The sequence below is a fragment of the Melospiza melodia genome, chromosome 3 (genome assembly GCF_035770615.1).
Source record: "Melospiza melodia melodia isolate bMelMel2 chromosome 3, bMelMel2.pri, whole genome shotgun sequence".
Taxonomy (NCBI): domain Eukaryota; kingdom Metazoa; phylum Chordata; class Aves; order Passeriformes; family Passerellidae; genus Melospiza; species Melospiza melodia.
Genome location: NC_086196.1, coordinates 66,741,466 through 66,863,361, shown reverse-complemented (window position 1 = coordinate 66,863,361; position 121,896 = coordinate 66,741,466). Strand labels below are relative to the sequence as shown.

At 39.0% G+C, this 121,896-nt stretch overlaps 1 protein-coding gene, 1 long non-coding RNA gene and 1 other non-coding gene across 3 annotated transcripts; 2 read left to right on the top strand and 1 right to left on the bottom strand.

Annotated features, from left to right (window-relative positions):
• The first annotated feature begins 221 nt into the window (after window positions 1–221).
• Window positions 222–8,326, top strand: LOC134416776 (uncharacterized). Its single transcript, XR_010027386.1, has 4 exons — window positions 222–529; window positions 2,121–2,234; window positions 2,399–2,625; window positions 7,244–8,326. It is a non-coding gene; the product is annotated as an uncharacterized LOC134416776 (long non-coding RNA).
• Window positions 8,327–24,121: 15,795 nt separating this feature from the next.
• On the bottom strand, window positions 24,122–58,155 carry HAAO (3-hydroxyanthranilate 3,4-dioxygenase). The gene is made up of 10 exons (XM_063152090.1): window positions 57,952–58,155; window positions 53,870–53,948; window positions 45,285–45,368; window positions 43,587–43,693; window positions 40,693–40,782; window positions 39,944–39,987; window positions 28,129–28,274; window positions 26,970–27,038; window positions 25,748–25,830; window positions 24,122–24,976 (listed from the first exon to the last, which is right to left on the bottom strand). Exons 1-10 carry the CDS (start codon window positions 58,029–58,031, stop codon window positions 24,898–24,900), a joined length of 861 nt encoding a protein of 286 aa, XP_063008160.1. The 5' UTR covers window positions 58,032–58,155; the 3' UTR covers window positions 24,122–24,897.
• Window positions 58,156–63,126: 4,971 nt separating this feature from the next.
• Window positions 63,127–63,220, top strand: TRNAI-UAU (transfer RNA isoleucine (anticodon UAU)). Its single transcript has 2 exons — window positions 63,127–63,164; window positions 63,185–63,220. It is a non-coding gene; the product is annotated as a tRNA-Ile (tRNA).
• The last annotated feature ends 58,676 nt before the right edge of the window (window positions 63,221–121,896 follow it).

The following is a 121,896-nucleotide window of genomic DNA, read 5'->3' as shown; positions in this document are numbered from 1 at the left end:
ACCATTTGTGACCAACAGTGCATAGGCTAGGTCTCTACAACACTTGGGAGCAGAGAAATATGCTGTCCCAGAGTTCAGAGTTAATCAAGCTTCTGTCAGACCTGCCCTAAATTGTACCTGCATATTCCACCTTTGGAGCCCCCACATTCTCCAGTGGAAGTTAAAAGTCACCTTCTGAGGCAGCAAAACCTGAGCTGATTGAGACACAGGGTCGAGGCAATGCCCACAATTATGCAGCACATGCTAATAAGTGCTGCAAACACACAGCTCTTTCAGGCAGAAACATTTTCAGAAATGATGTGGTCAGATACTCACAACCTTAATTTAATTTCTTTCCAGACATAAGCAGGAAGAAAAAGGCTGAGAGGATCACAAGGAAGGCATTTGTAGAGCAGATAGAGATTCTTTCAGGACCATGCTATTTTTCAAGGAGACACCTGGATGCTACACAAGTCCAGCATACCTGCCATGCCCTGAGCATTAGCAATAATGAATGTCATGCTTTGAAAGCCAAAGAAAGCAGTGTCAGGTAGGATAATAGTACAAAATGTGAGCCCATCTGTCTGTGTGATTAATGGAATGAGCCCCTTCCAGAGAATGCATGGAGGCAAGGAGCCATTTCCAGAGTTTGGGCTCAGTTTGGCATTGCACAGAGCTACAGAAAGGCTGAGAATTCATGTAGCTGTTGATGTTCCCTGGGAAATACCAACACCATGTGCTGGGTGATTGAACAGGAGAACTGATGTCTGCACCTTTTTCCATGAACTGAACTAAAAGGCAAAAGATCCACCAAGTCCAGCCGTGTTAAACCCTTTGAAGGGGAATAGGAGGGAAAAATATTAGCAGAAAACAACATGATAAAATTTTCTGTAGAAAGTATGAGTCACTCAGTTTTCAGCTAACCAATTTAATTTCAGAGAGCAAAATAAAACCATAATTTGCCTGGTCATCCATGAGGAGGCAGATGAGTAATTTTTGCAACTGGCCTGTGTCTCAAATTATATTTATAAATTAATTGCACTCTGAAACCAGAAGACCCAGACCCACCAACCTGCCATGACGGTTCAGTAATGGCTTACCCTAAAAACTGCTCCCACTTACAAATACAGGAAAATTCTAAATCATTTTAATATGATCTTTTTTTTTAATGATACTTAGATACTTTCCCCAAAGACCTCAATGGGGATAAAGTACCTAGATTTTTCTGGCCTTTTTCAAAAATGGTTTTATTTTGTTAATTGTGATAGAGACCACCAGCAAGATGAAATCAGTGAATTGTGTCCAGTGACAATATTGATAGCCCTTGTATCTGAGGCTCTCTTTCATGCTCTAGGGACAAAATACACCCCGTGCCCTCAAGGCTGAGTCACAAACTCTCTTGCTTTACCATTCCTTGCTGAACACAAAACATACTATCAAAACTAAAGTTCTCCAACAACCAAATCTGTGATCCTGAGTCACAGGTGAAATTCTGAATTTATTAGGATGTTTCTCTGGCACATGGCACAACTATTTCTATGGCTTTAAGGAGACTCTTTAGTCTTCAACTATTTAAGACAGTATATCTTTTTTTAAAAATAAGATACATTTGGCTTCATTTTGGTATCATGTTGTCATCTGTCTCTGAAGCTTCCCTAGAAGCCTGTAGAGGCAATGTGTTCTCCATGGTGCTGTTAATTTGGGTACAAGCTGAAGATGGTTTCCAGAGCAGCACTAACACTCACCTGCTGGGATGGCACTGGGGCCGCCCACGCTGCTGTCTGGGGCTGGAACTTGCATCTCTCCTCAGCATCTCGCTGCACTTTTCCAGCTCCTGGAGAGGGAACGTCTATTCATAGCTGTGCCAGCCTGACATTCTCCCATATTTACCAGGAATAATTGCTCTCTTCAGTGTTATGCCTTTTGGCCCTGTAGGAACCAACAGCAAAGCCTCTTTTTTATGTACATGTAATTGTCTGCAGTGCATTTTTTTGGTCCCTCTTTCTTCATCACTTTTACCTTTTTCAAGTCCCTCCTTCACACATTATTTTTGGTCTGTGCTTTTGTTTTCCTTCTGCCCAATCTTGAATATCATGAACTGTTTCCACTGAAAATGTTTCTGGTTTTCTCTCCCAAATAAGTGCCAAGCATGAAGATAGGACTGTTGGGTGCACTTCATTGCCTGCAACAGCCCCCTGAAAGGCAATCCTTGCCTCCCCATGACCTCAGTGATCTCTTCTGCCTCAGACTGAAAGGTGGGTGGGTGTGAAGAAGCAGGTCTGCCAAGAGAACACAGAGTTATTGTATTTACTCGGGAAGAGGCAGGGTGTGGATGGCAGAAATGAGAGAGTTTTACCTAAATTTAGGGGTGTTCTCAATTTCTTTCCTCATTACAAATTTCTTGTGTTCTTCCTTCCAGAGTCTGCAGTGTTTTCCTGCCTGAAAAAAAAAGCTAATTTGTGAAAGATGGGAGTAAAGTTGGCTTGGAAAGCCTAACTCATCAATGGCAGAAAAATTGCTTTAAGATCAGGACAACAGTGCTAGATATCTGTTGGTTCTCTGATAGTTCATCATGACAGCACAGGAAAATTTTGATCCAGCCTTGAAGCCTGACTAGTCACTATTAAGCTGTCTTCTATCTCTGTGGTAAGAAAAATACAGTTAATTTTCTTTTTTTTTTGGAAGGAGAGAGGAAAAAAAATGTCCCTCTGGAAACCCTGCAGAAGGTGTATGTCATTTAAATGTCTTTTAAGCTTTGGTTTGAAAACTTCTGGAGCTCTACACAGTAATTACTTCCATTGAGGAAGTGCACACATTCTGCTACTCATGCTAATTGCTGATAAGGAAAAGGCAGAGGGCTCAATGATGAAATGTTTCAGGCACTTGTCTTTCTTTTACTGAGCCAATTCCTGCAAAGCTGGCAGCAGCTAGGAAGAGTGCCTTCTGTAATCATCTTTCCTCAATGCAATTTTAAAAAAGTTTCTCCTCTTCTTTCCATCAAAGAAGCCAAGGTAGCAGCTCGTGTTGTGTCAAAATGGGCTTTGCATGCTTCGTGCACTGAGCAGCAGGCAGGTCAGCAAGAGGCCATGCAGATGAGTGGGAAAAGGGAAAACTGCCTCATTTCTTCATTTTGCTGCTCAATATGAGGGAATAAATGCTGTTATAAACATGGAGAAAGGGAAGGAGCAACAGCCTAGCTAAATAATGAGTTTGAACCCTAGAACTCAGTATGTCACCTTAATTCTGATAGTTAGGATTGCCAGCTTCTCTTCAGACATGTAACACTTGGCAGCCAGACAGGGAGGAAGGGAGGAATAGATTCCAGACTATTTCCTGCTTCCTAGATGTCTCCAGCTCTTGTAATAACTCTGTAAATTTTGTAATTGGGATGGATTAAGCTTTAAGAGTAGATGAGTAAAATTGGAATTCAATTTTAATTTTTTAAAAATAGGATTTTAAAATCGGTTTTGTCATTAGGGTTTTTAGTATCGGAAAGTAGCAATATTGTCTGTTAAGGGTCAAACCCAAATTTTTGTAGAAGGCAAGGGGTCCCATTTGAGATTTTAGCCACTTATCATATAAAACAAAATATTGTAAATGTGTCCTTTGTTTAGTAAATGTATTCTGATACAACTGCCTGCTATTGAAATTAGTTAAATTTCCCTAACTTTACCTGACATTACTTTAGATTTAATCGACAAAAAGCTGGGCCAAATAATCAGGCCAAAATTAGACAATTTACATTTTGCTGTATGTTAAATTGACATGCCTAAAAATATTTTAGAATCTAGGTGTCCTTAATATTTGCAAAGCAGTGTATAAATGTGGAGAGTCTTGGGTAGATTTTACAAGGTTTTAGAATTCATTTAAAAAGAAGGCTAAATGTCCCTCTGGGAATGAAACAGTAATTTATGTCCTCTTGAGCTGCAGTACCAGAAGTACAAAATATTTACAGAGATTTTATTAGAATTCAGCATTAACACTGATACTGTGCTTTGGACACTTTGAGGTAATTTTAATTTATGATTTTTGAGTTTTGCTTGGAAATGCTAGGTAGAAACAGCTCTCTTGTCTGTTATGACTTCCTTGGTAACTGTATCAGGGGATGAGAAGGTCAAACCTTTCTAATTTGAAGCATCATTTGAAGAATGACAAAAAGAATAAGCACCTGATACAGAGAGACTGCTTTATTTATCACAAACCTTCAGATTTTGACAGTATTTAAGATCAACGTTCATGTTTAACATTTAGCCCATGTTTAAATTAATTTTTTTCTTCCAAAACTGACTGACAAGTTTATACAATCTAAAACTGAAATTTTAAGTTAAAAAAAAAAAGCATAAGATGTAGTGGGGCTCTCTGAGAGGTGCTTTGCTTTATATGAAGACTCACAGATTGTGAACCAGAATCTCTTCCATCTTTGTGAAAAAAGTATTCAGATGTTGCATTTTAATATAAAAATCTGTACTGGTTGGGTGAGGAGCTGGAATTGTGTATTGCCTCCCTCCCTCCTCAGATGTGGTACATACAGCTGGGAGCTGTATTTACCTGCAGCCTGTGAGTCTCTCATGGACTGAGAGGAATTCCTTCAGGAGTTTTTTGTGCATCTCTGTACAGCCTGTTCTTTCCTTTCTAACATGCTGGGGATCCATTTTCACCTTGTGATCCACAATAACCTCCAAGCGTTCTCCAGCAGAATGTTTGCAGAGCAAGTTGTTGCCTGTGTTTTTTGGCAGTGGATTTGTTTGTGCCTAAGTGTGTTCCTTGTTGTCCAGTTGTCCCCACTGAATTTCACTTTAGTGTTTAGAGCTTTCTACAGACTAAGAAAGTATTGAACTCTAACCCTGGCTTCTAAGATACTGGAATTCAACCTGCTTTGGGAGTGTGTGTGTTTAGCTTTTCTTAAAGGAGGGAGGTGAGGGGAGAGAAGTACTCTTGCCCTTGTCATTGTTGGGAAAAAATGAAATGTATCCTGATTTCAGAGCAAGGCCTGAGAACTCAGGACAATAAAATGAACCTAAGAAATTTTCATTAAATGCAAGATGGCGCTTGAGCTGTTAATTTCTGAGTGTATAAAGAGTTATAACACTGCAATGTACTGTGAAACCTAAACATATCATGCTGGGTTAGCAGTGCCAAGAAAGGCCAGACCATGGAGAGCCATATAGCAAACAGATGATATGTATGGAATGATTAAAATGAGGTAATGGGCTATTGATCTTTAAAAGCATTGTCCAACAAATCTAACTCAATCTCTGCTGAAGTAAAGGAATAAATATTAAGGAGAGTAAAAAGCTGATGTATAATGGTAACAGACCAAGAAGCAATAAGCATCATGAGCTGATGATAGAGGAAAAATCATGTCAGATAAACTTGATTAATATTTTGCAGATTGAATTACAGATGGTTGCAGTGGAACAGATGTAATTTGTATGGCTGTCAGATGCTGCTCCTATTTTTACAGATGAAAATTGTGACTGACTGTTGACATCCATCGAGGAGATTTCACTGACTGAACTCAGAGAACAGGGAATAACACATCCCTCATGTTCCCTGAAGCAATATTTTCTTTGTAAATATGCATTCAAACACTGCTATGCGTATTTGCTCAGTGAGGTAAATTTATACACCATAGAAATGGATAAATGTATAGATCTGTGGTTCTGGGGGAAGTAGGAAATGAGCTGTGGATAATATTGCAAGCTTGTTTTGAATTGAAAACGAGATGGTCTAAATGGGAAGTTCCAAAAAGACAGAGTTTTCCTGAGAGTTCACTGCACTTGAGCAGCTTGTACCACATGTTTTATGGTCTGAATTGTGGTGTGAGGAGAATGCCAGGAGTGGTGGAGAATGTAATCCATAGTGGATAAAGCCAGAGGATTGCAAAGGCAGGAGGGCGACAAAACTTCATGCATCCTGCAAGAACTTAGGAATAATCTTCCCTCAAAGTACTCCCTAAGCCTAATTTTGAAGTGCAACAGCTGGAACACCTCAGGACAGAGCTATGGGATGAGACTGGAAACTGCTCTCATTGTCACTTCCAGCCCTGCCTGTTCAGCAGCAGACACATCTGGAATCACAGAGTAATCCAAGACAATTTACTGAATGAACTTGTGCCATGCTCACAGTTCTGAAGTGTGAGTGGTTTCCTCTTTGCAGTGGGAATTAAGATCCCCAGACAATGTCTAAACTGCTGATAAAGTATGTACTCAGATTATGAAGAATAATGTGCCAAGTAGTGACAGGACAGTAATATTGCAGAAACAGATCTGATTAAAGTAGAAGTATGGGTACAAAACCAAATTTTTTTTATCTAAAAGTGATTTTTTTTAATGCTAAGAAATACCAGGATTATTTTGAACTTGGCTTGGATAATGCTGAATTTCAATTGCAGATTCCAGGGGAATATGGGAGGACCATCAGTGCATAAACACAGGCCTTGAAGTATCATTATGGCTTGCTGAATTCCCATGTTGCTGCTGCCAGCCCTGGCAAAGGGTTCTCTCTACAAAATGGAAACAGAAATGCTGATAAGATTCAAAGTTCTGATGTTAGTACAAAGGGATAGAATAATTGGGATTTAATAGACTCTACAGCCCAGGGGTAGTTTTAAGCATACTCAATGTGCAGTGTGACAAATATTTAGGAAAATGTAGTAGGACAGGAAAGCACAGAGTTGTTGTCATATAGCTGGAAGGAGCTGCTTGATTGCTATATTACTGCTTGCCCTGAAAATATTGCTAATTTGATGTTTACACATCAAGAGGTAATATTTTTATACAACTGCAATTAAGCGGCAGGACTCTTTTTCTTAGTCATCCCTGTTCTAGTCTTGATGTCTTTTTCTCAGTCAGGCGCCTGAATTTTTACATCATTGTGATTGGAAAAGCCAAGTTTTAACACAATAACTCTTTAACTCAAAGGATTATGCAGCCTTTGTTTCTCACTGCTGGATACTTAGGATAAGTACTGAGCATACAGACCTGCAGAAGTGCTGCTAGGAGGAGAAACAAACACATGCTGGGGGTGAAGGAAATGGAAGGCTAATGAGGCTTTTGTCAGATGCCTTTCCCTGCTTTTTGTGCAGCTCCCTTTCTCTAGCTTGTTGTTTAGCCTACAAGCCTCAGAGAAATAGATTGTGACAATCCAAGTTTTTTCAGTGCCTTCCTGATCATGGGAGCCTTACATTATTTGCTTACATTATTTGCTTAAAGTATTTGCTTTACTGATGACTCAAGTATAGTGGGATTTGCCTTCTGTGCAGCTTTTCCCTCCTGGTCTCCAGCACCAGCATAAGCCCAAGAAGAGAGAGGGTTAGATTTTACCCAGAGAACAGGGAATCCTAAAGAAAAACTCCTCTGAGGATGCAGCAGTAGCACCATCTCTCCAAGCCACAAGGGACCCCGTTATGTCCTATCCATGTGCCACGTGGCAGTGACTGCAGTAAAAAGCCCTGCACAGAACATTTTAAGGAACTCAGTATTTTCACCCCTGCTCAGGAAAAGCACCCATTGAACTCAGCTGGAACAAAGACAAGGAGAATATGCCATTCTGCACTGCCCAGGCTGAGAGGCAGTGTGAAACACAAAGCTGTGTTTCATGTCAGGTTCATACAGGCAATGTGTGTATTTGTGATTGTGAGATGTGTGGAAACCGACCATGGGACAGTTATAAAGATGAATTCTAATAATAACTGAGAAAAAGAAAGCATGGAAGAAGCTATCCTTTGTTTCAATTAACCTTTATACGTCTTAAGTTGATTTAGGAACATTTGAATTAAAGCTTTAAGGAGGTTGCTGTTTGACAGGAACTTTCTGCTTGTAAGCCTTAAAGAGTTTTGCAATAACAACCTTTTGAAGTATAATTTTAGAATATTGCTTGTAGTAAGGATCTTTTGAAACTATAGCTTTAGAATATATAAAAAGGAAACATGCAGCTTGAGAAAGGAAGATGGACATCAACTCAAGGACTAATAGGTTCGACCGAGGGAAGCTGGACATCACTGTTACGAGATTTATAGTCCTTGCAATCAAAAGGTGCACCCACATCCGGAAACTGGACTTCACCAGATGAAATACTCCTTCCTTCTTTCGGAAACCAGACCACCACCACCTGGGATACTCCTTTTGGGATGTACATCCTGAGAAAATAGTGTATAGAATTGTGACTTAAAAATTGGGAATAGAAACTGCTGATGAGTAAAAATTTGAATAGAAACTGCTGAGAAAGCTGATGAGTACCCCTATAAATACCTGTAAGCCTCAACTATCGGTGTGCAGTTGGAGGGAAAACTTCCCCCACTGTACCCAGCGCTGTATTGCTCATACTTTACCATATTAATTAATAAACTGATTGCTGCTTGAATATCGGCCTAGTCAAGCTTCTTTATAACAGCAGTGACAGATGAAGGGGACAGTGAGAATAAATATCCACTCCCCACTCAACTCTGGCCGTGGAGTTGTTTTCATGCCCAGTCCCTGCTTGCAGGACACTGGCTGGTCACTGGGTATAGGAATTTGTGCATTAATTCTGCTTTTGTTCTCCTCTAGCTTAGCTCATCCTTTACTTCGTCCCATGTGGAGGGCACCCCTAGCAAAGGTTTTGCTGCCTATTGGTGTAATCCCAAGACAGTTTAGTTCAGGTCCCTTTTAATCTTGCCATCTGCCTTTAGCCCAAGAGAGTAAGAGTTAAAGAATTTTTCAGTGCTAAAACTAGGCAGAGTAGAATTGTAAGGGGAGTTCATGTGGAGCCTGGTTCTAAGTGGCTTCTTCCAGCTGATGTAGCTGCTGAGAGTCTGACTCACTGCTCTTCCTTGATACATCTCTCCACCACTATTGTATCTTTCATGAATGAGTCCTCAAATGTCCTCTAAAATGAACAAATCAGTTTTGTCATTGTCTCGCCAGTCAGAAGATAAAATGATGAAATGCTGTATCTCAGAGAACATTTATTCCCAGGCATTTTTATTGTAAGAAACTGGCACTGTGAGCATATCTTGGAATAATAGCCCTTATAGGAAAAAAATGACATCTGTTCAGGCCTTGCACAAAGTGACATTAATATCAACTTAATGGACAAAACTTCCAACAGGAGACTATTAAACTTTCCTGACAAATTAATGTTATGCAGTTTTAATGGAGATCTGAAATAAATGAGAATTAAAGAGAATATAAAAACTCGGTGTTCTGTGGAGTTTTACTTGAGCTGATATAAAATCCTCTGCTTCAGATGAACATATAAAATGTAGTTTTCAAGCTGTCTTTAGTGCTTTATGTCAACTTCACAGTACTGAAGAAGGAGAGCTTTTCAGTTATGGCCTTAAGTGATGAATAAAAGTATCTACCATCATCTCTGTGAGATGTATACATTCAGCTGGATCAAGCAATCAATCATCAGAAAGACCACAGCTGAGAAGACTTAGTTGGGACCAAGTGGTTTTAGGACTTGTTCCCTATTAGCCCCATCCCATTATAAACTAACCTCGGATTGCATTTGTGCTTTCTGGTTGTGATCTCTAATGGGTCTGCAGGTTGGGATTGGATGCAGGTGCTTAATTCCTGTCCCTGATTTGTGCCTGATAAAATCAAGACTACACCTGGAGGGCAGGGAAACAGGTATACAGGCTGTTCCAGTTCTCTGCTAAAGGTAGGTGTTGCTTGCTTATTTTTCTTCTTCACTTTGAAGCTTGTTAATTTAGGTTCTCCTTTTTTTCTGCTCTATTGCACCAAAGCTTCAATTTGTTGTTGCAGCTTTATTATACTGGTGAGTTCTTTTACATCTTTTAGTGACTGTCAAGTGCTTGTCATCTCTTTGGAATTTCTTTGCAAATGAATCTCGATAGATTTGGAAAAGTTCTGCAAAATCTGGTTTTGTGTCTCTTTGGGGTGACACTGTATAACCCTCATGAACACTTTTTATGGACTTCCTACTATATTGTACGTTATATAATTTAAGGAACTAATTATTTCAGCTTTGTGTGCATATGTAAGTGCATTCTTGTTTCTTGTAAAAATTTTGAGAGAAAACATAACTATTTTCTTTAGGCATGTTTTGGTTTGGTGTTTTTGTTTTTGGTTAATTCAGGAAAGCAATTCTCACACAGGAACAGAGAAGTTACTTGGCCCTGAACAAAAGATCTCTGTTCAGGTGGTTTATGGTTTATTACTGTAGCTAATCATGTCCCTGGGCTTTCAGTTTCAAAAATGAGCACTTATGTCTCTTTAAGTAGTTGCCATGGAAATCCTCACAGCATGAACTCCTTCAGTGAACACCTTATGGCAGATAAATTATGTCTTTTGTTTCCATAAACACATCAGAGACTGGAGTGAAAGGGGTTTGTGTTTCTTCAAAGCACAGGCACAAGGACTGATACTTGTTTGTTCTAGCATATGTTTCCTAACCTCACTTCAAATCAGATAAATCAATGTAAGATTCTAACAGTGCTTTTCTGTTATTTGAGAAAGCAATACAGTGAATTGAAGAAATCTCTTTTCAGCTCTAGTCCTGCTAAAGATTTTCAGATTTTTTTTTTTATTTTTAGTACGAAGACTTCTGTATATAAGGCTTTTAGGAATACAAATATAGGAGATATTCCTGGCATTTGAATGCTTTCCTTTTCTCTGCTGTAGAGTCTTCCTTAAGAAGGGGTGATCTCTGTGAGAACAGGGTGAAAGAACAGAAAATATGAACCAATAACTTTTGTGTTTTGTGTTTTTTTGGCTTTTTGATGACTAACAAGCTAATTTTTAGTTGAATTATAAAATAATTGAATGAAAAAGAAGTTTGTTCACGGAGTCTTTATTTATTTTTTTTTTTTTTTTTGAGATGTTCTCATGGTTTTCCATTGCTGTCTTTTCCATGTATCTCAATGTTGAAAATCAACATTGGAAAACTGTTCCTTTGTATTAGAATGTGGCCAATAATTTCTGGGGTTTTAACGTTTCTGTAAAGACTAACTTGGCTGTAATAAGGGTATTTAAAGCCCCAAAATTTTGTTTTATTATCATGAATAAGACACATGATTACAGTGAGGTTATGACCTGCAGGTTAGCAGTGTCATATCGGGGTGTACTGTGTGTTAAGCAACCTTCATGTGCTGATGCAGTCCCACCATTGTGTCACTCTTTAGCCAGAATTCCTGTGCACGCAGAGAGCCCAAGTGTCCTCTGTTGCAGTGCTGTGAGATCAGGGTAATTCCATCAGCTACATATTTACCCAAGTACTGCTGAGAATAAAATTTGTCCTGGTATTGACATATAAGGAAATTAATAAAATGGGTTCACTGTAAAATGTTAAGATATAAAAATGGAAAATAACATTTTAATGACAAAATTCACAGGCTGTAGAGTATCATTAGTAACATGGGTTTTGAGAAATGTTTTCTACTTTTTCTACTGCTTTTTTGCCCTGTTTTTAAGCAAGGTGAATATTAGTATCTTTCACAGAGAGTATTTTTATCAGTCCTGCAGGACAAGGAACTTGTAGACAACTGTTCATGTGTTCAACACAAGCTGTATTTATCTGTCCAGTTCCCATCACATTGGTGTTGATGCCCTGGAAGCAGCATCTGTGACTAGTTTGGTGCCAGCTGCAGCAAAAGTGAGTCTCAAATACATGTGGACATGGCACTCATGGTGGGTGAAAGCACACAGCTGAGCAAGAGCTGAGATGAAGTTGGCTTTGCCACAGAACAGCTCCCCCCATAGTAGATTAAAGGAGCACTTCATTCTCCTGAGCTTTCAGTCTGTCTCTCCATTCACTATGTTCTCTTTTAAAATTGAGTCTGTTTAGCTTCCCCTGCCAGACACTCTGGCACAGTTCCTCAGGCACTTAAATATCATTGCGGATTTGGGCTTCTGAGCCTACATCTTATTTCCCTCTGAGGGGGAGGAAGCTTTGCAAGTAGAGTTAATTTTGCTATAGAGGAAATAAAAGCCATGAACCCTTTCTATTAGATTAAAACTGATAATAAACAGCAGCCTTTGTCCCTCCATGAAGAACATCTGTGAGCTGCACAGCCCCACTGCCTGGGATGCTGTGAAGAGCCTGGGATTTGTGTAGCATTTAGTGGGATTGGCTCCCAGTGAAGCCCAGGATAGCGCTTCCCTCTCGTCTGATCTGCTTTTTCTGTCCTCCAGCAGTATGTATGGAGTGGATCCAACCCACAGAGAGCACAGATGTAGCTGCTTCATAAAAGCTTCTGAAACATCCTGTGTCTGACATAAACAAAAATGACCTTTAGTATCGCTCTCTCTGACTGCCAGTAATGGGCTAGTTGTGTTACAAACCTCCAAGCACACGCGGCATGCTTGGCACAAACCTCACCAGTATGGGCAAGATACAACTAATTAGGACATAAAAATACTCAGAAGACAGATATATATGTGTGTGTGTGTTTGTGTATAATGTGTGTGTATATGCAGTATGTAAATTATGCAGCTATGCAATGGCATTTAGGGCAATGCAGTACACAGCAAGGCAACATTTGCATTATTGTAGTGTAGCTGCCTGATTCTGTTAACACACTGGCATAAATCAGGGCAGCTGCATCTATAATGGCAAAGATGGAAGTAGTGACAAATTGCTTTCAGTGAAGAACTGGGTGTAAATTGCCTCTTTTATATCCAAAAAATGGAAGAAATGGCTTTAGACAGCTGAACATTGTCATCCATATTGGAAACAGAAGCCAGAGTTGGTTCATTTTCATTTTAAACTCGAATTCTGATGGCATATGGCAATCTCATTCCAGTGCTCAAATACATTTTTCTATCTTCGTTTAAAAATAAGCTGAACTAGTACATTTTGGTAGATAAATACAAAGTCTTAACCTTTTTTGAGAAGATTTTACTTGGTTTCATTCAGTATTTGCCATTTTCCTTTTGGAGAGAACAATGAGCCCTTGTCTGATGAGTGGATCTGCCCATTGAATGTTGATTTGCCACTCATTATTAAAGCACATGAGGTCTGAGTCATGTGGCTTGTTAGTCACCAGTATCAGGAAACAATTAGGAGCTGTTAGCATTTTTCTCAGGTTGTCATAAGTAAAGCTGATCTATTTGTGTTTCAACAATTTGGTGATGATTTTTTCTCTAGGAAAAACGTGGTGTACACATTCTTTTTGTAATGTATGCCAAGATGCTGTAGACAGGTCACAAATGTGTTCAGGCAAATAACTGCTGCTAGAGCAATGGCTTTATAATGATATGTTCTTTCTGTCAGTATTTCTGTTATATAGAGTAATATCATCTGTAACTGCATTTGGGGAGTAGGAATTATCTCCTGGCTCACCAGCAATGCTGTGGTGCTTCCTGCATGGCTCAGTGGAGCTGCATCAGGTGGGGATGAAAATGCCTCTAACAGCAGACACTGTGACTGGGGTGGTCCTGCAGGACAGCAAAGATTTGGTTTGACTTCTTCCTTCTCCTGTGCAGAGGTGGGAGTCGTTCCTGGGGCTTCTGCTGCTTGTGGTAATGTGCTTTTGGGTCAACAAGGTTATAGATCTCCAGGAGTGATCTGCATGAAGAGGATGAGCTTTGCTTGGCTCTTGGAAAAAGAGCCCTGTGTCTCCTCAGTGAAGGTGGCTTTTGGAGCACCCTGAGAGCAGAATGTGTCAGAGTGACATAAAAATAACCCCCCAGGAATTTCCTTGTGGTTCAGCTGTGGACAGCTGCCTTGTCAGGGCAGTTCTCTGCTCACCCCAGCGGTCAATGTGGAGCCATTTGAAGGTGCTCAAGTTTCCTTTCTGCATGGAATCCAGAATTCCGCCCTGGGGTCTCCTTGGAGGAAGAGACAGTTAACAAAAAGCTAGCTAAGGTGCAATGGCTGCATTTCCATGTCAAACCCCGGTGGCATTTGGGACTTGCATACTGAAACTTTCATACTTCAGTTCTACAAATTGGCATGTGTTTAGTTGCTTTACACAATTGGATTGTCAAATTTATCTTCAAACTACCAAGTGCATGTATGTATGGGCATATGCATTGAATGTATGGGCAACTCATTGTCTAGAAAAGTTTGCCTGTGCTGAGAGTTTGTAAAGCAGAACCTTTACAAACTCCATCATCTTTGGATGTGTGCTTTGGTTTTGCATTCTAAGCACGCTAGGATTTTTTTTCTTCAAGAGGAAAAGCATTAAAACGTGATAAAATGATATTTTTGCTGTAGTTGTATAGCACTTCAGAAGTCCTATTTTTCTCTGCTGTACTAAAGATGTACCCAAATTCCTCACTGAATTTTCAAAAGTGATTATCCTTAGTTTACTTTGTCATAGTCATGACTTCTTTCTCTGGAGCTTATGAGATTGTATAATGAAGTGTTTTTAGAACCCGAACAGTTTTGCTTCAATTACAGTGTAATTTATCTCCAAAACTATGAACAGAATTTTTTATTTAGCACTATATTTAGCCATGTACATGTACCTATTTAACAACTGTAAAAACACAAAGCAGTGTTCAAATCTTTGAGTATGTGGTCCTCATGCAATTCCCACTGAATTAGCAGGCCAGAGATCCTGGAGATATATTTAACCTGGAGCAACAATGATTTAGAAAGAATTGTTTTATCATTTGCAGATCTCAAAAAGGGGAGATGATTTCCCTAAAGATGTCACAATTCAAGGGCTTATTTTTGGAATACAAAATGTCTGACTCTATGTGTGTGTAAGCATCACTCTAGATGTCAAGCTTCCATCAAAATTCCAGTAACATTTCAAGGAAGAGTTTTTATTCACTTCTACAATTTTTGGACAATGACTGAAAATATTTTTGATTTGATCCAGCATAGATCTTTCTGTACCAGACAGTGCTAAGACCTGTAGATCAGGTACTTTGAGCTGAGAGGTGGATATTAAATTTTTCTCCTTCATTATTACTTTAAAAATCAACAGTTTTACTGTGGGTCCAATCAGGTGTTATTCTGCATCCTTTGATAGTGAAGAGTAGCTCTACAATACTTGTGTATTGAAAAAGAAACACACCAGGAGGTGATGACCTTCATGAGTCTGAAGTGTTCATTCAGGTGCATCTGGCTCGTTAACTGAAAAGAAACTAAATAAAAACACTCCAAAGCCTTAAAATGTCTCCAATATGAACAAACAAGGTGGTTATGTAGGAATTTTTAAAATAGCTTAATTATTTTTTTCCTTTACTTATATGCAATGATGGTGGGAGGATTGCTTTCTCTGCATCTGTTCTATTAGATGTGACTGGTGAACTGAAATCAGTACAATTAATGTTTGTAACAACAGAATGAAAGCATTTGTTATCTTCATGTAGTAAGAGGAGATTGATTTGCAGGTGTAAGTAAATACTGTGTGGGTCTGAGGAAAAACTTTACTACAACAGTCTTGCTTTTACCAGTTTCCTGATCCACCTCGTCAGTTTTATGCCTCTGGTAGGGTTCACTGCCTCAAATAAACAAGCAACATCTAAAAGTAGAGCAAGCACAGAGGAAGCAGAGTTCCTCTATTGACTTTTACAAGCTGTCAGTTTATCTATTGCAAGCTCAAATGTAGATAGCATTGAATCATTATCATGTCTTAACTTTTCTGTGGGTTTTTTTGTTTTTGAGTTTTTTAATTGGACAATCTTATGCTCTTCTGTTGATCTCGGATATGTTTACTACATGATCTGTGTGGGTAACTCTCTTCTAGTTCTCTCATAACCATAAACATACATATTTTTCATGAACTTGCTTTTTGTAGGTTTTTTTTCAAGAAAGGGCAGGTGAAAGCTGAAGCTTTATTTGCTGTACCAGGATTCTTAAGTTAATTCAAGCAATACTATTTATTATGAATGGGTGATGATGGTAATCACATATCATTAATCATGTAACCTTGCTAATCAACTGTTTTTAAGTGTTGGAATATGAGACCATAGTTAGGAGGAATGCAGTGAGACATACCAATTTATTTCCATCATTCATGTAAGTTAGCATAGCTCAAAATAAGAACCTAAGTACCCTATGAGATCAAGCCTGCCTAGCCTAGGAGTAATAGGAAACATTAATTACTTCAAATATTTTAATCTATATTGCTAATTTGAATGGAAGACTGACTGTAAGTTCCTTGCTCAATATGAAGTACTGTAATAATGCTTATATCACTCTTTATTTGATTTAAGTGCTATAAATATAAATCAAAATATATCTATAGCTAAAAGCAAGTGGTTTAGCTTTCTCTTTAAAAGGTTTACCTGTGATCTCCTTGGGGTTAAACATTCTGAAGGCACTGAAAAAGCCCAGGGAAAGCCTTGCTGCTTTAATCAATAGCTGGCAGGGTAAGGCTGCATCACTTTTTCCCATATGAAGTGAAAGGGAAAACTCCTGCTGACCTCAAGGATAGGTGAGATTCTGCCTTGGAATAACTGTGGATGCTTCTAGGTGGATTCAAACTTCTTTGTATGTATCTCTAAGCTTTCAAATCACCTCAAGCTTGTGATTCTGGACAATGCTGGATGTGTTTAATAATTTATCAAAAATGGTGCAGGTATAGCCTTGTATCTGTGTAGATTTTATTTTAATACTGCTTAGAATATTTATTTGTATAAAGGTTTTACTTTTGAGTCTTGCAGAAGCATCAAACAGCAGATGGTCTGTCTGTGCAATGCTGAGCTAATAAGGTTAGCACAATCCTGTCAAAATGTACCAAGTTTGCTAAGTATCAGGTGTCCCAATATCTGTCTGATTTAGATAGAAAGTGAACATCCAAACCAGGGTGCAGGTGTACCAGGTATAAAAAGAGCTGTAAAGAAAGGCAGTCATGTGTGTGTAAATCATATGAAGTGTGTCTTGTGTAAGGCACATGAGGAGTGCCTGGGGATGTTTAGCCTGGAGAAAAGACCAGGGTGTCACCATGATATTTTCTGAAAAATCCCTTTGCCAGGATTTCTTCTCCTGAGAAGATGAGAAGCCTCAGCTTCTCCATGTTTTGCTCCTCTGGAATGTGTTCTGGAGATTGTTCATCCAAACATGTGAATTGTTTTTAATTATTGGCCAATCACAGCCAGCTGTGTCAGACTGAGTCAGTCACAGGTTTTTATAATTCATTCTTTTCTAGCCTTCTGATGGATCCTTTCTCTTTCTTTAGTATAGTTTTAGTATATAATTTCTTTTAATATAATATCATAAAATACTATATCAGCCTTCTGAGAACATGGAGGAAAATTCTCATCTCTCACCTCATCCTGGGGACCTCACACCACCACACAAGGGAGACCTTATTGTGCTCCACCATTACCTAAAAGTAGGGTCTAGTGAGGTGAGGGTGGGCCTCTTCTCCCAGGCAAACAATATGAGAGGAAAAGTCTCAGGGTGTTCTAGGGGAGAATCAGGTTGGACATAAGGAATAATTTCTTCACAGAAAGCTTTGTTAAACATTGGAATGGGCTGTTGAGCGAGGTGGAGTCACCATTCCTAGTGTTGGAATCCATAAGGTTAGAGGATTTTAAAGAAATGGTTAAAAGAAGTATGTAGGCCTTAGACTGGAGTTTTGTTAGCATTGCAGAAAAGTTTCCCATGCAAGCAGAAAAGTTTCCCAAGCAGTAGACGTGACAAACCACAATAGGTCTCTGTGGAATTGGCTTTAGGATGGCAACAAGGTTATTTAATGTATATCTTTAGAAGGTTAGCATGAATATAACTCTGTTCTTTGTCTCTTATGAACTAGTCTTTGTTTTAGCTACGATTATGTATGCTTTATAAGATTGGATAGAATGCTTGTCAATATGTGTTTTCTGTGTCTGATTGGCTGAATTCTAGTCTGAGATGATTTTATGTATTGCTGTATGAGCCCTGCTGGAAGAGACATTTTTTGGTGTGGATCAGTGAGCTGTCATGTCTCCATTTTGTATTTTGAGACTGATGTGCTGGAAATAAAAGCAAAAGTCTCTTCACTGGGACAAAATGTGTAAAAGATGGGAATGAAAAAGTGTCCCTGTCAGGAATTTGGATTTGGGCAGAGTGCCTGGATGGTTTGGATTTAGTGATTTCTCAGAATCAGAAAATATATTGGTTAGAAGTAAAGGTCAACCTGTCATTGATCGAAGTGAGAATTTTGATTTTCCATTAAATTTACCTGATTGGTCATACATTAATCAGAAACTGGAAAAAGATTCTGATTTAAAGGAACAATATCTTGCTTTACCAGTAAAATATGGAAGAAATGATAGAAATCCAAAATATGAAAGGCTTGATCATCATGATATAAAGGATTTGCGACAGGCTTTGAAAGAAAGTGGATTTTCTTCTCCCTATTTTAATAGTGTGTTGAAAAATACTTTTAACTCTTATGACTTAGTTCCTGCTGATTGCAGGAATGTGGCCTCTCTGATCTTAACCAATTCACAGTACCTACTATGGGAATTACAATGGAAAAAACTACTTAACAAGTTGGTTGAAGGATATGCAAATACTGATTATGCTAATCTAGATGTTGCTCAATTAGCTGGTGTTTCACCTTACAATAGGCCTGAAAATCAAGCAGCTGAACTGCCTCGGCCTGTGTTAACAGACATTAAAGATGCTGCTAGAAAGGCCTTGCTTTCACTTGAGCCCCCTGGCTCTCATTTGAATTCTTATCCACTGATCAAACAAGGTGAAACTGAATCTTATGGTTCTTTTTTGGATAGATTAACTCAAGCAGTTGAAAGGCAATGTCCAGATGAACAAGCCCGCTCTTATATCATTCAAAATCTTGCTTCTGTAAATGCTAATAATGAATGTAGAAAAATTATTTTAGCTTTGCCTGATCAGCCTCCAACAACTACACAGATGCTAACAGCTTGCAGTAGACTTATGGGTTTACAAAATGCTGCAAATTCACAGGTCAATGCTTTGGAAAAAACACTGGAACATAATTTGACACAACAAATGGATAAAATTGAAAAGCTTTTAGAAAAACAAGAAAAACGTTGGGAAAATTCTGTTAATGCTGTACAAGTAGACTCTAATAAAAAGCCTGTCTGCTTTGGTTGTGGTAAACTAGGGCACCTTAAAAAGGATTGTCGTGGGACATCAAATCAAATTTCTATTTGCCCTCGATGCCGAAAAGGAAGGCATCTTGCTAAATTCTGTCATTCACTACTTGATATCAATGGCAACCCACTGTCGTTAAACTTCAGAAACAGTGCGTTCCACCGCACTCGGACACAACTTGTGGTACCCACTGGCAATGGATGAATATTCCCACTGGGCTGGTCATGTCACAAAAGGATTGTCATGTGTAAAGATTTCAATCAAAGTGACTTTTTACCTGTCATAGGATGTGATATATATGAACTGCTAATATCTTGTTGTACAAGTTTTGTCCTCAGCTCACAGAATTTTCCAGAATTCAAGATTCTACTACTACATGGATGATCTGCTCATCACAGCCTCAACGCAGACAGAGATGCAGCAAACCTGTGATGGTGTTGGGACTGAAATCCAAAAGTGCTGGACTTGACATTTCTACAACTAAATTCCAAGGATGCAACAAAGATTCAAGACTGAGACATCAATTCTTCAAAGAAGACCATCAACTCTTCAAAGAAGACAACCTCATCACTGGACTCTGACTGTGGTTCGAGTTTTTCAGCTTTTTCCTCAATCTTTTAATTTAATTTAATGAATAGAAAGTTCACTTTTAAAGGATGTTAGTAATGAAACTTTACATCGTTGGCTTTCCTATCTTTTTACAACTTTGCAATATATAACTAATCCATGCTTCGTTTCTCACATTAGGGTATTCATGTTTCCGTGGACACGTTCTCTGGTGCAGTTTTTGCTTCCCTTCACACAGGTGAAACTGGCAGCCATGCCTGTCATCATTTCCTGTAAGCTTTTGCCTCATTGGATATACCCCAAGAAGTAAAAACTGACAATGGTCCCGCATACATATCTCAAAAATTGGCCACATTTTTAAATGAAGGGGGTGTTCAACACATTTTTGGTATTCCCCACTCTCCCACAAGCCAAGCAATCATTGAAAGAACACATCAAACTCTAAAACGCATATTAGATCAACAGAGAGGGGGAATGGAGATCACCCCACAGATGAGACTGAGCAAGGCTCTGTACGTTTTTAATTTTCTAAACAGTTCAAGTGAAGGTCCGTTTTGATTAATAATTTGGGGAAAGGGTATGCTTTTGTCTTCACAGGTGCTGGAATTAAATGGGTTCCTGCCAAAAACGTCAAACCATATCACACTTCAGAACCTGTTGTTGAGCCCAGAACCGAGGAAGCGAGTACGCAGACGTGGACCGAATCGAAGGATCCCGGGTCTCGCCTGACGCCTCTTGTGCCTGACGTTCTTTGTGCATCGGTGGAACCTATGAACTCTGATTTTGTGCCAATGTTATTTATGAGTATGCTAGTTGAATGCTGAATGGTTGTTTAACAAAGCTAATTTTTGGCTGAAAACTTAGGTTATTTTTGTTTAAAAAGAATTCTGCCAAAACTTAGTTCCTGAAAGAGATGGGGCAAATTCAAATGGTATACTTGTTTTGTTTGATTTTAATTGTTTTTTGTCGTGTAGATTTGCCTGTGGATCAACCGAAAACAAATGTTTGAGTCACCTTAGCCAAGGCTGCCGGATCGGACACTATATGTCTGTCTAATTCGGAACCAGAAAAGCCTTTTTCAACCTGTTTGGGTTGTCTGCCAGTGAAAGAGTTGCCTTTGGTCAAAAAACAATCTAATGGTAAACCAGGTGGAATTGACAATGGAAACAATCCTTCCTTCAATTGGAACATTTGGTCCAAAAAACTTCTCAGGGCAGCTTCTGAACCTCAAGAATTGGAAATCCTTGGTTCTTTGACCATGGATTTTTGTTTTACTTTCATGACTCGTGTCTGGTGAAAAGGTGATCCCCCAAAGTTCAGTGTTACTCCTCATTATTTTGCATATAACAATTTGAGTTTTTGGTGTAATGTTTCAAACAGTTGGGATGTGCTTCCTGAGACTGACCAATATCCACGGCAATTGCCAAAAGGGTATTGGTTCATTTGCGGAGACAGAGGTTGGCAAGGCATTCCAGCCCACCTCGAAGGTGGCCCTTGTAGCATTGGTATGCTCACTATAATTACCCCCACTGCCAAAGCAGTGATGAAAAAGAAACAAAGGAAAACAAGAGCTGTTCCTCATTATGATGAGAACTGTCAGAGTGATTTTATGCCTTGGAATGCTGCCAGAAGGCTTTCAGCAGGTATATTTTTACCCCAATTGGCTTCTGCTGTGGCATTGAGACAATTAGATCGAGTTGGATGTTGGCTGAGCAAACAAGCTAATGCCACATCCTCCGCAATCAGTGATATGTTAACCAATGTTGATAGTATTAGACATGCTACTCTCCAAAACAGAGCAGCCATTGATTTTCTTTTACTGGCACAAGGACATGGTTGTGAGGAATTTGAAGGATTGTGTTGTATGAATTTGTCTGATCATTCTGAATCCATTCACAAAAGCATTCAAAAATTGAAGGATCTGACAGCCCAAATTAAAGAAGATGGAGGTTCCTGGTTGGATGATTTTTTCAAAATTGGAGTTTTGCACCTTGGCTAAGGCAACTTTGCAAGATAGGTCTTTACGTATTAGGTGTTCTAATACTGATATTGATAGTGGTACCTTGTATACTCTGTTGTGTTCAGCGAATGATGAACAAAACAGTCCGATAAGTTTTTGTCATTCAAGCAGGAGAATTAGGAAGTAGAAGCACGGAGAGTGTACGAAATCTCACAAAAGCAGTAGATGAGGGTATTGACATGAACGAAGGTTTTGAATTAAGGCCTTGGAATCGACCAGAGTTTTTCGAACGATAACTTGTGACCGTTGCCAAACGTGATTCATATCTCTCTTTCAGGGATTGGGTCTTCACAGCATTAAGTTGCTGTGCTGTAATATAGCAATGCTTCAGTTTAGTGAAAATAGTCTTCAGCAGATAATAAGCAGAAATTTTGCAATAGAGCTATGAAACACAAGTAGCAAGCGACAAGAAAATGAAAGCTTCTAGGTCAAACAGAGAGGGGGAAATGTTGGAATCCATAAGGTTAGAGGATTTTAAAGAAATGGTTAAAAGAAGTATGTAGGCCTTAGATTGGAGTTTTGTTAGCATTGCAGAAAAGTTTCCCATGCAAGCAGAAAAGTTTCCCAAGCAGTAGACGTGACAAACCACAATAGGTCTCTGTGGAATTGGCTTTAGGATGGCAACAAGGTGATTTAATGTATATCTTTAGAAGGTTAGCATGAATAGAACTCTGTTCTTTGTCTCTTATGAACTAGTGTTTGTTTTAGCTACGATTACGTATGCTTTATAAGATTGGATAGAATGCTTGTCAATACGTGTTTTCTGTGTCTGATTGGCTGAATTCTAGTCTGAGATGATTTTATGTATTGCTGTATGAGCCCTGCTGGAAGAGACATTTTTTAGTGTGGATCAGTGAGCTGTCATGTCTCCATTTTGTATTTTGAGACTGATGTGCTGGGAATAAAAACAAAAGTCTCTTCACTGGTCTGGTTACAATGTTATCCATATTTGGATATTTTGCTGCGGCCTAGTGGGTTCCTTTTTTAAGGCGTGGGTTCCTGACACAATTCGACTTATACCTGTCCCGTCCCCCGCACCTAGGGGTGTTCAAGAAATGACTGGATGTGGTACTTAGTTCCAGCTGACAAGCTGGTTTTCCATCAAAGGTTGGATCTGACAGTCTTGGAGGCCTTCTTGAACCTCAGTGATTCTGTAGGACATGGTTTTGCCAGGTGTGTTTCATGGACAAGCATGAACAAGCACAATGTCAGGAGCGGTGCATTAGGGTACTCTGCAAACAACATGCCTAACTTTGCCACTGACTTTAGCCTGAAGTCCTTCTCTGAGGCAAGACCAGCACAGGAGTCTCCAGACCTGGATGCTGAAGTATCTGCTCAGCTGACTGCACATACACAGAAAGAGCAGCTAAGAGGGCTCCAGGAACCAGATTTGCATTTGCAGAAGGCAAACTTCCTCCTGAGACAAGTAGCATGGATGCATCTAAATACAAATGTACCATAGTTGGAGCAGTTTAGAACAGATACATTATGGAGGAAGAGCAAAATACTTGAAAATTATTCACTGCCTGCCCAGAAGCCCTCTGGAACTATTTGTACACCTATGAAAAGGGAAGTTGTAGGTTTCACAGTTGAATCACAGTGGTTAAGCACCTTGGAAGGAGTAAATGACAAGTACTCTCTGGGCTCTCATTTGTACTCTGGCCATAAGTAACTATTGAATGAAAGAGAGAGAGGGGAAGGAAATTGGAAACCAAAACAACAGAAATAATTCTCAAAAGATAATATATCTAGAAAACAAAATTCTTTTCTCTTGGTACTTGGTGTTTCACTGTTTTTATAAATCATCTGCTACTGTTTTAATTCTGATTTTTTTCCATAATTATGGGCCTTAACACTTCTTACCTAGTTCTTAGAAGACAGGAGCTCCTCAATAGAAATAAATTGATGACCTACTAAGTCCTGGTTTCTGATCATGGGCTGTGGCAAAACTGAGGATGATGGAGCTCTGGTTTAGCACTCCTGGTCTGGCACCTACTGAGTGACTTGGACAGAATTTAGGTGTTCAAGCACAAGTTGTTGTAAAAGGCATCATAAGTATAGCTTGAATGGATATCACGTGAGGTATCTAATCTGGAGATACCTTAACTTTTATTCTGAAAGTTCCATGGTTTTCAGTGCCTCTGGGTGGATGAAGAGCTGCTGGTTATTCTGGATTTTGTTCTACATGTTGCTGTGTTTTACTCACTTATCATTCAGTGTGAAATATTTCTGTGATTACCCTGTAACTGCTGGACTAAAAATATAACACTTTGGTGCCCTAGATCCCTCAATCATAGATGTTCACTCAAGCTGTCAATTCTGCAGACACATAAACACACCAGTACCAATGGTAATCGGAAAATATTAATCCCTTGTTCCATTTTTGTGTGTGGCAGCTCACACCTATAACACCCTTAAGAACTGGGTTCAGTTTTGCAAGTTAGGGCCCCTGTTATCAGGAGGATGAAGGAGAGTTCTGCTGTATGCTTTGCTAGAAAAGCTGCTGATGTTAAATACAAGTTATAGATTAAAGCCAAGGCATCTGTGTCTTTCTCATGAGATGAATGAACACTTCAATAAAACACATATGAAATCTCAGTTTAATGAGGTTTATAGGTGATAGATGAAACAAATATTTTTCTGAATTTAATTAGAAATAAAAAAATCAGGAATCAGAAACTTTTGCTTTCTCAAATATTTAATCGATAATACCTGCAGGTATCTAAGCAACCTGTTTTCTGATGACAATGTGAAGAACAATTAACTAAAACCAAGACAAAAACTCTTCTGCAGAGTTCTTGGAATAAAAGCAGCAAAATATAATTTGACATTTATTATTTCTGCCAGAAACTTCATTGTTCAAAAAGAAGCAGCTGTTAATAGAAACTGATTATAATAATTTTTCTGCTTTCTTGTCCCTTAACATACCTCTAAAGGTGAATTTGACTTGAATATTCTGCTGCACAGGAGCACACCCATGACCCAGCATCCAGCCTGTTACCTAAGAAGTGTAACATTATCTGTCCCATCTCCTTTTCTACATCTTGTGGCAGAGACTTGCCTTTCAAAGGAATCTAGTTTAATCTAGATAGTATCAGGTATTACTATATAAGTAATCCTGCTACTTGGATATGTTGTCATTTTCCTTTCAGATAAAATCAAAACACTAGATCTTAAAAAAATACTGATTACATGTTTTGCTAAAACTTTAAACTACTTGGGGAAAAAATTTAATTGGGCACAGCACTTGACTCCTCTTAATCATTGTGTTCGAGTATTCAAATTTCCAGGCATTCTGAGTAGAATATAATTAAGGTAGGTAGGTTAAAACTTGGTAATCCTGAAACCAAGTGACACAGGAGTTATTTATAAGGCTGCTTGCGTTTTGGATCCTGAGCGACGCAGAGAGCAACACAATCTTCTGCTCTTTTCCAGCAGTACCTGGAAGAATTGAAAGAGAGATGATGCAATGTGTATGGAGGGAAAGCACAGACTCAAACCAACAAATGAAACATGGATGATACTGAAAAGGAGGAGCAGGCACTTTATCAGCTTTAGCCATGCTCTATAGCTTCCTTTCCATTCTGGAAGCTATTTTCCTTAAAGTGTATCACATGTGTCAAGGTTATCAAACAGCTGTATGCATCCTACTCCAGGAAGGGAGCTGTGTTCTTAGCCTGAACCCCAAATCTTCCTGCATTGATGTTGATTAAGCCTGTTCTGATGCTTCTAGCAACTGCTGTGAGTTGTGAGTGCCTGTGGGTAGTTTCAGGCCATATGTCTTTATACAAGGTCTTTTCCCCCCTTTTTTTTCTTTTGTTTTCCCCCTTTTTTTTCTTTCGTTTCCCCCCTTTTTTTTTCTTTTTCCCCATTTTTGGTTTTTTTTTTCTTTTTTTCCCTTTTCTTTCCCCTCCTTCTTTCCCCTCCTTCTTTTTCTTTTTTATTTCTTTTTATTTATTTATTTATTTGTTTATTTATTTATTTAATTTTCTCCAGCTTTTATCATAAGAGGTGAACTAGAATGAATGTCTGGCTTTTCCTCCTGAAAACACTTTTGCCCCAAGAAATAACAGAGGCTATTACAAATCCTGCATTCACAGATGCTGTGTTTCTGCCCCAGTGATGCCCAACACGGTGTGCACTGAATACACAGAATTTACGTGGCTGGAAGCTGGGGGATCGCGCTCTGAGCCCCTGCTCATCTCTACTCACACAGACTGGGCACGGACAAGCAGGCTGTCACCAGCAGAGAGAGTCAGGGTTTTACCATCCATGGCAACAGTCGATGTGCCCTCCTGAAAGGAAAGAAGGCTTTTAGTTTTCCATGTCCTGTCCCCAGCAGAAAGAAAATGCTGCATGTACAGAAATCAGTCCTACTGAAAGAACACCTCAAACCTGTTCTGTTTCATGAGGTCTAGCTAAATATTCAGTTGATCTTGTCTGTCTAACACTATTATCATCAATAAAAATATGTTTCTTTGTTCATAAAAAATGAACTATCATAAAGCAGCAACCCATTGCCTGATTCTTGGGGTACACTGCCACCAATCTAAGCTAGCAGCCTACAAGTTGGTACAGATCCAGAAATTACAGAGACAATCTTCTGGAGTAGTTTAAGCTCCTCTCCTACTTTTCTGATTCTTCATAGCTTTTTAAGTCTTGAGGAGCAATTCACAAGTCGGCAGGGGGTTGACTGAAATTGCTGAGTCTCTCCATATTGGAATGCACTGGTTATTATCTTGTCAGGCAGGGGAGACAGGTTCTTGCCAGCCACAAGGTCTTGATTCCACAGGCTGATGTAAGCTGCAGCGTAAACAAATGTCCTTCAAGATTATGATTTCTTTAATTAGCATTTGATAGTCCCTGTGAATTTCAACAGAAGAGGAACTAATAGAAATATCTGCCTCCCGAGCTAGCCTGACTTGTGTAAGCAAAAATTTTCTTTTCTTTGGGTTGCAAATGCATTCTAGAAGCAAGCTGAATGAAGGACAGCTGGATCACCTGCAATTCTGAGTGAATATAAGCAAGTTTTCAGACTTATTTATTAGCTTATTCTACGTGATTCCAGTTTGACTTCAGGATGAGGGCAAATGTTTCAAGGCAGAACTATAAGAGGTGATGTTGCTTTATTGCTTGAGCTCATATATTTACAGGATATGGCCTAGGTAGTGTGCATTAAAATTCCCAACAAGGATGGATGCTAGTATCTCTGTCATCAACATATATGAGGAGGAAAGAGAGGCTATTTTTATTCTGGCAGCACTTTACAGTTATTTTTCATTACAGTTTAAAGCTGAAAGGTGGTGCCTATTGGTGATCTTTTCAGTGAGAAGGAAGGGAATCATTCCAGTTTCTGTTGCTAGAAGGCTTTACTACTGTTCAGTCTGAACTTAAACATGAACTCATCAGTTAACAAGTGTGAATTGCCACATACCAGCTGCCATATCCAGATATCTGAATCCTTTTTACTTTTCTCAGTTGTTCCTGGTCCATAGGCTATAGCCTAAAAAAAAAAAAAGTAATGGTTTCATCCAAATGACCAAAGTGCCCATATTCGTCTCCCAACAGCATTTAAAACATTCTATTTTTAGAGGAGAATATTCATAGAAGATGACATTATTTTTGCAGACATTAAAATTCACACTATGTTTGGTTTTCTCATATTGATTCCTACTGATAAAAAGGGAGCTGGTCACACCTGCCACTCCTTATGCTCCTCTGCATCCTTGCTTATCTACTCCTCCTGCCTCCTCCCACTCTCAGCTTTGCATCTATATGTTTCCTGCTTCTGTTCCTGGAACAAGCACTTCCTCCTCATGAACTCTGGGCCCTGTCAAGAGCCCGTTGAAGTAGAAAGGTTTCTTCCATTAACATTAAAAATGCTGCAGACAGGACTTAATCTTTGTCATTTTCTATCCCCTCTGTGTTCTTCCTGACATTCCCACACTCTGTCACTTTGCTGTCAGCTGTATTGGCTTCTTTGGAGTGTGACTCCAAGTAATTCTGGGGAAGAATATGTTTTGTAAACATCACGTGTACAGCACAGATACCAAATGTTGACAGCTTCATTTACACCCAAACTAGGCTGTGTTTGACAAAACTGTGAAGTGGAATGTTTTAGGGCAGCCCAGGCTCTCTGGTTGCTGTCCAGTTTTTCTTGTTTCCACTTTACATAGATGGAGGGGGAGGGAAAAAAAAGTGTGTTTACACACCCAGATTAGACTTGGACCACGAATGCTGCTCAAACACATAAAGAAGCTTGATTTGCAACACACTCGTGCTTCTGATTTGGGAAATATGGAGAGAGGGACTGGGGAATAAATGAACTGTTTTACTCCCAAAGGAAATGAATAGAAATGCAGTTCAGGTTGATTCTGGACATGGAAGTAATGAAAAGAAAAAAGCCCCTGCCCTAAGCCAATCAAATTAATGGACAAAAGACAGGGGTGCATAACTTTGCTGGGGTGCCTAACTTTGTCTACTGACTGTACATTGATCCCAAGCCTGGATTCATTCATTCTGAGCAGTAGGCACCAATAATCTGTAAATTTTAAAATATCTCTTTTTTTAATAGAGAAATGATACCCCCTTACCTCTGTTTCAAAGTTATCTCCAAACATACTCAAGGACTTTTTCTGTTTTATTTCACCACGATGGTCATTTAACCAGCTTGAGAAGGAAAATGGCTCCATTACAGAAGTGGAATTCAGTGGGAAAGGTGTTTCTTTCAGGAGTTCATCTGTAAGCAAGGCAGAGGGCTATCAGTGACAGACCTTGCTTCCCTTGGTCTTTGCAAACCTTTTAATTGAGGGATCAATTTACAGACACTATCTAGCCAACAGTTTTAATGATTAGCAGTGTTATGGTCATTATCAGGACTTTTTGAGATTGCAAGATGCATATGTTATTTGTGAGTCTTGATGGAGTGACTACAAAGATGTCAGAACTGTGCATTCAAACAGTGTGCAATATCCTACCTAGTTCTTCCTGACATAGTCCTCATTCTCTTTCAGACCACCTTTTGCTCTGGTAAAGTACGATGATGTGTCATCTCTGAGCCTTTGCTCACATCATATCCCTCTAAAAGAGGACTTGGGCCTATAGAATAAGGTTATTCTACATCTCTCACATAGTTAGCACTGGCTTCTATGTTTCTTCTCCCCTATGTTTTTAAATACACTGGCCACAGTGAATCAAACAGAGTAGTACAACTTAAAATTTAATACAATGCATTTTTTGTAGAGTTCTTGGAGCATGTCATGGCTTTGGTTTTGGTAGCTCAATTTAATTTCCAGTAATTCTCCTTCCTAAATAATTTGATTTAAAATAGCTGGAGGACTAATTGCAGCATAGCTGGCAAAATTCATGCTGCATGTTGCTGGTATATGAAATGAGCTTTAGTTATTTAGCAGCTCACAGGGAAGTGCAGAGACAGAGCAATTGCCTTGGTGATTCTGTGTAGTTTGTTCTGAGATACCATGGGAGAACACCCATTGAGTAATTTCAAGCAGTAATGCCAACCAGATGCTGGGAACACTCCCTGGATGGTTTGGTCCCAAATGTATTGTGGTAATAAACCTGCAGCCAAATCTTGGTCTCAGTGCTAGGAATAGAACAGCTCTTTTTTTAAGTATTAATGTATTCATTATGCAATATTCTTTTGGTTCTGTTCTAATGCTGAATTTCCCTATTCTGCAGTGTTTTGAATGTAATATTTCAGTTTTTCATTGAAGACCATTTTGTACGCAGCCTGGAACAACAGTGGGAGGGTCAGTGTATGCAGTGTACTGAAGATGCTGTTCCTGCTCACAGGATCTCAATAAGCACTGGGTACAACCATCTCCAGATAATCTGGGTGGGATCCTACCCCTTTTGTTGTAGAAACAAAATTTTGCTATTCAAATTTCTTCTCCATTATTTTGGGAGGTTCGAGTTGCTAACCCACTGTGGTCCCTTAACCTCACGTGTGCTGTGATTTTGTGATATTAAAATAATTATATTTTAAAAAATAATTTCTCTTGGAAATGCCTCTTTCAGGAAATTCTGAAAGTAATCTGAAGAAATCTGTAGCAAAAGAATACATTTATTGTTTGAAAATTTTCAAACAGGTTTTTGTTTTTTAAAAAAAAAACTTCCTACTTTTACATTATTTAAATCAAATATTTTAAACAACTTTTACTGAAAAGCAAACTTGTCCAGAGAAACTAAGAAGCACCAAAGGAAAAAGAAAGCCTTTACATTAGATTTACTTTTTCTGAACTTGTAAGCATTAACATGATCTATTCTTGAATGTTCTATATATTGTCTGATAACACTAAAATGCAGTGTAAAGGTATTTGGTGATTTAGTTTTGGTGCTTCATTTTCTCACTGTAATATGACTGCTTGGGGTTTTTTCCTTAATTTTCACAGGTTCATCAAACATCCTTTGGAGGTAATTAGGAACACAAACACACTTTGTCCTTAAATTATGGATATGTGCAAATGAGATTTGAGTGAAAAATTGCTTTTTTGACTAGGGACTGATGTGAAACAAAGGTCTAAAATATTATGATATATGTTCAGACACAGCAGAGGAAGAAAAGAAAATTTATCAGAAATTTTATGAGAAAGTACTCGATGCAACTGGTGCTCCAAAAGACATTAAAATATTTTGTTCTATTAATAACAGAAATCTTTACCAGTTGTTTTTGGTTTATTTTGTTTTCAGATTAAAACTCATCATTTGAATTCAGAAAAGTTCACTGTAGTTTTGGAATACCAGAAAGTTACTCATTAGTAGACTGTCTACTGAAATGCATGTCCTAGTTGTGAGAGGTATATGGGGTTTTGGTGGTGGGTTGTTTATTTGTTTGTTTGCTTTTAAAGAAATAAAAGCATATGGGAGCTGGTAGGATAAGAGACAAATACTGAGATACCAAAAAATACTGAGATGTTGTGAGTATCCTGCTCAACCTGGGGAATATTTCTTCTCCGCAGTTTAAGAATTCCAGCGTCAAGCTGACAAGTAAATTCAGATTTTATATGCTGGAGAATGAATAGCAAAAAGCTGAGTCTCAAGGATGGGCGTTGTGGTGTTTTGTGCAAGGAGAATTATGAATGTTCCCCATGATCTGCAAGGAACTTGGGGTAAAAAAGAAATCCAAAGTACTTGTTTATATTTTGACCAAGAAGCAACACAAATCTAGAAATAAGAAGTTTAAGTTTGTAGTTTAACTTCTGTCTGTTATTCTCCATAAACAGAATTTCGCTATTTTCCTCTTTCTGCTGATCTCTGACTCTGGTTGCTCTGATCAGCTGGGACAAAACACAGGGGACAACAGCAGAGAGTGTGCCTGCTCAGGGCCAGTGTAAGTGCAATGCATCCTGCACTTAGTGCACTGCCCTTTCTTGCTTGTGATAGACCGCCACCATCTAACAGTTGGTTTTGCTTTCAGTTGAAGGTGGGCTTTTCTTTATTTAGACTTTAAGTTCCTCAGTTCAGAGCTCTTTTTTTTTGACACTTGTCTTATTAGCAGGCCCTAGCCTGTGATGGGGTATTGGCTTAATACTATCTTTGATGTTAATGGCACTTGCTCAGTGACAGCATAATGGCCTTTGAAAGCTGTGCCTGCATGGAATTAAGCTTTTAGTGTGACCTGCTATGATGACTTGATTATCTTTTACTGCAGAGCAAATGAGAGAGCGCTGTGGTGATGAGGTACGTGACAGATGTGTGGCATTATCAATAGACTGCTTGGCTGAGTCCTTATTTAACCCTGATGCTGATCCCTTGCCTGATGCCAAGAGCTGTAGGTGTCCTAATGCTTGTGAACTTGAGCTAACAAGCTACAATGAAGAGGATCCAACCTCTTGCAGTTCCACACATATTGGAGTTGAAGCCTGGTGCTACTAAAGGAACCGAGTATTTCTAATCAGGCTTATGGCTTATATTTAGATATTGTTATATATATTTCTATTTAGCCTGTACATTTGCTTTCAACTCAGTATCTGAGGAAGTGCAAGCCTGTGTTCCTGGAGTTCTGTTCTAGCAATACTGTGAGACAAGGAGACAACATGTTTAAAGATGGGAAAAGTAAAAATATGCCAGCAAAATGCAAGAAAATGGCACTTCTAAGCTAGACAGCTAATAGTCTGGTGTAGGTTTTTCCAAGTATTATAACACTATGTGGAACATCAAATCTAATATTTTCTTACATTTTCAGACATCCATTTAAAGGTTCAATACTGAAGTCCATTTCTGCAGATCATTACTATTAAAAATTTATATCACAGTTCTTTATGGGATTATAGCTTTTTTCAGATTTTAATTACAATGTGATGATATCATGTTAAGCTGAAAAAATGTCATGTTTACAGAATGAGTTTTTAAATACTTAAGAAAGGAAATTACAGGTTTTAGAGGAACTTGACTTCAGTTAAACAATATTGAACTGTAGTGAGACTGTGAATATTAAACTGGGCAAAAAAGGGGAGAACAGCTTGTGAGAAAAGAGCAAGTTGAATGTACAGGTAGTTCCAGCAAGCTCAGACTCTTCTTTAGATAGTCTCTGCTGAGGCTGTGAGTGCTGTGTTTCTGACGCAGTAAAGAGAAGAGGTAAAGAAGGCTGACAGTGACCTACCAGGAGCATGTGGCTGATCTGCTTAATTCATATGTAACCTGGAAGGCCCCCCCTTCCCTTCCCTTCCCTTCCCTTCCCTTCCCTTCCCTTCCCTTCCCTTCCCTTCCCTTCCCTTCCCTTCCCTTCCCTTCCCTTCCCTTCCCTTCCCTTCCCTTCCCTTCCCTTCCCTTCCCTTCCCTTCCCTTCCCTTCCCTTCCCTTCCCTTCCCTTCCCTTCCCTTCCCTTCCCTTCCCTTCCCTTCCCTTCCCTTCCCTTCCCTTCCTTCCCTTCCCTTCCCTTCCCTTCCCTTCCCTTCCCTTCCCTTCCCTTCCCTTCCCTTCCCTTCCCTTCCCTTCCCTTCCCTTCCCTTCCCTTCCCTTCCCTTCCCTTCCCTTCCCTTCCCTTCCCTTCCCTTCCCTTCCCTTCCCTTCCCTTCCCTTCCCTTCCCTTCCCTTCCCTTCCCTTCCCTTCCCTTCCCTTCCCTTCCCTTCCCTTCCCTTCCCTTCCCTTCCCTTCCCTTCCCTTCCCTTCCCTTCCCTTCCCTTCCCTTCCCTTCCCTTCCCTTCCCTTCCCTTCCCTTCCCTTCCCTTCCCTTCCCTTCCCTTCCCTTCCCTTGTGATGGTCCTGAGCTTTCCTGTCAAGAAATCAAACCATGTCATTCTCCTGAGCCCTACTATCCCCAAGCTCTCCTCATAGCTCTCATTTCTTCAAGACTTGTTCAAAGGAAAAGAGCAATAAAGCACTTGAAGTATATCAAAATAAGGTCAACTAATTGCATGTTGACTTTATGAAAAACTGCATCTTTCAGTGATGTGTCACCCTTCACTTGTAGACAGAGCATTCTAGATGGAACAAGGTTCAAATCATTAAATCCCCATATATTCTTACTAATTATCCCACCATCCTGAGGTGCTGTGCTGCCTCAGTCTGTCCCTACATGCTGTGCCCCATCTCCATGCAAGGATGTGACACAGTCCATTACAAATGGTGTCTCCCCCAATAGCTTCACAAGACATCATTCAAAGTGGAGTAATTGAATCCTCTTTGATTTTTCATCCTTTAACTGAGTGTCAAATGGCCCAGACTACTTGTGAATTATTTTTAAATTATGTATTAATTTATTTCTGCACACTTTCTAATCATCATTTCCATGTCTTCAATACTATATCATAATGAATAATTCCAGTGATAGAGTTTTGCAGCATTTCACATATAATTGCCAATGCCAGTAATAATACATTCCCTAGGATGTTTTTCCCATATGTGCCTACCTAATTTCTGTGAAAAGTCTGTTTTATTTTCCAAGTTAACAGAAATGTCAATGAGACTAGTAGGATTTTAATACCTCTGCAAGTAAAACCATTGAAATGAGGGATATAATTTCAGACATCTGGGTTTTAGCCCAGTCCATATAAAAATCCAGAGTGAAAGCACTGAGAGTGACTGATTACTCTAAGGGTTGTTGGTTCATTTCCCTGTTGTGGAATATAGATGCAAAAGCATTTAGTTGAAAATACAGCACTCACTTGGTGCAACCATACGTTTACATGTGTAAATGTATTCTTTTTTTGTAGCATGACCTGAGAATTGTCATGACTGCTAATTTATGACTTGTCCATGTAATTATTTCTAGGCAGATTTTTCTTTGTGTCATTAAATCTATGCTGGAAACTGAACAAGCTTTTTTTTCCTAATTGAAACTAAGAAGTTTGAGAAAAGCTTTGAAAAATATTTTATAATAAAGAAATATAGCTTTTTCAAAAGGAGATGTCATCAGCCAGAAGGAAAGGAACAAATTAAACCAAAAAAAAAAAAGTCACTATTATGGCCATAATTTTTAAAGGTTTTTCATTATCTAGCTAGGTTATTGTAATTAAGAATGATAAATTGTATTGAGAAATGCTGTCCACTCATCCAATCCTAACATAAAGAATCTTAATTCTGTTTCTGAATCTGCCTTTTATAACTCAGGGCATTTCATTAATCCTCTTTGTATGTAACTTCAGTTTGCATAGAATGGGAATAGGATACTTCATTATAACAGGAGTTGAGACCTCACTCTCTTGGTGAGACAAGATTTTTACAGCATGTGTGAGCTATTACCACTAAATAGCCTTAGAAACACTAGTGAAAATATCAGACAAACTCCATTAGTGAGTCTTCTGTTTCAGATGTTGCTGTCTGGGGAGCATTTAAGAATGTAAGGAAGAAAGAAGCTACTTTATTAGAGAGGACATACCTGCTGTGAAACTGCTGAGCTTTATAACTCTTAAATATTTCTTATTTGTTTCACAAAAGTCTGAATAGAAAGGAAAACAGCTCTATAGGGCATTTCTTCCTATTGCCCTGATAGGTTTATTGCGTACATTATGCACTGTATGTATGTGTGTATAGATCAGTAGTGGCTTGGTTCATGTGGTGAAGCATCAGGAGAGCTCCCAGAGCCTGTAGTTTATGTTTTGCCCCTCTTTGAGGAGGCTCACTTGAGAATATTGTGGGAGAAGCAGATTTATTCCTGAAGACTTTCTTGGGTTTTTTTTTGGTGTTGTCTTTAGCAGCTCTGGGCTCTGAAAGCCTAATGAACCTTTTGGCTCCAGAGAATATGCAGCCTGCAGTCCTGAGTCTTGGATGATCCACTGTAGTTTGGAACTAAAAAAAACTCAGTAAAGTTTTCATATGGAAAATTATAGCAGCCCTACTCCAGACATTGGGATCCTACTTTATTTCTGCATTAAATATAGCTGACTTAGGTTGGTCTGTCTGAGTAGCTCATTTTCATTATGAGCTCTGTACTCATTAGGGACTGGAGTCCTCATTTAAATATGAGAGGAGAGGAAATAGATGAAATGTGAGAGGTAACATGCTCATAAGAATTGAAGGGTTTTATTATATGGCTCTATCGTCTTCTTCCACCTACGTATCCTTTGCAGTTTGGGTACAGATTGAGGACCGATATCAACATGACTTGGATATTACTTAAATGATTGCATATGACAGGCTAAAGATGAATAGTGTGTTTATATGGTCATCTTTGCCAGAAGAGAACAATGAGGATGATAGAGAAAAGGGGAAGATTCAAGTTGTTGATAGAAGTTACAGAGATGGTGTTGTGGGGAACTGTACAATTTTGATGGGTCTAGACCGTTTAAAATTATTTAGTCTCTGTATTGGTTAGTCCTTAATAGGATATTCCTTAATATCTAAATGCTCATATACTGTTTTTTTCTAAATACAAGTACTCAGAGCAGAAAGGAGTACCACGTTATAGAAGAGAAGGAATGATCCATTTAGGTGTGTTGGAAGTCCTTCAAGATGAGAGTAAAGAGAATCAAATAGTCAATTTTGTAAACAGATACATAGCAAATAAATTTTATGTTCAAAATTAGCATTCTTATTTGGGAAAAAAAATACCACAGAGACAGTATCTTTAGAATTATTTCAATGTACTGAAAACAGAAAGGCACAAATGTTTATACAGTTATTTGAAGTTCAAAACATGGCCTTGTACTTGCTCTAGTGCAAATACAGACAGAATTTTTTTCTGCATGTTTTTAGTTTTCTGAAGTAGTTTCAATTGAATTAACATTGCCCACTAGCCAGTTAACTGGAAAGGAAGAAGAAAAATAGAAGAAAAAATATCTGATTTTTTTATATATCAGTGAAACAAGACTGAGCAGCAAATATTGTCTATGGAGGTTCATTGGATTAGCTACAGAGGATGACCACACAGAAGCTGATTTTTATAGTGCTGAACTTACCCTTATAACTTCTTTAGCACTGCTGAGACCACAGAACATTTACAGAGCATGCCCTAGGCTCATTGGCAACCCCTGCTCCACTGACTGAAGAAAATACCTATTTTTTCATGCTCATTCAGTTGCTTAGGTCTTGTTTGCTCTGAATCACAAACATAAAAATCACTGTATTCTAACTGTACTAACAAGATTCTTAATCTAGACTGAAAATCATCCAAGATACACCAAAAATCAATGAAACTTTTTCTCATGAAGTCACTACAGGACTGGCTTTTACGTTACATATCTGAATGTTCAATCACAATAAAGCTTGTTTGGGAAATAAAATTTCATTGATAATTAGAAGTAGAGTAGTTTGGATAAACAAATTCCTGACATTCTACCTATACCATTAATGTTCATGAGGTTCCTTTTCAAACACACCTAACTGTAGAAAAAAATTTTATTGCAGTTTTTTTCCCATCAAATTACTCCTAAAAGAAGTCTGGATTATTTCAGGCATGGCATCTAAAGCTTTGGAGCTTCTGGTTACTGCTGCAAAGAATACTTAGCTATTACTCTTTATTAGAACTGAGGGTCTCTGTCTGAACTAGAGTCTTCTCTTGACTAGAAAAGTGGGGTGAAATTGTTACATTGGGATAATCTTGCTCTCAGGCTGATTGAGCTGAAAGTAGCAAGACTTGTTTTGATAACTATGATTCCTCATGTCAAAAAATATGACAAGTAACCCAAACCAGCCCATCTTGAGAGTTCCCTGTATAGCCTATATCCTAAAAATATTCACCTTTTTTGATAAAAAAAGGGGAGAGTATTCTCAGACTTTATTTCTGCACATGGAAATAAGAGTCTCGTAATAAAATACAAAACAGTTTCAGAGAGGATGCCTCAAGTAGGGATTGCTTGCAATATATATTTCTGATTATATTTTTCTTCTGTGTCTTCATACACTCTGATTGCCCTGCTTTCAGAGGGATTTTCCCTGCTTTTGGCTAAACCAGAAACCATAAATAAATCAAGAAAAGGTCTGGACTTAGGGTTGGGGATTTTTGGGGGGGGGGGGGGGGGGGGGGGGGGGGGTGGGCTGGGGTGTGTGTCTTTTTTTTTTCCCTTTTTTTAAAAGACATTGGAGAGCTTGATTGATTCTATTTACAGCTTTCCTTTATGAGTGAGCTGCAATCCAGGATTCCTTTTAAGATGTTTTTCCTCAATTTTATTCCATTTCTCTCTAAGAAGGTGAGGCACTAGTTCAGGCTTATGTGGAGAGGCACCTGAGAGTGCTTCAGCTGTCACTTTTAAATTGAGGTGAACCTGGATTTTCAGAAGAGAAACTGAAAAAAAGGGCTGAAACTCCATCCTCTGCATAAGCCAGCTCAAATGATGTTGAGATATTATTGAGTGAAACATCATGACAACTGGTGGTAGCTTGTTATGTGTTACAAATGTCATGCTGGTTGCTGAACTCTCCTCATGGAAAAAAAAAGAAAATTAAAAAAATAATGAGAGCTGAATAAATCCAAAGCATTATTTTAATATCAACTGGATATGCCTTCAGAGTGAACATATTACCAGCTTAATTCTATCTCAGTCAAACTGTGGATACTTTTTTTTTTTAACACTGTCAGTCTCATTGAGAGTTACAGGAGCTATGAACTAAAACTTTTGTAACTAAAAATGTGGGGTGTTTTCCTCATGCATAAGATATCACTGAGATGTTGAGTTAGTTATTGTCAAACCTGAAAATTGGAAAAAGGGAGCTGTTCCCCAGGCTGCAAACCTGCCAGGTAAATTACAAGGAAAGAGCTTCTGTACTAAATTTTTCAATAACAGTTTCTCAGAATTACTTGTTTAAAAAAAGGTGTCAGGATATATTGTAGCTTCTGATTGATTGTCAGGTTTGTTCTTTAGCCCTAATCTTCTGTAAAAATATCAAAAATATAAATCTTTAATGTTATTTGTTTCTGATATTATTAATTTGTTACTGACATTTAAGCTCTTAGCCTGGTGAGGGATGCTTACTGCAAATCCCCGTATTGAACAAGGGTATTATGCATGATATGGTATTTTTTTTATTACAGCAGCATCTAGAGGCTTCAATTGAAATTATATTTCCTCTGCTAAACACTGTATGAAGACACAGTGAGGCAGTACCTGCACTATAGCTCTCACACATTCCATGCAAAGAAAACCCCAAACAAGCCAAACCAACCAACACCCAAACACTAGTGACATGCTCAGACTAAAACAGATTTGGACAGTGCATAGAAATAAAAGTAAGATCCTGGAGACAACCCTATTTTATTAATAGAAACATGGAGCCTTTCCCTGAGAATGACATTCCCCAGTCAGTGAAAGAACCAATGCCTAAAGCTGGTTCAGCAAAGTTTTCATTCAGGGTTCCTGACTGCTTTGCCACTTTCTGACTGCAAGGGCTTTAAGGTTGCTATCACATACAGAAGACTCTTTAAACTTCATGTTGGCAACAGTGTTTTAGTTAACTATTTTTAAGAACGTTGATATTAAGACAAAAACCAGCTTAACCCAATTTTAGGATTTCAGTAAGAGCTTTGTTGTGTTGTTGATTGAGATGGCAGACTGACTTTTTAATGGTGACTATCAATGGAACAGATGTGGAAATAACATTTCACGGAAACTTTTGTCTCTCTTAGAGTAATTAATAACAATAATTTTAAGATGTTTAGGAATTGATGTGGAGATTAAGGACAGCTGGTTCCAAAAACCTTTTGGAGAGGGGAAATTAAAATTTCTCTTGCGACAAGAGCAATGGAATTCAAGTTTTGAGTGTGACTGGAAGATGACATTCAAGTTGGTCATGAGGTCAAGAGTAGCATAGCTGGGTGCAATGCACCTGAGCCATACATACATTTCTTGGTTGGTGCAGGATGTCCCTCAGTTGCCAGCAAAGATGAGACAGAGATTTGAAAGAACAAACCTAGCTGAGCAGTGGGAATGACTGAGCTGGTAGCATTTGGCTAACTGGTGTAGGAGATCTGCAGGAAGCAATCTCAGGCTCTCCTGGAGATTACACAGGCAGCTTCTGCTGCTCTTATGATGATTTTCCATGTGTCAATTAAGAACCTGGAAATGTCATGGAGACTTTCCAGGTAGTTCTTGTAGGAGAACTGACCAGGCTGCACCTAACTAAAGCACTTCCAAATAGTCTATAGAGCCTGCTCCTGCAGGTGCACAAATGGTTGTACAGTGTGGTCTTTTGTACATATTTAAGATGTAAGGGTGATATTTTGGACATGGTTTTGTTATCAATAGCAATGGATCATGCATATGCTGGGTGCTCATTTAAAGCTGTGGACCAGCAGGATTGCAAGATTTCAGCAAAACAAATTTCCTACTGAAGGTGCTGTAGCAATATCCTTGAAACTGAGGCTTTTGTTGCCATGCAGAAAGGCACCATCATGTTTGAGAGATCTGACTCCCAAAGCCAAAACTAATAACTCTGCTTTCTAGAAGTCACTCTCTCTGTTCTATGTCTCTTTTCAACAGATTTAAGTGGAGTTACAACTGGAGTATCTGTTCCAGGGTGGAATTTTGCAATCACTATCCACAACAGAGACAAAATAAAAAATGTGGCAAGACAGCATGGAAATAAAATGTTAAACAGACCAGACCCTATGGGAACTAAAATCATCTAGGCTTCCCAAGAGTAGATCACAGCTGTAGGTAAAGGAGTACAAATAGGTATAAAGTATTAATTCTACTTGTAAAAATCACTTTATGGGCTGTCAGAAGTGAATTTTTGTTAGTATAAGGCTTGAAAGGCATGTAAGGATAGAGATACTAGCATTTCACATTAATAGAATTACCTGATAAGTGGTTATGATGGCATCACATGACCAAGCAAGATGCTGTTGGTAATCATTTATATGGAATTTCCTTGTGGGGTAATAAAAGGAATTGCTTCCCAAAAATAACTTTAATTTACACAACCAAAAAGAAAAACAGATACTTATTTTATATGGTGAGAATCATTGCTCTTCAATCAGCAACTGTTCTAATTCTGAAATTAATTTGTATTACCTGGGTTTGGTTTTCCAGTTTTATATTGCCTTGAATTGAAAAACCTGCAATAATGAACATTTAAATAGAAGTGAAAAAGTTATGTTCTGTAGGTTAACAAAGCCTTGGCAGTAACACTGGCCAGTAAGTTTTGTGCTGATTATCCTCAGATACTATCACATCTATGCAAGACTTTATCTATTTTAATGATAGAGGATTTGTCTGAAGGTCCTACAAGATTAATGTTACTAAACACTTCCCTTGTTCACCTTTAGTAACCATTTAAAAAGTGATTAGTTAATGACATTCATATGTTTCTTAGAAAGCAGCTCTCTACCAAATTTGCCACAGTCCTGATCATGCATAAATAATATCAATTTAAAGTATTTAGATTAAAGCAAGAGTGAAAAAAGCCTTAAAGCAGTTCAGTGATTCACCTTGATAACCCAGCATTAGTCAGTGACAATTTTTCACTCAGTTCTTTTTGCACTTAGAAGCAGTGTGCCACAGTTCTGTGAACAGTTTACTGGTTAAAAAAAGTGTGCTCCAGATGGATGTGTGAAATACCTGATTTATCTTCTTTTTAAATCTGATTTGATGAATTTGGGGCATACAAGACATGATTAAAAATTTATAGAGCAGCAATTAACTATCAACAAGTCTATGTAAAATGCAGCATAAATAGCAAATTAATGACATAAGCCACAGACTGACAAAGATCTACAATATAATTTCAATTATTTAAAAAATTTACAAAGGAAAAAGCTTACTCTTGAATTATTGGTATAAGTTGAGTGCCGAGATCTTCACAGTGAAACCATTTTTCAAAGAGGACATCAGTTGATTCTCCAACATAGTATCTGATAAAGTAAACACATTAGTCAGTCCTTTTACTAAATAACTGATCAGGTAGTTTCAGTGTTCTGAAGAAAATAGCTGTAAGAACAACTTATTGTCAAGCCTGCTTCATTCTGAGGAATGGTTATTTGGGAAAGGTTTCTGGTTTCCCTGGTTAGGTGACTTGGTGGTGAGGTGCCTTGTAGTTCTGTTGATCAATCACAACTCACCAAATTCCTTCAGCAACCTTTCCTGATTTCATCCTGCAAATGATTGCAGCCATAATCTCTTGGGACCAATAACTTTCACCTTGGATGTAGTTACTGCAAAAAAACCTGGACCTAAATACCATTTCCAGTAACTGCTTCTATGCAGCTATGACATAAATACTCATATTTGATTAAGCTTACTTAATGCCCATGCATCGGCTGATGAGAAAACAAGGTGGATTATGGACTTGTTAGTGAAAAATAGATGGTTTTCAGCTACACAGATTTGGGAAGTGCTTGAGTCACCCCTCTGAAGAGGAATTTAGTGTTTGCATTATTTTCTTGTCTTAACAAATAAATAAATTTTGGTGAGGTCAAGTCAAGGTTGCCGTATGGAATCAAGCTATGGAACAGCAAATACAGAATTTACACTCAGATTTTTAAAAGACAAGGCAAGGAATGATGATCCATTCCTGTCACTCATACTGTCAAAGTTTTTAAAAAGGTTCCGTGTGTCTTTTAGGTTAAAGTTATTGCAATGTGTGTCTGAAGAGGAAAACAAAACTTAGGTAATTATCCTGTGCACATCTGTATGTTCATATCTGTCATAGGTATCAATACTGTCCAGAAATTTTCTAGGAGCTCCCTGGCTCCTCATGTTTGCAAAAAGATACACTGAAGAGAATAACAGTATCTACCTCCAATTTAGATAACAGCTGGGCTGCCAGCACAAATTCTGAACACAGACAATCTACAGAGAAGAGAGATGCTAAATACATCTTTTTTGGTACAAATGAAGTATCTGGCAATATGAATAACATCAAACTTATTTGGTTTTGTACTTATTTGCCATGGAATTAAGATTAGCTAGCTCATTTTTCTCATAGCACAAGACACGTAATCATTACTTAGGCTGGAACACTGGGCCAGGCTACTTATTCTTCACTTGTGCAGTAATCAGCATGCTGGGGACTCTGATTTATGACTATGGTTTGTAGACATGATAAATAATGGAACAGTAACACAGTTCTATTAGACTTTGAGTCAGTATACTTGAAAGAGCATTATGATTTCCTCTTGTGCAGTCTTTGCTGCAGGTGGCTGGTATTGAAAAAAGTAGGAGAACATTAGGGGTTCTGGTTGTGAATTCCCCATCTCTCCCAGGAGCACACAGAGGGAATGTAGGGTTCAAAAGCATGACAAGATTGCTCACTTCCAAAACTTCAGATGTCTTTATTCACCACATCAGTGTGAACACAAGGGCACTAAAAACTCCTGATTTATTTTCAAGCATCTGATTAGATACTTTTAATTGAGGATGTGTTAATTTCCACCTGCAAGACATAAGGCAGCTTTTAGTTTAGCTTCTCCACATGAGCATGCCTATATTGGAGTGCAAATCTTTAGATCAGCCTGGATCCCTAAAAAGGCATTCAGCATTTCTCATACCAATCACAGATATCACATGGTAGGTTGTTTTACTTTAAGTGAAGTTTACTTTATTTTAGTACTTAAGTTCTTTTTTTACTATTTTGTTCTTTTTATTTTAATAATAATCTTTTTTATCGAAATCACTAGTCATTTTTTTTCTACCTCAAAGTATCCTTTAAATACTGTAAGTCCAGACAATCTACAGATCTGCAATGAAAGGAAAAAAGAGAGAAGTGCATAGGTAAGCAATACTTTAAATGAACTGGACTTTTTCACTTGGAATTTAATTGTGGGTTTCTTTTCTTGAATGGTCCCTTTCTTAGTTTCTTTCTGTAGCTTTTTTTGTTTTTTGAATGATAAAGCATATCTTTCTAGCTCTGCATACTTGCAATCTTCCTGCTGTGACACTACCCATGCAACAATCAAAATTGTAGGTAAAAGGACAGGAACAGCACTTTACAGATATCACTGCAGTTTTAAATCTGTATGGATTATATGGACAGTTACAAATTCTGCTTGGTCGGTGATCTCTGGTTAATACCAAGAGAACTTTTCTAGATTTTTCTAATGTTATACTGTTGTGACTTTCCCTCTTAGACTTGTGAGTTCTGTATGGACACAAGACAAAGCTTAGTCCTGCTCCTTCTAGAATACAAAGCAAACCACTCACTTACATGAAGATGTTCTTCTCAAAAGGCAATAAAACCTAGGCAGAGGTGTGTACAATGTAGAGGGACTAGTGGCAAAAAAATTGACTTTTGTTTTTAGCTTCCCACACACTTGACAAGAAAGCTGCTCTTCATCTCTTTACTTTCAGTGCTTGCAAAGGAATTAATATTCTGCTTGCCTGAACTGATAAAAAAATCTTTTTTATTTGGGTTGTAAGAGAGCTCTGAGATCTTTTTTAAAACTTAAGGCAATAGCAGTATGTAGTACCTAAGTAGATTTCTATAACCACAGCATGTACTTCAGAAATTTCAATATGGTCCTTGTTTAACTAAAGCAAATGCTAAATGAGATCTCTGTTTATGCATGTATAGATAAATAGATGTGTGGACAGAATTAGTACAAAATTGCTGGGATGAATCAGATAAATTATCAGGAAATTAAAACACATCATGTTATTGATACGAGAAATTATTTTATATTATGAATTCTAACAGATTAGTCAATAGTTTATACTTCACCTTAGCCCATCCACTTCTGTTTTTAATCTTTCCCTCTCAATCACAAGACCCACAGTGTTTTTGTATCTCTGAGGAGAATGAGGTATCCTGGCTGGTAGCAGGAACATCTGTTAAGAGAAATCAGAAAGCATCAGTGTCAGGAAGTCTTTGCTTTTTGCATTGTCCTTTTTCTGCCCCTCAACCTGCAAAGTCTTCTGCTCCTTTCCCCACTTCTCCCCTCCTTTTTGTTGATGCCGTGTTGCTCCTTTGCAGCTGCACCCTGTGGTACCCACAGCCCTGCCAACACTGTTTCTTGCTCTCTCTGTGAATGATGACACAGTGACTGCAATCAGCACTGCCTTGATGGCAGCCAAGTTCTCTCCTCCTGAGGTTTGATCATCATTGCTAGACAAAATTGAAATGAAAATCTAATCAATTGCTCATCTGAAAGTTATAAACTATACTGCAATTTCTGAGTAATTGAAATAGAAATAAAAAAGCAGATTTTTTTGTCTGCTCAATAAAATGTCTAAACTAATCAGCCACATGTATCCTCCCAACACAGTGAGCACCTTTGATTGCATGATGAGGAGTGCTACTCTCTCCAAAAATAAATAACAAATATGAGGGGCTATTTAGTCATGCAAGTGACAAAGTGAATAGGCAACATGTGGTTAAGAGAAGTCTATTTCTGAAGCTTGAGAATAAACCCTTTCCTAGCAGCTAGCTGGTAAGCCTGTATTCTTCAGCAGTACAGAGGTTTTTGCTAAGGCTGGGCAGTCATTAAAGTTTCTCTGTCTACAAAACAGAGCTAATGAGGGTGTCTCAGCAGTACTAGTGTCAGTCCTTCCACCAAGTATTGTGTGCTCCTTTTCATTAGCACTTCTCTGACATGCTGAGATCTCAGCTGGGTGTGCACCTGAAGTGTAATACCAGAACCTCGTAGTTGGAAAACGTGGCTCCGTTTTGTCACTGAAAAAGTTGTAATGCTTTCAATGGAATTATGCTATTGGGTTTAACACTCCTTCCATTTTAAAGGCTGTCTCCACTAGACCTAATAATCCTTTCCAAGACTTGAGTGCAGTCCAAGCTTGTGTCAATAACCATGAGTGGCAGTTGTAGTACATCTAAGCGGCAGTAACAGCCAGTGTCTATTCATGCTCTCGGTAAAAGCACTGCAATCCATGCTTTAGCAAGTGTAATACCACGAGGAAAAACTGGATACATTTTATTTGTAAGCTGCTCTTTTAAAGCTGTCCTACTGTGATGGTTGGAAAGACGAGCTGTGAGGACTAAAGAAGGCTGAAAATGTATGAATCATTTCAATTCCTCAGTTTAGGCAGTTGGCTTAATGGTGTGGGTGGGTGGGTGAGAGTGTGTACCTGGCAAGGTGTAAATAAAAGACTGATCCAGCTGAATGCACATGGCAGATCCCATGCAATGCAGGGGAATAAGAACTTCTCTGAATAGATGCCCCAGTTGTTCAGAGGGATTTTTATCTGTTATTGAAACAGTCAAATGTTGAACCCAGTTCATTGTAATTTCCTATTATTTACTTAAAGTTTTCTATACAACATTCAAGCTTTTGTTTGTTTGTTTTTTTAATAAATTCTGATGCTGTGTCTTGCACAACAGGGATCAATTGATTCTAAATAACACATAAAATGTTCATTTAACATACTTATGTACAACTACAACAGAACTACAATCCTGTTTTACCTCCCCTTCTCGGATGACAATGTCTTTGTGTTTCCCATTTTCAATTATCTTCAAACACATATCTCCTTGAACCTGGTAAAAAAGCTGAAGAAATAATAATGTAGCATTAAAGCAGTTACTCCAAAACATTCTGTACTTTATATTCTCTATACAAAGAATACATGTATAAATACATTCAATTTGCAGTTGCAAGTATTTGCAGATTTTTTTCTAACAAAAACTGGCTTCTAAAATCTGTTGATTTTAAAAAAGTTACAGAATATGTATTATTTCTATTATCTTACTAAGAATTAACAATCTATCCAAGAGGTCTGTAACTGCATATAGAGCTATTCTCTGGACCTGGTGAAATTCCACTGTCCTGGTTTTACCCTTGGAATTACTTTTTTGGAGGGCTCAACATTGCAGTTCAGGCATCCATTAATTACACAATATAGAAAGCTTAATTTCAGATGTAGCAGAGTTTTAAATCAATCAAATTATATGCCAATTCTCCAAATAAGCTCCAAATATGCACATCCAGGTTTTTTGGTGTACTTTTACAATTTTTTAATGGTGCTTCCTCATTTGGGAAAAATTGCCTGTTTGGGAGCTGTTCTGCTTTACTTTTGTGCCTACCCTCAAACCCAGCAACAGCTGCTGCTCTTCCCACTGTGTATATGCAAAAGGGTTACATTCTAAGGGTGTATAAGGACAGAACCACTGAACCCAAAATTCTGTCTTTGGTGACCTTTCCATGGCTGCTTTCAGACCAAAACCAGCTCTGCTTTGTGGGGACTTTGAGGTGCTCAGCTCCTCATGTTTCATGACAGAACTGGGTTATCATCTGTAAGCAGATCTGTATCTTTGACCTGAAATATTGGGCATATTCCTCCTCATTTTTATGTAGTGCAGAGCAGTAATATTTCCAGAAGTCACTTTTGTCATGCCTTCCATGTTCACTTTACCACATCTAGAAACCAGAGTGCTAGTGCAGCTGAAGTAGTCTGAAACATGATTCAAAGTTAGAACTATAATTGAAAAAATCCCTTATTTATAGCAAGTCAATACAATTTCATCAAAATGAAAAAAAAATAGGGGAAAGCAGAAACCACTGGAGAAAGAAAGCCCCCTGAACTGAACTCTTTCCAACATTAGAAAAGTTTAATCAATTTTTTAACCAGTATTATTTCTGAAAGAGTTTTTAAATATTAATACATGCCCCCTGGAACTGAAGAAACACCTCTGTGAACACAAGAAAAAATAAGTATGCTGCCAAGGGAACAAAACAATAGGGAGAACTGAAGATACACAGGAAAAAAGCTCATGCTGAGAGCTTTTACATGAGTGAAAAGTTCACCTTGTGCCAGGGACATCACAACAGAAAAATTATAACTCTTGTCTAGAAGGCCACAGTGCCAGGCTACTGATCCTCATGCAGTCCATTCCCCTGTGTTCCTTTGCTCTGGCTTTCCTTGGCATTTCTGAAATCCAGCACCCAGTGCTACCGCAGCCCTCCTTCCACTGGGCAGGGCCAGCTGCTCCCTGCACAACAGAGAGTGATCTCAGTGGGGAAATGGCCTCTCCTTCAGTTCATAGGAAATTAATCTAAGACTGTATGATCTAGATGGATTGTCCCACCAGCTGTGGGTCCTATGGCGCTGATAATACTAAAACCTAAAGTATCATTTTGGAAATCTTGAGCTTTGGAGTGTTATTTCCCCTGCAGCTACTGGGGCAGCTATTACTGAACACATGCACAGGACGTGTACAGGAGGAAAAGGACAGCAGAGGTAGGGTTTATCCTGGTTCTGACATGATCATGCAGATGAGAAACCTTCCTGGAAATGACAAACTTGAGAATGGATGTCAGCTATCCAGTTCAGAGGCAAAGCATGACAGCCATAAGGAAAGATTATAAACAGTAAGTTATGAATTAAAAGAACTGTTTTGCAGTGGGAGAGGAGGAATGACGTGGGCTACACATTGTCAATGAAAGTGTTTTTCTGACTGAATTTAAATAGTACCTTTCACTGAAAATTATGGTCTGTTCTTAAAAACTTTTTTTCTTTTAAATTGCCTGAGTGCTTCAGTCATCCATAAATCATCTGATGTAACTGTGATTAAGACAAGTGGCAGCAATTAGTGAATATACTGCTTTGCCTATAATATAACCTGAACTTTTTATCAAGGAAACTGTCAGCTATTTAATATCTCAGTGAGTTACAGTCCACGCCCATTTCAGAGGCCAGATTGGCAACACTGTCTTTTTCTTGGAAACTTTTTTCTAAATACTGACTGACTTTTGCCTTTTGGGCAAATCTAATGTTTCCATAAGTCTCTCTTGGAAAAAAAAAATCAAAAAGTTAGAAGATTCAGGTGTATATATATGCATATACACAAATATATACACCTATAGCATAGTAATCCAATAGAGTTCATACCACTTGAAAATATAAACTTTCCCAGCTGTACTGTTCTTACTGCAATGATCTAGTATCCATTCTCCCCAGCAGTACTAAAAACTGTGGAAATGTGCAATATTTCTGCTCTATCAACATGTTATTAATGGCAAGGCCTCTTGTTACATGAAATGAATATATCTCTTCTTGTAGAAAAGCCTGGATTTGTATATTGCTACTGCATAATAGCTCACAACTGGGCATGAATTTTGTCTCTTTCTGGGTGAAAAATGTGTCTCAAGGAAGAAACAAAGGTTGTTCACCATTCTTTTTATCCTTTGTTACTAAATGTGCTTAAATATTTATTATTGTATCTTCCTCCTTTCTCCTTTTCCAGACTTGAGCATTTTGTTTAGATTTCTGCTTACTATGTCATATCTTCTCAATATGATTACACTAAAAACACTTCCTTTATTAATGCTCATATCACCTCTAGAAATTATGAAGCACCTAAGAGTGATTCTTTGCCCCAAGCACAACATTATTTCATAACATTACTCAATATGATCATTAAAACTGCAGATATACCTACGAAACTCAAATGAAAACACCTTAAGACTGGGAGGGTTTTTTTAAAATTAATTTAATTTCCCTTAAATTTTCTTTGCTGTAGGAGAAATACATCCTCCTTCCTTAGTCTGCCTCACCCTTTTTGATCATGCTTCAAACCTGATAGCATTTTGCCTGCAGGGGAAGGTAGAGTGGCTGAATCACTCTCAATCACTCTCAATTCTGTACAGGGATATTCCATTCAATTATGAATACTCATAGAATAAAGCATGCTGGCATTTCTGGAGCCAAGAAGGGGAGATGCACAGAGGTAGGAATTCACTGCTGCCATCAGTGGAAGCATTGCTGAAGCTGCTTGTCTTGACAGAAATTTCTACAGGGTAGTAGAACAAGTGGATGCTACCTTAAAAGAAGCACTAACATCCTCACTATTTTAGTGTGGTGAGAATTGCTCCTTCATCCCGGTATGTGTATCCTAGCAGAGTAAACAAAGAAGCATCTAGTAGTGGAAGAAGACAGGATCTGTAATTGGTTTGTATTGACTAACTAAAAAACCCACAAGTCTATTTTATTTCATGTACAGCAGTGAATGTAATTTAATTTGGATCCACCTTTGATATCAAACTCTGCCTAGACACAGGAACTCGGAGCTCCATGAGGGCTTTGATAACTGACAGCTTACTTACAGACCTCTAAAGTAGTAAGATACTTTCAGTTCTGCCTGCATCTAAAAATGGAATTTGGGATTGCTCAGCCACTTCTGGGATTAGGCTCTGGCTTGCTACATCCTGGCTTCTATTGCTTGTCATATGGCTAAGCATTAAATTAATTTGCAGAGCAAATCCAATTCTGATGTGGGAGTAGAGCCTGGGTGCTCTCCAGACTTCAGTGGTGACTGATCTATTTGGATACAGAAAAACACTTTTCTCCCTTTCTCATCATAAGGGTTTTTCAGCCATCAGAAGTCTACAAGACAAACAGATGAGGAAGGTAGAGAAAACTAGGTTGAGGGCTTTTGGTGTGGTTTGGTTTTTTTTTTACTTCCCTCTGCTCATTTACATGTCATCTGTGAGATCTGAATACTAGCCAAAACTCATACCAACAATCTTACACAGCAAAACTATTTCTGAAGACACAATCTCCTTCTGATGGAAAAGGATCATAATTCTTATTACATTTTAATAGGAGCTTTGTTTCTTATTAAAAGAGTCTTTGCCAGATAAATGTGGTTTTTTTTTAAATGTAAAGAAGCAAAAATGTTTCTCTTGCTTCGCTGTGATTCAGGTTCTGAGATTTATTTGAATATAAGCACCACAAAACAACCTATGGGAATGCTTACTGAGCCCCACTTTCCCCTTGTTTTCAGACATCCACTGTCCTTGTAAAATGCCAAGGACAAATTGATCTGAGAGGGGAGAGTTTCTCAAAAGCATGCTGACTGGATAGCAGCATACTCTAGAAGGGGTCAGGCTGCATTTAGGCAGATAATCTGTCAGAAACTGGAGCCAAGTCTTACTTGTGGTGTCTGTGGGAGAGGGAGAGAAAGAGAAATCAAAACTCAGATGAGATGTGGCAGATGTGACCTCAAACCTGTATCATGTTTCAAAGCATGAAGTTGCATCTCAGTCAGACCATGTGAATGTGCTAGAGGAAGCTGAAGAGATTCACCAAGGTGATCAAAGGAGGGGGAACTCCTTCTCTGAGAGTTCTCTTTAGGACTGCAGTATGAGGGCTTTGGTTTGTGGGACTGTGCCAACAATTAGGTAGCTCTATCCATAGGAAACAACCTAGATGCTGAGAGCAGAAATTTAGGGTAAAATACAGCACAGTGACAAGTGGGACTTCTAAATCCAAGTGGGGTTTGTGTCAATGCAAATGTGTTGCAGGTGGTAGATGAAAAGCTGATTTGAATTTCTCTGCAAGGAACTGCACTGTTTTACATAGACTCAACATCAGAATGTAAAGTGTTAAGAAATCAAAGTCAGCAAAATCAAGGTCAGTTGAAATTCACTGTGTGTAAATGGTGGACTGAGGTGGGTAAAGAGATAGCAGCCTAACTACTTTTGTAATCCTAGATTTAGCTGTTAGCATATTTCACTTTTCCCCAAAGCAGCCCACACATTGCAGTAAATAAATTCTGAATTCTTGTACTAGAGCTAGGATTTGTTATGATCGTGGGGTTTCTCTGTCATTAACTTTCTCCAAAATATATGGTCCTCTTGAGTTTTCACTTACTTCTTTGGAAGAAGGTTTGTTTTGTTTTTTTTTTTTTCTACCCTCAGGCTTTACAAGTAAGTAAAAATGCAGTAAATACACCATGAAGCCCGTAGGCCATGTTAACACTGAAACTCCTCTTGGATTTTTCATCATACCATAGAATTTGTGACAAGACAAAGATATGTTGAGGACTGTTCCCTAGTACCTGCTACCCCATAGCTCTGAAAGGTTGAGCACAAGAGGACATACCCTCAAGCTGTGCCAGGGGAGGCTTGAGTTGGACAGCAGAAAGAATTTCTTCATGGATAGAGTTGTCAGGCATTGAAATGGCTGCCCAGGGAGGTGGTGGAGTCATCATTCCTGGAGGTGTTCAGAAACAACTGTACATGATACTCAGTGCCATGGTCATCTAGACCATGGTGGTTTCAGGCAAAGGCTGGACTCGATGATCTTGGCAGTGTTTTCCAACCTTAGTGATTCTGTGATCATATCAGGCCTACCACAGAAACTTTCAGTGGCCTCAGCAAGTTCACTGCACAATAGTCCATGGAACACAAAACTGTCTTGACAAACGAGGCACATCAGAATAATGATTCTTTTGAAACCCTCAGAACTCATTACATAGCACAAACACTTCCTAGAAAGTTCTGTCAATATTAGATATATAGGTCCATCCTCACAGCACTTTTTTTCCATGTTCCAACAGAAGATGCATTTCCCAAAGCATTTCATTTTGAATGAGTCTGATTAAGAGGCAGAGAATGTCTGAGTAGATGGATACTGACTCTACCTCTGTTCTGATGGAGAAGGGAGCAAAAGAGAACTTAAAAATAAGAATGAATATTGCTTCCTGGTAAATTCCAGCTGAAGACTGTGAATGGTTTAACTCTTCTAAGTTACAGCTTCATATTTCTCTTTAAAAAACCTGTCCCATGTAACACAGTCTCAGGTATGAGAGACTTTTTGTGCAGAATGGTGGTAATGAAGTAGTGCACAGAAGTTTAAGAAGGCAGTGAAGAGCTATAGAAAAAACTAAGAGGGAACAAACTATAAGGGTTATTTAGGAAATGCCTGCTTGTTGAGAGGAGGAAAGAAATTGTGCTAGACTAGCTGTCATTTTAGCCTAAATGAGTTCAGGAGACAATTCTAAAAGGCTTTGAAGAGACTTCAAATCAAGCCTCTGGGTTTTTTTCCTCCTAATTAGCCAGTCAGACCTAATCTTCCTGATACACCTGCACGTTAATGGCACCAGCAGAGAGCAGCTCGGGAGCAGGAGGATGCTCCTCAGCCCTTATCTCTGCATGCCAACCCTTTGCTGCTGTGAACTGCAGGCTTTCAAGCACAAGTTCTGCCACAGGACACTCCATAAACTGTGTGATAACAGGCATGAGATAGTGAGTGGACAGATATAAACAATCCTAAATTTAACTTTCTCTCCAAACCAACCCTTCTTTGCTATGGGAATACTAACAGCAGAACAGCATTAGCTAAATTTGCCTGAAGGATTTGTGGGTTTTCACATTCGTGATTTGGCCTGCTGACAGTATGTCTATACAGTCTGCCTTCAAATTATCACCCAGAACTATAAATTACCCTTTTTCTGACAAAATAATAAGCTGAACATGGCTTTGAATGTTTTTTTTTTTATTTTAATCCCAAATCTAATTTAGGAATATGCCCTTTTGCTAAGATACTCTCTACCTCACAATTCTTCTCTAATGAGAAACATGGTTCTAAGTTAGATCATGGGAAGATGTAAATGTGTCTGACAAAAAGCTATGGTAAAATGCAATGAATAACTTTTATAAAACTGAAGAAAATTGGCCCATATGTTAAACTGGTACATAACTGATAATGCTTCCGATCTGTGCATTGCCAAGTTTCCGATGTTATAGGGTTGTTATGTTTCTATTTCTGGTTTCTGAATAACTGTGGGAAGCTTACTGTGTAAATGAGCATGTACTGATACCTAAAAAACCTTGTTTCCACTTGAGTTAACAACAACATCAGTATGCAAATTAAAAATTATGCCTCTACAGATATGGCTAATTCTTTATATTGTTGAGAAGTCATATAAAGACTTTATAAAAGGGTAGGCCATGTTATTTACAAATACAGGAACATCTTGCAGCATGAAAAAAACCAATAAGTTAAATTAGCCTAACTTTGGTTTTAGAGGAATCCCAAGCATGATGGACTGGTCCCAGATGTTGCCAGAGCTCTCCCTGCACAGCCCACGAGAAGGGACACAGTGTCGGTAACCTGGCACATGATGGATGTGCCTGTGCCCACAGCCACAGGTGGGCTGAGAGATGGCAGTGACATTCCAGCACAGGTGGGAGTCACCCAGGGAAAACTCAGCACCTGCTCTTCCAGAGCTGTGTGTCTGCAAGGACTACACTCACCTGCACAGCACTGTTAGAACAGGAAATCAGTGAAGGCTCTTGTGAAATGCTGGGGTGGGTTTGGGGAGAAATGATTCAATGATAAATAAATGAATTTTTCTTTCTTTTCAGAAGGATTTATAGGAACTTGACCCACTTCTGCCTTAAACTATGTAGATGCTTAGGCTTGAGTTTCCAAAGATACTTAAAATTAGGTTGCCAAATGTCATTGGAATGACATGAAGTTAAATTATTCTGCTGGGAAGCAAGGAAAATTGTCTCTATTCTGATACCCTTACTTCCAGGCCTCTAGTAATCACTTTCCCTTAGGATTCTTTAAGAGCCAGTGGTGGTGAAGTCCCCAGACAGAGCAAACAATTCCAAGAAAAAGGCAGTAAACAAAGAAGGTGAAAATTGTTACAAATTTGTTAGATTTCTACTTTTTCTTCCTCCATGCTGCATTTGGTGCAATGGCTACTCACAACTCAAAGTTGGAATGACTTTAAGCCACCAGTGGAATGGCTTTGAGCACAGGAGAATGATGTGAAAAATATTTAAAGACCCTATTCTTTACAAACTCAAATGAAAGCTGAAAAGCTGATGATTCTTACAAAGTCCACAAAAAGAGAAATTTCTAGTGAATTAAAATATTTTTGATTTTTGAATACCAAAGTCACTTTTCAAATACAGACCAATCTTCTGCAATAAAATAGTGTTTTAAAAATATCATTACCTTCCTAAAATTCTGTTCCAAAATGTTGAAATGAGACACTTGGATGTGTAAAAACACTTTCTCTAGTTCCCTGTTGGAAATTAATTACAGCAAAACAGATCTGAACTCATGTGCTTGTTTCAAACAAAATGCAGAGATGATGTATGTATGGTTCTGGTGAATGATTCTGTTTAAACCTATGAGTAGATCTAATAAATACATCACTGAGCCTGGCATAGCTAATCTATAGCTTCAAAAGTAGCTGCCTTTAATCATTATAGATAAATTAAATCTGAATAATGTAAACAGCCTATAGGTTACCTCTTCTCCTTCTTCAATATGATAATCCTTCCTTTCATTTGGCCCTCCAACAAACATCACATTTAATTGATAGCGATGCCTAGAAGAGAAAGTGACATTTTGAAGCTACTTCTGTTCATGATGTTATTTATTTCATTTATTATTTTTAATTCTTTTTAGGACAGTGAGTCAATGAAACAATGTTGAGTGGAAAGCAACAGCCAGTACAAGAACTCATAGACCTTGGATGCACCTCTCTGCTCTGGCACTGTCCTGTTGGGTGACCTGAGGCCAACTACCTCCCTCCTGGAGTTTCAATGCCTCCAGCTATGAAAAGGGGACAACAATAGCTGCCAGCTTGAAAAGAGCTTTGAATTGAAAAGATAAAGAATGTTACCTAAGAGACAGGAACTAGAATAGAGGTTTTTCAACCTGAGCTGATTATGTAAAGGTAAAACTCTTAAAAGTTAATAAAGGTAAAAACATACTTCCCCCCAACCCCCCGCCCCATTGGTAGAATTACCAGTAGTACTGATGGTAAGAATTGCCAGCTAATTTCTGTTCTGCTTATACTGGTTTTGCTAAACTGGAATAACATTACAATGGTTTCACTGTGGTTGTGGCTATTTCAGAAAAGGAGATTCCAAGTAATTTCTTAACTCTGCCCCTCTTAAGAGCCCCAGTCAGCATTCCTCTCAGCTATCACAAGGAATGGAAATCACCTCAATTACCTATCAGTCCATTCACACTAATATAGAGGTAAGGTAGCAGGTTTTCCTTTGCTAAACAAGCCCCTCAAAATCAGGCCTGTTAGCTGTGAATCAAAATTTGTTTGTCTGCTGTTGGACAAGTGAACTGAGGTGTATTAACCTCTGCTTTGCAATGAAGAGGCTCTGGGCAGCAACAGGGAACCAGCAGGGCCACAATCCCCTGAAACACAGCGAACAATAACAACGTGTCCCTGGGTCAGCACCTTGTAAGGCTTTATTGGAGAGAGGCTGTTCTGAGCGGCGGCACACCCATATTCAATCTGCTGGCCTTATCACTTTTTCTGTGAAGAATGTTTAAATGATAATGACCAACACAGTGGGGACTAGTAAAGCAGTTAACAAGTAACAGTGACAAATTAGTTGGTCAAATAAAACTAAAGAATTAGAATTGACTGTTTTCTCCATAGGAAGCTGTATATTTGACAGCACTGGGCTTCATATCTGTATCATAAAATAAGGAACTGAAATCCAAATTGTTTGTTCCACGCAGATTTAATATTCCTTTTCAATAGCACACTGAAATGCTTCTGCATTAATGAACACTTCTACTAAAGAAGGGCAGGATGACTGAAACAGCAGCAATACAGATAATAATTAATGAAATAAATGAAAACTAACTCTGAAGAATAAAACAAGAGAAATGTAATCTGTGTGTATCTTGTAGTCTGCTGTTAAGATGGGTTAGTTTTTTTTTTATAAACATTCAGTTTTGTTGTTAGTTCACTAAGTAAAAGTGAAAATACTGCTAATTACTGCTTGACTTCTTAATTTGGCAAATTTATGATTAATTTTCCCATAGATTTACCTGGACTATGGGTTAATCATTCAATGATTAACAAATGTATACTGACACCATTAAAAGATTCCAGCTATGAAATATGAGCAGGAACTCAATGTGCCCACCTTGTTAAATAAAGTTATCTGGTTAATATAGTTGCTTTAAATATTGTTATATTTAGCAATTATTTATTGTTATGAAATATAACAAAGAAAGGTTTCAGTTAAGACTGCTAAAATGCAGGTAAGAGTATTGTAAAGGTTTCAGGGATGTGAAAATTACTTGACTGTACTGTTGTTAGAATAAGGACCTAATTAACGGAGTATTATGTTTTCCATACTCTAACATTTCTGTTCTCATTCCCATAAAGAAAATGGTACCAGCAGGTAACCCTTTAAAAACATGGTAAGACTACAAAGAATCAGATGGTCAATGACCATACTTAGTAGTCCTTTTGAAAAGTAAGCATCAATAATCTGAACTCAGAAGAGCTTTAGAAGTACCTGTGAAAATCAGCAGTGTCAAGGGGTTTGATTTTGCACTAATTGCTCATTGTTGAGGTTAAAAAGCATTTAAACTTACAAGATAGTGTCATTAAAATACAATGTCAGAGCTGCAGTTTAATTAGATGTATAATTTTCTTTACTTTGCTAAAACTCTGAATAGGGAGTAGTTCAGGAATTGAGGTTGTATGCTGCAATCCCAAATAGGTATTTAAAAATTGTGATCCTCTCAAATGTATGGAATACAACGTTATAAAAGCCTGAAAGCTGTAATAGCTTGAGATACCAAAAGCCCTACTGATTTGCTGTGATTCCTAGTTTAAACTGTTAAGTCTTCTTCCTTGAAACAAAGTAAGTTACGTAAATTTTGAGGTGGTTGCCTTCCATGAGTTGCCGCAGTAGGGCAGTGAGAAGATTGCCTTATACATTTCTACTCAGTACATGAAGGATCAAGCCTTTGAAAAAAGTTGAAAATCTATTAGCTGCTTCTTAAAAAATCACTTAAAACCTTTTGGAAAATCCTGAAAGCATTTAGGTAGCACCAGATGCAGATGGTGGTAGACTCAGAACCCATGCAGTACATGGTTTTATTCTCCTTCTACACAGGCTAAAGCCATGTTGGAAAAATGGATTTTGTTTTAAACTGTGCAATTTTTATCACAAGAAATGTTTCTCGTTTCACTGTAACTTCTTAAAATGTTTATGGGCAAAGGTCTATGATAGATGCCACATTCCAGATTTACAGAACTACTACTAAGCAATACAGAACAGCGTAGTAAGCACAAAGAAGATTCATTGTGCTGATAAGGAAAGAAATACATGAATATTCCATATAAATAAAATACTAAAATTTTCTCATTATCATTGGTAGGCTTCAGAAATGAATATACTTCATAAAATGCTTCCTAAAATCCATTTTGAAAATGAAAGAAATGGGAACACTTGCAGTGATTCAAGTTTCAGAATTTTTTCAGTTCTATGCACAGCTGTAGAACTACACAGACATGGCAGTAATTATGCACTCTTTACCTTTTCTTTTTTCTTGTAACCACTGCTTTGAAAAGTAACCCTTGCCCCTGTGAATGGAAATTAATGTCACTGATACATTACTGCCCATTCAGCTTTTCATTAGAGATAGCACTTAAGGGAAGGGCAAGAGGCTTTTTTTTTTTAATGACTAAAATTGTAAAGGAAGTTTTTTTTAATTAAAGTTATAGAAGGAAAATGCTTTTTCGTTTCTTTATAAAACCTGGGTCTATGTCACTCCTTAAAGAGAATACTTCTTAGTGAAAGCTTTCTGCATACAGAGTTTTAGACAAAGTATATTCCCCTCAGCTTCACTGACAAAGAAATCCTCGTTAATATTTTGAGACACATTGGATAATTTACATTGGAATTTGTTCACAAGCTTTGACACAGAGCATATGCATGGTGCACATACAACTGCATAATGCCCACACTTTTTTCCTTATACTGGCTGTCTCATTAAGAATACTGTAAATAAATGGCTGTAAACCACCCCTTCAGGCTCCCTACCCTCCTGCCTTGACAGATCTGGAAATGCCCTGGAAATCTGATCCTCTGGTACCTCTGCCCTCCCTTTTCCCTTGTTTTCCAGCAATATAGCCTTCTGATTTTGATTGCTCCTGCAGCTTTGGCTCCTCTGTGATGTTGGAATGATTCTCAGCAGCTTTAGCTACTTCAGGTTGTAATTTGGTTTTGGATGTGATGCCATCTCCTCCAATTTCTAGGAATTTGTTGTCACAGGGCCTGACACAAATTCTTTTAACTCAGTCTCCCTGCCTACAAGTGACTTTGAGTTGAGACAAGTATCTTGTATTCAAGTTGATCTTTACAGATTCTACTGAGTTATTGCAAATCAGATTTCACTCACTTTCTGTTCTTTGGAACAGCACTCTGGCTGCAGCCTGAGAGGAATTATGGTTCCTCATTAATCTTTACCATGTATGCATTGTTGCAGCTTCCTCATATAGCTAGGAATATTTGTATATATAATAACTTGTTTTTTAAAAAAAATCTTCATTTACTTACATAAGCTTATTGCAAACAGGTGGCAAAAAGGCAGCTTTGTTTTCTTCTATCCATTTTCTTACATTCACAAGAAGCTCCATGGCCCACCAGCTATGAAACTTTTGCCCGAGATATCAGAATTTGCAGAGTGCTTTTTCCGTGAGCAGTCTGCCTGTGATTCCAGCCCCAGTGCTCAGGGGATTGGCTGCTAGGAGAGGTGTCTTCAGGCTTCAGTGTCAAAAGGGACAGGTCCATCAGCCAAAGGTTACTTCATAGAGAGCACTAATGCTCCAGCAGCTTGGCTAATAATTGACTAGTGTTTTTAAAATATATATTTTTACTGGAGACTGGGTTTTGTCTACAGGGGGTTTCTTAATTCTCTTTATTGCATCAACTGGAGTGTGAACATTACAAAAATAGCCTTATAACACAGTCAGAAAAAGTCAGTGAGGCTGGGGCATTCACTCCTTTGAAGTCTTATACAGAAACCTCCCTTCAACATTCTACAGCTAAATCTTTGTGGTATGTGTATTTATTTGAAAATACTGGGATCGTCTTTTGTCAAGTAGCCAAAACACAGATGTCTCCTGCATTTTTAAGACCAAGAGTAGCTGTCCATAAATGCTCATCTTAATCTGATCCACTCTGCCAATGTTATAGCAGGGCTTGTGGAGAGCTGACCCTGATTCTGTGATGCCCTTTGGGAAAGTGCATCAAATTGTCAGGCTGTCATGGTTTGACACTGGCACAATGCTGTGCCCCTATGAAAATCCATCCTCGCTGGTGTCTGCTGTGAGCTGTGACTAGGAATAGAGCAAAGCAGGCTCCAACTTAAGAATAAAGAAGAAAAAACTTTATTAACTTACAACTATATGTAAAAAGAAAGACACAGAAAGAATTAAAACCTTCCAAAAAGATTCCTCCTCCCCCCACCAAATTTCCAATACATCCATCCCTCAGATCACCAGCTCTCATCCATCACCATCCTTCAGATATCAATTCTCAGTTCATCAAGGAGTGAGGAGTCCCTCTTGTGCCATAGACTTCCCCTGGAAACACAGTTGAGACCTCGTGTGTTTCCTGTCACACGTGGCACCGCCTGGAGATCATTGCCATTGTGACCTCTTCCTTCCATGTCCAGTGCTCTCACCACTGAACATGGACCAGAGCTGCTTCTAGGGTTCTCCTTTTTAAGGGTGCTTTGCCCAGTTCTAAAAAGTGCACAGTCTCTCACTTTTGGGACACCTGTCCCCCCCAGATTTCATCCCCTGCGGCCGAGGGGTCTCAAGAACAGAGATCTTCTCCTCCACTGAAGATCGAGGGCACCACCACCCTCCTCATCTGTCATCTCTGTTCACACACTCCTTCACATGACATCACTGCACTCTCTTGGCTCCGAGCCATTGCCTCCCCCTAAATGCAGGCTCTGTGTCACAGGAAAAATGGTTCTGTCCACGGCTATACAAGAAAAGTCCAGCCAAAGGCCAGTCCGTCACCTCCTCCCACCTAAGAGTCTTCTCTACATCTCTCGTGGCCCATTTCCTCTTATCTCATTTCTATCTCTCTTCTCATTCAACGGGATCAGCATCTGTAAGTTTTCCATCATTTAAGAAAATCCATAAGGTTTCCATTATCCATCGGGCTCTGCCTGTCCAGAACTCCCACGCTGCCCTGCTGGGCACCTTCTCACCCCACTCCCTCTCGCCGGCCATGCTATCAAATTCAAGGTGGCACAAGCACCAGCACCAGCTCTCTCTCTCTCTCTCTCTCTCTCTCTCTCCTGGAGGGGGAGTGGCTGCCCGATGTCTCTTTGTGCTCCTCCACCCTTCCATCCTCAGGGCCCAGGCCTACCTCACCCGGCTGCACCAGAACCCAAGAGAGGCTTTTCCTGGGAGTGCTCTGCTTTTAACCCCCTGTGTTCTCAGAGGCACATCCATGTCCTCAGCGGCCACACCAGGTGCCAATATTCAAATCTGAGCACCTATTGGTTTGACCACAGCATCCCAAAAAACTCACTTCCTCTCAAACCAGGACACTGGCAAAAAAGAAACTGAGAAGAAACAGACTTTCCAGATCTTTATTAGTCTCTATTCCCTCACAAGTTGCTGTTCAAGATGTACACAGTTGCTAGAGAACTGCTTGCTCTGTTCCCTGCCACCCCCAATTTTTTAAATAAATAAATCTATAAACAGACTCCAAACACAGGAGATGGGTAAACAAAAAAATCCCAAGACATTACAATATCTTAGCACTTTGCTCTTGACGTATCTCAGTCTTCCACTTTTATCTACACTGTGCTTAGTGGATGTGTATGGATATAAGGTGATAAAATGATCTGGTTAAAAGCGAGTGGCACATTCTCCATGGCTTGCACTATGAGCAGCGCAGCTACAGGCCCAAAAACTCAGCATGATGAGCAGTACAAAACTGGGAGTTCTTTAACTCGTACTGTTGTAATCTTCCACCAGAAGAAAGAAACAGAGTGTGACTTTGAACTAATAGTGTGCTTTTATCAAGTATTTGTAAGAGTGACTCTGTTTTACCTTTGTCTCTATCACTCTTTGCAGTTTAGTTTAAACTCATTATGTAATTTATGGAACAGGAAAAAATCTGTTCATTTTGAGATAAAAAAATCCCCATGTGGATTACAGTTCCACTGTATTGATACAATCACAATGAGACTAGCCATAATTTCCTCTGAAATAAGCCCAAAGTAGTTATTATTTCATTCTACTGCAAAACACCACCACCACATCACTTATGTAGCACATGAAATTTCTAGCAGTTTCTGGCTGTGGTGAGACACGACCACACAGCAAACACATAAGGCCTGGTTTTTAACTTAGAGACAGGTACATTTTGGTACTTTTTGTTCTGCAGGCTGCTGGCGGTTCTGTTCTTAGCTGTGAAGGAAAGAGAGCTTTTATTTAAAATGCACTTTCACTTAAGGGATTATGACCCAGACTGGAAGGACTGGAGAAGTGCAGACACTAGTTAATGACCGTGGTTTTGTAAAGGTCTGCCCCATCATTAGTATCTTGTATTGCAGAGCAGGACTCCATTTGTTGGACATGAAAGCCAAGAGAATCTCCAGAGTCACAGCAGGAAAAAAAACAGATCCTGGCATTGATTGAGGCAATCCCTGTTCATCATGGTATTAAAGTACCAGTTTTAACTGCAGGGCTCTTGTCCACAGCCACTGCTCTAATCCCTAGTCTCTGCTTTTCCCCACCAGGCAGAATACAAGGTACTATTACCTGCAGAGAAAACTTTCTCAGTTGCAGACTCATAAATCCATTTTGTGGCTGTTATGAGGTACGAAAACCTGACAGTTAAACCTACTCAGGGAGGAAACAAAGTTCACTTAAAAAATTCACCATTAGTATAAGGCTGAGGCTATTTTCACAGGGTAGATTTTCTGAAACCTTCTGAAAATCAGTAGGTTTTGAAAAATGAAATTAATTGCCACTTCATGCATATAACAGTGGGGCTAAGAAATGCAGATAACTGCATGGCATGAAAGGCTATAAAACTATTTCTGTGAAGGGTATTGGAGAGGCACAGAAAAGAACCAGTGTTACAGTCTCTGTGGCATCCGTGTAAATATGTCCATCTCACACACCTCAGGAACTGATTGGGGCCTAGATTTTACTTGCTAGTCTGTTTCACAATGCTCTTCACATTCATCAAAGCCTGTTCCAGCACCTGGAGTTTCTGTTCTCCTTTCCTTTTATGCAAAGGTAAGGACTTGATGGGTAACCTTTTGTTGCCAGAGAAGTGCAAGAGTACTGAAGCACAAAACTGCTACATGACAATAACTCATTTATTGCATTGAGGGTACAGGAAAAAAGGGTTACTGGAAAAAGTTGCATTTTGGACAACACTCTCATTTTCTACCTTCCTCAATCACCAAACCCATTGAAGATTTAAATTAAATATTGACACTGGGCTATATACTTTTTAAACTACATTCTCCATACTACGTTTTTTTTTTTCCCCCACAGCAATCTTTGTGAGATATAGACTGTTTTGTTACCATAATGATGTTAAGGGTAATGAAGGCTGCTGCTGTTTTCTGGTATGCCATAGGTATACCTAAATGATGAAAAATTTCTCTCCAGAAATGAACTGTCAGTTCTCTTTTCCAAGCCGGACACCTTCATCAAGGATCACATACAGCATTTGCAGGCTGCTTCACCTGTCAATGGTGATTACCACTGAAATGTATTTTAGGTAATGCCCACAGTAATAACATTAATAGGAGACAAGCTTCCTCGGCAAGTGAGGAGAACATTCTCTCTGTTCAAAAAGGGTTGGGTCATTTACCATGGGGATCATGGGGGAAGAGAGGTAGTGGAGTCACACTTGGGTTTAAATTTCTGCTGATGATGATTATGTTTACCATCTTTTTGCCACATAAGGTAGGACAGATCTGACTGCAGAATAAATCCATGTTGGAGGTATACTTTAACAATGCACACTTGGTGTTGAACAATTGTTTTGAGAGTGCCAGGCACCCCTCGCGTCACACACAGCGGCGATACTGCAGATATCAACATTTAGTTCCCCGACAGTAACTGGTCACTTTTTGCTGCGGCCTGGTCCTGAGCACGACCGAGGGTGCATCACGGCCCCACGGCCAGCCATGAGCGAGAGCCTGAACTTCGCTGCCCCAGCGGCCCGAGCCTTTACCGAGGGTCGTCAGGAGGCTCAATCCCGCACGACTCGGGGCCGGGCTCCATCGGTCTCGTCCCCGGAAAACGGAACTGAGGACGCCTCCGGCCCGCGGCTGCCGGAGGGCGCTCAGGCCACGGCGCTGCCGCCCGTCACCGGCCACGGCCGCCCCGCCCCGCCCCGCCCGGCGGCGGAGGGGGCCGGGCTCTGCCGGCACCGCCACGGCCGCTGATGCCTGCCCAGCGTGGAGGCCGGGCCGGGAGGGCTTTGTCCGGGCCCCGCCGCCGCTCGCCTCTCGCCTCTCTCCCTTGCTCGCGGGCGCCGCCTTCCCCGAGCGGTGCGGCGTCCTCCAGCGCCGTCATGCCTTCCCCGCGCCGCTAACGGGGTAGCGCGGCCCGGGCACGGAGCCTGGGCGGCCTCGGGCCGCCGCTGAGCGCGGGGTGCGGGCGGGAGTGCGCTGCACTTCCTCCGCCGGGCCCGGCCGAGCCCTTGATAAACCGTTCGGGACGGTTTGGTGTCAGGGCTCCAGTGGCGCAATCGGTTAGCGCGCGGTACTTATACAGCAGTACAACGCCGAGCAATGCCGAGGTTGTGAGTTCGAGCCTCACCTGGAGCACACAGCTTTTTGGGAAGAAAAATGGGCTTTTTTTGGGACTTGGAGGCGCTCCGGACGGAGAAGGACAAAAGCGCGGGGAAAAATTATGCGGCCCTGGCGGCAGCGTGGGCCTCTGGAGAGGGCACAGCGCGCCTGGGGAAGTGGCTCTGCGGGGCGCGCCGGGAGCGCCGGTGCCTCAGTGCCACCTGTGTGTGTGTCTGTGCCTACAGGGACGTGTCCCCGCCTAAGGGAACAGGATTCATGGCACCCTGTCGCTGCACAGAAACATATTCCTGCTCAGAGCTGCTTGTGAGTGAGAAATTGCAGGAAATAAAGTTTGTTTTACACCATGTTGTTTCATACAGAGTGCAAAAAAATGCTCGACTGGTGTCATTGCTGCAGCTCAATGGTGATAACATAGCTGTTTTGTCTCCTTTGGTGGTGACAGTCTTTGTAACTGCTCATTGCCTGGGTAGTGGTTAACGAATGCACACACTGTAGCAGGAAGGAAAGTATTTCAAAAAATTTCTGATTTCACCACTCAAGAAAGGCAGCAGGGCCGTGGGAAAAGGGCAGCTCTGTAATGGAGGAGGCTACAGGACACTTCCTGGATGTTTAGGCAGGACGCCTCCTGGATGTTTAGGCCCAGATCTTGTGACCTCCCCTCTACATTAACATCTAGTCTGCTGTTTTCACAGTGCAATTTATACCAAAAAGTTCAAAGAGGCCCTCAAGATCATGTAGCCAGAGATAGCTTCTTCTATTGCCCATATCAGCCCTTTATCTGTACTGCAGGCATTATCTTCAAGAAGTGCCACTTTAAGGCTCTTAATTATTCTTTCTGTCTTTTAGTTACCACTTTGTCCCCTCTGAATTTTGCTTTAACTTCATGGCTTTCAATGATGGAGTGGTAATCCCTGAAGCAGGTGCCATAGTGGTATAAGGAAGTGTAAATGAATAAGAGACATTTGTAATGTATCAAAGGATGAATAAAATTAATCTTTTGCTTGCAGTGAGTTTCATGCTTTCTTCTTTGTGCCAGGATATCCGTGTCTCAGTGCTGAGGTCTGTACAGAGGAGTATTTGGACAAGTATTGGGAATACTAAAAAATAAAAGTGCTGTTTTTATGTAACTGGGGAAAAAGAACCCAAGCCACAAATCATTAGAAAGGGAGAGGGACTCCATTCCTTGGACAGAAACCTCTTAAGAAACTGTGTGGAGACAGCACTACTTCCTTTCTCTCTTCCATGGTGGGTTTCCAGGAACAGACAGCAGCTCCTGCACCCTCCTGCCAAGGAGGAACTGCTAGTTTGACATTTGGGGTCTTGCTCTGGCCTGCTGGGTGAGTGATTATACAATTTTTGCCACATTCAGGGTGTGTGAAGCAGATGAGGTTCGTTGCCTGCACAGCTGTTTTGCAACCTGCCTCCATGGTGCTGCCAGAGAGCAGCCAGGACATGCAGTGGGACTATAAAGTGCTGTGACCTTCTCCATAAGATCTCTTTCATCCCCGTAGTCTTTACCTCGGCTTTTACTGATTTTTAGCTTGATTCTGGAAAAAAAGTAAAAAAGAAACAATGGCTTCGTGAGGCGACTCTTGAGTTTCTGCCCCTCTTGATGGGTAGGCACCTGTGCCTGACACCTGAAGGGCAGCATGTTCCAAGATGAGCATTTCACACTGAAAATCATGCTAAATCAGGAAAATTTATGTGGATTGACTGGAAACCCCAGGAAAATGAGAATGTTGTTTATCTGATGGCTGTTTACAACATGAAGTGAATGGCTGCTAAAGCACGAGGCCTTCCATGGAGGCTGTGAGGTTGCTGGGCCCTGGTGCCTCTGGCTTTGGAGGGTCTCTTCCCGCCCAGCCCATGGCAGTGCCGCAGTGGGGCTGGCCTGGCTGGAATGGTGCCGTGCTGGGGTGAGCTCAGTGATTCCACCTCAGTCCCTTCCCCAGGGGCTGCTGTGGGAGCAGGTGAGCTGTGTGTCCCTGGGAAGGGAAGGGGGTCAGACCTGGGCAGGTTTTCTCCAGGGCTGTGAGGAGCTTCTTGTGTGATGCTGAGCTGCGCTCCAGCACGGCCATAGCAGCTCTCGTGAGGGGAAGTGAGGAGGGCCTTGTCCTGTTGCTTGCATTTGCAACTTTTTCCTCAAAATTAGGTACTTACAGGCTTACGAGAAGAAGCTAGTATTTATTACACTAACTTATTTTTTTATTAGACATTTTTGTCCTGATTTGTTGGGTAATGCTTTAATGCTACTTGGCAGCAGCGTACGTATAAAATAGTGTAGTAGTTACATATATCAGTTCATGCGGGCATGAAGACACCTTCTCACCATTATGGGAGAGTTCCCAAAGTCTGTGTGTTGGCACTAGCTTATTTTCTAAATCTTAAGTGTAGCCACATGATATATTTGGAAAACACCTGTGTGTGAGGGATGCAAAGTGCCAGCTGCACTGTGATCTAGGGAGAGAAAATCCCGCCTCTTCCCCAAACAGTAACAGGGTTCACCTGTGCCTCATTTTCTTTTTAAAAGCCAGGTGCCAGCACTTATGTTCCTTTTGTGAGCCACTGTTCATCACTGCCCTTGAGGTGGTAGCCAGGGGAGTCCTGGTTTTAGCCTGCTGTCACCTATCAAGGAACTGTTGTGGGCTCTGGATACTCCTGGAAGTGCGTTCGGGAAGAAAGACTTCGCCATGGTGAGTCTTCCATGTTGCCTGGCTTATCTAGGGGCCTGCCTTTTTAAACCTGTGTTTCTGTGTTTCATTGCCTGGTGTGGATGTCATGCCTGCAGGCCTGGATCTCCCAAACTCCTCTGGAATTCTTCTGGAATCCTTTTCAAAAGGTCCCTCTTCTTAAAATTTGTCTTGCTCTTTATTTAATGTTGAGTATGGACTATAAGTGCTCTACAGGCTTATTCTGGCTGCTCTGAGTTTCCACTGACTGCTTATAGGTGTAGGAAAGCTTGATGTGTGCTGCTTATTGATAAAAAGAGAATTTTTGAAGATGTATCTTGGAGGATTAATAATGAGCAGGTTAGGGAGCAGGGTTTGTATTTATCCCTGTATGATCTAGCTCAAACAGGGAGCCTCAGTGCAATGCCAGATGTAGGATTAAGAAAGAAAGGCTAATGCAGGGTAGACCTTCCTGGTGTTTATTTCTAAGAACGAGAACTCTTGTCTCTGGCATGTTGATACAGTTGTGATTGTGAGGTTCTGAAGTGTTTGCTTAAGTTACTTTGAATATAAAAATCTGGAATTTTCCATAATATTGAGGTTTGCATATTTTAACAAATACCTATAAAAGCCTATGGTAAGGACTTGGCCTACCTAATTGCTATGAAATCGAAGTAATGAATACTCGGAGTCTTTGCAAATAATAAAGAGCCAATATCTGCTCTTTATAGCTGTTCCCAATAGATGGCACTGTGGTCCCGCAGAGCGAAAAAGACGAACGCAAAACATTCCCAGACGTACTAAAAATAGAAACCACTTGCTGAATGCTCCGTTGTGCACTGCAGAAAACAATAGCCAGAATTTCAAAGGTTACTTAGAAAACAAAGTCCTCTGGAGGTATAGATGCGTTTTGGTTTTGTTTTGGGTTCCACCACCTCCTTTGTATGTATGATCTTGAGGAGCTTTCTGAAATTAAAGTCTATTGATCTGTTGTGTTTGGAGTAGTAGAGGCGAATGGTATCATGTTTTTTTTAAGTCTCTGTGAATCCAGTCCTGTGTCAAAGTTCCAGTGTAGCAGGCCTGACTTAGATTCTCTTAAATATTTTTTTTTTTTGGTGGCATTAGAGGTTTTCATGCAGGGCTGCCTGAAGTCCAGGTGGCTGCTTCCCACTGTGGAAAAGAGGCTGTGGAGGTGTATTTGGCTTAGCAGGGAGGAGAGAAATGAAGTGTAGATGCTTGCAAACTGTGTGGAAGAACTCTTAAACCAAATAGAAATACTCTGCTTTTGTGGAGAAAAGAAAAGGTAAAGGTGGTGAGAAAAAGAAAATAGAAACCTATGTGGAAGCCTCCTTGAGGAAGAGAAGGGCTGAGAGATTAGGGGGACAGTGGGGCTGGTGCAGGCTGATGGAAGGTGGAGGTGAGAAGAACTTGTAAGAGGAGTAGAACAGTAAGCTGACAAAGGGAAAGGCTTTATGCATTACTTTCTGGAACTGGTGAAGGGGACACTACAAGGAGGGAACTAAAAGAGAAAGGGTATGGGCACAAAGAAAGAGAAAATGGAGGAGTCAGATAGAAGAACATAGGTAAGGAAGTTCTTCAAAAGAATTTTTAAAAATCCTCCTGTCTGGCTCTAGCTGCATGAGTGTGCTGCCTAGGGCAGTGGAAAACAAGTGAGTAAGTGTTAGCTAGGCAAGCCAAGCTAAGATGGAGTTGCTGTAGAAAGCAAATAGGCCTGTCCGTTTTGCTTGAGCAAACAGAGAGCTCAAGAGGCAGGTTTTTCTTCTGTGTGTTTTGAGTGGTTACTTTAGTGTGGCAATATAAGAGACCCCTTGGTCTCTCTAGGGCTTGAAGCTGGTGTTGGGAGGGTTAGAGAGCTCAGCTTTCTGGTTGGAAAAGGAAGGAAATGGACAATCAGTCCTGGATTTTGTGCCCATTTAATTTTCTTGCTTGTGCTGAGTTTGCTGTGTTAGGCTCTGCTTTTAAGGTGGAAAAAGACTCTTGGTTTCTTCAAATAGTTTTGGTGCAACCTAAATATTTGAAAACTTGGAGAAGTCTCAAAATACAGCAAAACAAACTAAACCAAACCCAGAAGAAGATCAAGCTGGGGAAGTGACTGAAATGGAAGGGGGTAGTCAGAGTCTGTAATTATGAATTTTGGGGAAGGGATGCTCCCTTGAGGTAGGCATTTGAGCATGTACAGACTGCTTTAGTTCAGAGATCTTCGTACATGGGGTAGCAGATTTATGGCACCGTGAAGAAATACTTCTGGAAATTTAACTACATATATAATAAAAAACACATAGGAAGATTATGAAAGAAGATAAAGTAATAATTTTAAAATCTATCTTTTGAAAATATGTTGGAAAATTCTTAAGAGGCAATTGTGTTGGAAGTCATGTGGCTGCATGGTGTAACTTAGATGGTTTACCAGTTTTATGAAGAGAAGCTGTCAGTCAGTAAACACAAGCATTCAAAACCAGTTGCAAGGCCTCAGTGACAGTTGACTTCACTGCTTGCATTTATTTTCCATTTATCCTACCCACTGAAATGGGGATGAGAATCCATTAACTATACATCCTAATTTTAGGCACCATTTATATGCTGTGTAAAGAAGGATGTACATCTGTCTTTAAGGAAAGACACCTCACACTTGTGCCAGCACACTTGAAAGCCATTTAATATTGAAAAGCTCTTAACAGTGCAAGTTTATGTAGTATATGTAGTATGGAGCTTTGTCAGGGAGGTGCCTCACTTTTTTTTTTTTAACATTGTTGTGTCACTTGGAAGTGAAAATATATCTGGCTTAGGGCAATTTTGTAGGAAAATGCTCAGGAATTAGAGGAATTTTGTAGGAAAATTATGCTGGATTTGGAGGTGCTTTTTGAGGGTCTCTGTATTAAGTGCTTGGATCCAGGTTTGGGAAGGTAACCTCTTTCATGTTCTGGGCCCCTCTGCCTCATCTTCTTCCTGTCAGGGGGATTCAACCTTTAAAGAAAGCTAAAGGGTTGCCTTGAAGTTGGCACTGGTTTAGGGAAGGTGAGAACATCCCTTCAGGTGCTTCCCTCCCCACCTGCATTTCCCCATACTCCCAATTGCTCCTGAGGGGTTCAACTCATTTCCCACTTTGCTCAAGTGCTCCAAGGGGTTTCCATTGCGACAGGAGGTCCACCCCTGTTGCTTTGCCTCAGCACAGCTGTGACTGTGCTCCCGTCAATCCCTGGGCAGTGGCAGGAGGTGCTGTGCTTCCTGGGGTAGCTCGGGTGGCTCTGGGTGGTTGCAGCTTGGGCCAGCTCAGTGCCCAAAGCCCTCTGTTGCCCCGACACCTCAGTAGTGCTTGTTCCTCCCTGAGACTTGCTGATCAGTTAAGGTTGGTGCCTGGGTCCTGTTGAGGTCAGTGCCAGTAAAAAATGCTTACATTGAGACCTGTTGAGATTTGTAGGAGCTTGCATCTATATCATGTGCAAGCTTTGGAAGTTTGACTCCTAATATTGAACTGTGTGCAAGGTCTAAAGTAGCCTCCATACGTTTAAAATACTTCTGTGACAGATAGATATATCTGATTGTGTCTGTCATTCTTACTGAGCTGTCCTGCACTTTCAGTGTAAGCAAACAAAAAAAAAATACTGCTTTTTATTATGATAAAGGAAATACTGGGTTATGCAACTACTTCTTAATTTCTTAATATGTAGTATCTTTGATAATCCTTTTTTTTTTTTTTTTTCCTGGAATTGGAGACTTTTGCTTCATTGTGTGTCCTAGGAGGACTATTGTGTATCTTAGTGTTTGAAGGCAAATTTCTTTAATAGAAAAATAGGGCAATTGTCTGTATGTTCCTAATAACTGTAGTCCTTTGACAGAATTCTTGTAACACTTGGACTAATTTTTTGAGCTGTTTAGCGATTCCTGCCTGATGCTGGTGTTTGCTTGATTCTAAGCATCTGGGTGTTGTAAACGATATCTAGCAAACAGACCTCTTATTGCAAATGTCATGTATTTGAAGTGCTCCTGGAGGAATAACCTCTGTCATGTGAATAATTCCATAAGTAGAAGCCAACCTGTCAATGAATCAAGACTAAAGTGACTGGTTTTTAAATGTATTAATGTTTGGTACGAGTGGGTGCATTTTCACTGAGTTCTGTGGATTTGCTTCATGTTCCATAAGAGGATAAAGTTTGGCCCAAAGTAATGGGAAGCTTATGTCTGGCTGCAAGGAAACCAGGAAATTTATGGGGCTTTAAAGTATGACCCACTGCAATATTCAGTATGTGTGATTTTTGGCATGATTCAGCAGTAAATACTAGTTGAAAACAGAAGCACAAATTATAGGGTAAATAATTCAGACCAAAAAGAGGCTTGCTTATGCATACATGGTAAAGGAAATGGAACTACAACCGCAAAATACAATTGCTGGGAAGAACACCAGCAGTTTGGAACGGTCACTGTTGAAACTGTGGAAATGATCTTCCTGGATGGCACCTGAATTGAGAGGGGCATAATGATCTCCTTTGTATGCATTTGTGTACACTGCCCGGCAAATCGTGTGAGGCTGCTGCGTTTGGCAGTCCTCATTTTGGAGAGGACTTTCTGTTCCATGCCTGCTGGGTGGGAGGATGTAATGGACACAATGCTCCTTCGCTCCTTCATTTAATAAATGTCCGTGACTTGACTTTTAAAAGCTTTTTTCTGGCCTTTTTTTCTTTTTTCTTTCTTTGTCATTGGTAGAGGCATCATGCCCTGGAAGAAGAAAACTGTGTTAAATTGTTTTTCTGAGCTTTCCCTTTGCGTTTCAGTTATTGTTTAAATAGCTTTGGCTGCTGATATAAAGCAGTGCTTGGTTCTGACTCTAAACATAGAGAGCCACCCAAGCAAAATTCCTATGTGCCATTTGATAACACTTTTACCTTCTGGTAAAAAAATAACCAAGAGTAGCCAAAGTGGTCTTAACAGATGTGTTTGGCTGACACTGTGGCAATGATTGGCTTCTATTTGCTTCATTTGGAATGAGGAGTAGCAGGTTCCTGTCACAAGTGAGATGAAAATGAAAGCAAATAGCAGAATGAACCATTAGCACAGTAAATTCCTTGCTTGGACATTTTTAATTGCTTTTAGAGCATATGTTGCCTTGCTTTGTTGTATATCAGGCTTTTCAGAACTGGGACGGGGTATTACTGTTGTGAGACCTGTAGAGACAGGAGCTAAAGAAAACAGCCAGCAGCACTCGTGAGACGTGACCCATGGTGAGCTGTTGTTGCTTCAAGATCGCTCCCTTGTGTGGTGTTATAACTGGAAAACTACAGTTCCTTGATGTCTCCAGTTGAATGCTGGTTTGAAACACGCATTGGACTGTATCTAACTTTTATATGGAATATTTCTACTAATTAAGTTGTTTGTTCTCTCAGGAAGCTCATCCATGGGATAATGGGGTGAAAATTCCTGTAACTTACTCCATTAAATGACTGCTGGAGAATATCAGAAATTGGGGTTTAAGGGTCAGTTCAGAAAGTAACTTAGACAGCAGTTTCCAATAACAATTGTGGCTTGGATACAGTTGAAATAATAACAACATAGCTAAATTCAATTGTACTTGCATTGGCTAAGTAATAATCTCAGAGAAGATGTGAACAATAGGCATTGGAGACTAACAAGTCATATCCTGAAAGAAATTATAACTGATACAGACAAAGTGGGGAAAAAACTGGTAGTGATTACTAACTATGAAAATGCTGGTCTTAGCTGTCTCACTCAATAAATAATCCTGCAGGGGTATTAGCAGCATTAGTAGTAGCAGCATTTGGCCATCTGGCTTGGCTTCTGTGGGAGGTTTAAAAAAATAAAATACCACTGTTAGTGGAATTGCATCCATTGAAATCCTAGGAGAACTTGGCTCTGCCTTTTCACATGCCCATTCATTGTGTGCTGTTCATCCTGTGCTTGGGTCTCATGTGATCATTTGGTTCTGCAGATATTTTCTTGCTGTTCATGGACCACACCAATGGTCTCTGAAGTCCTAGCTGCTGATCAGTTCAAGTTACCAGTCTGACTGTGCTGGTGGTTTGTAGGAAACCTTGAGGTGACTTCAGACCTGTAAACCTTTGTCCTGTAGTATTGGTAGCTGTGGCTTCAAGCTTGTGTTGCCCATTTTTCTGTGCACAAAAAAAAAAACAAAATGCTGTATCTGCCTCTTGCATAATCAAATCTACTGACTTTACTGTTCCTTGGCTTGGAATTGTAAACATGAGCATTGATGTGGCAAAAATTCTTCTTGCTCATTCTTTACTGAGTGGGTATTTATGAGCTACTCTGACTAAATGAGTCTTTGCTGTAGCTCGGTGTCCCTGTGGCTGTTTCCCACGCATGCTGTTTGTGTCTTGGTTTACTGATAAGCTCTTCTCATCGTGTGTCTGTGTTAAACAATGTAAACATTCACAAGTTATCAACTGAAGTGTAAAATGCCAGCTTACTACATCTCATCTTTTCTAGTGACATTTTTTTCTTAAAATTTCACTTTCTTCATCTTGTAAGAAAGTGAAGCTAAGGATGAATGTTTACAAGCCTGAGCAAAGGCTTTTTTGCATCTTCTTAGTGCTACTGCTAGAACTAGAATGGTCCTGAAGTATGTGGTTGAAAGTATTCCTTGGAGTGTGATTTGTTCCATAATCAAACTGACAGACATCAGTGGAGCACTTACAAGTTTATGCTTGGAATTAAGTCCAGTAAAATGCTTCTGGAATTTCGGGGTAATTTCCTTTTATCAATGTAAGTGATGCAGTATGAATCCATTACAATTACTGCACCAAATTAGATGGTATGATCAAGGCTTGAGTTTTTCCAGTGGATGTTTTGAAGAAATGAGGGATGGTAACAAAGAGGAAGGCTGGGCAGCATTCATCATTTGATGAGTTTGCTTGTCCTCCTGTACACAGAAGAGACCTGTTTCTGCTCTTCATATTCCCCATTAGGTTGCTTACAATCTGTTCTAAGTGATTTTCAGCTACTATTGTCATTGACTAGTGATATGTTATAATTCTGCTCTTCCTTCAGTGCGAGGCATGGGCAAATCAGGCTTGTACTGTTAAGCATCTGTATCTGGTAGAGCCATGGGTGACTGAACTCTGTGCAGTGGCTCACACACTTGATTTGTTTACACTGAGAGAAATTGAGGTCCGTGTCCACTCAGCTAAGCAGAGTTATTTCAGATTTATACTGGTGAAACGGAAACAAAAATATCTGGCATGCACTTAAAAGAGTTCATCCTGGTGCAACACTTGGTCTCATTTGTTTGAGAAGTGCTAATCAAACAGCAGAGCACAGGGCATGAATGTCAGACTGCTTCAGGGTAGTGGTTGTGCGTGACAGCCTGGGCCATGGGAGAGCTCTGCACATCTACCTAAATTTAGTTACCATGGTTAATACAGGTCACAGTGAAAATGACATTGTGGTACTTTTGCACCAGTTCTTCTGAGGTTTTTTTTTCTCTTTAGTGACTTTTGCTATACAGAAAACTTTGGTGTGGCCCACAGCTGAAAAGTCTTGTCTCATCAAATGAGATGAATTTGTGAAGTTTCGGCAAGGCCATATCCATCACTTGGAGAGGACAGATTTTTTTTATTCCATGAATAGATATGGAGAAATAAAAAAACCAAGGAAAAACTATGGACTTGGCGTTTCCTAAAAGTCAGCCGCCTCTCAGTGCAGTCCTGGAACACCCGCGCAATCTGCTGGAGGGAAAGGTGTCCAGCCTGATGTGTAAATTTGCCTTGGGGGTAGCCAGGAGAAGCTGCAAGCTTGGATGTCCAGATCTGTTCCAGATTTGTCACTAGGCTTGAAACATTACTTTTGGGGTCTGCTGTTGATGGAGAACCTTCTGCAAGGCTGTGGTGCAGCTCTGTGGGCAACAAATGGAAACAGCAATTATTACCAAGAGTTGGGTGGCCATCCCATTCGAGGGAAATACTGATTCTGTACTTGAATACAGTTGACCTTGTATCTGTAGGCACAAATCCAAAAATATTGGTTACTCATCCTCAAATTTCTCAGATTAAACACGTCTGAGTAGCTGCTCTGAGTGCTCAGAAGCATGCAACTCAATTAGACCGCAATTAGACAGGAAACCGAAAATTAGACAGAAATTCCAGCAGATGGCAGCATTGCACTCTGTAAATGGATTTTTTGTCGGTGGTTTTGCAACTCCTGACTCCTTGGGCTGGTTGGAGACTGCGGGCTAAGTGGCAATCCAAACCACTTCTAAAATGTTTTGAAATACAGGTTTTAGTAGATTATGATAATTGGGTATTGTTTCAGACTCGTGAGTTTCGTGTGGAAAATACTTCTGTGCTGGTAAGAAGATGTACTAAAAACCAGTGTGAGTACACCTAAGTCTTCTCTGTTAACTCTAAATTACTGCTTTGAGACAGAGGGAGGCTGTTTGATAAAACTCGACTTCTTTGTAAAAATACTAGCAAGTCCCTTAAAGATGTTAAGCGTTCAAAGTGGAACCATGAGTGGGGAGCTTGTAAATGACTTCCTGCATACAATCCTTAAAACTACATCATGCTCCCATTCTTTTTTAGAAAAAAAGAGCTGACTTTCCTAATGCTTTTTGTATGATACCATTTAAACCCCATACAGCCTGATACCATAGTTCATACCTAGGCAGACATACAAGTGAACATACCCTCATTAGAAGTTATCAACTCTGTGTTCTAAGGTTCAGATGCAATAGTTAATTTCTGTTTGTAATTACTCAGTTAATAATATTACTTTGTATACAAAGCACATGTTTGATTGGATCTTCAGTCTGGTTGATTAGAGGCATTCTTCCCACATCTTCCACCTTCACTGTTGAATTCATCAGAGTTCCAGGGAAACTGTGGAGGAAATGAAAATTGTTCCTGCTATGGAAAAAAAAAGGGCTGTGTACAGAGGCCTCTTCAGAAACCACCCTTCTACTTCCAGATAGTTATCTCTCTGTGATGTACTACTCTATACATAATCCTAAAATGTGTAAGAGATTTTTTGTGTGTGCGTATTCTCTTAGGGAGCATATAATGCTATTCTTAGGTTTGGCACAAGATGCAGTTTGACTGATGCGCTGCAACCAGCCAGTACTGGTGTAAATGGCATCACACAAACACAAAGCAATAATAAATAGAAACTAGGTCAGCCATTGCAGCCCTTCAAAAAGTGATAAAAAAGCATTCTTCTCTTGCCATCCAAACTTGCAGTTTGTTGAGTGGAAACAAGTATATTGATATGAATGAAATTAGTGGTCTCCTTAGGAAGCTTTATGTACCTACTTCAGAGTTTGGCTCCAGAGTAAATGAAGGAACCTTCAGACTTTCTCCTTTCTTTTTTTCCCCTATAGAACAAAATAATACTATAGGTAAGCAAAAGCTCAGACTTACTCATTTGGGTTAAAATGGGAATTTTGACTAATTATTTTTTTTTTTTTTTAGTCAAAGTAGAAATACTGCAGGTACCAGAATAGTTTGCCAAGATGAATGGTTTCTCTGCTTTGGTGCTGTCTGGATGTGACTAGCTTAGTATTCTGGAAGAAATTAAGTAGATGCAAATCTCACATTCATGGGAGAATTTCAGGGACATCAGCATCATGGAACTGATGTTTTGGAGTTAGAGGGTCCTCATTCCAGTCAAATCCTCAAAAGATGATCTGGTGGTCAGGATCAGTCTAATGCACACTTGCTTTTCCCCTCAAGAAGCATGGAGGTGTTAGTGGACACAGCTTGTTTGTTTTGGAATAGGAATGTGTGGCAATGAACTTTTTCATCTAGCTGGATTCCCATTGCAACTTGAGCAGAGTAATAAGACTTGGAACTAGTTTCCTGTCTTCATTATTGGTTAAACAGAGTTTGCATAAGCCTGTTTAAAACAAAAAGCAAAACAAACAAAAAGTTGGTTAATACTGCAGAAGGGAGTCCTTTGAAAATATTAGTAAATGTAATATTTTATCCTTAAGGGCACGCTGAGAGACTTTGACTCACTGCCATCTGTGCATATATTGTGAAAGGATATCACTGGGTGTCTTTCGTCTTGGTCACATTTTAAAGCTGTGGTGTGAAGATTTGGGATACTTTGAGTCACGCATTACTTACTGATTCCTACAGTTAAAGACACAGGTTTGTTTTGTTCTCATGTAAGGGAGAAATGTGTTCTTCATGAAAAGCAGCCAGGATTGTATCTCTGGTGTAGTAACACCCCCCTCCCCCAGAAGAGGGAAGGAAGAGAATCTCTCCATGGCCCTTCCAAAGGTCTAAGCCAAATAATTGTCAGGAGATTTTTTGGTCTTGGAATGAAATCAGACCATCCATCTCCCTTGTCTCTTTGGGTATTAGGTTTGTGAGATAAGTCACTCTTTCTAAGGCAGCCTTCAGAGGTCACTTCATTGTGTTGCATATTTTTTTTTTTTTAATGAGACGCAAGGCTTTTTAAAAAAAACAAAAGGCAACAAAAAACCAAACAAAATGGGGAGCCCATCTAGCCACAGAAGTGAGATCTCACTTTGACATATTTGTCCTTCCAGCTACGTGTACTGTCTGCCTTTGAGCAGTTCTGGGGAAGGCAGCTACTTTGGGTGGCTTCTGCTCCTGCACTTTTATCTGTGAGAATGTCTTCCACTCTGTGTTGCTCTGGTCTTTCAGACCTTTTATATCAGGAAGAGTTGCACCACAACTAAAGTAGCTTTAATGGTACATCATTTTTTGGTGTCACTTCAGTAATGCTATAGAGCATAGCCTGAATTTGAGATAAAACCTTTAAGATTAAAATAGTCCTCTTCATTTGTGATATGTTCTCATCTGTTTTTTCAGTACTGACTGACCATGTTTTCTTATTTTAAAAGAACACTGGATTTCTGACTCTGGTCTTAAAGAATACATTACCAACAGCTTAAATGATCTTGTTTATCTTTGAGATGCGGAGCAGCACTTTCTAAATGGACAGAATGTGTGGATATATTGAAGTTAATGTGGCTGATGTAATAATCAGGGCTTGCTCCAGGTGATTTAGAGGTTGCTTACCATACCATGGCAAAAGTTCTGGGTGTGTAACTAATGTGGAACATGAGATCTGTGTGAAACACTCAGCATTCAGTGGTTATATACTGTTAGTGTGACAGGAGATGCCATCAGTTATTCCCTTAATACTCCTAATGAATTAATTTGTGGTTTTGATGGGCTTTAATAGCAAATAAGCTTGCAGTTTTTTAGGTAAAAATTTTGATCTTTGTTTGCCAAATACTTTATTTCTTAGTTGGTTATGTCATTCTTGTCTACATTTCCCGAATACAAAGTAAGCATTGCTCACTTACATGTTCAAGAAAACAGTATAAAAGATGTTTTTTCATGTGTTACAGCTACGTGACAGTTATTTGCATGTTGTGTACATTTTAGAAGCAAGCTATTAAATAGCAATGTAAACCATTCAGATAGACTTCTTCAGGCTCTGCTTGCTTTTATAGTACAAATAATTTAGGAATTGTTTGTGGTTTTTTAAAAGGATTAACATCTTTAAGAACGTGCTTTCCAAAGAATTGCTTCTATTTTCAAAGTGGGACAAAGTCGAACGGCAGACAGGCTTGCAAAGCATCTCAGTTCTGCTGTACTTTGGAACTTGCCTAAAGAAATTATTTCCTAACCTGTACAGCCAACATTTCTTCAAAATAAGACTTTTAATAGCCTGCTAGGAAAACTCTGCTGTGTTTGGAAAAAGGGGAGAGCTTTATATCTGCTAAAACAGAGAACTGGACTGGCAACTGTAAATATGGTTAATATGTTGAAATTGGACAAATAGCTTCACAAAACTCTATATGTCTTTTATCTTTCCAGAAGAAGTAAATTATGGCATTCTGGGATTTTTTTTTTCTGTTGTGTATTTGGTTGCTGGTTTTGGCTGGGGTAGAGTTAATTTTCCCCATAGTGGCTAGTATAGGGCTGTGCCATGTTTTGGAAAAAATTACTGATTTGATTAATTTAACAAAAAAAAATTTTGGAAAAACAAAACAGTTTTGTTTTTTTTTTTTTTTAAGTGTTTAATGCCATGAGGAGGAAAGACAAGGTTTGTGGGCAGAGGTTATGAGGTTATGCCTCACTAGTTGGGTTGGTGGAGCTGGTAAGAGCAGCCAGGCTTTGAGGTGCACAGCACTGAGTGCCTGGGGGCGTGTGGGAAGTGTTGGGCTGCTGAGCTAAAGGGGAAGGTCATCCCTGTGAGAGGGGCTGTCTCCTGCCTCTGGAATAGAAATTACCCTTGAGACACAGGGGTGCTGCTCAGGAGGGAGCTCTTCTGCTGTGGGAAGGTGTTCCAACACATGGAAAGGTGTGCAGCTTCTGGTTGTGGCTGGAGGGAAAGGCTGGAAAACTGGGGGGACACTGCTGCACCTTTTTTGAGTGGGTGGTGTAGTATCCAGTCCAGCTGAGACTTTCAATTTCCAGGATTGCTGCTTAGTGGAACAACATGAAGTTGTGATGCAATATATTATATGAATCAGTATCATTTATATATTACAGAATGAAGAAATCTAAAGGTTTTTTAAAAAAGTTGGATTCCACTCAGGTTTGAGGGAATCAAAGAAATTACTTATCCTGTTTTGTCAGCAGTAGGAAAACTGTATTTATCACTGATGGAAGGGTCTGGATGGACTCTGGCTCTGTGTACAGGAATGATTTCTTTTTCACCCTCAATGAGAGATGAAGTATAGGAGTGTTTAATTTTTCAAATAGGGCAAATTATGACCACATGGAGAGGATCAACCTTCAAGTGTTAACTTTCAGCTAAAGCTGTACGTCAAGGTTTTTTCTGTGGTCTTTCTTATCTGCAGAGATTTTCTGTTTGTTGGCTGTTCTAGCTCTCTGCTGTAATCTCCCACAAATACTTCAGAGATTTAGCTTTTAGCATGCCTTCAAAATAAAGCCATAATATTCCCTTCTTGCTCATGGGGAGGGGACAAAAAGCAAAGGGATCTTTGTTTCTCTGGAGTCAGATATTCAGAGTATTAAATTCCTCTTGATAAGAACAGAGCAAGAATAAAACACGGTATTTGCTTTAATTTTTTTTTTCTTATTACAATTCAAAAATCTTTCAGTTTAGTTATGCTGCAGCCTGCAATTGTATGTAAATGTTGCAGTGGGAATAAAAATAACAAAAGTAATACTTATTATTCTACAAACATAGGTTTTAAAGTTGTTCTTGGACAACTGCTTGCATCTTCTGGAAGATCCTGGTTCCAACAGGAAAGCATCTTTATGGCGAAGACTCAGCTTCTAAATGAGAAAATGGAGCACTGTTATCTCAGTTGTGTAGTATGAAAGCAGGAAGTGTGTATTTAAAGTTAATTGCTCTGGAATTTGTTTAGGCCTGTACTTTTCAGTGATGTTTTTAGACTATTTGTTTTAAAATCTTAATAAAACTCCATGTCTTAATAAAACTCTCATGGCAATCTGAAACTCATTTCATTAGGGCTCTGTAGAAATATGAGGCAATGCCTGCACTGTTATCCTTGCGGGATGTGGGAAATCAAAAGTTTGTTTTAACAGTGAAATTATAAATTGGGATAGTGAATTTGTAATATTAGGTAATACTGTGTGGCTGACTTTTCTGTTTCTTCTTCCCTCCATTCTGGAGTTGCATCAGAGTAAATAATAGTATATAGAACCTTTTTATTACTGTACTACTTTCAACCCTCATTACAATTCAAAACTGTATTCCTTTTGCATTGATACTTTAAGCAGTGGCCATCTGATTCTGGGGTGGGACCAATTTTACCCTTCCTTTCAATTGGAAATAACAAAACCCCTCCATAAACCTGAAGAAATATTTTCCCTGACAAACAGAAGAGCATTATGCCACCCCCATGCCTGTCTTGGTGTTTAACTCTGTAATTCAGAAAGGGACTGAGGAGAAGTGCTACTGTGGAAAGATACGCAGATCCAAAGGCCCAACTAATCTTGTGGCTGCACACATCTACAGAGCCAAGGGTTTCTCAGGAATAAGAGGAGAAACTGTCTTCTGTTTATTAGACCTGGCAGATTGAGCTGACCTTCAGAGAAGCCGTGGATTTGTTCTGTTCTGTATTTCACTCCTCTCCCTGCAGTTAGAAATCAAAGTGGACACAACGATTGCTGTGTAATTCCTGCATTTGAAGGGGAGCACATATGGGGCTTAGCCTACTTCTTCACTTTCCCATATGGCTTCAGGAAGATGAAATTAGATCTTCACATTTGACTGGTATTATTGTTACTCTTTTCTCCCCTCAACAGAATTAAAGCCATGTCCCAAGATTTAGTCATTCTCTTGTTTACAGTTGGTATTTTTCCCGTCCTCTAGTAGAGAAAATAAAACAGCAGTGAGTCCTTTTTATACTGTCAGTACAGCTAGTGGATGTGTTAAACCATGTGCTCTGCTACCGGGTGCATGCTGGTCTTAAACCATGCACTTTGTGTGCTTACTTGGGTTTTGTTTCCTTTGTCATCCAGTTCAGGTATAGTGATACATAGTTTGAAAATTCAGAAAGATACTCAAATTCTGTCATACTGTTTAAATCTAGTCTAAATCAGTGGGGGTGCAATGTATATTTAAATCCATATAGATGTTTGTGTGTGTGTGCATGAGTCATCTTAGCAAATAGCAGAATCCAACTGAAAAGTGGAACCTGCCATTATGTGGGTTAATTATTCTCAGTAATCCATAATAAAGCTTTGGTAAATCTGATAGTTTCTCATGTATTCTTTGGGCAGTGGTTTTAATTGCAAGACTTACTGCTCTGCAATATTTAGTTTTATGTTGTGATTTCATCAATGTAAAAAGCTCTTAAATAGCTAACAAATAATGATTTGAGGTAATGATCCATCCAAAAGATTAGAAGAGAAATTCTCTGAGAACTGATAACCGTTTATTTGACACTCTCTTGTACACACTAGAAGATAATCTTTCAAAGGTCAGTTATTCCCTGGCAGAGGAGTTTGTAAGGTATTAAAATAGGCTAACATAAGCCAGAGTTGGCAGTGATTTAGACTTGTGGTAGGTAATATTTATGAGAATTCACAAATGTCTAAGCAACCCTGCCAACTTATTACTTATCCTTTCAGTCTTGAGAAAATTAAAGTTGTTTCTTCAATATGCTGGCATTTATGGTAAATACTGAAGTGTTCATTTCTGTTTATTTTTACAGAAAGCAACTTCTCTGGCTTCTATGAGAGAGTGATCATGATGGGATTTAGAATTGTTTTCTTTCCCCAGTCCTCCAGTTACAATTACAGGATGTCCTGGTTTTCAGTCTTTTGGTCCTCCCCCCCTTCCCCTTCCCTCATATGACTCCAAGCAAAACTTATTTTTGCACTTCTGTTTCATGGTAATACCAATGCTGTGCTGTCTTTCTGGCTAGTATCTTTTCAGTAATGAGCCTAGTGATGTCTAAACTCAAATTCATGGAAAATTCTGCTGGAAAGCCTGAGAAAGGTCAAGTTTCTGGTTTCTGCATCCATTGGAGGTATTCTGTGGAAAGCTCGGCAGAGCATCTGAGCAACTGCTTTACTGAGAAGAAATAAAGGCAGTAGGATGTTGGCCTTGCTAATAACAGTGTTTTCTTTATTTCCCTAAGCTATTAATTTGGATTTTATAAATGCTGCAATTTAATGGTTCTGTGTTGAAGGCCTAAGGGTTGGCAAGAATTTCCACACACTGGCTTTGTGCCTCAGTCCCCGGTCCTCCTACAAAACTGTTTTCCTTGTATTTTCTATTTCAACAGCAAAGTGTAACACACTGATGCTGTGCTGGTGGGTCAGAGACCTGCCTGGCAGATCTCCTTGAGAGAGACCCAGCAGCAGGGCTGAATGTCTCTGGTGACATTCTCAGCACCAGATACAGATCTCTGACTGCACATGCTGCTCCCTTGGGCTGTGCTCCCCCTTGGTGCCTGGGACTGTGCCCAGTCAAAGGGCAGTGACACACCTGGTGCAAGTCACATCCACACACGTGGGGTGCTTGCAAGTAAGGTGCCTCTCAAGCACAAGAGCATTGCAATCTCAACATTTATAGAAGTTGGGGCTATTCTGAGCAGCCAACAGTATCTATATCTGAAATGGTTTAGTACCTGTTGGAATCTCTGGCACTTCTGTACTAGTTGTCAATATTTGCCTGCTCTAATGTTGTGGACATGGATAGGCAGGTGGCTTGGGAAGGGAAACAAGAATGAAGAAAAAAATGTGACCGTTGTACAGAGAATGGTCTGATACTGTGTTTTGATGCACTAAGGTAGTAACACCTCTGTGTTTATTGAATACCAAAGTATGTTTGTAGAAAAATAAGCTTGTAATGGTATGGGCAGGAAAAATCTTTCTGCCTTGGAGTGTTTCTTGCCATGCCAGCTGTGTTTTGGGTTCAGTTCCCTGTACTGCTGTGCTGTATCTTTCTAGAGCTGGGGGGAAAATGGAAGTGATGCTCTTTACAGATGACTTGGTTTAACCAAAGCAGAACAAGCTGGTTTAGATTTGAATTTTACTTATCTTCTTTCAGGGCATCATGTTTTTTGTGGAAACATCAGTATTTGTGGAAAACTGGTGCTCTTTCTCTGGCAAAACCCCAATGACTATAATGCAGTCATCCAGGAGAAATTATGGACAATGCAGACTCTTTAAGTCAGAATTACTACTAATCTTGATGGAAAGCAGAAGAACAGATAATAACCCCTTTCTTGGCCTGTAATATTATTTTTCTTATCCATTTAAACATAAAGAACTCTTCATTGGAGTGACCAGCTTTGCTATGAGTCAGAAAAAATTTACAATTTTATCTCTGTTTTACTTTAGAAAGTGTTGAAACTAAAGCTTTGCATTAATTTATGTTACAAGCACCATGTTAGTTTTGTCTGTAATATGACTCTATATTGGATGGAAGCAAAGTAAGGAGCAAATATTTTAGCAACTTAGACATAGGATTTTTGCAAGGAGGAGACTGGCTTAAGGTAGCTGTGGGAAGAAACAAAAAGTGGCATCTTGTCAAAAATGAATGCTCAGATTAACTCCAGTGTCTGTTCTGATGAAACCAAAGGGAAATTAAATAATACAGGTATTTCTTAATGTCCTAGGCAAAGGGAGAAAAACACCAAGTATTACTGGATTCTTCATTTACAGTCAATACACATGCAAATGTCTCCTTACATTTATTTCTGTTATGCAGGAGAGTCATGAGTGGCACTTGAGCTGGATAGGAAACAGTTTTCCCACTTCATGAGATTTTGAATCCGTAAATATTTAAATGTCCTGATCTACCTCTCTTATTCCTAAGTCCTGGTTCAGTTACTGATTTTATCAATTAGATTTTTAATCTTAAAAGTTGTGTAAATGAGAATTTATTTGAAGATTACAAATCAATTGCTGAAGGTTTTCTTCCCCAATTTGATAAGTGAAATTTTTCACATGCAGACTCTTTGGATGAAAACTCTTTTATCCTGGTTTGTAATAAATCAGCAGTTTTGAGAAGCAGAGAAAGAACTTTGTATTCATCTTAAGCTATTAGATCTAATTTGGGTAGCAGAGAACAGTATTTAGCAGATCTATGAATTACAGGTTTCATTAGTTTCCTTTTTATTTTTTCTTCCTCCTTGGCTGTGAAGTTATAATGACAAACACTGTTATTTCCCTTCTCGGCATATGCCACATGCTGCTGGAAAATATGCAACAAAATGTAATGTTAACATTTTCCTGACACTTCTAAAATTAAACAAAACCTTCAGGGAAAGGAAGCTTCATGTTAATTTATGTATTCCTCAGCTTTCAGGCTAGGGAAAGAGGGTGGACACCACCCATAGCTATTTCTTCAGCCAAAGTTATGTCTTGTTTACAGGCACAGAGTCAAATCTGATGAGCAGGAGGCTTGAACAGTGATTTTTAATATGTGGTAAACATGCATTTGTCTCCATGTATTGCTTGTCTTCTCCAGAATTCTTTGTTTTTACTATATTAAGCCTCTCAAGTTAATACTTTACACTGAAAAGTCTTTATGGTTTGACTAATCATAAACCTTTGGTGGTTATCATGTTTCACTTGGAGAAATAATGCTGCTGTCTCACTCCTTTGTACTAACTCCTACTTACATGCATTCATTTCAAATGAAATTTCCTCTTTTAATGTCTTTTACATTAGCTGAGGACAGACCAGTTCATGACCAAGTGTACAAAATGCTGTTAATGAATGTTTCTTGATGATTTCTTCAGTTGTGAATATCTCCCTTTCTTGTGCTTCAAATACTGATGTGATAGAGGTCACAATGTTTTCTGGGGAATTTTTTCTTCTCCCTAGAGCAGAACAAATACGTTTTCTCCCTCCACCTCTCCAGTAGCATGTAGCAGCAAGAAACTAGGCTGCCTTAAGGATGGAGATGTATCCCCTGGGATAACAGGCCAGTCACCTTGGAAGAGCACAGGAACTTACAGACTCTGAGCAGCCCAGCTTTCTGAAGTACATCCAGATTATACTTCTATGAAATCTCCTGTTAGCCTGAATGTTCTGCATAAGGAAAACTCCATGTTGCATACACTGAGAGCTGGGCACAAAATTCTTCTGTGGATGTAACTGTTATGTGCAGTAACAAGACATCTGCAATCCCATTCTCTGACTTCAATTTCCCTTTCCTATGATTTTTTTTTTTTTTTTGTGGTAGTCTTTAAATACACACTGCATGAAGGTAGGGTCTAAAACATATTTTTTTTCCTCCTGGCCAAACACATTTAGGAGTTTGTTCAAATCTGCAGGGACAAACAGGGTGATTTGTGGCACAAGTACTATTCCTGTTTCCTCATCTTGGTTTAGGTTTTATGTGTGTTTAGCTTACTCTCCTTTAGGCATTGATTTCTTTGAAGATACAATCAGCAGGCTTTGGGTATGCTTTGTGTAGAAGTCATACCTTGTTGATCACACATTTAAATCTTCTCTGTTCACAATGCATGAAGGGAAGATTTTTCTTGTGAGATATGTAATCTAATGGTGATTTTTGTGTTCTTAATTTCGGTTTTTCAGTGAAGACTCACAAATGAGTTAATGAAGAAGCTAGAAAAGAGTTAAGAATCATAAATTATCTCAGAGGTATCACAGAGCACCATGGTCATCAAACCAACTTTCGGTCAACTGTCTTTTTGTATAAGTAATAAAGGGTGTTTCCTCTCTGGCATAGTTGGTTTGAAATTTAGGGATGCATTCTCTCACTGGCATATGTGAAATTTTTTTTATTAAATTTCTGTTAATGTTAACAGATGACATTTGTGGACCAGTAATTCCATGGCACAGCTATGGAAGAATAGATCCCTTCAGTTTCCTTACTTGGATGTTGGATTTTAGGAGTAGTCACTGCACACTGTGTCAGCTGGTTTCAGTGCCAGTGCTGCAAGTTTTCAGCCAAAGAGGTAGCTTTGAAGGTGATTTTCCTCAAGTTCAAAGCTCCAGAAATGCTAGCAACTTTCCAAGCAAAATTCATTCTAATGGCAACATTCCACTCAGTCTCCTGCATCCTTTGCTGCTTGCACAAATGGAAGAGGAAGAAGGGGTGGCATGAAGACAGCCACAGTCCCACGGGGTGCCTGTCCATATCTTTCAGAGTGGGAATTTTGGCCTCTGTTCTGGCATGAAGGGATGTGGCAGACAACCTCAGGGAGATTTTTCCTGCTAGAACTGCCTGTGTCTTATGGGCTGCCAGGGAAGTGAGCCTCTTGGGAATGGCTGCTGGCTTGTGGAATGGCATGCTGCTCCTGTGCCTGGTGAGCCAGGTGTTCCAGGCAGACATGGAGAATATCTGCCTGGCCCACTGAAATAGGGTAGTGGTACATGACAGCCCAGATGCAGAGGCACTGCATTTGGGAAAATTTGGGTTTGTGATGAAACACATGTTTAATATATTTCAGCAATTACCTAACATAAATGCCCTGCTTTCAGCTGCTCTGTATCTCAGGAAGAGCAGCAGCATCTGTGAATTTGCTGTGTCCAGACCAGCAGTGCTGATAAGGCTGTAAGAGCTCACCAAGGGCTGTCATTGAATAAAAACCCCAGAACTACATGTACTTAGGAAAAGGGACTTTTGTTCTGTTTGTGAAAGCCAGGCCCCTCCTTCCTGTGCTACATTAATGGAAACCCTTGAAGACAAGAATTAGGACATGAATTCTAGAGAAGATCAGTGAGACAGTAGTCAATGACGAACATGTGCCTGAGGGCTATAAGAGATAGCATGTGGAAAATCTGCCCATCAAGTTTGCAAGAGCAAGCATAATTAAAAGGAGAGCATTTGGTATGTTGCCCAAGCTTGACAGAAAATTTTGGAAGAGGCTGCTAGTGAATAGGGTGGATAGAGCAGTTAAGTCGTAGTATGTAGTAATAATTAAGTATGTAGTAATAATTATTAACATATAATTCAGTGATTTACATGCATGGATTTCAGTGTATTCAATTAAAGGTGGAGGAAGAGGGTTAGTAGAACCAGATGAAGGGTAAGAGCTGTGAATCACCTTCTGCAAAGCATGCAAATAGTTTAAAAAATCTAAGACCAATCATGATGAAACATCTTCAGAATGCAGCCAATGTATTTTAAGGTCCTGGCACAAATAAAAGATTCATACCTGTAAATCAGAATGAAGTCTACTTTTTAAGTGTTTTACAGCATGTCTGCTTCTCTAATTATTAACTTCAGTGTGAAATTAATTTGTTTTTAATGCTGTATCGGGGTCTAGACTGGATTTTATATCAAGATGCAACAAATACTGTGGAGATCTTGATAAAATGAACCTTCCAAGTTACTCAGATATTGTAATGCTCATTTGTGTCTACAAATGAAAACTGAGTTTGGGTTATGCAAGATTTGCAGCAGGCACTTGCTTGTTGGCACTCACTTGGTCCATTAATGTAAATGTTTACTGCAGTATTTTCAGTGTAAGACCACGGTTGCACAAATTGACAGACTCTGTGTCTATTGAATGTGGTGTGAGTAGGAAAATCAGCACCAGGAAGTTTTATTAGGCTTGCTCACAAGGCCTCATGTCATCTAGAGTGGGAATTCATGAAGCTTCTACTAATGTAACAATGTGGAATAAGATCAGAGACATGCTCAAAATCATTATTTTTTCTTGAAATGATATTTTGCATGAGCTTTATCGTACCTGCATGCAAGGAATAATGAGGTTTCTGATTTGTGTATGTGAACAATGCTGGGATTGCAGCATCTGCTTTGAGTTTAAAATCAGTTAAAATTTAAATTAAATATATACCATGAAGGGAAGAATGACCTCTTATTAATGTAAATTTACTGACTTCACATCAATCTCTTCAAGTTCAGCTATTTCTGTTGAAGTAATTAGAATTTGGTTGGATAGATTTTTTTGTTTCATATAAACCTATTAATAAGCCCCATTGCTTGTTCTACCTGCTGAAATCAAAACACAGTTTGGACTGTAAGGCACACAATGAACATCTGAAAACTTCTTTAATGAGTTCCATCCAACTGTGCTTTTCAGCCTCATTTTTTGCCAGTGTACATGTTGAGACTAGGACTTGAACAAAAGATCATTCTACAAGAGGAGACTTTCAATGAACCTAAGTGTTTGGTTGCTGAAAGCAGTGCTGTATTTAGAGAATGTTGGTGAGAGAAATACTGAAAGAATATTCTGTTTAGGGAGACGAAAACTTGGTGTGATAAAGAAATCCTACATGCATTCTTCATCAGAAGTAGCACAAACTACAAATCTGACAAGTCAAGAAACCTGAAGGTGTCCAGTGCTTGTAGAATAGCTTCCCACCCCTCCTTTTCCAATTCTAGACTGTTTTTAATTCTGTAGAAATAAATGTTCATATGAGACCAGAGGAATATTCTTATGTCTTACGAGGAACAGCTGAGGGAGCTGGGTTTGTTTAATCTAGAGTAGGCTCAAGGGTGACTTTGCCTCCCTACCTGAAAGGAGGCTGTGGTGAGGTGAGGGCCCATCTCTTCTGCCATGCCTGGAGTGAGAGGAAAAAAGGAAATAGCCTTAAGCTGAGATAGGAGATTCAGATTAGATATACAAAAAAATTAAATTTCACTGTTAGGGTGGTCAAGCGTTGGAATAGGTTGACCAGGGAGGTGGTGGAGCCACCACCCCTTGAGTGTTCAAGAGGCATCTGGATCTGGGTGGTGTGGTTTGTGGTTACTGTGGTAGTGACAGGCAGGCAGCTGGACTGGATGATGTTGTAGGTCTCTTCCAACCACGATGATTTTGTGAGTTATTAGATCTTTGTGTGGAACTGGAATGGGCATTTCTCTCTCAGCTTGTTTGATCCTTCTGAGAAATTTTGAAGAATAGTTTTGGGGCAATTATAAAGTAACACTCTTTAAATGCAAGGTGGAATTATTTTGTTTTCTGTTCTCTGTATGGTTAAGTGGGCATTAATTTGGTTTTTGATATGAACAGCACCTGGATTGTATTGGGCATGCCATTAGAACTAAGCAAGAGAAAAACCTGTATTTACTTGAGGACTTTGTGTTCATAAGGGCATATTTGCCACACCTGAATTTTTTCCTAGAGAGTTAAACAAGTACTCAAATGGTCAAACACTGGTACTTAGGGGGAACCTGCAACATTATCTGCATCTTCCACTTCACAGTGAAAAGAGGTGGATGTGAAGTGTGTAGACATACCATGATTACAAGTAGGTTTCAGATTGGATTTAGTGGAAGATGTACAAATACATATATGTATGTTAGATTTACTTTTTTATGTAAAAAGAAAAAAAATTTACTTACTGCTGTGTATTAAACCAAATAGGATTGTTTGATAGGATTTGTAAAATTACTTAACACTTGAAAATTAGGAGCCTTTGTATTTAGGGTCCTTAAACTTGTTTTATAAGCATCTTAGAATGAAGTTGTTAATTCCTTTAGTTAATCTTCAATAGCATGAAATCTTTTAATGCCTGAAGGCATCCATTACCATGCTGGAAGTAAAATGGAAAGAAGTCTTTTGTGAAATGTCTGACAAATCACTGCATTTTGAAGTGATGGAGAAGAATAAATTTCAGGGTTTGAGTTCTGTGTTGTGTCTGATCTAAATCCCAGGGTATGGTTAGAATGGGAACAAACCTAGCTTTTTACCTCTTCTACTGGAAATATTTACAAAAAACACATTCTTATGCTATAAACTCATGACAGTTTAAAAATAAGCCTACTTATCATAGCAGTCCAAGTCATGTAGTACTTGCAGATTATTTGGGTTATGCTTTTTGAAAGGAAAAAAATTAAAAACATCCACTACCTTCTTCATCAGACTTCAACTCTCTTGCAATGCTATCCTTGTGCACCAGGAGCTGTTATAAACCTTCCACTGATTGCAGATCAGTATATCAAAGTTTTACATTTTTGGTAATAAATTACTTGCAACAGTTTGTCTTGTATCAGTTCTTTGAGAGCAGAACTACTTTGAGCGTTCCTTTAATAGTTGTGTTTCAGTTTTGATTTTGTGGTCCTAATATCGCAAAGCTTAAAATCTAAACAGAAGAAAAATGAAAATGGAAATAGATCCCTCTACCTTTATACCTCTGCTGTTGGAAATGTTTGAGATTCCTCCCTGCCTTTTTTCTATTTTCCCCCTGCCCTTGGCTATTATGAGTCATGGTGCTTACTCCTCACTTTAATTCCTGTAACAAGGGAGATATAGTACAGAAGTGATATAGTAGAGTAGGGAATTGATGCAAGTTTCTTTCTTGGAAAAAAAAGAAGTTTGGAAAAAGTATTCTTGCTAATTCATTGTGTAGCAACTGGCAAACAGCGATGAGATCTTGTTGTTTCCCTCTCTATCCTGATGAATGTGCTTTGCAGAGTTCTTTACTTGCATCTGACTCCATTCCCAAGTTCATCTAATGGTTCCTTTCCTCAATAGAAGCAGAAAATCCAAAGCTTTCAGTTTTGTTTCTTGAGTCCCTGTATATAGCATTGGTACACACACTAGAGGAAAGGCAGCCGTGCTGAGGAAGGAGCACTGGATGTGTGCTGAATTGTTCAGCAGGGAGTTCCTTTGCTGGACACACACTGTGAGCCATCAAATGCACCAAGGCTTGGTTTGCACAGGGACATCTATCTGGCCAGAAGGGTTTTATGGTGGGTGCTCCTTGGCTGGCACCATGTTTGGGACCTCTGGTCAGGTGTTTTATTTGGAGGAAAGCCCTTTGGCTCTCTTCCTCTTTTATTATGGCCCTGAATCAGTTAATTATCCACTGAGGGAAAACAAACTAAACAACTGAGATAAGAGAATTCCAGGGAGTACTTCCAGCAGATACCACATACCCTCCTCTCTCTTCTAAGCTGCAGAATATGCACAACCATTTCTGGCTTTCTCCCAATGGCCAATGATTTGTTCTTGCCTGATTTAAAGTTCTTGTTAGGAAATCATACTCTGTCAAGAAGTTCCTGAAATTTGTTGGAAGGAGCAGAGTGGCTCTGGCTGTCATTTCTTACAGTGACAAGGATGTCACTGTAAGAAATGACATGATGAATGTCATTTGATGAATTGATGAATGAAAGATTGTGCTTGGAATCTGAAGACTAACGAGATTATACAGGAGGAGGGTGGCTCTCAGTTTTGCAGCTTGGAAAAGCTTAATACTGTAAGCTAATAATGTAAAGGTGTTACTATTCCATAGCATTCTTGGAAAAAAAAGCATTCCCATCTATTGTACAGGAGTTAATAGGTCTTGCCTGTGTGTAGAAGCAGGGTGTTTTACAATTGGAGAATAAAGCGTTATGTGCTGGTTTGAAAATGCAGTAATCAGCAGAGATCTGACTCAGTAGTAAGAAGGGTATCTCATGACAAAACTTTTATAATAGATGAGAGCATTAAAGGATTGCTGGGAAACTCCCCTGCGAAAATTGTGCAAAACAGGAACAAAAAGCCTCTTGGTGCAATGACATCTGTGTTCCAAACACAGCTGAAACTAATTAAATAAAAACTGATCTAGGCAAGATTGATCAAGTTGGTCTGGAAAAGCTGTTACCTGTTTTCATGCAGGCTGTGATTCCCAAGAATGATTAAAACAGCAATAAGTTTGGGGATGATAGATGAATTTTGGTTTCATGTTCTGGGAAAAAAAAAAAGTTAATAACTTTTTTGTTAAGATTTGAAAATTACTAGTTCTGTGGTCAGTTTTGTCACCTACACAAGAATATAAACAGATATAATAGAACATATATAAGCCTTTGGAATATATTTTTAAAACTTCTGTATTTATAAAGGAACAATTTGATAAAATTCAAAACATAACTTGTAACTAGTATAGTACTAAAATGAGAAAGTAGAACATTCCTTTTTTTTTAAGAATTTCATATTTCTAAATACATTAAGAATAACTTGACTTCTAGAGAAATTTTCCAGATCATAAGCTTCCATATTTTTTATCATATGTGATTGCCAAGAAAAGTTTGGAAGGGGGAGCCCTCATTCTGGTCTGAGCTGCATGGAGACTTGCTTGGTGTTTGTGTTCAAACAGAACTATGATTTCAGACCAAGTCATGTGGATATCTCCACACACTGTAGAACATCTTGATTCAGAATTCATAAGTGAGATAAAATAAAGGGGGTCTATTAGTGTGTGTGGCATGAACACACTCATTTCTTAAGGTTTTTCTGGTCTGAGGCTTATTTGGGAGCTATCATCATTTTGAGTCCCTGGAGGAAAGGAGAGGTCTGTTCAGCGGGTTGAAAATGCTAATTTATCACCAAGTTTCCCCAACCCTCTGACACTTAAAGCATGGACAGACATACAGAATGGTCCATGCTGCTCTGGCAGGGGTTAAGGACACTGCAGATACTTCATTGCTCTTCATCTACTGAGAAGATAGAGCAGACCAACCCTTTAGTCATCAGTCTTAGTCTTCTAATAAGCATTTTAAAGAACTGAAATAGTTGAAAAGAAAATCACATTCTTTTCTAAATATATTTCTGTATCTATCTTTTTGTGTCGTTGTTTCTTGTAGAGGAGAAAGGGTAGGAACAGAGCTTGGATTGCAGGGTGTTTCAAGCATGTACAGAATATATACTTAGAGTTGAAAACAGAAGATCTTTTCTGCCTGCACAGACTGTGCACACAGGGTCCAGATCAAAGCATGGGATCCAAATAAGTGAAACCCTGCATTTTATAATAAAAGTGTTCACCAATGCAAATTACTGATTTGTCATGACAATCTGAGAAGGCTCTTTAAACTGGTAAAGGATCCACAAGGCTAGGACAACTTTTTACTTGCTATCAAATATCAGTCTTCCAGCAGCAGCTCTGTGTTTTTACAGTCTATAGTTTCAATTTTTTTGTTTTTTACACTCTCATCCTATTGTCCTTGCAAAGTCCTTTTCTGAACTTTCTGTCTTGGGAATGGACCATCGTTGGTTGTTCACGTTTCTAATTGACCACTCAGCTCTTCAGCACTTGCACGTCCCAGAAAATCCACCTAGGACACTGAGGAAACGGTGCTGCTGCTCATTGGTTTGTGCCATGACAGAGGCTGGAGCTGCTCTGAATAGGAGAGTTTAGGAGCAGAATCAGGAGGCTGCCAACCCCGTTGGTCCCCTGGGGAGTGAGAAGGGCAGCAGTTGTCCGTCCAAGATGATGCACAGTATCTCCTTGAAGGCCCAGAATCTGAGGATTACTCAGAAGCTGTGCCCTCAGTGTGACTTGAACAGCCACATCTAAGGCACTGTAGCATGTACAGGTTTAGAGAAGAGTGCAGGCTCAGCTCTGTTCCAGGAGTCCTGTTCCTGCAAACAGATCCTGAGAAGGCCACACTGGCACCCAGGGATACCTCCTGCACTCAGGAAAAATGGAGTGGTGAGCTAAGCACATGATGGGCACTCCTTTCCTTGTGTTTTCCCTTTGCATGGCTGGTAACTGAGCTCAGTAGTGAAGTGAGATTCAGTGTGGTGTCACTGCGTGGTGTGGTGACACACAAGATGGTGTCACCCCTGAGTGAACAGGAGCAGAAATATGGTTTGCTTCCATATGGGAAAGCACTAATGCGCTGCTGGGTTTTTTGCACATGACAGCTGCCAAGATAGCATTTTGGCAAAGCAGGCGGCAAAGGCTCTTTGGATTGCTTTCCTTCAGACAGCTTCAAACTGCAAATGTAGTCAGGACATTAGGCTCAAGGAATCAAAATAAATCAAAGCAGAAATCCAAGAGAGTACAGTACAACAGAGCCTGCAAAACCAGGTGCTCCAAGCTGCTGATCTGCTGCAGGGTAGTACTGGACCAAGAGGCTGTTTCTACTCAGAATTGAATGTGCTGAATTTGTGCTTGGGCTGTGTATGAGGGTTTCTCTGTCACTTGAGCTTTCTCATTGACTTCAACAATTTTTTTTTTTGGCAAGTAAGACCATGAGTTTTTTTTTCAGAATATCAATCTCTGTCTGATTTTTGATTAATTTCATAATCAATGACAAAACACGGCAACCTGAAGAAAGGGTCTAAACTGTAAGTGATGGGTGAAGATTTTTATCTTTACCTGACGTTCCAACAAACTGCTTATGTTAGGAATAATTTACTTGGAGAGACAACTGGGCTCCTAAGGGCCTAGCCAAGACTGCATTTCTGCAGGTTACCTTGGGATCTGTAGGTAGTTCATAACAGTTTAAGGTGTGATGGCTAGCTAGTAGAAAATTGGGTAAATATCTGAAACATCCTTCACCCAAAACAACAGATAACTTGAAAGTTACCAAATGGTTGCACACAAGTGTCTGCTGTTGTAACAAAAGGATTATTCGGCAGCAGCTTCTGATTTGTGTAAATTCCAAAATTTGCAGAGTTGGATCTTTAGGATTGAATTTCCCAGTGGTTTGTTTTTCTTTCGTGTGTGAGAGATGAAGTTTCGTTATTCATTTTCCTTAAGTGTTTATCCAGTATTGTAACTTGTTCAAGTATTTTAGGGAATCTTGTAAACTGATGGTTTGTTTCATTGATTAAGTACGAGCTGTGTGTAGGAAAGACTTTGTCATGACAATTGAAACTATACACATAATTGCATAGTTTCCACTCTATAAAAAGCAATCTGCAAAGCTGGAAGATATCATTAGACTTGTGTTTATAACACAGAATGGCCTCATTTCACCAGCTTTTCTTGCAAATTAGTTCCCAGATGTCAGATAGATTGTCTGGTTGCCAGCTATTGCATAAACTCTCGAAGTGTGAGATATGACTTACTGCTCTTGCACTGACCTCAACTGTCAACAGGAAAATAAACGATCATAAAATAGTTCAGATGAAGCAAGACTCAGAAAAGCAAACTTAATATCTAATTTTAAGTGACCTGATTGCACAACGATCACAATTGTATCCGAAATACAGAATTTTGACATTTCTAAACTATATTAGCAGGAAAGCCTTGTATTCTTGGATTACCAGAAAACAAAAACACTTTATACTGCTTGGCAGCTGTGTTTAAATCTCCAGCTTTTTGTCTTCTAACAGCATTTCTGTGCACTGCAGAAATGAAAACCAATACTTTTAAAGCTGGCCTTGGGTGGAGAACTGATTCCTAAGCCTATGTCCCAGCTTGTTGCTGTTAAAGCATCTGATTTTAGAAAGACAGTTTGTGCCTTGTGTGCTTTCCTACAAGGTGTTACAGAGTACAAGTTATCTCCATGCCACAAGTGACACCACTGCCCTGTATTGTACACTGTGTCAAAGCGTGAGTCTCCAGAAATGACCTCCTGGAAAAGTCCTCATTGCTGGGCTGGCCTGAGGCCTTGGCTGGATTCAGGAGCATCCAACTGCTCCTTGTGCTACCAGTTTTCTCTTGGTCCCAGAGGATGGGTTGTTGAACTGTGTGGCTCCTGCCACATAGTTCCCAGAGTAGCCCAGAAAACTCTTGGACCAAACTGTCTGAGAAAGGCCTTCACACCCTGAGGAGGCAAGGAACTGGTATATCCAATATTGAGAGGTCAGCTGTGCTGTAGCAGCTGAAGTAGATTTTTACTTAAAGTGTCAAAATCTCCCTGCATCATTTGTTTCTTCCTGTTTTCGCCTATGTGATGACCCACCCTTAAGGGGAAGGATGCACCTAGGATTTGTAAATGCTGTGGCTGAAAGGAGTGACAAAAGTCAGAGGGTCTTCAAACAATCAGAAAGATATATTAGCAAATCACACACTTAGGTTAGAAATTGTTATATTAGTCCCCAACCTAATACATGAGCACACAGCAGTGATTTTTGGATAAAGGGGTAGGGTGACAGGGAAGAGAGAAACTGGGGAAAGAGAGAGAGGGGAAAAGACAGAAAAAAAGATCAGCAGTCCTGGTTCCAGTGTAAATCCAGGTCATGGGGTAGTTTGTCCTGGTTTCAGTGCCAATTCAGCTGGTATCTGTTGTGTCGGTGTCAATCCAGCTGTGGCAAAATCCTTTTCCCCACTCAGAATATCTTTTTTCTGTCTCTGGGCCTCTACACCGTATGCATTTTATAATCTAAAACTTGGCATGTGAACAGGGCTGTGGTCTTGCATGAAGATACATTTTAATTTTTCTGGTGACTTTGACTAATGTAGGAGAGGCACTGTTTTTTCCATTTATTCCCAGTGCAGAATTTGCCAGGGTTGCTATTGTAACCTTAGAATTCAAACATCACTATCTAGTTCCTAGGACAACTGGATCATCTTTATAAATAAGATTTTATTTATCTTCTCTTTTATGAATGTTTGGAAAATCTATTCTTGTCTTTGGAAGCTCTCTGCCTGAGCTGAACTTAAGAGCTTTCTATGTGAAATTCTTTCACTATCTCATGTTTCTAGAAACATAAATGCATTCTGTAATGAACTTGCAGGTAGTATCCTTTAAGCTCCCTTGCTTATTCCATGTATTTGTAAATCCAATGGCTGCTCATATCTGGAGCTGTCCTACAGTATGACACCTCTCATCCTTATTGGCATCTATAGTTGTCCGTGCACACATGGATGAAGTTATGGCTGATTATTCAGCTGTTCACATAAGCAGAATGTTTAGAAAGACATAAAGAAAACCCAAACAGTTCTGCACTGACTTTAAAACTCAGTCAGATGGACTAAGTCTTGTGCCCTTGGCTTTGACTTTGCAGATATCAGGCTCATTCTCCTAAAGAAGAGTGCCTTGCTGTGTTACATTGCAAAAATGTAAGGTAGTCATCTGTAGCTTGCTGCAGTATTGCCTTATTCCACATTTGCAGACTAAAATGATTAATTTTGGGCAGATGGCAGACAGTTGATGTTAAATCATGCAGTATTGTCAACTCACCAGTCATTGAATCTCAGCTCTTAAAAGTGGCACTGGGTTAATGATCTAATTGTGGATAGGGAAAATTGCATTCACAAAGTAGATTTTCACTGAAGTTTCTAAAATTACTTCACTGTACACTTTCTTGGGCTATTGTTATTCCTCCATTTAACTTAATTTGTTTTCGCTGTGCAGACTCATTAATTAGATGGCTTCATAATCAAATTGCAAGGTTGGCCATAATTATGCAGTCAAAAGTGGCTAATGGATCAATTCAACTGTAAATTCTAGCTGAAGGACCTGGGAGAGGGTAATTCTGGAGGGTTTTTAAAATGAAAATTAGCTTAAATTGATTTTTTTCAGTTCAGAGCCAAAAAGATATGTTCTAATCAGAACTTATATCACTGTGTTACTTTTTTAAAAACCCTTTAGTGCAGTTTAAGTGTTAAAAAAGTGATTCAATTTTAACAAAAAAATTCCATATCTCAGTGCACCCATTCTTAGGTCTTTTTAGCCCAGGTTAACAAATAAGTCTCTAAACATCAGTTTGCACTGAAATTTTGTGAAGTTTATGATCTGGTGTCTTTTTGTGTCATTCAGACTCAGCTGATTTGGGCAAACGAGGGGATGTTCTTTGTTTGTTTTCAGGGAACCTGGTAACATACCTACCTGAAATGTTTGCATTTTGCAAAAATGTTGTAGTGGCTTTCTTGAAAATTGTTGCAGAAAATGCCTGTTGTGTAGGTTCCCTCTACACAGTTGTTGAAGAATCATAATTTTTCCCCAGGGGAATAATTTTGGTATAATTCTTTAGAAAAATGAGTGTTTAAGTAAAGTCACAATTATTTCATTTCCACTTAATTTACTAGGCTGGTACTTAGAAAAAACACAGTTAAATTTTCTATGTGGCATGCTTTAGTTCATGAAATACCTTATTTTTTATATGTATGTATTAATATATAAACAGCTTTGGAAATTTTGGAAATATCTGCTCCAAACCTTGTTGAAATAAAAAGATTTTCTTTAACACAGAAATGCTTTCACAGAAATGTTGGGAAGAATTTTTGTCCTCACAGAAGGCAGTCACTTTCATAAACTGTAAGAGAAGGAACTTGCAAAGTTAAGTTTCACTTTCCAATAGCGACAACTAAGCTAGGGACTTGACTTCAATTTATAGGGTTTTCCTCCTGCCCTTTGAATTATTTTCATGTCTGGAACACCTGAGATTGCTCTTTGCAAAACTTTATTCTCACTGATTTTTAGCTACAATTGAAGTATTTTCCTAAGCATCTAGGTGTTTTGTGCATGCAGAGACATTTTGACACAAAGGGTAGGGGACTGATGAGGGATGGTCAAGATGGAGTTTCCACCATGTGCATTTGAATTCCAAAGCAGGCCCAGAGCTGGCCTCTTTCCGTTCTGACTTTGCTAATAAAACAGGCCCCAAAAGGGGGAGACTTGTGTTGCTTTTTGTTACCACTACTCCCCTCCTCCGCTTCCTCCTCAAGAGCAGCCATTTGAAGTGTGCTGATGCTCTTTGATCACTCTGCTTTTACTCTCCCTGGTCCAGGAGCAGTGGAAAATGCTTGCTGCCATCTCTGGAGCAGAACTTTGGCAGCTGCCTCATAAACTCATTGGTTTACAGTGGAATGAGATTAATAGCAACAAGGGCAGCAGATCTTGAAGAAATCAAGCTACTTTGTGGGGCTAGAGTGGAGGAAAAATTATTTCAAGCAAGAAAATAGTCTTAATATTTCTGTGATAATACCTATGTGGCTAGCTGGGCTTTGTCCTAAATCAGAAGTTCCTAAGACTAGGTTATTAGGAAGAATTAGGTGATCCAGCTGTCTTAAAGAGCAGAGAGACTACAGAATGCTGATTCTGCCATTGTTTTCTGCAGGAAGATTTCATGAAACTGATTAAAAGTTTTAATGGCTCTTCCTAATTTCACATTTCCTATAAGCAGTTTGTGTGGCTATTGTAAAAATACTCTTGAGCAATAGAAAAAGTGCAATATTTTGTCTTACTACAGTGATGACAGAATCTGTCAAAAGTGTTTGGAGGATGCTTGCCCAAACAAGCTTGTACTCTGGTGGCCAGATGCTTAACTGAGAAGATTTAAGCATTTTTTGAAAATTATTGTGAAGTGAAACTAAAGGAAAACTGTTACAGTAATCTCAGCACTTTCCAATGCATTGGAGATTCCAATATAAGAGAAACAGATTCCAGTATTAGATATCCCAGTACAGAAAGATAGACTGGAAAATAACGTGAGGAACTATAAGTGCACAGTGACTCTGTCTACAGTTTAATGATTTTGTGATTTGATGCAGAAAAACTTCTCATATCTAAGTTTATGCTGAAAGTCACAGGTTTCAAGTTCTTTTTTTTTTAAATCTCTATCCATGTGCTCCTTAAACCAAATCAAAGATACTAGGTTTATTTACAAAAGATTGTAAGTCTGTAGGAGCTTGGTGTCTGTTGTGCTCTTGAATTCTCTTTATAGTACAGTATTCCAGCAGAATTTATGGGCTTTGCTGACCCTTTGTGCAAATAATTTAATACCATATTTACATTTAATTCATTTCTTCATCTTTAATATAAAGCAATCCTAATAAAGAGCTCTATCCTTAACACATTAAACATCTTGGAAGTTTTGAATATTTTCACAAAAAGTTCTTGTTTTCACAAAAAGATATGACTGGGGTCATTCTTAGATTTTTTTTTTTTTCCTTTTTAGTTTTGGTCTAAGTCTTCACCTAAAAAATGTGATTGTGGAGGTGTGCCTTTCTTAAACCTTTTCAATATGGTGGGCAAACAAGAAAACAAAGAGTACTGCCAAGTGAATCAGGCACTTGGACTCAGAGTAATAGTTAACCCTTGGGAGTGCATATTTGCATAGCTGTATGCTCATGCTCATACTGTAGGCTTCTATGTGAACATAGGAGTGCTGGATAGAAGTGAAGCTGCATCTTAGGGATTCCTGGCTTTTCATCAGGACTAAAAATGTAACCTGCTGTTGGGAGGCCAGATGTGATGTTTGAAGCATGATGGTTCATATGCCATGGTGTCTCTGTCGGGGAAGAGCTGCACAATGTCCATTGCCAACACCTGTGCAAGGGACAACTACAGCAACTACAAGGCTTTGTGACTTGCTTATCCTGGGGGTCAAAAGGATCTAGAATTCTTCTTTTGGGATTTTCCTAAACTCCTGGGTGGATGTGTGGAAAGGAGGAATACTGCAAGAGGGAAAAAAGGCCAACATTTTAACTATATAGCAGTATCATGTCCTATACAGAACTAAGGAATTTCTAGCTAAAATTTCTAGCAAGTTTTTTTTTGCTATCAGAATTTGCCTTTAGCATACAGGACTGAAATTTCAATTAGAGAACTTGGTGTTGCTTAACAGTTTTGCAGAAAACAGGCTCTAAATGCATATTGTTAATGTTAGCTCCTATAATCCATGTCTGGTTGACTTCCAGGTGCCCACACTAGATAAATACTCAGTGCCATGAACACTGGGTTAGTTGACTGTTGGCTGGATGGATCAAATTGGTTGTTACTTCTCAGAAAGGGATTGTTGAAGAAATTATCCTTCTTCCTACTTTTTTTTTCTTTAAGAGTACATTGGTGTTAAAATCACCATTATTACCCTTAAAAGAGTTATGTGGTACAACTGATCTCAAACTGGTCAAAATAATGATGCTGCACTAAGGTCGTATCTTAAAAACTTTAGCCATGCCATATGTTAATATAATTGTTGGCTTCAACTAAATTTGCTTCAGCAGTAACTTCACCAGATATGGTAGAACTACAATGTAAGTTACTTGTGTCCTTTATTAAATATTTTTGAGGGGTTTCTCTGTTTAGATGTGTCTCTGTCCAATATTGTTTTTAGCTGTTGTAAAGCATATCTGGGAGATTATACTCATATTTCAAAAGCTTTAGTTTGTATTTAAAAATAAAAAGATCAAGAAATCGCTGAAACACCAATTCATTTAAGTTACACTTGCTGACTCCACAAAGGCTTTAGTTATTTGCAAAACAAGCAGACCATTTCATTTTGTTATTGTAATTGTTTTGGACTTGTAATTGTAATTTTGCTGTATGCAATTGCAACAAGAAAAGAAAAATAACCTTTTTATTTCAATAATAAATGTGTTCAAAAGGTAGCAGATGTAAATATCTTTGAAATCAGCATTCTACAGCTGGCTTATTCTCTTCACAACTGAGCTGCTGGATAATGCTACTGCTGACTTTATATTAATTTTATACCTTGTTTTTTACCTATGTGATGAAAAGTGACAGTAGTTTATTTATTAGAAATTTAGTGATTGCTATAGTCTGCTCTAAATCTTAGCTAATTTTGGCTTGATTGTGCCTGCCAAGATTGAAACTGGTGTAAAAGACTCAAATAATGGAGGAAGCTCACTGTGGCTGTGTCCAAGGGGAAGAGAAGGTTCTTTCTAAGGGTTAAGTTCAGATGGAACAGTGTTAGTTAAATGCTATCTTAAGTGTCCTCACTGCTTACTTTTATAGCATATTTTACAGTTGTTTGATTTTATATTTGCACAGCACTATTGTTTAGTTTTGAAAACGCAGCCATCTCTCTCTACAAATATTTGCCTAGTGGGTCATGGGAGTTGCTTCTGCAAGGTCAAGAGAGCTTCTCTCTGAGCAATGCCCTTTTCTGTACTTCTGGCTCTTCAGCCTCTTGCTTGGTAGCATTGATTTGGCTGCTTGTTTACCTGGGAGCTGGAGGAGCCTAAGGCAAGAAGATGTAGTTAAACTTTTTAGTTCCTTGAAGAGCAGGCTAGGCATAAAAAATGTACTTCAAATTATGAGTTAAGTCTGTATGCTCATCTGGGCTAGAGATTTATATATATTTTTTTATAGGCAGACTCAAAGAATGAGACTGTGGTACTATGATTTGTAAAGAGTAATTTATTTCTCATATATTGGTTGCATTAAAGGGAATGTAGCTGATTGTACATAGTGTAACTTTTTCACATCTGATATATCAAAATAGGGCCCTTAGACGCTTACTGCACAATGCTGGGAATGTGCACTGCTACAGAGAGTTGCAACTCAGCCAGTAGCTGCTCAGAGACATTTCAGACCATGCTGGAGTTGCTCATGTCTTCACCTAATATTCTCTTAGAAAATTTCTATGATATAGTGTTAACCCACACAGCACAGCATGCTTTATAACACACTTAATTGAGAACAGCAGTGAGGCATCATGTGTCCAGTCAAAAGTGCGGTGTAAATGCAGTGAGTATAAAATTGCCTCTTAACTACAGAGCTAAGAGCACAATAGAAACCTTCCAGGATAAATATAATTCCACTCACATTGATTTACTATTTACAAGATGCTTGTGGTATAATTTGAGAAGAGAAAAATGCATAGTTCAGTTTGCAAAACCATCATAAGTTTTCTTCCTCAGGCTGAGCATTCCACACAGTTCTTTAGTTCACCTTCCTCCAAGTTTTGATTTAGCAATGGTATTTGTTACTGAAAAAAAACTCTTGTGCTTTCTGCATTGTAACTGTTCTTATTTCCTGTTGCACTTATTATCCCCTTCATTTCCTTCCCGCAGCTCCAGGATCATTTATTTGAAAAAAAAAACAAACGAGCCTGTATTATATTCTTACCAAGCTCTTGGTACCCTCTTTCAGCATCTTAGGTATTTCATGGGTACATGAAGACAGGAGTCAAATTCCAGATGCCTCCCAAATTCAAACCTCTTGACCTGAGTATCTTGCTTTGATCCTAGAAAATATCTGAGGGGGGGAACAAGTTTTTTACTTACTGAAGTACCTCTTGGGAGGAATGAAATAGCTGAAACTTCTTTTCACCCCCATTTTGCCTCTTGTATGGGGATGGATATATGTGGCTACACAACATGCGTCTACATCAGCTCTGATGCTTCTGCACAGGGTGACTGAATTGGTAGTTCTCATAGAATGGGAGACACATCAAAGAAAGTTAAAAGTTCTGATAATCTTTATATCTGAGTGTCCAAATAAGACTAACCATTGGTGTAACCTGCATGGAATGTCCATGCTTAAGCCTTTAGAAATGGTTCAAAATTGTGTGATGCAGACACTAGCTTTGATAGTATGTGACTTCACAAAATTCAAGTATTGAACAGCCCCTTTCCAGCTTAGAGCAAGAGTCAGATCTCCCCATCCCTGACAAATAGAAAACTGGATGGTTTCAGTTTTCCAGCATAGGAGCTGGGTGGGCTTTCTCCAATTTTGTCTAGGCTGGCCATGTCTGGATCTGCTGTTATCATCACTGTCTACCATGCCTCTAGTACAGTCAGATTGTCTGCCAAGCCTCAGCAGCAGAACTGCATCACTGTCATCTCTGGCTGAGAACGATCAGATCTGGAAATCCGCAGAGATGTGTCTGTATGCCCCGTGAAAGAAAACTAAGTCCTATTAAAGAGCTGGTGATCTTCTAAAGTTTGACTGAATGACTGGGTCTCAAATCTCCTCAGTATGTTTCCTGCAAGAAAAGCCAAGTAACATATTTTAAACATTTGTAACTGCCTTCTCTTAGTCAGATTCAGCTATGTTAATTCTAACATAACCCAATAATCTGCCCTCTTCAAGCAACTGAAGGCACCAGGGCACAGCTGACTTTGCTCTTAATTGTAGGTATAGAAGAGAAAGGCATCTGACTCATATTATCATCTGTGATATAACAGTTTGGAATGGCAGGCTGAGTTGCAAGTCATTTGCATGCACATGTGGAGCCTTGAAATGATCATCATTCCAGCTGGAGCCAGGATTGCTGTCTCTCCTTGTTCTTTTCCCCACTTGGTTTTGTTAAACAATAAAAGCTTGGGCTGCTTCAAATAGTGTCAATATCCACTGTCTTGAGCTTTTTCAGTAATTTGCCTATTGCATATTTTCATTCATATCAAAATAGGAGGTCTGTTGTTTCATTCCTTGTGTAATCTACTTAGACACCTGAGTTGAATGTGACTGTTTCATCCATGGTAGTGGAGAGTTAGATGCTGGATAACTTCCCTGAGTATTGTCCCACATTGCTCCTGACTCCTTTAGCCCAGTGCTACAGGTTTCACATGAATACTTTGGTTTTTGCTTCTCAATAACTTTATTGGCAGTTTTGTTCATGGGTCATATGGCTGAACATGAGCCAGTGAGTGCCCCGGTGGCCAAGAAGGCTGATGGCATCCTGGCCTGTACCAGGAATAGTGTGACCAGCAGGACCAGGGAAGTCATTCTTCCTCTGTTCCCAGCACTGCTGAGGCTGAGTGCTGTGTTCACTTCTGGGCCTCTCCCTTTAGGAAAGATGTTGAGATGCTGGAGCATGTCCAGAGAAGGGCAAGCAAGTCTCTGAGTATCTCTGGGTTTGCTAATGGTAAAATTGTTCCTTTTTATTAAGGAGCAGACTAAAAAGAATGGAAATGCTGTGTCTGGCCATAGCCTACTATGGTATTGTGTCTCCTAATAAATTGCATAGTTTTGAGGTGGAAAGTGGTGTTTGACACTTGGGATTCCACTTCTGCACTAATAAGGTACTGAGGTAATAAATAGGCCTGTTCATCATTTTGTTAAGGCAGTTTAGTAAGGGCATCATATCCTCTTTGGCCTGACAAGCTTAGGAAAACCTGGTACATTACATGAAATCTTAAGCTTTGCAGAAATGCAAAAGTTACTCTTCTGGGGGCCAAAGAAATTCGATATTGCCTTTGGATAAGCAGTAAAACCATAAAGGTGTTCAGTGTTATGCTTTGAAATTCTTCTCTGAAATAATTAATGATAATATAAAAATTCATTTTCCACAACTGAGTATGACTAAGGATGTTATGTCTGGGATAGGTGGTTTCCTTTGTTGATTGAGGAGTTCTTCCCACAATGTGATGATTTGTTATCCCTTCAGCTGTCCTGACACAGCTGTTGTGTGCTATAGATTGCATCAGCAAAGCCTTTTATTTTCAAGTGGTTGTAAACAACTCTGGGAGATAACTGAGATTTCATTACTACTATCTCCATGCCCTCTGGAGGTTTTGATAACTGAATGCCAGCAGTGAGGTGGGAAATGCTCCTGCAGCCCTGTCACTTCTGTGTCAAAGCACATTTGCTCTGTGAGCAGCAATGACTGAGGATGTCCAGTTCCCTTTTTGCATCTTTTTAGATGCCAGAAGGATTTCCAAATAATTGCAAATTTTTAATGTAACTCTGTGTGTATTTAAGGTCATAAACTGGATAATCAGCCTGTAAACAGTGTTCAATTATGTAAATCCCTTTTGTTTAGATGATTGTGCTCTAATGCATATTAGAAAGTTTTCTGCTATATTGGCTCATGTCAACACTAAACATTTACTTTGATATCAGGATCAATTCTGCCTGCAGCACAGGGCATGTGAAATCAAAACCTGGGGTTTGTTGTTCAGGCTCATTTTGAGACTGTAAAATGCTCTAGCACATTCTCCTGTAAGCGGAGAGGTTAAGGGTGTTAAATTATTTCCTCTTTTCTACTTCTGTAAAATGTTTTTCTTGAAATTACTAAAAGTTTGTTTACAAGTTGTTTTTTGGTTTGTGGTGTGTGTTTTGTTTTGGTATTTTTTCCTTTTTTTTTTTTTTTTTTTTACCTTAAGCTAATGACACGAGTGTAGCACTGGTAATGTTCTACTAATCTTTAAATCATTGAGTTTTTAAAGTCTTTTCAAAGCTGTTAGTATTTATGTTAAACTTCTGCCAAGTCTTTGTGTCTTTGCTTCCTACTAAGTGCTTGAAGTGGTGAACTTTAACCAAGACACCTAACAGACCTGCCAAGACAAACCATTTATGAAGCATTATCTTTTCTTTAACTCATCTGGAATCCCTCCGTTTAGCACAAGGGCTTGTGCTGTGTGTGCAATATTTTCATTTTATAGATACTGGGAAAACAGAAAAAAAAGGGAATCTTTCCATTGAGGAGATACAAGCCAACCAAGCAACTGGTGGTGCTTTAGAAGCTGCTGTGGTTTCAGGGCTGCTCTTGCATTGTTGCATCCTGTTTTGGTTGCCAGTTCAATGCTGGAGGTTCTGCAAGGCTTTTGTTTTTGCTCCTCCCCTGCTGTACTGCTGCCTTTTTGAGAAACAATCTCAAATATAAAAATTAAGCAGGAATTGCAAATTTTACTACATGCTGTGGGTTTAAAGTCGTCTGATGTGGCAGAACTCCTCTGCAGCTTTGTCCTTTTGAAGCCTGGCTACTTAAATTTTGTTTGATGTGAAACTGTCTTTTAAAATAGCACTTTAATATTTACATTTCTGTTTGAAGATTTCTTAGGAGCTTTAAGCTGATAGCCTGTTGTAAGGCAATAACATTTCTGATTTTTAAAGCAAATTCAAGTATTTCATAATGTATCTCAGATGGATTGAAGCCTCTGTTAATCCCAAGTAATTACTGCAACACTTTGCACAATTAGCTTCCAGCTTTCAGGTCAACGGAATAATAACATAAAAAGATGAACCTGTTTTTCTTCCAACACCCATTTAAGTGGAAGAATAAATTAGACTAAATAGATGCCATGGATTTTGTTTGGTTAAGAGGAGATTTATGACATAATATTTTGTTAAATCACAATTTCATGTGCACCTGTTTTAAAAGAATGCAGAGGTTTATTGATAGTTTATTGTAACGACTTTTCCTTTCAGTAAATGATTACATTGAAGAAAAGAAAGCCAGAAAGTGTAAGCCAGACAGAATGGAATTGAAATGGAAGACAGACAGCTTCCTTCTCTTCTGTATTGTGAGATATTTTCTTAAATTAAGCTTAAGTTTGTTCTGCTTTGTTTTGGTGCAGAATTCCAGTGTATACTTAGTTTAGGAATTAACATATATTTCCAAGACTCATCATGTTGCTATTATAAGGAAAGTGCCCAAAGCCTGATTTGTTGTTATCATGGAAGGTGTTTAAAATGTGTTTTGCACAACAAAACAAAGCAAGCAAAAAGAAAAACCCCCAAAAAACCTTCAAAAACCCAAACCAAAACAAAGCCTAAAAAATTACCCCAAAATCTTCTCAACAACTGCCCTATATGAGCAGAATGAGAAAAGGCCTAACCTTAATTCTCTTTGAAGGTTTAAGAGAAATCTTTCAGGCTGTATTCACAGACCTTTTTATTTGGTGGTTTGATATATTTAAATACCAGCTTTACACATGTTAAAATTAGGAAAAGCATCTGGTTCAGTATTTTGAGTTGATTCAGCCTGGCCACACCTTTGTTTGGTCAGGTGCTGGTACACTAATTAAATTAAAGCCTCTATTCATCTTGCCAGCTCTGCCTGACATGGTTCAAGAAGCCTTCACATTGTCTCTGGTAATCTAAAGGACTAGAACTATGTATTTTAAAAGCTGTTACCAAATACAGTGCTTTGTAGTTTATTGTAATGAGATTCTGGTGCTTCCCTATAAAATCTCCTCTGCAAATTGCCTTTTTTTTTTGGCTAGTCAGTGCCAGGTGCAGTTACAGTAAATATTTTCTGAGTGTAGTTAACCAAAAGGCCTCTATGTCTATTTCAGTGCTGGTAAATCCAGTTCTTCATTTATTTCCAGAAGTATTGATAGTGTCACAAGACTCTGCTTACTTATTTTCCTTGCCATAGAAAACCGAACGTGGAGAACAAGAATAGTGTTTATACTGTATTTAGAGAAGAATTTCCTGCTTTGATGGTTGCCCAGGATAAGCTAGCTAGCTGTTAATACATTAACAAATACTGCTAATTCTACTGTAGGACTTCTTAAAAGTGAATTCATCTAATCCAGATTAGATTTATCCAGAAAATTGGAAGCCCAAACAGACTTTTTGATTATTTTTTGTTTTACCTCCCCTAACTACAGGTAGCTATTTCAGTAACCAGCTTAATATTTTTTACTTATAAGATGATTAGGTGCTTTGGTGCATGATGCTTCTGCTGCTGTGTTAATTCTTTCTTGCTTTAATGAAAAGAGCTCAAAGTTTGTGTTATAGTTATGGAGGAAAGACAGTGTCCTAAGTATGCAATTGAGAGTTCACGTGCAAATGACAGGAAGGTAGAGCCAAATATCTTCTGCATTCTCAGATTTCTGTGCTGCCTGCAGATGTAAATTTAAACAATCAGCATGATGAATGCACTTTTAATTAAAAACTTTTTCCTTTGACTTTTTTAGTGTAGACATGTCCTTCCCAGGCTGTTGGCTTAGCTCATAGTATAAATACTGTACTATAGAAATAGTGTATTAGTTTTTGCGTATTTTTGCAATTAGTTCATCTGAGAGGCAGCATGCTTTCTTTTCTTGAAAGGGTGTGATTTACAAAATACGCTCAGTACCTGTGAGCCTAATTCCTGACAGCACAGATCCTTCTGTCTTCATTCTGTCCTCCTCCAGATGATTTGCTTCAGCCCCTGCCACTCTCAGTTCAGCTATTTCTGTGTCTGTGCCATCAAACTTGTTTGGGTTAAAAAGAAAGCAAAAGCAATGAACCAGCAGGGCTGGGTCTTCCTGTGTTGGCTCTGATGCCTGTTCAAACATTTTGGGAGCTGAGGATGTCTGACAACAGACCTCCAGGGGCCTCTCTTTCTGAGTGCTGCTGGAGTGGGATTCCTTGAGCAGTGGTAATTAATGGGCTGTTGGGAATGGGTCAGCTTTCACATTTTGAAGTGTGGAGCCACGAAAGTGGAAGCAGAGGACATGTGTGCTTGCTCAGAAGAAACCAAAACCCCTTCTGGTGGTTATGCTTCTGTTCCTCCTTTTCTCTACTTAGAGAACATTTCTTCTTACTTTACTGTAGCTACTAATTGTGGGATTTTACTGCTAGAATGGAGGCAATCAACCTTTTCTAGAGGAGCACGTGACTAGGACAATTACTGAGGAGATTATCCTAGTAAAGGCAAACTGGTCAAGGAAACTGCATTTGGCTGTCCAAAGTGCAAACACAGAAGAGGAAGAAATAAACAATGCATTAAAGTGCTTCATTTCATACCCCACTGATGTTTCTCATTGAAAAAACGTGCTTCATTGTGCACTTTTTGTACTTATTAGAGAACCAAGCAAACCTTTCTTCCCCTTTACCATAGCATTTGCAAGTTAACACTTGTATGTAGTCCCAGGCAGTTTGGTTAGTGTGCAAGCTGCCTCACATGAGATCCTGCCTGTGTCAAAAACCAAACCAGAGCCCTGTTGGGAAGGGAAGCTCCCACCAAGCTGCAACTTGTACGAGTGCCACGATCACCTGGCGCTGGATGAGACAGCCTGCCAGATCCTGGGAGCAGCACGTTGCAAGGGTTGGCTTTGTTGAAACAACACCACGGTTGCTAAGGAGAGGGTAATTAAACCAGTCTATTAATCTTCAAGTGCCTACAGCTAGATCTGTTCAAAGGCAATATCCTTTTGAAGTTGGTTTTTCAAACTGCATTGCAGAGGTGGCCAATTGGAAGTCCCACGTGACCTAAGCTGCTCCTACCCCTTGTCTTGGGGCTGTTATTTTGCACAAAAGTTGTTTGTCTCAGTGTCTAGGGTAAATGTGAAGAGTCATCCTGAAAACAAGGCAAGTGATGGTAGAAAGATAGCAGCAACAGTGCTGTACTAAACTTCAAACTGTGTGATTCAGAATATTTGTGAAAAGAACTTTTAAATGCAATGAATTGAAAGCAAGAACAAAAACATCCAACAGGTTTTTTTCTTTTTTTTTATGATGGTTGCTCTGTATCCAGGTTGTACTGTCTGTATTCCTTGGGTCTGAGTAGTAGCCAACCACCCAGCAGTACAAGTTTAGTCTGACTGGGCTGAAGCATGCAAATAATTCTCGTTGCCTTTTTTGTTAGTTATGGGAAGAAAAATAATATCTAATCTCACTAACTTTTTGACATTAATGATCTGTAGTCTCTCTGCTCATTACTGCACTGAGTTTGTGTGAACATGCTGTTACTGGGATTTCTTTTATTGGAATACCTTTTCCTGGAATCCCTCTTTTGTTAAACCATGATTTTCCTGTTCTTTCTTGCTTCATGTAACTTATGGCGAGGAAGCACTCTTGTGGTGCTGTTAGTCTGGGTTTAAGGAGCTGTTTACCAACATGCTGTGACAATTGCTTAAGTCTGTCTGTGTGTTAATATCAGCCAGAAGAACTGATTTCATTAGCCTAGGGGCTAGCTGGATAGTAGATCAGTGGGTGCAAGACTGATCACAATCTAACAAGCTGACTGTGGGATTGTTTGATAATGGAGAATGAAAGTTGTGTTTAAAAACAAATAAATAAATCCCTGGAAGCCACATATAAAGACAATCTCTAAAGAAAACTAGGTATAGTAGAGAGTTTTTTGTGCTGTATGTTACTTTTTTTTTTCTCTTTTGTCAATTTAATATGCCTGATCTGGAAAATGCTCTACTAAGGAAATTAAAGCAAAAAAAAACCAAAAAAACTTGTGTGGACTGGGTTAAAAATTCCACTTATTGAAACTACTCACACCAAAAACTACTTTTTGCTACTATTTCTCTGGAAAGGTAAATGTCAGTCTTTTCTATTGGTCAAGGGCTTATGTGAAGTCTTCAGATAATTGTGAAGCCTAAATCAGCAGCAGTGACTTTGCCCCAATTCATATAAGTAATAAAAAGCCTTCTCTTCTCTCTCCCCCATTTGCAGAAGCCTGAGAGCATAGGGCCATGGAGTGGGAACAGGGCACAGTGGTCTAGCAGCCTTCAGGAGGTGTTTGGCTGATGAGGGAGTCGTTTAGTTAATTAAAGCAAATTCTTTGAAGTTTGAGACCTAAATTGATAAGTTATCAACCGATTACCAATTTATGCCATGTGAAATTTGATTTTTGTTTTTCCCAAGGGTAATGCTATCAGCAACTGTCTATTCAAAACCTTTAATTATGAATAAATAATGGTCCTTCACTAGAATTTCAAGCCCATATCCAACAGTTTTTTAAAAAAAAGAAACATTTGTGTCAACTCAGTCAACTACCTCAAACAAATAATGAAGGGGCAAATTATATAAAGTTGAGGGCATTTACCCTTCAAAGGACATATTCAAAGCAGCAGATTATATTCTGTAAAACATTTGTGTGTGTGTTTTTGGGGTTTTTTTTGGTCTGTCATAATTTAGGAATGGTACTGCCCATTATAGTGCTCCCACTGAGTGTCTCCAAACTATGTGCAATTCTGGTTTCCCCCTCTCCTTCTCCCAGCAATAGGATGAAGAGGAGAGTTGGAGGCACAAAAGATAAAGATCATGGGCTGAAATAAGAACAATTTACTAGAAACAGCAATGAGGGAAGAAAAAAATAGTAACAGCAACAATAGGGATGACAGTGGGTACAAGAAACAATTGGCACATGAATTCTCACTACTGACAATACCTGAGCCCTCATTCCACCACACTCTGATCCAGAAGGGACCCTTTCCCCATCTATGGGAAATGCTGTGTGGTGGGATAGATTAACTCCCAGGTCCTACCGTGCCCCCTCCTTACTACTGCAAAAATTAACCCTGTCCTGGCTGGAGACAGGAGTGCCCTTATTATTTATTCAAAATTATCTCTGTTGTCTGCCTTGCCACTGCCCTGTGATGCAGACACTAATTCCAAGGACAGTGCAGCTAATTACTCTTGCTTCTGAATACCCTATAGGCCTTATATATATATATATATATATATATATATATATATTTAGGTAGATGACTCATGGTTATGAGACAAATGTCTGCAGGCCCTTAATCATTTTCAGATGAACACAGAGGAAGAAAGGACATTTCTCTGCAAAAATATAAGTTGTGGCTTACATTTGTCTGTAGTAATAAATAGGGTACTGCAGCAAGCAGGAACTGAGGATTACAGATGATTCCATGGAGGCCATGAAATTGGCCTTTTTCTGTCTAATTGCTAGCTAGAACTGTCCCTCCACTAAGTTTTAACTCTGCCTTATTGCAGTGAGTCAATCTGCTGAATACAGAACAAACACTCTCTTGTGTATTTAAATAAAATAAGCCAGTAATTGCATATGATAATTTTTTCTTGTTTTCAATCTTAGCTTCTGGGAAAGTAATGAGAGTCTTAAACTTCTCATCAAGCAGGATGCTGAGGTCAATTCTTTCCTCAGTCCCTCTGTATCTAAATTTGTTCTTTTTTTATCACGTTAGTTCTCTATGAAGATTTTTTACAACAGAAAATATTCAAATTCTGCTAAAATGTATGCATGAGGGTAGTGGAACAACTAAACAATTGTTCATTTAGAAATGGAAACAAAGCCCCAGGATAACTACAGATCTAAAACTCTGATCTTTTCTTGATTTATGCTCAAAATCAGACATTCAAACAGCTCTTGTTTTCAAAGTGCGATCAGACGTATTCCCTGACGTTTGTTCTCGGCTTGTTGCTGGCTAAGTGAAAACTGCCTCGCTAGCCAAGGAAGAAACGCTTCACCAGGAGGTCATCCTAGGCTTTGGAAAAACTCTGTAGCTTGTTGGTCAAGATACTTGTCAAGTTCCATTTCTGTTTTGCATTTAAAGAAGGTCCCAAAGCTGATCTCATCAAGCACGTGTCCAAAGCCCTGATGGCTGACACAGTGAGAGGCAGCACAGGAGACATGACTGTTTGCAGTGGAAAAGAATGACTAATGGTGTGGCCTGTCAGGAAAAGAAGTGATTTAATTCCTCGATGAATTTCAAGTTATTCCTTTTTTTTGTTTGTTTTTGTTCACAAATGTTGCATTAAATAGCAATTAGGCAGATGAGTTGTGAAGTAAAAGAGAGCATAAAGAAAGCATTCTCAAATATTTCTGTAAGAATGAATGCCAATAGTAAAAATGCTCTGAGTAAAAATGTGTCAAGCATGTTAAAGTTTTCTTTCATTTATGAAAGCTGTAATATCATTAGTAACCAGAAAATTAATACTTACATTTGAATTCCCAGCTGACTTCTTTCTCCAACACAATGCTGGTACAATATTGTGGTAATGCAGCGAAGAAAATTGATACAAGACAACTGATTTGACTTGAAAAAGACTTGCTTATTTTTTACTGCTTTCAGACAGATCAGTGTCCTGAGCTATCTTGTAGCATGGCCTCACGGCTTTGCAGGAGAAAGCAAGGAAGGCAAAGCAAGCAACATCCCTAGAGATAGAGGTGTCTTCATTACTGCTCTTGCTGAATGTTAAGCCTTACTTAAATATTCCATGTTTTTCTACAAGTATGGGCAGTGATACTTCACCTTACAGAACCATAAGCACACATTCTGCATGCTTCTACTGTATGCTATTATTGAAATATCTGGGTTTTTTTCTGGGTCATATTGGGTTTGAGCTGTGAACACCTGTATTAAAAATCTCTGTTTCTCCTTATTTTGAAATGTACCTTTGCAGTGCTTTTATGGTGCTTTAAGAAATCAAGTGAACATGAATGCACTTCTGATCTATAAATCAGAAAGAAACATGTAAGTGAAGAAACTCATTGTGTAATACAAATTGAATGGGGAGGGACCATTGTGTTGCAAAACTGACACTGGCAGCCACTAAAGATAATCAGGGAAGAAAAAAAAAAGATGTGGACAAATTTTCCAAAAGGACAGAAACTATAGTGTTAAAGGAAGCAGGATTTTTCTGTGCAAGAAAACACCTAGAGGCAGTTTATGGAGCTGAAAATCAAGTGGTAAATGGTTGTACTGGGACTAATATAAAAGTAACCTCAAATGGTAATTTATTGTGCCATAGTACTACTGTTTACTGTTTGTTTCATCTCTGAGTACCCCTATGGAAAGTCATGGGTGGTAGGAGAATAATTTTATCTCGGGAAAACGTAAAATGAAGCATCTCATGTTGTGCTCATTAGCAGAAGAAAAAAAAGCAAGCCAACAAGCTATAAGCCATGCTGGGAATGGTTCAGATGTCTGTGATCTTTCTTAGCAGTAATTTTAATTTCTTCCCACTAATTTCCTTTGTCATAGCTAAATGAATATTGTCTTCAGTTTTTTGTTATTGTTGATGATTTAAATTTGTGTAGAAATGATCATATTTGTTGCAAAAAAACAGTTGATGGCAGTTGAGTGCATCTTGCATGGATTAACTTTCTTATGTAACTCTGTGCCCATTACAATCTACCCTTTCATCAAGCTTCACACATCACTCTGTGCAGACCCTGTCCTGAAGATTTCTACAAAGTAAGGTTTAATTAATTTTATTACTAAAGACAGATATCAAATCCCATGATTTACAGGTGAAAAACTTTGGTCAAGAGCAGAAATCTGTCTGTGATTAAGTCATAAAGAAGTAAAGCTAAGACAGCAACTTTTCTCCTTGAAACCAGTTTTTCTGCTAAGCCCCTTTGCCTTCATGCTTATATGTATTGCTTTATTGGGAAAAAGGGAAGGAGTGGGTAGAAAATAAAAGATGGGATACTGTATTTCAGATCAAGAACTAGGAGAAGGATGACCTCGCTGCAGAACATAACAGGAATTGTGGATAGGCTGATACATTATGTTATTTGGGTTCAAGAGGAGGTATGTTTTCTCTCAAGGAGACATTTCTGATATTATTTCTACTACATTCATGACTACTACGCTAATCTCTTGTGGTGAGTGGCAGTTTTCAAGTTTTTGGTGTCTACTTTAATCCAAAAAGAGATGGAATATGTCTACAGATATGAAAAGACCAGATATAGCATACTCAGATTTTTGTTCAATTTGCCTTATTTCAACCTAGAAAAAAAAAAGGACCTGTATAAATGCTCCATAGTATAGGAGTACTTTTCAATAATGAGTGCCACTAAATCTTTCAGTTTCTGAAGGGCAGCTTGATATATTAGAGATCTCAAGGATGTTTGGACATAGTTCACAGATGGAAAATGTTCTTGGTTTTCTCTCCCTTCCTTAAAACAATTTATTATTTTCAAGGGAGCAGGGGCCATTTTTACTGTTTCACAAAGAATTGCCATTGGAAATGTGGGTGACCTGCTAATGAACATCTCTAGGAAAGGTTCAGTTCAGAGCCAAGGAGGACTGTGGATAAGGACCTGTTGGCTGTGTCTTGGGCTTCCTTGATGTTGTTGTAGTTTGCTTTCAAGATTGATAAAGAGATTGAGTAAAGAAAGTGGTTGGTTTGTGTTTGTTTTGTTGGCTTTTTAAAAATGTAATAATTTTAAAATTTTGTTATTCTTTAAAACTCTTCCTGTGCTGTTGGCCTCAAATAGATTTCACAGGGATTGTGCTAAGCCCACAGCCATCCATACTGGCTTTCAAAGTTCTGCCTTGCTATTTCATGGATGCATTCAGCATCAGTTCTGACCTAAGGGAATCTCGTTTGGCGGTACCAGGTCTGGAGGGGTTTTTAACAGTCCTTCAGTGATCAGGACATGTTTTGTGACCTGGGCCAGAGCTGAGAGGCTGAGATCTCTGAATCCATTAACAAGGCAGAAGGTCAAGTAGGGAGTGCTGAGTTACTCTATAAGATGTCAATAAATCATTCTGCTAATCTAGAAATTGTCTCATCTGGAGGAGGCTCTTCTAAAAAATGAAGAATAGTGCCTGAGAAAAGATGTGATACCTCCAAACTCAAGTTACTCTTTTTCTCTCTTTTGTCTAGCTAAAATAAACAGTTATATTTAAAAGACAGGCTGAGTTCATCATATATGTAGCCGTGACTGAAATGTTACCGTTTTGGCCTTCTAAAAGTTGGCTCTAGAAGTAGCCCTTAGCTGAAAATGTGTTCTGGTAAAAAGTGTGATTTCTGCTCCCAGTCTTTATTTAAAAATACAAGTTCTTTATTTATGCCATGTTCTTCCAAGGGCTGAGATTTGACTCAGATGTAGCTAGTGTCTTGATAATACAAATTATTACCTTCATTTTCACTAATTCAAAATCTAGAATTTTTTAAATGAGGAGGAAATGGAATGACTTAACGAAAAGTAAAAAAAACCCCAAACCTTAGGTATTCTGGCATTGGTTCAAGTGCTTTGCCAAGTGACTTAGCTTGAAAAATACATTTTTATTACCAAGGAAAAAAACAGCCAATTATGAAGTTTAAATGAAAAGGTTTAAAAATGCCCAAGTATTAAAATACGTGTACCAAATGCAATTTTGGGCAGCAGGTAAATAACACCCTGAAATCTGGTTTGAAACTAGTTTTCAGCCTTTGGTGTTGTCCCTTACTACCTTGATCTTAAACTCAATATTTTGGACTTTTTTTCCCCTTCTTGTTTGATTCTCATTCTTTCATGTAGCACCCTCACCCTCCTTTCCCCATGAAAAAAGTGCTTGTGTGGATTTTTATTAATGTTATATGAAAAATTCTGGATAGCCTAATTCATCTTCATATTTCATCTTGAAGTTGGAAAGCTAGGGATGAAAATTTTTTACTTGAAATTTATTTGAATTATTCTTAGTTTAACACCGATTTAATTATCTGAAGAGTATTTCTAACAATTACCAAAAAGTAGGAAATATAAATAATTTTGGGGCCAAATTATTTGCATTCTTGTTTGGGCATCTAAACGCTACTTTTCAAGTAGAAAAACCAGAAAAGCCAAAAAGCTAATTTGGAAGGCTTCAGAAACATAAATTACGATAGTTCACCCATATAACGTGAAGGTGGAGCTTTTGTTGACTTAAGTTATCCCAAGAATTCATCTTAAGATTATATGCAGCGTACACAGGTGTCCCTGAGGCTTAAATATGAGGCTTAATTGGGTATTTGGGGATGATGCTTTTGCTCAATACTTGTCTGGACTTTACTGGGGAAAAATCAAGTCTTTTAATTGCTGTGGTTTATCTTTCATGGGACCGGAATGTAGCACAGATAGGAATCCCCTTCACTACAAAACTGGAGCCCAGTGCTGAAACCAGGCATTTCTATATATTTGCATTTAAGATGAAATACAAGCTGATATATAAAAGAGTCTGTGTGTTTCAGGTGAAAAATCAAGGCATGGTGATACAACTGTAACACACGCTGCCAAATATTACACATGATATTAAATAATATTACATATTATTTAAAAAATAATAATAATAAAAGCATCCATAATTTGGAGGCAAAGATTGAAGCCCAAGGTTTAGTTTCTCTGTGCCAACATTAAAGTAAGAAATACATTCATCCCTATGATGAGTAAGTAGTAACTGGAAAAAAAAAGTCATATCAAGGCTCTGGTTTCAGCTTAATAGTTTGGTATTAAAAGCTGAAATGAAAAAACCAAAACCAAAACAAAGTGTTCTCATTCAGTTGAAAGGTGAATGAGGTTTTTTTCTTCATTAAAAAAAATCCCATTAAAATGTCTTGTTTGAAATGAAATTTTTGTGCAGTGTGAGTTGTTTCAAGTCAAGGGTGCAGGAGTTGGTACTCGCATTAGGACAGAGCACTGACAGTATTGGTAGGCTGGGTGGTAGATCCACTAGGATAAAATAGAGGAAAGAATGATGCTTCAGACATTTTCACCTACCCATCTTAAATATTATGCTCTGTGCTGCCTCATTTGGTACAGTCAGTTGTCTTCCTCAGAGATGAATTAAAAGTTGTATAGGAGTAGCAAGTTAGGACAGCTTGAGAGGACTTACTAAGAAACGATAATTTGAGCATTTATCCAAGAGTTTAATTTCACTACCACAAGGCAAAGGATTTCAATATACTAATTTAAAATTATTCAAATTGAAGTAGGTCTTTTTATTCTCTGACATAAACAAATGCCTTCCTCAAATTTATGTCTTGCACATGAGAGGTTAAAATTTCTGTCAAATTATCTGGCCATTTATCTTTTGCAAGATTCAGTCACTTTGTTGTTACTCTTTTTGTGTCATTGGACCGTAGAGAGATACCATGTTTTTTCTTCTCCATAAGTTCTGTAGACAATGTAAAATATGAAATGGCCTCTTTTTACAGCTATTGTAACTAAGTTGTTTATTGAGGAAATAAAGGTTCCTGTTGCTGCCAATTTCTCTAAAACACTTTCAGAGGCAGAAATAATAACCAAGTGTAATAAAGTCTAGACCTTTAAAATAAGGTCTAATTCAGTAGTCCTTGAGTAACATCCTTATCTCCACACTTACTGTTTTTTGGTTTGGTTGCTTTTGTTTTGGGCTTTTTTGTATGAATAGCTGACTATGTGTTTGAAATGGACTTATCTAAAATGACTCATGGCTCAATAAGAAATTTAAAAAGGAAATAATTGTACTGGAGTCTGAAGATGCCAATATAGTTTATGTCTTCTATTCAGAGCATTTTTAATAGAGTTTTAATGTAGTTCTTGCAATGATTTTTGGGTCTATAAAATCGACTGACCACAAACTGCTTTTACAAGTGTGGTTTTTACTACTTGGTGACCATATTAGAAAAATGTCAAATTCCTTTGAATAGAGATGTCCAGCAAGCATATGGCTGAAGTTAAGAGTAATTCAGAAAACCTAATGGGAAGCATGGATTTGCAAATGGGTTTGGGTTTAATTCCCATCCTTATAATGATGTACTCAAGAACCCAACGGATCCATCTGGAATGGCACTCTGCACTTGACAAGGAAAGGCTGGGAAGAGCTGTGGCTGGGAGAAGGGTTCCCACCCTGCAGCTCCACAGCTACTCTTGCAGCCTGGAGCTGGCAGGTGTTCCCAGTGCCTCTGGTCCCTTTCTGTACAGGAGACCAACAGTGTGGGACACTGAAATCTTCATTGATGCTTGCAGGCTGTGTGTCGAGGCACTGGGGCACCCATGTGTAGCCACAGCAGACTGGTAGCTCTGATTTTTGTTGCAGTTGGAAGCTGCTGAAGAGTCCCCCTAAGCTGATCAAAAGCTTGACTTTTTTTCTGGTCCCTAGACTTTGATGTCTGGTGTAGCAAATGCTCACTGTGATGTTTTCCCAATAGAATAATAGAGTTGATGTTTGTGTGCTACTGAAGTTGTCCTCCTCCAAAATCCAGGGATTTGTTGTTGCAGTTTCTTTTTTGCTATAACTTCTTTGTGGCCAGATTCCCCCTTGTGCCTAGGATCCAGGTAAATGGGCTATTTGGAGAAAGTTGTATTTGTTCTATTATGGATATTTATAGAGCCATAATGTGTGCTTGGGTTTAAATCTTCATCTACAACTGGCTTTACAAAATTCTTTAGCTTTGCTGGGGATTCTTCCACCAGTACCCTCACAGTCTCCTGTCATTTTTGGAATGTCTTTCACTCTTTGCCCTGTGTACTGCAAAGACTACTTATGGTGGACCCTCCTTACAGTGAAAGTAAGGGTAAGTCTACTCTGGGACATTCTTCAAATCATATAAATGTGTACATTCAGTAACTGATAAGGAATTTTTCAGGCATCTTGCTTAAGCTAATAATAATACAACCAGGTGAAGAACATTTTCTAAACATAAATTTTTTGAGAGGGCTTAGCCAAAAGGAGTTTAAAATTACTCTCTAAATAAACAGATTTATTGTTACAGGCTTATAGCTGGAAGTTGCAGGGCTACAAGTGGTCAGAACTGTTGATATGCATAGTTACAGAAATTTATAACAAGCTTGTGAGCATACCACACATACATGATTTCTTCTACCTCCCAGTATACCACTAAGAGTTCCAGCTTTTGGCTTGTGGAACTTGTTTTGAAGTCACATTTTCCTTGGAACAGCACAGCTTCCTTTACTCTTGCTGATCTTAAAAGCCTGTTTTAAGCACAGGGCAAGACCCAGACTATTTGGGATGATGATATCAGGTCTCCCTCATGCCTTCATCTCCAGAGTCCAAATGACATAGTCATTTGGCAGCTGAACTCGAAGGATCAAAATGAGCCAGATGTTGAGAGGACAGATCTTTGTTTGCCAGCAATCAAGCCTTTGCTTGCCATTATGGCTCTGATTTCCATGTCTGCTACCATTTACTTCATTTTGGCTCATTAAATTGACAGCTTTTTAAACAAGGAAAGGGGAGAGGGGAAAAAGCATAAAAGATAGTATAGAAAGCTGTCGTAGTCTCCATCCACATTTATTTTTAAAATCTCAATGGTTGATTGCATTTATGACCTGTTTCCTTCCAAAACTTTTGCTACTCTGAGTTTTATAAAATAGGTTACTTACTACATTCTGTGAATGTAAATGTTTGGTTTATGATGGTTCCAGGTATACAGACATACACATCTAGGGAAATGTTGTCATTATGTCTCAGATTTTTGTGAGTAAATCACAAAGCCCTATCATGAACAGGAGGGAATAAAAGCCTACAGCTCTGGTGCTTTTTGACAGTGCTGAAGTGTTAAGGTGGTTGTTTTCTTTTGTTACACTGCAAACACTGATAACTTTTCACAATTGGAGTTTGTTTATTTGTTTGTTAAGCCTGGTAGGTAAAAGAGGCTTTAGATGGTCTAAAACCCATCATTTTCTACTGTGAACCAGTCATGCTGGTTCAAGTGGATCCAAGTTGGTACTGATCCATGGAGAACACACCTCTGGTATAAACTTAAGCATAGTGGCATGTATTTTGTGCTGTTCCTTTGCCTCACTTGATGGTACACCATTTCCAGGGAGCTGTCTCTCTCTGCCTGACACAGTCTGGCACTAGTCAGCTGTACTGAGAGTGGTGGAATTATGATAAGATATGGCTCCTAAGAGGTACAGCCTGAGAAAATGAGGAGATTCCCAGTAGCCAACTTTTGGTAATGTCTGTCTGGAATATGAGATCGCTCAGGAGATGTCTGGGAAAGAGACAGGGATGAGCTCTGTTAAAATTCAGGGCTTTCGGCTGATCCTAAGTGGCTGAAGCAAAAGAGATATGGGGAACCTAGGTAATTCCTTTCTGGGATACACAGAGCTTGATAATGGCAATCCTGTGTCCCACTGTTGGAAATTATTACTTAGACAAAGTAAGCTCTTTTTCTGCTACTATAAGTGTCTGTGTACCATGCCTGCATTGACACAACTAATACAGAAACAAAAAATAATTAAATTTATGGAGTAATACATGAATATTTGCTGAGCAATGCTTGAGTCATCCTGTTATCTTAGCTAGAATTCATGTTTTCTCCTTGCCTATTCATAATCAAGATGGGAAAACTTTTCCATATGTGTTTTTACACCAAAAGTTTAGGGGTTGTAGCAGTTTTCTGAAAAAGAAGAAACTGAACACAAAGAACAAAAGGATGTCTTTGTTCTTTTTTCTTTTTAAACGGTTTTATGCAGAAGGGAACATGGTCCACGGAAGGAATTTGACTGGATGGAATGGCTTGATGTGCTCTTTTGCTCTGACTTAAAAGCAGGACTTAAGAACTCTTGTTTATAATAGTTGTTATGCAAGCATAAAAGCCAACACAGATGAGTTTTTAAACATCGTCCTCTTACCAGTAAACTGTGAAGAGGAATGCTCCAGTTGCTCTACACATCTAAAATCACAGGGTTGTTTTCATAAGTAGATAAATTACAGAATTTCCTATTTTCACAGTCTTCCAAATGACTTAAACTCTGCTGCTGTGGATGGAGTGTTTCCTCTCTGTTTCTGTTGGCTGACCAGAGTTCAGATGTTGGGTTGTTCCTCTTTAAAGGGAATGCTGAATTGGTGGTGGAAGCATTTTTACAACATTCTCTCATCCTCAAGAACTCCAGATGTAAATTAAGACAAATAGAGAGAAAAGTGGGACTGATTGATACCAATTTTTACTGGAAAAGTGTGTTAAACATTTAAAAGATAAATATTTAAATGTGGGGGTGGGGAGGCTAGTGATGTTCAAAATGCTCTGCTACCACAAGCATTATTTCTAGTGCTTTATATTTTTGTCAAAACTTTAGGGAATGCTTTCTGTCTTCTGGTGGATATTTTCTGTGGCATTTTGAAAATGAGAGGAGGAAGGGAAAGAGGAGAAGAGAAAAGGGAGCTTGGAAAACCTCGACAGTGACTTCCTGTAAAATCAATATCCTGGGTGTACATGTAGTCTGTTAAAGAAAGTTGGATGTATAGGGTAGTCCCAGTTGCATGTGATAACAGTGTGTAAACAAAGCTTGACACAAGAAATTGCTCTGTTGTTGAAATATTTTCCTGTCTGAGGCATTTTCATCCAAAATCTACATTTTCTTCACTTTCTGTATCTTGAAACAAGGTTTCTAAGCTTCTGTAATTTTATAACATTAAGTATTGCAACAGGCAGATCAGGGAAGTGTGGAATCATCATCCCTGGGATGGTTTAAGACCTGTAGATGTGAGTCCTTGTCTGCCACTAGACCATGTTCCTTTCCAGTGTTGAGTTTATGATTTGGTTTGATGATCTTAAAGGTCTTTTTAAACTTAAATGATTCTCTAAATCTGTGTATCTTGACATTTAGAACAATGTTTTGCTACTTCTCCATGAGGATTACTCTGTGTACTCACAAGATAACAATATACCTTCTGGTTTTTACACTGGTTTCATAACAGATCAGGGAATTCACTCTGGGTTTTAGAGGTAGTGTTCTCTAGAAGCTTGCATCTGCCTAGAATTTGACTCAATTTTCTTCATATTATTTTTTCTTGTATGGATCCATTTTTACATTCTTCTAGAAGCATTTTTGGTGCAGATATCTCTCATACAAATAATTGAGTTTGGCTCAGAAGAAGAAAACCTGGAAAAAGTGCTCTCACTGCAGAAATGTAAATGGTTTTTAAAAGTTTTTGCAAAGCATGTATTGGCAACATATTTTGTTTTGTTGTTTTGTTTTGTTGGTTTTTTTTGTTTTGTTTCTTTGGTTTTGTGAAGTTTGTTTGTTTTTTGTGGGGTTTTGTTTGTTTGTTTGGGGTTTTTTGTGGGTGTTTCTTTTTGTTTTCCTTTTTCTGCCTGTTCCTGTCCCTTTGAAGAGTCAGG

What these genes read in the sequence shown, in the direction of transcription:
- HAAO (XM_063152090.1), bottom strand. Translation starts at nt 58,031, where the DNA reads ATGGAGCTTCTTGTGAATGTAAGAAAATGGATAGAAGAAAACAAAGCT. An exon ending in GAGATAACTTTGAAACAGAG is followed by an intron (nt 27,039 to 28,128) that starts GTAAGGGGGTAT and finishes TTTTTTTTTTAG; the next exon opens with GCTATAGCCTATGGACCAGG. An exon ending in ATATCTGGATATGGCAGCTG is followed by an intron (nt 25,831 to 26,969) that starts GTATGTGGCAAT and finishes CTTTCCTTTCAG; the next exon opens with GAGGGCACATCGACTGTTGC.